The 130,141-nt window shown below is 34.9% G+C and overlaps 15 protein-coding genes, 1 non-coding gene and 2 pseudogenes across 32 annotated transcripts; 10 read left to right on the top strand and 8 right to left on the bottom strand.

Moving 5' to 3' along the window:
- The first annotated feature begins 15,581 nt into the window (after positions 1-15,581).
- On the top strand, positions 15,582-22,231 carry LOC140955448 (uncharacterized; annotated as a pseudogene).
- A 466-nt stretch (positions 22,232-22,697) lies between these two features.
- LOC140955447 (putative disease resistance RPP13-like protein 1) lies at positions 22,698-29,571 on the top strand (the record flags this gene model as incomplete). Its single annotated transcript, XM_073408377.1, has 3 exons — positions 22,698-23,251; positions 26,726-28,386; positions 29,393-29,571. Coding segments are annotated over 3 exons (2,394 nt in total), but the record flags the coding sequence as incomplete, so codon positions are not given.
- Positions 29,572-32,349: 2,778 nt separating this feature from the next.
- Positions 32,350-46,373, top strand: LOC118054259 (putative disease resistance RPP13-like protein 1). 10 transcript variants are annotated; one of them, XM_073408109.1, is made up of 6 exons: positions 32,350-32,458; positions 32,858-36,018; positions 36,388-36,934; positions 37,182-37,259; positions 37,430-37,875; positions 38,006-38,541. In XM_073408109.1, the coding sequence occupies exon 2, from the start codon at positions 32,875-32,877 to the stop codon at positions 35,524-35,526; it is 2,652 nt and encodes an 883-aa protein (XP_073264210.1). In that variant the 5' UTR covers positions 32,350-32,458; positions 32,858-32,874; the 3' UTR covers positions 35,527-36,018; positions 36,388-36,934; positions 37,182-37,259; positions 37,430-37,875; positions 38,006-38,541. The 10 variants fall into 10 exon arrangements, with proteins under 10 accessions (XP_073264210.1, XP_073264217.1, XP_073264218.1 ...); XM_073408116.1 differs by lacking the exon at positions 32,350-32,458 and having other exon boundaries at positions 32,465-34,328; positions 34,428-36,018; XM_073408117.1 differs by lacking the exon at positions 32,350-32,458 and having other exon boundaries at positions 32,465-34,596; positions 34,699-36,018.
- On the bottom strand, positions 40,603-41,165 carry LOC118054291 (dirigent protein 22-like; annotated as a pseudogene).
- Positions 42,539-46,299, bottom strand: LOC118054275 (protein trichome birefringence-like 38). Its single transcript, XM_035065791.2, has 5 exons — positions 45,768-46,299; positions 43,653-43,824; positions 43,384-43,559; positions 43,123-43,281; positions 42,539-43,002 (listed from the first exon to the last, which is right to left on the bottom strand). The coding sequence occupies exons 1-5, from the start codon at positions 46,079-46,081 to the stop codon at positions 42,711-42,713; spliced, it is 1,113 nt and encodes a 370-aa protein (XP_034921682.1). The 5' UTR covers positions 46,082-46,299; the 3' UTR covers positions 42,539-42,710.
- A 2,034-nt stretch (positions 46,374-48,407) lies between the features above and the next one.
- On the bottom strand, positions 48,408-51,038 carry LOC118054276 (protein trichome birefringence-like 38). The gene is made up of 5 exons (XM_035065792.2): positions 50,575-51,038; positions 49,886-50,057; positions 49,538-49,713; positions 49,075-49,233; positions 48,408-48,866 (listed from the first exon to the last, which is right to left on the bottom strand). The coding sequence occupies exons 1-5, from the start codon at positions 50,841-50,843 to the stop codon at positions 48,569-48,571; spliced, it is 1,074 nt and encodes a 357-aa protein (XP_034921683.1). The 5' UTR covers positions 50,844-51,038; the 3' UTR covers positions 48,408-48,568.
- A 1,480-nt stretch (positions 51,039-52,518) lies between these two features.
- On the top strand, positions 52,519-54,536 carry LOC118054286 (uncharacterized). 2 transcript variants are annotated; one of them, XM_035065806.2, is made up of 5 exons: positions 52,519-52,806; positions 52,926-53,010; positions 53,601-53,710; positions 53,816-53,937; positions 54,059-54,536. In XM_035065806.2, the coding sequence occupies exons 2-5, from the start codon at positions 52,926-52,928 to the stop codon at positions 54,384-54,386; spliced, it is 645 nt and encodes a 214-aa protein (XP_034921697.1). In that variant the 5' UTR covers positions 52,519-52,806; the 3' UTR covers positions 54,387-54,536. The 2 variants fall into 2 exon arrangements, with proteins under 2 accessions (XP_034921697.1, XP_034921696.1); XM_035065805.2 differs by having other exon boundaries at positions 52,520-52,726.
- A 743-nt stretch (positions 54,537-55,279) lies between these two features.
- Positions 55,280-59,060, bottom strand: LOC118054260 (uncharacterized). The gene is made up of 2 exons (XM_035065762.2): positions 55,782-59,060; positions 55,280-55,637 (listed from the first exon to the last, which is right to left on the bottom strand). The coding sequence occupies exon 1, from the start codon at positions 58,733-58,735 to the stop codon at positions 55,796-55,798; it is 2,940 nt and encodes a 979-aa protein (XP_034921653.1). The 5' UTR covers positions 58,736-59,060; the 3' UTR covers positions 55,280-55,637; positions 55,782-55,795.
- Positions 59,061-68,572: 9,512 nt separating this feature from the next.
- On the top strand, positions 68,573-79,241 carry LOC118054254 (uncharacterized). The gene is made up of 14 exons (XM_035065750.2): positions 68,573-69,162; positions 69,729-69,818; positions 70,069-70,131; positions 70,432-70,518; positions 70,617-70,769; positions 70,869-70,999; positions 71,251-71,485; positions 71,613-71,723; positions 72,525-73,583; positions 74,801-75,064; positions 75,461-75,646; positions 75,857-77,011; positions 77,377-77,727; positions 78,606-79,241. The coding sequence occupies exons 1-14, from the start codon at positions 68,704-68,706 to the stop codon at positions 78,924-78,926; spliced, it is 4,665 nt and encodes a 1,554-aa protein (XP_034921641.1). The 5' UTR covers positions 68,573-68,703; the 3' UTR covers positions 78,927-79,241.
- A 187-nt stretch (positions 79,242-79,428) lies between these two features.
- On the bottom strand, positions 79,429-82,698 carry LOC118054282 (uncharacterized). Its single transcript, XM_035065801.2, has 9 exons — positions 82,519-82,698; positions 82,356-82,439; positions 82,152-82,261; positions 82,001-82,051; positions 81,510-81,653; positions 81,326-81,415; positions 80,974-81,080; positions 79,998-80,082; positions 79,429-79,736 (listed from the first exon to the last, which is right to left on the bottom strand). The coding sequence occupies exons 1-9, from the start codon at positions 82,628-82,630 to the stop codon at positions 79,638-79,640; spliced, it is 882 nt and encodes a 293-aa protein (XP_034921692.1). The 5' UTR covers positions 82,631-82,698; the 3' UTR covers positions 79,429-79,637.
- Positions 82,699-83,189: 491 nt separating this feature from the next.
- Positions 83,190-87,239, bottom strand: LOC118054263 (U-box domain-containing protein 24). Its single transcript, XM_035065768.2, has 4 exons — positions 86,673-87,239; positions 85,600-86,450; positions 85,198-85,498; positions 83,190-84,954 (listed from the first exon to the last, which is right to left on the bottom strand). Exons 2-4 carry the CDS (start codon positions 86,368-86,370, stop codon positions 83,507-83,509), a joined length of 2,520 nt encoding a protein of 839 aa, XP_034921659.1. The 5' UTR covers positions 86,371-86,450; positions 86,673-87,239; the 3' UTR covers positions 83,190-83,506.
- Positions 87,240-89,130: 1,891 nt separating this feature from the next.
- On the top strand, positions 89,131-94,199 carry LOC118054265 (CSC1-like protein At3g54510). The gene is made up of 10 exons (XM_073407976.1): positions 89,131-89,414; positions 89,826-89,999; positions 90,365-90,428; positions 90,632-90,844; positions 91,485-91,679; positions 91,957-92,255; positions 92,430-92,709; positions 92,888-93,169; positions 93,251-93,484; positions 94,044-94,199. Exons 1-10 carry the CDS (start codon positions 89,131-89,133, stop codon positions 94,197-94,199), a joined length of 2,181 nt encoding a protein of 726 aa, XP_073264077.1.
- Positions 94,200-95,191: 992 nt separating this feature from the next.
- LOC118054257 (putative disease resistance RPP13-like protein 1) lies at positions 95,192-100,117 on the top strand. Of its 3 annotated transcripts, none has more exons than XM_035065756.2 (3): positions 95,192-99,316; positions 99,419-99,580; positions 99,691-100,117. In XM_035065756.2, exon 1 carries the CDS (start codon positions 95,357-95,359, stop codon positions 99,137-99,139), a length of 3,783 nt encoding a protein of 1,260 aa, XP_034921647.1. In that variant the 5' UTR covers positions 95,192-95,356; the 3' UTR covers positions 99,140-99,316; positions 99,419-99,580; positions 99,691-100,117. The 3 variants fall into 3 exon arrangements, with proteins under 3 accessions (XP_034921647.1, XP_034921646.1, XP_034921645.1); XM_035065755.2 differs by having other exon boundaries at positions 99,653-100,117; XM_035065754.2 differs by having other exon boundaries at positions 99,419-100,117.
- Positions 100,118-101,009: 892 nt separating this feature from the next.
- On the bottom strand, positions 101,010-109,546 carry LOC118054280 (annexin-like protein RJ4). 2 transcript variants are annotated; one of them, XM_035065796.2, is made up of 7 exons: positions 109,418-109,546; positions 107,939-108,084; positions 107,465-107,680; positions 107,176-107,388; positions 106,867-106,956; positions 106,535-106,788; positions 101,010-101,133 (listed from the first exon to the last, which is right to left on the bottom strand). In XM_035065796.2, exons 1-6 carry the CDS (start codon positions 109,488-109,490, stop codon positions 106,585-106,587), a joined length of 942 nt encoding a protein of 313 aa, XP_034921687.1. In that variant the 5' UTR covers positions 109,491-109,546; the 3' UTR covers positions 101,010-101,133; positions 106,535-106,584. The 2 variants fall into 2 exon arrangements, with proteins under 2 accessions (XP_034921687.1, XP_034921686.1); XM_035065795.2 differs by lacking the exon at positions 109,418-109,546 and adding an exon at positions 108,350-108,501.
- On the top strand, positions 103,620-106,396 carry LOC118054289 (uncharacterized). Its single transcript, XM_073408401.1, has 3 exons — positions 103,620-104,708; positions 105,445-105,515; positions 106,160-106,396. The coding sequence occupies exon 1, from the start codon at positions 103,840-103,842 to the stop codon at positions 104,449-104,451; it is 612 nt and encodes a 203-aa protein (XP_073264502.1). The 5' UTR covers positions 103,620-103,839; the 3' UTR covers positions 104,452-104,708; positions 105,445-105,515; positions 106,160-106,396.
- Positions 109,547-111,474: 1,928 nt separating the features above from the next.
- On the top strand, positions 111,475-111,547 carry TRNAR-ACG (transfer RNA arginine (anticodon ACG)). Its single transcript has one exon. It is a non-coding gene; the product is annotated as a tRNA-Arg (tRNA).
- Positions 111,548-113,209: 1,662 nt separating this feature from the next.
- On the top strand, positions 113,210-120,997 carry LOC118054266 (protein LNK2-like). Of its 4 annotated transcripts, none has more exons than XM_035065772.2 (10): positions 113,210-113,344; positions 113,470-113,583; positions 115,518-115,860; positions 115,987-116,107; positions 116,722-116,974; positions 117,083-117,172; positions 118,089-118,452; positions 118,545-118,885; positions 118,968-119,122; positions 120,332-120,997. In XM_035065772.2, exons 2-10 carry the CDS (start codon positions 113,560-113,562, stop codon positions 120,696-120,698), a joined length of 2,058 nt encoding a protein of 685 aa, XP_034921663.1. In that variant the 5' UTR covers positions 113,210-113,344; positions 113,470-113,559; the 3' UTR covers positions 120,699-120,997. The 4 variants fall into 4 exon arrangements, with proteins under 4 accessions (XP_034921663.1, XP_034921661.1, XP_034921665.1 ...); XM_035065770.2 differs by having other exon boundaries at positions 113,211-113,344; positions 118,539-118,885; XM_035065774.2 differs by having other exon boundaries at positions 113,212-113,344; positions 118,101-118,452; positions 118,539-118,885.
- Positions 120,998-121,403: 406 nt separating this feature from the next.
- On the bottom strand, positions 121,404-125,383 carry LOC118054258 (putative disease resistance RPP13-like protein 1). Its single transcript, XM_035065758.2, has one exon. It carries the CDS (start codon positions 125,227-125,229, stop codon positions 121,612-121,614), a length of 3,618 nt encoding a protein of 1,205 aa, XP_034921649.1. The 5' UTR covers positions 125,230-125,383; the 3' UTR covers positions 121,404-121,611.
- Between the last annotated feature and the right edge of the window lie 4,758 nt (positions 125,384-130,141).

Genomic DNA, 130,141 nt, shown 5'->3' with positions numbered 1-130,141 from the left:
GCTAAGTTCTTAAATTGGATGATCGGCTTAGCAATTAAAGGGTTACTGGCTACAAAAAAAAATGATATGAATTATTAACAACAAAAAATTAAATAAAAAAGAAGCTGATAACTAAAAAATCAGCAACGAAAATCCAATGTGAAGCTAAAACCTAAGCTATTAGAATAGTCAAGTTAACTGTTTAAATTTACAATTGTGCTAATGGAAGTTGGATAACTCATTAAAAAAATATTATATTAAAATAAAAAATTAAAAAAAATATTGATTAAAATATGAAGTGAAAAGAAAGATTGTCATATAATAAAAGTTATTCCAATCAAACCCAATTTTTCGACCATGGTCTCTCTTGGCAAATAAAGCAAGTAAAATTAATAAAATGTGGGACCTAACTCCAATTTCCTAGCACCTGCGATTATAGTTTTGAAACTCGATCCGGCTTAGCGATTTGACCCGGAACACAGCTAATTTAGGGTTAAAACCGGTCCGGGTTGAAGAAAAAATCCGGTATAACTCGACTGATCCAGCGAGTTTATCAATGAAGGAAAAGTTATAAAAGAAGAAGAAGAAGAGAGAAGAAATAAAGTGAAGTCTTCTTCTGCATTATTAGCACATCACGTGAAAAGAAAGATTATATAATAAAGTTATTCCAATCAAACCCGGTGAAGAAAGCAAGGACAAACAAAGTTACTCCATTTTCCTCTCACTTTTTCAACCGATGGGGCTTCTTGGCAAATAAAGCAAGGACACACCGAGTTGATGTGCTACCTAACTCCATTTTCCTGGCCCGCGCAATTCACGCATGCACAAACACATCCGGAATAATATTCATAAAATTAATTAACATCCCGTAAAAATATACTTTAATTTAGAAAAGATTTTAAAATGTTATTTTTTTAATTTAATAATAACAAAGTTTTATATTAAATTAGTTCAGCTAAGTTAAATTGTTAGATTTATAATTCAGGTTATGAAATTATAATACATGTTCCCAAATAACTAAATATGGTTAAGTTTTTCCAATCAAACCTTTTTTTTTTTTAAGATGTAATTTCTAGCAAAATAAATCAAAGACAAACAGAGTACAATTTCAAAAACAAAAAAAGATGGAATATCCCACCAATATTTAACCCACTTAAATTGAGTCCAAATCATAAGAGCATCTACAAACGGTGTGTTAAATAAAAAGTTAAAAATTAAAAAAATATTATTTTCACTTTTTCATGTTTATTTTATACATTTCAAAAAAATATTAAATAAAATGTCAAAATATCTTTTCTTTCTTACTAATACTATTTCTACATTGAACTATAACTAAAACGGCTCAGTGTTTTACTGTGCAAGTCCACATTGAAACGCTGAGCTGTTTTTTTTTTTTTTTCTTCTCTCTAGGTTCTTTATTTTTTTAGCTGTTTCAATTCTTTATTTTTTTTAATTTTTTTTGTTAATGTTAAATTTGTTTTCTATTTAGTTATCAAATTTTCAAGATACAGGTTTTGAGTTTGATAGATTAACCCGGATTTTTTTTTCTGATTTTTCTTTTTAATTAAATTTTTCGAGTGCAGTCCCTAGTGAAACACTTTAGCTATCTTTTTTTTTTTTTGCTTTGTTTTTTTAAGCTTTTTTTTCTTTATTTTTTTTTAAGCTGTTTTGTTTTCTTTGTTTTTTTAATGAATATTTTTTTTGTTTATTTTTTTTTGTTAAAGTTAAATTTTTTTTCTATTTAGTTATCAAACTTTCATTACATAGGTTTCGAGTTTGACACGTCAACCCGGATTTTTTTTCTGATTTTTCTTTTTAATTAATTTTTTCGAGTGCAATCACAGTGAAACGCTTAGCTGTCTTTTTTTTTTTCCTTTGTGTTTTTTAAGTTGTTTTTTTTTTCTTTTTTCTTTTTTTTTTTAAGCTGTTTTGTTTTCTTTGTTTTTTTTAATGAATATTTTTTTTGTTTAATTTTTTTTTTTTGTTAATATTAATTTTTTTTCTATTTAGTTATCAAACTTTCATTACATGGGTTCCGGGTTTGATGCGTTAACCCGGATTTTTTCTGGTTTTCTTTTTAATTATTTTTTCATTTAATTTAGTTTGTTAATGTTAAATTTTTTCTATTTAGTTATCAAACTTTCACGACATGGATTCCGGGTTAACCCAGCTATTTCTGGGTTAACCCGTAAATTATTTTTTTCTTATTCAGTTATCAAACTTTCATGACACGAATTCTAGATTTGACGGGTTAACCTGGTTTTAAAGGATTAACCTAGATAATTCAGATTTTTTTTCTTTTTCTTCATTAGTTTTTTTTCTTCATGTAGGATTTTTTAAAAAAAATTAATATTTTTTTTGTTTAGTATTTTTTTTGTTTTTGCTTTTTAATTATTTTTTTAAAATTAGTTTGTTAATATTAAGTTTTTTTCTATTTAGTTATCAAACTTTCATGATACGAATTCCAGGTTTGATGGATTAACCTTGTTTGACGGATTAACCCAGTTAATTCAGATTTTTTTTCTTTTTCTTCATTAGTTTTTTTCTTCCTGTAGGTTTTTTTTCCTTTGTTTTTGTTCTTTTTAATTAATCTTTTTTTTTGTTCATTTTAGTTTATTAATGTTACTTTTTTATATTTAGTTATCATACTCTCATGACACGAATCTTAGGTTTGACGGGTTAACCTGATTTGGTAGGCTAACCCAGTTAATTCATATTTTTTTTTTGTTTTTCTTTATTATTTTTTTCTTCCATTTTTTTTATTTAAATATTGTAATTAACAATAACTAAAAGACATCAATATTTTTTCTTCCAATTTTATAATACAAATCCCAGGTTTGATGGGTTAAACCAGTTAATTAATTTTTTTTCTTTTTCTCAAGTAGCTTTTTTCTTTCAATTTCATTTTTTAATATTGATTTGATTAAGAATTAAACTTTATGATTTGTTTTGTTTACTAGTCATTAAATTATTGTGATCTCATGAGGGGATTTTACTGTGCCCCTCCTTACAAAGCACTATTCATCAGAATAATACTTTATTTTATTGTTTATTTCTTTTCAATTAATATTTTTTTTAATTTCATTCTGTAATATTAATTTTTTTTTTCTTTTTAATTATCACACTTCTATAACAAAACCTTCCAACCAGACTCATATCAAAGGTTCTGAGTTTGATGTTGCAACCAAACTCACTTAAATTTGGGCTATGAAAGTTTAATATTATTATTAATATTATAAATATAACTTTTGAATCAAGAGTAACAGATAGACCCAATGCTCTTAAGTATAACTTTGTAGAAAAACCTAACACTCTTAAATTTTAACTTTTTTGAATATTTTTTATATAAAAAAATTGACCCGCAGCGTAGCGCGGGCCACGTTTCTAGTATCTATATAAAAAAAAAAACACTAAAAAAGTGGGGCCATAAAAAAATAAACCAATTAAATATAGTCATATGAAAAAAAAAATAACATCAAACTCATTAAAAAAATAAAACACTTATTTCTCTCACTCCAATACAATTAGATTTTCAACTAGTTTTTTCCATTAAAATATATATAATAAAAAAACTATATTTATATTATTTAAAATATTATTTTATCAATTTAGCTATTCAAAACATTGTTATTAAACTCGGACCGGCCCGGCCGTAATATGAAATTTACTATTTGAGATATAGAAGAAATTTAGTAAAAAGTTAAAAAGTTAGTGTGTGTGTGTGTGTGTGTTTGTGTAAGTGTGCATGTGTGTGCTTGGGTAAGAAGAAAAAGGAAGAAAAAAAAGAAAGAGGGGAAACTACCATTTACATGTGAGAGAGATAGAATTGTAACGGAAACATAAAATCTTAAGGGAAGATCTTGAGGGAACATTAACCAAGCTTAGTGAGCATTAATTGGAAGGAATAAAAATCAAGTGAAGGTAAGTAGAAAACGAAAGAGAAAGTTCAACCAAGATTAAAGAAGAGGAGGAGTTGAAAGCTTGATTTGGGAAGTTTTTAGAGTTTGATTACTTGCTTGACAATGCATTCTAAAGACTTTTGATCTGAATTTTAATAGCTTAAAGTTCTTAATTGATTGAATTTTTGAAATTAAAAATTTCGAGGGAAATAAAAATTTATTGTAATTTGTCACGGGGAATAATGTGAAAATTAGAGTAAAGTGATTAAATTATTGTAATTGAAGTAAAATTTTTGATAATTAAATAGAGCTAGTAGCCGGCCAAATGATGAGAGATTCTAGGGGATTTAATTTGTGAATAAATGTTGTGAATTGATGAATAATATAGTAAGTAGAACTGTTTTTTAAATACCTCTTTATAACTTTTTAAATTTCATGGAACACTTGTGTTGATTATCAAGATTGTGTGAAAAATATTACTACCATGAAAATCAAAAAAGCAATTGATGTCTAGATGAGGAATATCATTGAGTTGTTTGGTCCTTATTAGATTTTGGTATGTAATGGAGTCATGAGAAGTTAAAAATTCTTAAGATATGTTAAATTAGTGGCTAAAATCCATAGAATGGTTTATTTTTTATATTATAGTTTACTTATGAAATAAATAAATCAGATCAACCTTGTTTAATCTGTTAAGTATTATTTATAGGTAATGAGACCTAAATAATTTAATTAAATTAAATTAAAATAAAATACAAAGTTTAATTTTCAATGAAACATAATATTAAATAATAAAATTTTTAAAAAAATTAATTAAAAATAAATAAAAATTAAGTGGGTTAATCTGCTGCATAAATAAATATAATAGAATAAAAAATAAGTTTAATATTCAAAAAAAATTCGTGGGGAATGAAATATTGATGTCAGAGGGATGTACTTGAGAAAAGTAGGAACCAACTAAGAAATTTTTGTGCTGGTCCCAACTATGTTGTTGACACTTGACAGAAAGACTTCAACCACCAATCAAATTATTTTTTAATTACTTTTTGTGCAATTTGTCACTTTTTTTATATTATTTACAATTTTGCTCTTGTTTTCTTATGAAAAAGAAGATGGACCCTTGTTATATTATCGTGGGAAATGAAAAAGAAGATGGACCCTTGTTTTCTCTTTTTATGGCCGGCGACCGGAAATAAAAAGGGAGGAGATGAAGTGATTAGTACTTAAAAGTGCATGTTTATCAAGGTTTTATATCATCATTTTGCACTTGAAGTATCAATAACTCCTTAACTAAATCATGTTTTATAATAACAAGTTTGATATTATAAGATACCTTAATTTATGGTAAATGCTCATTTTAAATGCAGGACTATCACATAAATAAAAGGATTGATTGATGAGTTTAAGCATTGAAAGTTAAAGGACAAAGAGATGGCCAAACTTAGAAAAGAGATGTCGGTGCAGTCCAAACCGGAACATTGCTCGGTAATTGGATCATATCTGGAGCTCTAGATTTCGGATTTAGGTCCACTTTATATGGATGGAAAGGTAAGACAAAAGCCTACAACTTTCATGAGAAGCCCAAGATTTGAAAAGGTCGTTTTGAAGTCCAAATGGAAGGAACAACGAAGAAGTCCGAAGCTGTCCTGCAGCCCAAACACTATTTAGTGTTCAGCCCATATCTTGAGTTCTAGAGGTCCAAATGACCTCATCTTTTTTTTGTTGGAAAGCTGAGACAATTTCCTAGAACATTCTTGAGGATTCTGGGCAAATTATGATGTTAGCAATGACGTCTTGATCAGACAAGAAGATAAGGATTGTTATCTAGTCAAGATGTGGCCACCCACTCATCAATTAGTCAACAAATCAATAGTTCCAAATTTTGGCCTATAAAAGGAGGCACTTACCATGTATTGAGGCATCTTGGTGTTCAGATCAAGATCATGCTCTTGCTTTCTCTCTTTGTATTGCTTATGTCTTGCTTTCATTAATATCAAGTTTATGCACTTCATTTCCTTTCCTTTGTCTAGTTAACTTCTTTCTCATTTATGTTCTTGTCTTACTCATTTATGTTTCTTTCTTTTATTATGTCTAGCTAAGTTAATTATGTCAAGGTGAAAAGGGTACACTAATGGTGTAAGAACAAGTATAATATAAACTTAACATGGACCTTAACGTTGGATACTAACATGTTTTATATTTGTTATCTTGTTCACTTTAATACTTTGCTTGTTAAATGGTTAATCTAGATTTATGTTGTGTAACACTTGGTACAACAAATACTTGGCACTTTCATAGCCCATACTGTATGGTTTAACCGACACCTGAGCTATGAAAGGAACTTGATTTGTTGTTAACATAAGTTATAATCATGAATGCCTGCCAACATTTACAAGTATTAGCTTTATTCGAATAAGATAATTAATGTAATCATGTTAACAATTTATAATTTGATTGGAACCTCCTTTATGTGTGGTTTCCAATTGAGTAATAAGAGTTTATATTATACTTATTTGAAGTACCATTAGTGAATCCTCTAACCTTGACATTTGTTTTTATCATTGTTTAATCCTTACGTTAATCTTTTATCTCAAAGTTCTCATTAATTTCTTCATCTTCTGTTTATTATTATTATTATCATTGTTATTATTATTATTTACATTCTGTTTATATTATATAATATCTTTTCATAAAGTCAGTATATAGGCTGGAAACCTGTGACCCGATCTTTAGATCATTCTCAGGTATAACAACGCCACGTACTGAGTATTATTATTGTTGTTGTTGTTGTTGTTGTTGTCTTGTTATTTATAATTTATACAATTAACCTATCTGTGGTTCGACCCCGGTCTTGCCGGGTTATTTATTACTTCGACACTCCTGCACTTGGGAAGAGACATCAAGCTTTTGGTCGTGTCATGAAGCTTTCATATTATTTACAATTTTGCAGTCACTTTTTGTGTCCATGTCATTTTGTGTAATTGCCCAGCTACCGGTACTATTTAACACTGTTAAAAGTCTAAATAATCAATATTTCCTCAATTTATCTCTAAAAAAAATTCACTTCAATTAATAGCATTTTTTTTATTTCTTATGTCAATGTTTACCTCTTTTTGATAAACTCGTAGAGGTCCAAAATTATTCTGTCCAGTTATTACTTAGTTAAATTCATTAAAATGTTTTAAATAAATTTTTAAAATTTTAATCCCAGAGTTTACATGCATAATGCATGAGTTATATAAATTATGACTCAAAATATTTTTATAACTAAATTAAAAAAAAATACAAATGATCAAACCATTGATGCTGGTGATGCTCTCGTCTCCAGAATGGTCCGCTTGTACTTGTCTGATGGAGCTGAGGGAAAGCCATTGGCTGCAGAGTGCGCACTGTGATTTTCGCGAAATGAATTAGGGCAAGCAAATTTTGTTCTGCATCATTTTGTAAATTCTCGCAGCTGCTTGTTAGACGCCATAAATAGTCTCAGCTTGTTGTTGAGATTTTTTTATTTTAGAGTTAATTTCTTGAATATTAAGTTTTCTGATTTTTCTATATAATTAATTTTTTTTAAGTTGATTTGATTAGTATTATTGTACTTTTCTCATTCTCAAAAAAAAAATAAAATAAATAAAAGAGTATTTTCTTTCTGTTGAAAACATTTGTTGTTAGAACAAAGTAATTTTCACTGGAGTGTCGTTTTGGGATGCAACATGAACTTTACATGTCTAATTTGTACGGCATGAGAAGATGTTGCTTTCCATGGCTTCCCCTTAAAAAAATTCCATCACATTTGAGAATTTTGTTATAAAAAAGATATCTCTTTTAAAGAAGAGAAGTGATAACTAAAATTTATAAATGATCTAAACTCTTAATTTTTAATCGATGTAAAATGTTAGTATCATGTTGCTGAAAAAATCTTTTTAAGTGTATAATATGTTGCATTAATAGGTTTGAATGCTTTTATTACTGAAATGCTTTTGAGAAGCGGCGTGCGGCTCCTTTGCTGGCCAAAAACCGCGTTCTACCTTGTTGCTTGGAGGAGCATTAAGAGCCGGGGGTGGTGGTGGGGGCACAAGTTAATTTTTTTTGTTATTGTTGTATTTTTTAATTTATATTATTAAAATTACATAAATTTATTAAACTCATTCGAATAAATAAAAACACGTGTCTCAATTGTTTTTTTCTTTGAAAATGCTTATGGCTCCTTAACTTACTTTATTTTACAATAGAAAAATTTAGACCGGCTCGCGGACCTTATCTAGTAATACATAAGACCAATATTATTTTTAGGCTTGAATTTTGATTACAGAGAACAATAACAAATTTAGTAGTAGTGCATGGTTATTTATGTCCTATTTATTTTTTATGATTCAAAATTGTTTTTGAAAAAAATTAATTTTTTTATATATTTTTTTGTTTCAAATTAATATTTTTTTGGTGTTTTCAAATCATTTTGATGTGATAATGTCAAAAATAATTTTTTTAAAATAAAAAAAAAATATTATTTTGATACATTTTTCGGGTGAAAAAATACTTTGAAAAGTAACCACAACCACACTCAAAAACAAAAAAAAAAAACCAATAGCAGCGAATTGGAAGTGCTTATCTAGCTCCCAAAGCTTCTACATAACCTTTCAATATAATGATATTCCATCAAGGGAGTTTTTCAGAATCTCCAATTTTTTCAAGATAAAAATATTAATTGCATCTATACATTCATTTATGGGCATCTTCCCCGTCAGAGCTGGGAAAGTCACATATGGGTTGGTGCATCCTAAACTGAGAGTGCTCACCTTCACTAGGTATTAGCCTCCCCTGTGGAAAGTTGCAGTGTTTGAAGAAGGGATGTTTGTTGATAAGCTATTCCCCTAATGAGACCCTGAGTTCATTGAACTGTAATATGTTGCATTTAATAGTTTGGGGCAAAATTATACTAACTCTGATTATTTTGCATTTGGGGCAAAATTAATAGTTTTGAATGCGTTTATTACTAATGTTGTAAACCCATTTTTGGGTCCCTATATATAAAAAAAAAAAATTAAAAATTAAATAAATAAATAAATAAATGAAAGGCTAAACAGTGCCGTTGTGAAACGGCACTGTTCCCCTTTCTTCCCCACCGAACATACAGTAGGAAAGAAGGGAAAAGAATGCATATTTAATGATGCCGGTCCCTCAAGCCCACCGACCGCCGGTCCCTCTAGCCCACCGACCGAAGACATTGGCCGACCACCTACCGCACCGCCGAAACCGAGGGAGGCACGCCTGGACAGCCGCGCCCGACCAGCCGCCGCATGACCCGTTCCTTGGCTCCACAATGAAAAAAACATGCTCACGGGCTCTATAAATAGAGGAGGAAGAGAAGGGAGAAGGGGGAAGAAAGAAAGGAGAAGAGAAGGGAGAGGGAGCGAAGAAGAAGAAGAAGCAGAGAAGAGAGTAAAACAGAGGAGAGAGAGAGAGGAAAACAACACCGCCGGCCACCGCGAACAGCCAGTTCCGCCGCCGCCGCCACCCCTGCCCCATCAGTTGCTGCCAACATCACCACCGCTCCAGGTAGCCTTTCCCGTCGTTTTTTTTTTTTTGTTCAGCTTCATCTGCATGCAGAACGTTTACGTTCTGCAGCAGATGAAGATTAGAGGCCGTTTGGGATTGAGGTGTGACCTGCTTTTCGAAAAAATTTAAACTTTTTTTTTTTTTTTTTGCTAAAATTGAGTTCGGTTTGTACTTTCTGGATCGTTTTGATGTGCTGATATCAAAAATAATTTTTAAAAAATAAAAAAACATTATTGGCATGCTTTTCGGCACGAAAAGCTATTTGAAAAGCAACAGCTACCACACTCCCAAACACCCTCTAATTAGCGAGTTACTGTACCCGCAAATTAATTCTCTGGTTACTGTACACACAGTAACCCGGTTACTATGTGCACAGTAACCAGCCCATTCTTTGGGCCATGTTCGGCTCAGCCCAGATATTTGGGTCTGATCCGGCCCATTTCAAAGAAAAAAATCAAAAAAATTTGTTTCAGCATTTTATAATTTTTCCGCGTAATTTTTATGTCATTTTGATTAATATTTGGTTGTATTTTTTTTTATGTTGTTAAAAATACAAAAATCCGCCGGTCATTTTGATTTTTAAATACCCGGTTTTCGTCAAAAAAAAAACTTCCATAAAATACAAAAAAATTAAAAAAAGAGAAAAAAAATGTTTTTGTGCATACGGCCAAGTGTCTCAAAGCTAAAAATTCATATTGTATTTTTTTCATACACCAAAAAAAAAAATATTTTAGCATGCATTTTGGCTTTAATAACCAGTTTATTAAAGTCAAGAGAATATTGGCCAATATTTCAAAAACAACAAAAATTTTATTTTGTTTGTCTCTTAGTACCCGGGGTTTGACTTTACACGTAATGCATATTCCGGATATTTAATTCCTCTTTTTTTTTGGACAATAGAACCTGGGGTATGACATTACATGTAATGCGTATTCCGAACAATAAAAAACCACAACGCGACCTTGGATTTTATCAGACATTAAAACAATGCAGCTTACCTTAGGTAGGGCGTAGTTGGGGTGCTAATACATTCCCTTTACGCAACTAGTCTCCGTACCCGATTTCTAAAGACCAGTTAAGGTTCCTAGTAACCAGAATACTAGGTGGCGACTCCCTGTCCATTTTTAGCTTAGAGACAAAGAACTCCTTGTCTCACCATATTTTCCATGCCAAATAGACAACATACCACACCCTCATGAAGGGTTGGGGCTGGACGATCGCCGCACCGTCGTACACGTGCGACAACTAAAATGCTATTGGGAAGCACTTGCGGGGTCCTTTGCCGGCCAGAAACTGCCTTCCGTTGTGGTGTTCAGAGCAGAGCATCAAGGGTTGTCTGATGGTGGGGCACAAGTCCATTGATGATTTTCTTCTTCCCCTTCTTTTTTTTGTTTTTTTTTCTCCATCTTCTTTTCTTTTTCCTCTCCTCGAATACAACAGTTTCCTTTTATTTTTTTAAACAATTTTTTTTTATTATTGTTATTTTTTTTTTATCTTTTATAATTTTTTATCTTTAATCTTATCTTTCATTATTTAATTTTTACATCAAAATTTATCCTTATTCTTTTAATTACTATTTTTTTTCTAATTGATTTTTTTTAATTCCATCCATCAACACTTGATTTCCATTTATTTTAATGTCAAATTCAATTAATTTTTTTTATTACTATTTGTTTTATTTTATATCATTTTTTATTTGCCATTTTTTTTTTCAAATTTTATCCCTCATTATTTTGTGAAGAAGAATTTAACTTCATTATTTTTTAGGGTTTATCTTTTATAAAAATTAGTCTTGACTCTTGAGCTCGTGACTAAGGTCATGAGTTTCAAATATTAACACAGATTGACTTTGATTTTTTTTTTTAGGTTTAAATTTGATTCTTTTTCCCATCTTATCATTCAATGTTTGATTTATAGAAAATTGGTCTTTATGTTTTTTTTTCTTTTATGGGGTCAACGCGTTAACTCTTTTTGACTTATATCATTTTTTCCCATTGTTTTTTTTAGAAAAATTAATTTTATTCTTATTTTTTCCCTTTAACATTGAGTTATTTGATATTGAGGTTTATTAATTTTTTTAATTTCTTTCGAGAGGGTTGCTCCAATATCATGATCAAGTCTCAGATTTGACATGGTGATTTGGATGGACTTGAGTAGTGTGTTTTTACCTTTTTTTTCTTTGTCATTTTCTTTGTTAGTTTTTTTTTTGTCCTTGTATTTTTTAATTTATTTTATTAAAATTACATGAAATTTCTAAACTCATTCAAGTAAATCAACTGAGTCTCGGTTTTTTTTCTTCTTTGAAAATGCTTATCTAGCTATACATAAGACCACATGCTTACTAAAACATACTTTATTGTTGGTGTGGGACCCATATAAAATTGGTTTGAACCATAGGTTTGCGGAAAGCAACTAAGAGCTGCTTCCCCGCATCCTGCGAATAGTGGAGAGTGAATTACGTGAACAGTTGAGTCACTCTTCATTGTTCCGACTGGATCGGGTCCAGTCCAAAACTAAATACATTGAACCGGGTTCGATCCAATTAAAAAAATCAATTTTTATTTTTATTTTTAATTGTGTTTTATTCAAAAAAATTAGATGGAGATCGCTTGATGACGTAGCATTTGTAGAATTTGATCGCAATCTCAATTTTGTTCCTGATGTTGTTGCGCGCTTAAGAAATCAAGAAAACTGTAGTACTTGTCGGATGTATTTCGTACATGATAGAATTATAGATAATTTAAGAAAACAATAAAAAATATTTTATATAAGCATTATTTATTTCATGATGTAATAACAATAGTTAAATTTACAATATTTAAATTAAAATCATCAATTTATATATATATATATATATAATTATTTTATAACCTTAATTTAAAAAGCATTATTTTAACTAAATAAATTAAATTAATTTTTATTTAATAAAATAATTGTTTTTCGAATTACAACTATAAAAATTACCGTAATAACATTATCACTCTAAACTTTCACTTTCACTGCGTGTTGTGACAAGAATCACACTCCCTTGTGCTCCGTACTTCAGGGGGGTAAGCAACGTGTCCCAGTCAGAATATTTGTCATCTAAAACACTGAGCTGGAGCTATTGGAGGAAGGAGAGAAAAGAAATAAAGTCTCCAGCTGAACGTGAAAAGCTTGGCATTTTAAAAGATGGAATCTCGAGGTAAATAAATCAAAGACAAACCGAGTAAAATGGAGTCCAGAGCATAACATGTTACCAGTTACAGAGCCGAGAGAGAAAAACTTTTTGCGAGTTCTTTACACTAAACTTTTTTGCAATATTGTTTTAACGGGTTAGTATTAAAAATAATATTTTTTTAAATAAATATTATTTTAATATATTAAAAAAAAACATTTTAAAAATCAACAACTAATACAATATCAAACACCCCTAAATATTTTATAAATTCTTCATAGTATCTTTTACATTTCTTTAGATCTCATTTGATAGTGCTTTACACCACAATAAAAACAACCATGTTTTATGTTTTTTATTGGCAAAATGTAACTGCAACCGCATTAAAGTTTGCAGTTGCTGCATGATTAAAGGTAAATGTCTTGCATGGATTGACTAACAGTCATATTGTTTTTCCTTTTTTTTTTTTTTGTAAGTTACTAAATTTATAATGCTATCATTTTAAAAGATTTTTTTTAAATACAACTATGTTAAAAACAATTATAATAATTTTTTATATCAGCCTATCAAAATAATATAAAAAACAACCCAAAATATTAATTTAAAGCAAATAGAAAATAAAAAAAATTAAAAATTTTTCAAAAGAACTTTTGAAATGCAAAAATTTATGAAACTCAATTAAAAAAAGATAAAAACTACTACACAAAAACTGCGTTTCAAACTCAATTTTTTTATAGGCCCTGTATTATAAAACACATTTGGTTTGTTACCAAACATTCTGTTACGTTTGTTTCACCGTAAACGTAAAAGCTAGCAGAAAACAGACACAACTTTAAGCCCTGTTTGTTTGCTTGAAAATCGTTTTTTTTTTAAAAATAGTTTTCTTGGAAAGTGGATTTCTAGAAAGTGAATTATTTTTTGTTTGGTAGTATGATGGGAAATAAATTGAAAAACATCTAGTGTTTGATTATGTCATAGAAAATGAGGTAGAAATGATCTTATTAATATTTTTTTTTGAAGTTTATTAAAATAATAAAGAATAAATCTTACAAATTAAAAAGATGAATAAGAATGAAATTGAAAAAAAAATCTAATTTCATAAATTATCTCAAATAAAATAAATAACAATTAAAATAATGAAGATCAAATTTAAAAGATAAAAAAATTGAAAGATGATGAAATTAAAATACTAGTAATTACAATTTCATAAATTATTATAAATAAAATAAGTAACAACCAAAAGAATGAGGGCCAAATTTGATAGATAAAAAATTTCAATTAAAAAAATAATAAGAGAAAAACAAATAACAATCATAAAAATAAGCACCGCAGTTAATATAAAAATCAAATTTAATCAAATTCTAAGGAGTGAAATTGAAGAAAAAAAATTCAAAACAAAATATATTGCAATCAAAAGTTTAAGGACCAAATTTCTTATAAGTAGCAAATAATATGATGTTTTTTAAATTTTTCACAACTTTTGAAAAGTATTTTTTGCCTGAAAAAAAAAAAAAAAAACTTTTCTGGAAACCAAACCAAATTTTTCTTTGACCAGAAAATATTTTTTGTTAATTAATTTTTCTAATGACATATAAATACAAAAAAGTTTGAAAAATAATTTTAAAAAACCACTTTTCACCGAACAAACAAACAAAGCATTAATAATACTACTCTTGGTATCGTCTTAATAGTAGGAACCTTTTATTTGAACTCTAGGCATTTATTTCTTGGAAAGTGGTTTTCGGAAAATCTTTTTTTAAATTTTCTTGTGTTTGATTGCCATTAAAAAAAGTTGATCAACAGAAAATACTTTACAGTCAAATGAAAATTTGTCTTGATTTTTAGAAAAAAGTGTTTTCCTTTTATTTCGAGCAGAAAACACTTTCCGGAAGTTGTGAAAAATTTAGAAATATCATATTATTTGCTGATTATATCAAATTTGGTCCTCAAACTTGTGATTGCTATATATTTTTTATTTTAAATATTTATTTTTCAGTTTCATCCCTTACAATTTAATTTTTTTATTAATTTTGGTCCTTATTTTTATAATTGTTATTTGCTTTTGTCTTATCATTTTTTAATTGAAATTTTTTATCTATTAAATTTAATCTTCATTTTTTTTTATTGTTATTTATTTTATTTGAAATAATTTATGAAATGGTAATTATTATCATTTTAATTTCTTTATCTTTTTTTTTTATTTAGATTTGATCTCTATTATTTTGATTATTATTTATTTTATTTGAGATAATTTATAAAATTATATTTTTTTTCAATTTCATTCTCATTAAAATTTTTAACTTGTAAGATTTGTTTCTCATTATTTTAATAAACTTGAAAAAAATATAAAATTAATAAGTTATTTTTATAGCTTTTTTTATATGACATAACCAAATACTGGAATATGTTTTCCAACTTATTTTTTATTACACTATTAAATATAAAAAAATAATTCACTTTTTCATAATTTACTTTTTAAAAATTTAATTTTGAAAATAAATTACTTTTTAGCAAATGAACTTACCTAAATCGCCCACTTTTATGCATCACCTGCTCTCTGTTTTTTATTTTAAGTTTGAATGTAAAGTGTTTTTTAAACTTTATAAAAGAAGTTACTGTTTACATTGCTTTAGCCCTCGAGTATACAAAGTGGTATTCCTGGGAAGTCGCTTTATGCCACTTCCCTTGAATATCCAAGAAGTCCTCATAATCAATGCATAATTATTTTTTTTAACAAAACATTAAAAAAAAACATAATAATTTACGATGGAAGTCCTCATAATCAATGTATAAAATGTTTTTTTTTATTAAAAATTATTTTTAATATCATATATTAAAATAATTTTAAAATATAAAAAAAATTCATTTTAAAAAAAAATAACTAAATTCGAAACGCAATACTAAAAGTGCTTCATAAGAAAAAGCGAAGGTGACATTCATTATAACTTTACTGCCCCATCTCGCCTACGTGCAGCAACCACTACTAGATGTTCATGGCGTCTTCTTCTTCTTCGTCTAGACCTGGTTGGGATTACGATGTATTTCTAAGTTTTAGAGGTGAAGATACTCGCAAAAATTTTACGGATCATCTTTTCACTGCTTTACAGAAAGCAGGAATCCGTACATTTCGAGATGACGACGAACTTCGTATAGGTGAAGAAATCTCCTTACAACTCCTCAAAGCAATACAAGAATCCAAGATTTCTATAGTGGTTTTCTCAAAGGGCTATGCTTCCTCCACTTGGTGTCTTGATGAACTTGAAAAGATTCTTGATTGCAGACACACAACTGGTCAGATTGTTATACCTGTTTTCTATGATATTGATCCTTCTGATATTAGAAAACAGACGGGGAGTTTTGCTGAAGCCTTTGATAAGCATGAAGAACGTTTTAAGGAAGAAATGGAGAAGGTCCAAAAGTGGAGAAAAGCTCTCGTGGAGGCTGCAAATTTATATGGGCTGGATCCTCTCATCTACGCACATTCCGAACTTCTACACACAATCGGACGTGTCCTCCCGAATTTGATAAGATCTTTCAGTCAACACATTGTCGCCTACGAGTGCTATCATTGTCTGATTGTGCCGGTGCAGCTAAGATGCTTTGTTCAATTAGCAAGTTGAAGCATTTGCGGTATTTGGATCTTTCCTGGTCAGATTTAGTAACGTTGCCCGAAGAAGTGAGTGCTCTTCTCAATTTGCAAACGTTGATCTTGAAATATTGCCAACAACTTACTAGTCTACCTGATCTTGGAAATTTGAAGCCTTTTCGACATCTGAATCTTGAAAGAACAAGTATCGAAAGGTTGCCTGAATCTCTGGAAAGGTTAATCAACTTGCGGTATCTTAACATCTCAGACACGCCTTTGAAAGAGATGCCACAACATATAGGTCAACTGACAAAGCTCCAAACGTTGACTGCCTTTCTCGTGGGAAGACAGAGTGAGACTAGCATTAAAGAATTGGGAAAGCTACAACATCTACGGGGAGAACTTCATATTGGGAACCTTCAAAATGTGGTGGATGCACGGGATGCTGGTGAGGCAAATTTGAAATGTAAAAGGCACCTTGATAAGCTGAGGTTTACATGGGATGGTGACACTCATGACCCGCAACACGTAACAAGCACGCTCGAGAAATTAGAGCCACATAGAAATGTGAAGTATCTTCAGATTGATGGTTATGGAGGTGTAAGGTTTCCGAAGTGGGTAGGAGAGTCCTCTTTCTCAAATATAGTGTCCTTGAGGCTCAGTAGATGTAAAAACTGCACCTCCATACCACCGCTCGGGCAATTAGCTTCTTTAGAGGAACTCTCAATTGAAGCATTTTATAAAGTTGTGACTGTGGGCTCTGAGTTCTATGGGAATTGTACTGCTAAGGAGAAGCCATTTAAATCCCTCATAATATTACGGTTTGAATGGATGCCAGAGTGGCGGGAGTGAATTTCAGACGAAGGCAGCCGGGAAGCCTTCCCTCTTCTTGAGGTTCTTTCAATCAAAAAATGCCCGAACCTTACAAAGGCCCTGTTGAATTAAACTCAACATCTAGATGGTCAAGGAAGGCAACCACCAGCTGCCACCGACCAGCCACCAGCCGTAGCCGCCAGCCACCAGCTGCCACAGCCGCCAGCCGCCTTCACACTTGAAAAAAGTTTGAATTTTCGTATTCTGATTTTGTGTATAAATAGAGTGCCCAGCTTCTGTAATGTGTGTGGAGAGAATTGAGAGAAACACTTGAAAGAGAATAGAGAGAGAGAGGGCGTGTAATTGTTAAGCTTTTATTGTGTTATTGTAAGCTTCGGTTTTGTGTAATAAAATAGTGTGTTTTATCCCCTCTGAGTGTTTCAAAGCCACCACCAGTGGTTTCTCCCACCAACAATTGGTATCAGAGCCCCGTTCGTCGGAAAACAGAAGAGTTTTGGGGTATATCCGAATTTTCAAAGTTGTCCAAAACAAGTTTTGATCATTCCATAGTGTAGAGCTCATCAAGACGAACTCACTGCCGCAAAAATCAGCCTCATCGGAGTCAGGGGTAGCACACACGCGCCGCCTGAAGATACTGCACTGTTCACCCACGCCCATCCGACGCGCGCCAGAGGTTGAAGACGACTGACGTGCACGCGCGCCATATTCAAGCCGAGCCGAAGCCAAGTCCAGCCGAGCCACAAACCGAGTCGCACCTCGCGCCGAGCCGAGCCACGTTCCAGCCTTAGCCGAGCCGAAGGAATATTCCCCAGAATATTCCCGGTTCAACCCAGCGAACCGCCCGTCGTACAGAATTTGTTTTTGGACCGGTTCACCCATTTTCTGACCCGATTTCAACAAAGTCAGACCGGTTCCCGACTATTTGGACCATTCCGGATCGATCTACGGTGTCCGTTTGGTCAAATGCGGCTCTCAGAAAGGTGATATAGTCATTCAAAGAGGAAAATGACTACAGAAGGTACACATACACTCATCCCGAAGCTGACCAAAGACAACTATGATAGTTGGTGCATCAGATTGAAGGCATTCCTTGGGTCACAAGAGTGTTTGGATATTGTACAAACTGGTTATGATGAACCAGAGTCCAAAGAAAGAGAAGATGCTTTACAAGAGGCACAAAAGCAAGCCCTCAAAGTCAACAGAAAGAAGGACAACAAAGCAAAGACCATCATCTATCAAGGTCTTGATGAAGATACATTCGAGATCATAGCTTCCGCTGAAACATCACATGATATATGAGAGGCTCTCCAACAGAAATACAAAGGTGCTGACAGAATCAAGAAGATTCGTCTTCAATCTTTGAGAGGAGAATTCGAATTATTACGAATGAAGTCCTCAGAATCTATTTCTGATTATCATACAAGGATTATGGTGATAGTCAATCAGATGAGGAGAAATGGAGAAGCCATCATAGATACTCGAATTATTGAGAAAATTTTGAGATCCATAGATCCAAAATTTGATCATGTTGTTGTCGCAATTGAAGAGTCCAAAGAAGTGGACAAGTTGACAGTGGATGAGCTTATGAGTTCTTTGCAAGCTCATGAGCATAAGATTGTAATGCGAAATGAAGATAAGGCCATTGAGCATGCCTTACAAGCAAAGCTGTCTTTCAAGGACAGATATGAGCAAGGGGAGACTTCAACATGTGGCTACACCACTCAAGCAGGAAGTCAACAATCCAGAGGAGGATTTCATAGATTCCAAGGAAGAGGAAGAGGATCTTGGAATACAAGCTTCAGAGGAAGAGGTGGTAGAAACACCACCAGAGGAGGCCGAGGACAACAAGCATTCACTTCCAGAGGAAGAGGAGGCGGTTACAATAACCGTGACAAGAGAAATATCCAATGTTATAGTTGCAATGAATTTGGGCACTATAGCACTGAATGCCGATGGAAAGCTCCGTTGGAGATACGTGAGCAAGCCAACTATGTAGAGAAGCATGATGGAGAAGCATCTGCATTTCTTGTCCAACAAGAACTTGGCGAGAAACAGGAAAACATATGGTATCTAGATACTGGAGCCAGTAATCACATGTGCGGTTACCGAGAGTTATTTGGTGATCTAGATGAGACCAAGCAAGGTCTAGTTACTTTTGGAGATACCACAAAGGTTCCATTCAAAGGTAAAGGCAGCATCCCAGTCAAGTTGAAGAATGGCGATTCCAGCTACATCGCCAATGTCTATTATGTCCCAGCCATAAAGTAGAACCTAATCAGCTTAGGTCAACTTTTGGAGAGAGGATATAGTTTTTACTCGAAGAATTGTCATCTGGCAATTAGAGACAACAATGGGAGATTAATGGCCTACGTGAAAATGTCCAAGAATAGGATGTTTCCTTTGGACATCCAGTATGATGGAGCAAGGTGTTTTAGTGCCATCACCAACAGTGAAGACTGGCTTTGGCACCTGAGGCTTGGACATCTGAATTTCACGAGTATGAAGATGCTAGCAAGCAAGAAGATGGTCAAAGGTTTGCCTCACATTGATCATCCAAATGAAGTCTGTGAAAGTTGTGTCCTCAGCAAACATCACAGATCCAGTTTTGCCAAAGAAGTCAACTGGAGAGCAAAGAGGCCACTGGAGTTAGTACACACAGATGTGTGTGGCCCAATTACGCCTATGTCGACTGGACAAAATAGGTACTTCCTCACTTTTATTGATGATTTTAGTAGAAAGACGTGGATATACTTTCTGAAGAGGAAGTCAGAAGTATTCAATTGTTTTAAAGATTTTAAAGCAATTGTGGAGAAGCAAACTGGTTATACAATCAGAACAGTGAGATCTGATCAAGGAGGAGAATATACAGCAAATGACTTTGAAGCCTATTGTACACAACAAGGCATCAGACATCAGACAACGCCAGCCTATACACCACAGCTGAATGGTGTAGCAGAAAGGAAGAATCGCACGATTCTTGACATGGCGAGAAGTTTGCTCAAAGCAAAGAAGCTGCCCAAGCAATACTGGGCTGAAGCTGTATCATGTGCAGTGTATCTGTTGAATCGCTGCCCAACCAGAAGTTTGCAAGGAGTTACTCTAGAAGAAGCATGGAGTGGTCACAAACCAAGTGTTACTCATCTACGAGTTTTTGGTTGTGTGGCATATGTAAAGATCCCAGATGCAAGAAGGAGAAAGCTCGATGATAAGAGCGAGAAATGCATCTTTGTCGGATATGGTGAAAGAAGGATGAGATACAGGCTGTATAATCCTATCACGAAGAAGGTGATTACAAGTAGAGATGTTATCTTTGAAGAAGATAAATCTTGGGCATGGAATGGTGATCAAGAAGCAACCAAATGGATCAATCTTGATTTGATCCTTGAAGGTGAAGAAGTACCAACAGTACTTGTAGAAGAACCGATTGTGCCAGCAGCTGAACCACAAAGTCCAGTGTTTATACCAGCAGCTGAACCACAAAGTCCGGTACATAGATTCCCTGTATTCAACAGGAGGAACACACCAGGAGCATCATCATCAACACCACCATCAGCATCCTCATCAGAAGGACCAAGAAGGATGAGGAATCTTGAAGAGTTGTACGATACCACTCAGGTCATGGAAGATACAACTCTGTTTTGTTTCCATGCAGATAAGGACCCACCAGAAAAGAAGAAAGCAATAGGTGTCAAAAGGGTCTACAAGCAGAAAGAAGGCATTGAAAGGAGAAGTGTTCATGCTTGGCATGACATCCCTCGATTGAGTTTAAAGGGGAGATTTGTTGAATTAAACTCAACATCTAGATGGTCAAGGAAGGCAACCACCAGCTGCCACCGATCAGCCACCAACCGACCAGCCGCCAGCCACCAGCCGCAGCCGCCAGCCACCAGCTGCCACAGCCGCCAGCCGCCTTCACACTTGAAGAAAGTTTGAATTTTCGTATTCTGATTTTGTGTATAAATAGAGTGCCCAGCTTCTGTAATGTGTGTGGAGAGAATTGAGAGAAACACTTGAAAGAGAATAGAGAGAGAGAGGGCGTGTAATTGTTAAGCTTTTATTGTGTTATTGTAAGCTTCAGTTTTGTGTAATAAAACAGTGTGTTTTATCCCCTCTGAGTGTTTCAAAGCCACCACCAGTGGTTTCTCCCACCAACAGGCCCTACCTGGTCACAACCTTCCCCGTTTAACATCACTTATAATTGAAGGATGTGAGCAGCTCGCGAGTCCACTTCCTAGGTTTCCTAGGTTGCTCTCTCTCGATGTTTGTGGATGCCACTCCCTAGAGTCCCTACCCGAGGAAATTGATCAAATTGATTTAGAGGAAATTACAATCAAGGGCTGCACTTCTCTCAAATGCGTCGCACTGGACTTGCTCCCCAAGTTAAATTCTCTTTCTATCTCTGAGTGTCCAGATATGGAATCACTATGTGCACATGAAAGACCTCTAAATGATCTCAACTCTCTCCATTCCTTGTACATCTGGGGGTGCCCTAAATTAGTTTCATTTCCCAAAGGAGGGTTACCTGCTCTAGTCTTGACAGAACTTGAGTTAGAAGAATGCATCAACTTGAAGCAGTGGCCTGAGAGTATGCATTCCCTCCTCCCATCCCTTAACCATTTGGGAATAAGAGGTTGTTCAGAAGTTGAGTTGTGTCCAGAAGGGGGTTTTCCCTCCACATTACAATCACTTTGGATTTGGAATTGCAACAAACTCATTGCTGGCCGCATGCAATGGGGCTTGCAAACGCTCACTTCTCTTTCACGCTTTGAAATTAGTTGGGACGAAAATGTTGAATCCTTCCCTGAAGAGATGCTGCTGCCCTCAAGTCTTACATCTCTTCACATCTCACACCTACAGCACCTGAAATCTCTTGACTACAAGGGGCTTCAACACCTCACCTCCCTTACACATTTGAATATATATGACTGCCCTCTGATTGAGTCAATGCTAGAAGAAGGGTTGCCCTCCTCCCTTTCTACTCTTGTAATTGAAGATTGTTCCATGCTGAAATCTCTTCCAAGGCTTCAACACCTCACCTCCCTTACACAATTGACAATAAGTAACTGCCCTCTGATTGAGTCAATGCCAGAAGAAGGGTTGCCCTCCTCCCTTTCTGCTCTTGCAATTTACTTTTGTCCTATGCTGGGTGAAAGTTGTGAAAGGGAGAAAGGTAAAGATTGGCCCAAGATTTCTCACATTCCTTCCATATATATTAGCATTTAAAGGAGCTAATACATAGTTTATTTTCTTTTCAGCAATCTAAGACAATTTCAGTTAAAATTTGAATGAATGAAATACAGATATTTTCTTCCTATTGTCTCTCATTCATCTTCATATATAACATAAACTTCATTATCTTTTTTTGCTATAATTATTTTCTTAAGTTGATTTGATTAGTATTGTACTTTTCTCATTCTAACATTTGTGGTTAGAACAAAGTAATTTTCACAACTTCCGTTATATAAATTGCTTCTTAAAAAAAAAATAACAAGAAAAGGAGAATGATCAATGGGAGCGGTGAAACCTTTGGCTTCTTTCCTTTGAATCCAATTCAAATCCTACTATTGTTCCTCTATCTTGTTCTGCTGCCACCCCAGCTGGAGGATCGTCACATGCTTCAGATTTTGAATTTAGTTATTGCAAATCCATTGCTAGAAAGGATTAAAAAAACATTAAATTATTTAAGTAATCTGCAACGGATTTACCCAATGAAGATATCCTCCCAGCTTTGAGATTAAGTTATCTTTATCTCCCACCACATCTGAAGCAATGTTTTGCTTACTGTGCTATATTTCCAAAAGACTATGAATTTCAAAAGGATGATTTAGTGCTTCAGTGGATGGCAGAGGGCTTCTTAGTCCACTCCGTAGATGACGAGATGGAAAAAGCAGGTGCTGAGTGCTTTGATGATCTCTTGTCAAGGTCGTTTTTCCAGCAATCAAGCTCATCATTTGTGCAATCATTTGTGATGCACGATCTCATGCATGACTTGGCTACCCATGTGTCCGGTCAATTTTGCTTCAGCTCCAGGTTGGGGGTAAATAATTCTTCCAAGGCCACAAGAAGGGCTCGACATTTTTCACTCGTAGGTGTTTTTTCAAGCACAGGCACAAGCACAATATTAGAAAACATCCGTGAAGCCCAACTTCTACGCACATTCCAAATTTTTCCACGCTATTTTTGTTCGCCTCCGGCCGAAATTTATAAGGAGATCTTTCAGTCAACACTTGGGCGCCTACGAGTGCTATGTTGAATAAACTCAATCTAGAAGCACCTAGATGGTCAAGGAAGGCAACCACCCACCAGCCGCAGCCGCCAGTCGCCAACCGCCTTCACACCGCCGGTCAACAGTCGCCTTCACACCTGAAACAATAGATTTTCGTATTCTGAATTTATGTATAAATAGGGTGCTCAGTTATGTTATTTCGTGTGGAGAGAATAGAGAGAAACACTTGAAAGAGAAAGAGAGAGAGAGACGGCGTGTATTAAGTTTTTATTTTGTGTTATTTGTAAGCTTCGGATTTTGTAATAAAACCAGTGTGTTTTATCCCCTCTGAGTGTTTCAAAGCCACCACCAGTGGTTTCTCCCACCAACAATTGGTATCAGAGCCCCGTTCGTCGGAAAACAGAAGAGTTTTGGGGTATATCCGAATTTTCAAAGTTGTCCAAAACAAGTTTTGATCATTCCACAGTGTATAGCTCATCAAGACGAACTCACTGCCGCAAAAATCAGCCTCATCGGAGTCAGGGGTAGCACACACGCGCCGCCTGAAGATACTGCACTGTTCACCCACGCCCATCCGACGCGCGCCAGAGGTTGAAGACGACTGACGTGCACGCGCGTCATATTCAAGCCGAGCCGAGCCGTTCACGCCGAGTCAAAGCCGCGCCGCAAGCCGAGTCCAAGCCGCGCCACCAGTCGCGCCGTACTCCGCGCCGAGCCGAGCCGCGTTTCCAGCCGCGCCGAATGAGAGAATATTCCCCGAATATTCCACAGAATATTCCCGGTTCAACCCAGCGAACCGCCCGCCGTACAGAATTGATTTTTTGACCGGTTCACCCATTTTCTGACCCGATTTCAACAAAGTCAGACCGGTTCCTGACTATTTGGACCATTCCGGATCGATCTACAGTGTTCGTTTGGTCAAATTCAGCTCCCAGAAGGCGATATAGTCATTAAAAGAGCAAAATGACTACAGAAGGTACACATACACTCATCCCGAAGCTGACCAAAGACAACTATGATAGTTGGTGCATCAGATTGAAGGCATTTCTTGGGTCACAAGAGTGTTTTGATATTGTACAAACTGGTTATGATGAACCAGAGTCCAAAGAAAGAGAAGATGCTTTACAAGAGGCGCAGAAGCAAGCCTTGAAAGTCAACAGAAAGAAGGACAACAAAGCAAAGACCATCATCTACCAAGGTCTTGATGAAGATACATTCGAGATAATAGCTTCCGCTGAAATGTCACATGATATATGGGAGGCTCTCCAACAGAAATACAAAGGTGCTGACAGAATCAAGAAGATTCGTCTTCAATCTTTGAGAGGAGAATTCGAATTATTACGAATGAAGTCCTCAGAATCTATTTCTGATTATCATACAAGGATTATGGTGATAGTCAATCAGATGAGGAGAAATGGAGAAGCCATCATAGATACTCGAATTATTGAGAAAATTTTGAGATCCATTGATCCAAAATTTGATCATGTTGTTGTCGCAATTGAAGAGTCCAAGGAAGTGGACAAGTTGACAGTGGATGAGCTTATGAGTTCTTTGCAAGCTCATGAGCAGAAGATTGTAATGCGAAATGAAGATAAGGCCATTGAGCATGCCTTACAAGCAAAGCTGTCTTTCAAGGACAGATATGAGCAAGGGGAGACTTCAACATGTGGCTACACCACTCAAGCAGGAAGTCAACAATCCAGAGGAGGATTTCATAAATTCCAAGGAAGAGGAAGAGGATCTTGGAATACAAGCTTCAGAGGAAGAGGTGGCAGAAACACCACCAGAGGAGGCCGAGGCCAACAAGCATTCACTCCTAGAGGAAGAGGAGGCGGTTACAATAACCGTGACAAGAGAAATATCAAATGTTATAGCTGCAATCAATTTGGGCACTATAGCACTGAATGCAGATGGAAAGCTCCGTTGGAGACACGTGAGCAAGCCAACTATGTAGAGAAGCATGATGGAGAAGCATCTGCATTTCTTGTCCAACAAGAACTTGGCGAGAAACAAGAAAATATATGGTATCTAGATACTGGAGCCAGCAATCACATGTGCGGCTACCGAGAGTTATTTGGTGATCTAGATGAGACCAAGCAAGGTCTAGTTACTTTTGGAGATACCACAAAGGTTCCATTCAAAGGTAAAGGCAACATCCCAGTCAAGTTGAAGAATGGCGATTCCAGCTACATCGCCGATGTATATTATGTCCCAGCCATAAAGCAGAACCTGATCGGCTTAGGCCAACTTTTGGAGAGAGGATATAGTTTTTACTCGAAGAATTGTCATATGACAATTAGAGACAATAATGGGAGATTAATGGCCTACGTGAAAATGTCCAAGAATAGGATGTTTCCTTTGAACATCCAGTATGATGCAACAAGGTGTTTGAGTGCCATCACCAACAGTGAAGAATGGCTTTGGCACCTAAGGCTTGGACATCTGAATTTCACGAGTATGAAGATGCTAGCAAGCAAGAAGATGGTCAAAGGTTTGCCTCACATTGATCATCCAGAAGAAGTCTGTGAGAGTTGTGTCCTCAGCAAACAACACAGATCCAGTTTTGCCAAAGAAGTCAACTGGAGAGCAAAGAGGCCACTGGAGTTAGTACACATAGATGTGTGTGGCCCAATTACGCCTATGTCGACTGGACAAAATAGGTACTTCCTCACTTTTACTGATGATTTTAGTAGAAAGACGTGGATATACTTTCTGAAGAGGAAGTCAAAAGTATTCAATTGTTTTAAAGATTTTAAAGCAATTGTGGAGAAGCAAACTGGTTATACGATCAGAACAGTGAGATCTGATCAAGGAGGAGAATATACAGCCAACAACTTTGAAGCCTATTGTACACAACAAGGCATCAGACATCAGACGACGCCAGCTTATACACCACAGCTGAACGGTGTAGCAGAAAGGAAGAATCGCACGATTCTTGACATGGCTAGAAGTTTGCTCAAAGCAAAGAAGCTGCCCAAGCAATACTGGGCTGAAGCTGTATCATGTGCAGTGTATCTGTTGAATCGCTGCCCGACCAGAAGTTTGCAAGGTGTTACTCCAGAAGAAGCATGGAGTGGTCACAAACCAAGTGTTACTCATCTACGAGTCTTTGGTTGTGTGGCATATGCAAAGATCCCAGATGCAAGAAGGAGAAAGCTCGATAATAAGAGCGAGAAATGCATCTTTGTCGGATATGGTGAAAGAAGGATGGGATACAGGTTGTATAATCCCATCACAAAGAAGGTGATTACGAGTAGAGATGTTCTGATGGTTTATGGTGAAAGAAGGATGGGAACTTGTTTGTGGAGAGAATAGAGAGAAACACTTGAAAGAGAAAGAGAGAGAGAGAGGGCGTGTATTAAGTTTTTATTTTGTGTTATTTGTAAGCTTCGGATTTTGTAATAAAACCAGTGTGTTTTATCCCCTCTGAGTGTTTCAAAGCCACCACCAGTGGTTTCTCCCACCAACATGCTAATCATGTCTGAATGTAGATATGCAGCTAAGATGAAGCATTTGCGGTATTTGGATATCTCTCACTCAGAGTTTGTAACGTTGCCTGAAGTGAGTGCTCTTCTCAATTTGCAAACGTTGATCTTGAAAGGTTGCCAACAACTTGCTAGTCTACCTGATCTTGGAAATTTGAAGTATTTACGACATCTGAATCTTGAAGGAACAAGAATCAAAAGGTTGCCTGAATCTCTGGAAAGGTTAATCAACTTGCGGTATCTTAACATCTCAGACACGCCTTTGAAAGAGATGCTACAACATATAGGTCGACTGACAAAGCTCCAAACGTTGACTGACTTTCTCGTGGGAAGACAGAGTGAGACTAGCTTCAGAGAATTGGGAAAGCTACAACATCTACGGGGAGAACTTCATATTAGGAACCTTCAAAATGTGGTGGATGCTCGGGATGCTGATGAGGCAAATTTGGAAGGTAAAATGCACCTTGATAAGCTGAGGTTTACATGGGATGGCGATACTCATGACCCGCAACACGTAAGAAGCACACTTGAGAAATTAGAGCCAAATAGAAAGGTGAAGGATCTTGAGATTGATGGTTATGGAGGTAGAAGGTTTCCGGACTGGGTAGGAAAGTCCTCTTTCTCAAAAATAGTGTCCTTGAAGCTCAGTAGATGTAAAAACTGCACCTTCATACCACCGCTCGGGCAATTAGCTTCTTTAGAGGAACTCTCAATTAAAGCATTTTATAAAGTTGTGACTGTGGGCTCTGAGTTCTATGGGAATTGTACTGCTAAGGAGAAGCCATTTAAATCCCTCAAAACATTACGGTTTGAATGGATGCCAGAGTGGCGGGAGTGGATTTCAGACGAAGGCAGCCGGGAAGCCTTCCCTCTTCTTGAGGTTCTTTCAATCAAAAAATGCCCGAACCTTACAAAGGCCCTACCTGGTCACAACCTTCCCCGTTTAACATCACTTATAATTGAAGGATGTGAGCAGCTCGCGACTGCACTTCCTAGGTTTCCTAGGTTGCTCTCTCTCGATGTTTGTGGATGCCACTCCCTAGAGTCCCTACCCGAGGAAATTGATCAAATGGGTTGTTCACCCTCTGATTTAGGGGAAATTACAATCAATGACTGTGCTTCTCTCAAATGTGTCACACTGGACTTGCTCCCCAAGTTAAATGATCTTTGTATATCTGACTGTCCAGATCTGGAATCACTATGTGCACATGAAAGACCTCTCAATGATCTCAACTCTCTCGATTATTTGGAAATCCGGGACTGCCCTAAATTAGTTTCATTTCCCAAAGGAGGGTTACCTGCTCCAGTCTTGAGAGTACTTCGTTTAGAAGGTTGCAGCAACCTGAAGCAGTTGCCTGAGAGTATGCATTCCCTCCTCCCATCCCTTAACCATTTGTATATAAGTGACTGCCCTCTGATTGAGTCAATGTCAGAAGAAGGGTTGCCCTCCTCCCTTTCTTCTCTTCAAATTTACAGTTGTCCTATGCTGAAATCTCTTCCAAGGCTTCAACACCTCACCTCTCTTGAAGAATTGGCTATATGGGGCTGCCCTCTGATTGAGTCAATTCCAGAAGAAGGGTTGCCCTCCTCCCTTTCTTCTCTTGAAATTCACAGTTGTTCCATGCTGAAATCTCTTCCAAGGCTGCAACACCTCACCCAAGGACGGAGCCAAGAATTTTTTCTACTCTGGGCTATTTATATATATATATATATAAGATTAATTATTAACTCATAAATATGAATTTTTAAAGTTAACATTAAAATTTTAATTCAAATATATTATTTAAAATATTAAAAAACAAATTTAAAAATACATAAAATTGAAGTAAAAAGTAAAAAGAAACTTACTATTGAAATTACATCCTTTGATGTTTTATGAAATATAATTTATCTACAATCGAATCTGAATTGTTATTATAACAACCCCTTAACTGGGATAAAATAACAATCTCATGTCAACTGGAAACAAAGTAATTTAAAATTTTTCAATCTCTCAATTCCTCCTTCCTTCACTTTATTCTTCTTTAGATTAGTGTTTTATAAGTTAGACTTTGTAAGTTTACAAGGTTATTCTTCTCTTTTTTTTTTTCTTTTTTTCTTGGGATTGTTTTTATGTTTTTTTTCCTTACTTTTCTCTCTTTTTCTCTTGCCTTTTCTTTTCTTTTCTTTTCTATTCTGCTTCTGCCCAGTCAGCAACATATAAAAGGAAGGAAGAATTGATTTGTTTTATTTTTTAATGATAAATAATCATTTTACCCTTAATGAGTTGTTTTGCTTTTATTTGACTTTTTTTTTGTTAGCACTACCAAGCTCCGTTCATCCTAAAATTTTAACCAGATTTTATTTCGATATATTTTAAGATTTCTTGTAAAATTTCAGCTCAATCTGATAGTCATATTGAAAATTACGTCCAATAACATAAAAATCAGTCAAATTTGTGATTTTTCATCAAATTTCTGAATTTCTCCAAAAAATTCTGAAATTCTAACCCCAAGTTAAAGTATTATATTACAAGGCTTCTACGCAAATTTTTAGAATTTTTGATAATTCAATTAAAAATTATGAATTGTTTTTATATAAAACAGTTAAAATATATTAATAAAATCTTTACCTAGGCTAGAGCCCACCCTAGCCCTCAGCATGCGTCCGCCCTTGACCTTACCTCTCTTAGAGAATTGGAAATATGGGACTGCCCTCTGATTGAGTCAATGCCAGAAGAAGGGTTGCCCTCCTCCCTTTCTTCTCTTGTAATTAACAGTTGTCCTATGCTGGGTGAAAGTTGTGAAAGGGAGAAAGGTAAAGATTGGCCCAAGATTTCTCACATTCCTGACATAGACATCAGCACAGCAAAGAATATATTAGCAGTTAAAGGAGCTAATACATAAATCACATTCTTTCAATCGTCCAACATATTGAGGTATTGCTACTAAATAGTTTATTTTCTTTTCAGTAATCAAAGGCATTTTCAGTTACAATTTGTCAAGTTCCACTATTAATTCTATGCTTATTTTTGGCAGGATCCAAATCCATCTTTCTACTTACAGTTCATGAAGGCTCTGCCACCCTTCCTTCTTTCCAGAACGATATGCACAGGATAAAATTGATCTGCTTGCTCCCTCAGCTATGACTCACTGTGAACTTTCCACTTACATATGTTCTTTGTCATCATTCTATTTCAATATATTTTTTTGCTATAATTATTTTTTTAAGTTGATTTGATTAGTATTGTACTTTTCTCATTTTAACATTTGTGGTTAGAACAAAGTAATTTTCACTGGATTTTGGTTCAAATTCGTTACATAACTTGCTTCTTAAAAAAAAAAAAAACAATTTAAACAAGACAAGGAGTAACTAGTAATATACCTTATTAGTTATTCTTGAAATTTACTTTCATAAAAGAAATAGATACAAAAAAAAAGATAATATAAAATTGGAATCACAATTCAAAGTGAAAGTGGCCAATGTCACTCAAGAGAGCAGGCACTTGCAAATCTACTAATAATTATTGGAGCATCATCCTTCGCACAATCAACAGAAAGGATTAAGGTTGGTTTATTTGTTGAAAAGTATTTTTTTTTAGAAAATAAATTTCAAGAAAGTGGATTTCAAGAAAATAAATTATTTTTTGATATTTGATAGTATAATAGAAAATAAATTGAAAAATATTTTTGTAATCTGAAACCCACCCATAAATATATATGTATAATATTTAGATTTTTTTTAATACAATATGATATATACATATCCTAATATTAACATAAAACATTCATATATGTATAATATTTATAATTTTATCATATACTTCAATATATATATATATATATATATATATATATATATCAACTATTTTATATTTTAGTGAATACTATATATAATAATGAAGTAATAGATACTCATGTGAATACAAAATTTTATAAATAGTTTATAGATATTTAATATTTTATCCAATAAATAATGAATATGTAAAAAATTCTATATTTGATCTCTAATTCTAATATTTAAGAATTACGAGGAATATGTTGTGGTGATTGGTTTCTCTAGATGAAGGGAGCGAAGACATTGCTGCGTGTATAAATAAAAAGTGATTAGAAATATATTTTTACCCTTATTTGTATGACTATGCTTATTCACAACAAAATCATATTTTTCACTCCAAATATATATATATATATATATATATATTAGGAAATTAAAGATATTTGAAAGAGTTAGAAAATAAATACAATTACGATTGTTGTTTCCTTTTTAATATTTAAATTAACAGCCAAAATCAATAATGAAAATAAAAACTAAAAGTAAATATGAAAAGAATAAAGGTTTACAAGAAGTGTTATCTTTTAAATAGAAAACAACCCCTTTATATTAATTATATATATAATATGCTTATTTCTCAAGATACAGAATTTTTTAATGTAGAAAAAAAATCTCCAAAACCATTAAATCACCATTTTCTAACTAAATTAATAAAGTATGAAAAAGGAAATGCAATAAAATATGAGAGGAATATATATAAAAAAAAGATGTTAAATTATGTGTTGAGATTTATAATTGACAAAAATACAAAAGTATTTTTAAAAGTTTTGATGATGAAAAAGATTATATATTATTATCCTAAAAACATGTCATCCACACACACACACACTCAATAAATAAATCAATTACTAAATATATTTAAAATAACTAAATATAATAAATTAATTTAATCATAAACGTTAGCTCATCAATTATATTAATGTTAACCTTTTAAATTTTATTGTACCATTAAAATAGATAAGTCAATAAAATTTTAATAATTAAAAAAATTTATATTATTAGTTATTATTTTTAAATAAATATTCTAACAATATATATATATATATATATTAATTATCAAGGAAAAAAAAAGCTTATTATATGAAACGACTCTTTTCTTCTCTCTCTTCTTTTATCATAAAGTTACTCCCATTCAAATCACAATTTTCTTATTTAAAGAATTTCGCAAAACTTTCTAGACCAAAAGAAAAAAAGTGAAAGGATAAAATTGTAATTTTACAAAACCCCTCCATTTTCCTTCCTTCCAAATTTACCCCTTCCAAACTCAGTGAGGAAAATCATTTTCTTTTCTAATATTTTCCTTCCTCGCACTTTTATTCTTCTCATTTTCATTCCTCCCTGTTTTTTTTCCCAAATACAATACAAAGGTAAACTTTTACAGAAGGACCAAATCACAGATATTACATAATATACAAGGACTAAATTAAACCACAGAACAGTAGAGGGACCCAACCAAAACATTTCAAAAAAGTACAGGGATGATTGACCTTTTCTTCTCTACATCTTTTGGCTGGCGTATATACAGCTTCAGAAACTGACATCGACCGTTGTTGTCAACTTTTTCTGCTCTCATGTCTGAAAATGTATAATCTCTGCGTCACACAACTGACTTTACTTTATTAAGAGGATGATTGAGAGTGTGGTAGCTGTTGCTTTTTAAATAGCTTTTCGTGTCAAAAAGCATGCCAATAATGTTTTTTCATTTTTTAAAAATCATTTTTGATATCAGTACATCAAAACGATCCAAAAAGTACAAACCATACTTAATTTTAACAAAAAAAAAAAACAAATTCAAAATTTCTCCAAAAGCAGGTTGGACCTCAGCCCCAAACGGGCACTAAATCAGAATTCCGTTCATCACTCATCCTTGGAATTTTCCTTCATTTTCACCTAAATAGTAAATACTGCTGCATGCTGTCGGCTCAAGTAAGCTCTGTGTCCTTGACTTCCTTTGTTGGCTCAATCTTTTCTCCTTGTTCTTGAATTTTTTTCATCCCAATTTTGCTTTCTTTTCTGCAGCTATGTATATATTAAAGAACCCATAATAAGGATTTTCGTGTTCTGGGTTTGGGGTATTTCAATTTATTTTTTTGGTTCTTTAGGATATTTGATTTTTTGGAAGTATGAATTATGTGAATTGATGTTACATAGCCTTAATCTTTTTATTTTGATGAGTTATTTAACGAAATATCATGAAGTTGAATAATTTTAATGAAAAAAAAGATTGAGTTGATTGATGTCTTGATTCGAATGCCTGCTGCATAATCTTGTGTACTTGTTCTTTCTGGTTCTTTTGGCTTCGCTGAATATTTATTATTTGTAAAGATTTGTAAACAGGGGAAATGGCTCTCGCAGTGATTGGAGAATCAATTCTTGCTGCAGTCCTTGAAGTTTTGATGGAGAGGATAGTTTCTCCTGCGGTTAGGGACTTCTTCAAGAGCCAAAAAATCGACGATGAAGAATTGAAGAAGTTGAAGGCAAGGATGAGGTCTGTTAGTAAACTGCTCAATGACGCAGAGGAGAAGCAGATCACTGATGCAGCTGTGAAAGAGTGGCTTGATGAGCTTAAGGATGCTGTCTATCAAGCTGATGACTTCTTGGATGAGATTGCTTATAAAGCTTTGCGGTTGAAGTTGGAAGGTGAATCTCGAAGTCAGACCTGCACGGATCAGCTTCGAAGCTTTCTCGCTTCTCTTAATCCATGTAGAAAGGGGGTGAGAGAGGTGCAAATAGACTTGGAAAAGATCCTTCGAAGTTTAGAAGAGTTGGTGGGACAAAAGGATGTTCTTGGTCTGATAGAGCGCATTGGGGAGAAACCATCGTCGCAGATAACACCGACTTCTTCTCTGGTAGATGAATCTGGAGTTTATGGAAGGGACGCTGAAAAAGAAGCCATAATGAAGTTGCTGCTATCAGATGATACAAAAGGCAGGCACCTAGATGTGATTTCGATAGTGGGTATGGGAGGGGTTGGTAAAACCACCCTTGCTCAGCTTCTCTATAAAGAAATTGTTGTTTCCAACGACAGAAGCCAGAAGAGCTCGTTTGATCTCAAAGCCTGGGTTTATGTTTCGGAAGAATTCGATGTTCTCAAAGTAACAAAAGATATTCTGAAGGGGGTTGGTTCGATGAACTGTGACAACATGACTGAAGATCAACTCCATTGCGAGCTAGAGAAGAAATTGTCAGGGAACAAACTATCGCTTGTTCTAGACGATGTTTGGAGCGATAACCAATCTCAGTGGGAATTTTTACTGAAACCTTTCATGTCCGTGAGACAGGGAAGTAAAATTATCGTGACAACGCGCAATGAAAACGTAGCATCGATCATTTCTTCTGTTTCAACTCATCATATAAAGAAGTTATCTGACGATGATTGTTGGTTGGTGTTGTCAAAACATGCATTTGATGGTGGAAATTTCACTGCCCATCCAGAGCTGGAATTAATTGGCAGACAGATAGCGAGGAAGTGCAACGGCCTGCCTTTGGCTGCAAAAACACTTGGGAGTCTCCTGTGCTCCAAAAGAGCTATGAATGAGTGGATGAAGATATTAAAGAGCAATTTTTGGGAATTGCCAAATGACAACATTCTGTCACCTCTGCGGCTGAGTTATCATTATCTCCCATCTCATTTAAAACGATGCTTTTCTTACTGCGCGATAATTCCGAAGGGTTATAAATTCACAAGGGAGGAGATAGTCCTTTTATGGATGGCAGAAGGCTTTTTGGTGGAACCCAGAAGAAATAATGAGATGGAAGAAATAGGCTATGAGTACTTCAATGAGCTTGTGGCAAGGTCATTTTTTCAGCAATCAAGTCTCAGTTCATCATTATTCGTAATGCATGACCTCATTAACGATTTAGCTAGATTTGCATCCGGAGATTTTTGCTTCAGGCTAGAAGGTGATGATTCAAGCAAGACTACTGAAAGGACTCGCCATTTATCATACAGAGCAACAAAAGATGACTCTTATCAGACATTCAAGGCGATCAAGAACCCCCAATTGCTGCGCACCTTGCTATGTCCCAGTGGTTGGCCTAAACACATGATACAACAAGTTGAGGTAATAAGTAATTTATTGCCTGCACTCAAGTGCCTCAGAGTGCTATCTTTGCACCCCTTTCATGATATATCTGTGTTGCCTAATTCAATTTGCAACTTGAAGCATCTACGGTATCTTGATCTCTCTCGTACAAAGATTATAAGGCTCCCTGAATCAATGTGCAGTCTGTATAATTTGGAAATTTTGAACTTGCACTTTTGTGTTAAGCTTGTTGAGTTGCCAGTTAACATGAGAAGCTTGATCAACTTGCGTCATCTTGATCTTCAACACACAAAATTGCCAGAGATGCCACTGCAAATGGGTAAACTAACAAAGCTTCGAAAATTAACTGATTTCTTTATCGGAAAACAAAGTGGCTCTAACATTAAAGAGTTGGGAAAGCTTCAGCATCTATCGGGTGATCTTTCTATTTGGAATCTTCAAAATGTCACAGATGCTCGAGATTCTTTTGAAGCGAATTTGAAGGGTAAAGAGCATCTTGAGAAGTTGGAGTTAGTATGGGATTGTGATATGGATAATCCACTCGTCCATGAAAGGGTACTTGAGCAGCTACAACCTCCTGTGAATGTCAAAATTCTCACCATTAATGGGTATGGAGGTACAAGATTTCCAGATTGGGTTGGGAACTCCTCTCTTCCTCTCCTCCAAGAGCTTTACATCAGAAGCTGCCCCAACCTGAAGAAGGCCCTCTTTACTCACTTTCCATCTTTAACCAAACTTGATATCAGGGCATGTGAGCAGTTTGAGATCGAGTTTTTCCCATTAGAGTTGTTCCCTAAATTAGAATCTCTTACTATTGGTAGTTGTCCTAATTTAGTATCTTTCAGCAAACGAATACCCCTTGCCCCAAATTTGAAAGAGTTTCAGTTATGGAGTTGTTCAAATTTGAAGTCATTGCCTGAATATGCATTCACTTCTACCTTCCCTTGAGAAATTGTCCATATTTCATTGTCCGAAACTCGAGTCATTTCCAGTAGGGGGTTTGCCCTCCAAACTTAAAGGACTTGCTATTTGGGGTTGCGACAAACTCATTGCAGGCCGCGCACAATGGGATTTGCAATCACTCCATGTTCTTTCAAGATTTTCAATTGCAGAAAATGATGTTTTGGAGTGCTTCCCTGAGGAGACGCTACTGCCCTCAAGCCTTACCCGTCTTGAAATCAGGACACATAAAAATCTCAAATCTCTTGACTACAAGGGACTTCAACACCTCACCTCTCTTAGAGAGTTGATAATTATGAACTGCATGGAGGTTTCCATGCCAGAAGAGGGGCTGCCCCCCTCCATTTCTTCTCTAACTATCTGGCAATGTCCTTTGCTGGAAAAGGAGTGTGAAAGGGAGCTGAGGAAGGTCCCAAAATACATCAGATATCCAGAATATATGACATCAGGAAGAAAATCAATTTAATCCAACTTGATGAGGTATTGCTATTTTTAAGTTATTTTCCTTTTAGCAAGTGATTAATCACTATTTCAGAGTACATTTTGTTATTAATTTACAAGCAGGATTTTGATCCTTTTGTTCTGCAATCCAAATTACAAGTGTCAATATCGGCTATGAATCTAGGATAACTAAAATGTTGGCCCCAAGAAAATTCAACTGATTGTTATTGCTTGTACTAAATGCATGAAAAGAACATATTATTCACGTAACATCCTGTATTATCATGTTTGCATTTAATTTTCTTAAGATCAATCCTTAATTGTTTTTGTTGTCATTGAGAGAATCAATTTACTTTTACCACAAATGATTTTATCACGTTGTTCATTGCCTATCTGTTGGGTTTCTAGGCGGTCTGAGGAACTACTTCACAACTATAAATGGGAAATAAAACAACTTATCAGCACACAAAAGGTTCAAGTGGTCCATGTACTCTGCTTTGCATAGCCATCCATTTTTCTTGATGTTGATATCATCATCCGTTGTTCTGTATCCTTGCATTAATTTAAGCATCAAACGTTGAAACTCAAAAGTATTTGCAGAACTCTCTGATTTGGTTCAAGAGTTTCTCTGATCTCTACTTGGTTTATTCTGATAAATTGCATCTACAGATGACTAGGGTTATTTTCTATTCTGTTGGGTACTATCTTCCCAAGTGCCTTCCAGAAGGACTTGCATATATACTTTTAATTTTGCAATGCTTGGCATGTCTCGGAAGGGGTTCTGGTCCAAAAGAGCAACGAGGAGAAGGAAGCTTGCGTATGCTTTCATACTTTCAAATGTGAAACTATATTCCTTTTGAACTTCAGATCGAGTTTATTTGAGGAAAGTAGGGGCCCTCGTGCGCATCGTTGGAATTTTCCTAATTGTCTATTAGTGCAAACTGTCTCTGCTCAAGTAAGCTTCGATTGCCTTGATCTAAATTGCTGGGTCATTATTTTGTACTTGTTCTTGACTTTGTATTTCGATCTTGTATTCCTATATGCAGCTATATATATATATATATATATATATAAAAATTGAATGTGCTGCTCAAAGAACATTTTATATGGTGAACTGTGACATTTCGTTGTTTACCAGACTTGATTGCTGGATTATTGTGTTTCAGGCAAATTTTTTTATTGTGTTTCATTTACCTTCTTAGGTGGGCTGCCAGGATTTTCTGTGGTGATCCTTCAGCATGGCTTGCTATTATCCTAAATAGTCCTTTTCTGCCATAAAGGTAACAGTGCATCATAGCCATTTGCTTTCTTCAGAGATGCTAAAACTCTCTATGATCATCTTATCTGCTTATATAACGTAGTGCTGTGTTTATTTTGTTCATTGAGGAATCGCTTTGCTATTTGATTAAGATTAGTGTTCATATAACTGAATTTTGAACTCTTTCCCCAGATGATGCTATGAATGTTGTTTTTGCGTTATGACCTGGATGCTGATATGACTGGATTTTCCGGCAAGGGGCTATGAAGATTCTCTTATGTTGATTCTTATTGAAATAAATACTAGCCAGTATTTTCCAGGGTGAGCCTTCGTGAGCTGCCTCCTGCCTTCACTTTCTAAGAATGCCTCTAATCCCTCCACCCTGTCTTTGAGAGTTCCAACATTTCCATAGAACTTAGTATGACAAAAAAAATAACCCTTTATAAGCAAATTTGGTCAATATTCCTCAGCAGAGTTCTTACAACTACATTGTTGGACTGATAATGTAACAGCGTTCTGCCTGTTTCACCTTTCATGAACTACCTCTTAAGGATAGGAACTTCCAAGGCTCGATTTAATAACACATATCAGTCTCATTTCTTTGTCTTGTTGCAAAAAGATTTCAAAGTCCATTGAAGGTATAGGGGCCAAAACTTGTTTTCCATTTTATAGTCTGCTCATGACAACTTCCATCCATCCATAGTTCCACTTTACATCATATTCTTTTACCTTATGAGCTCACTTTTTTGTATTTTCTCCTCTATGTAGTTTCCTGAGGAGAAGAGGAACAATCAATTTTGCAAATGCACATTCATTTCGAGTCTCACCGTGTCAAAATGAAAGCATTGCACAAGCCAAGCTTGGAAGACTGCTTAAGATTACTGATTACAACAAACTTCTGTTTCTTGCCGGAAATTTGTAAAAAGAAATCTCAACACTTGGAGGAGAGATATTCCTTGGTCACAGCAAACATCAGCTACTGTCCAGAAGAGGAGATGCCAAGCCCTCAAGGGATGGCCAAGCAGATGCGGCAACAAGAATCAATGATCTATCCAAGTTAGATCAGGGCTTTAGTTACTTATTGGAATTTTGTATCTTAACTCGGATTGGAATCCATGAACACATAGAAATACTCTTCCCATTCACATTTGATTTGCAAACACGAAAAATGTCGTGGATTACAACTCTTCTGTATCTGCTCTCATACGTTGGATTATCATCTTTTGAATTCCTTTGATCAGTAATCTACCATTATAGCTTGTACAGATATTGATGCTATCATAAAATTAAATTCTCTTTTTCAAGTGCCAATCGACGCTGATCAGCTTGTGGTGAAGTGGCACAACTTCATGGTTTTGAAACTATTCTCAAGAGTAATAAGCTGTTAATGAACTTGACTGTAATCCAAGGCCATATCCTCTTCCCAAGTACCTCTTCCCACGACTTGGCTTCTCAATCAGGCCATCCTTCATTTTTTTTAAGGAAGAAATATTATGCATGTAAGGATCCATACAAATTATTTTCCTAGACAAATCAAGAAAGCTTCGAAAACTAACTGATTTTTTTTGTGGGAAAGCAGAATGGGTGTGGTATTGAAGAGTTAGGGGAGCTTCAGCATCTGCGTGGAAAACTGTGTAAGGAATCTTCAAAATGTCACTTATGCTTCAGATGCTTTGGAAGTCGTTTTGAAGGGTAATGAGCATCTCAAGAAGTTGGAATTAAGCTGGAATGATTCTTTGCAAGAACAAGTACTTGAAAAACTACAGCCACGTGTAAATTTAAAAAGTCTCTCCGTTTATGGCTATCGGGAAATGAGATTTCCAAATTGGATAGGAGACTCTTCTTTCCTGCAAGAGCTCTGCATACGTAGATGCCCCAGCCTAACGAAGGCCCTGTCCACTCACCATCCTTCTTTAACAAAACTTGAGATTTGGGAATGTCAGCGGCTTGAGATTGAGTGCTTCCCATTAGAGTTGTTCCCAAAGTTGGGATTTCTTAGTATCAGTAAGTTCCCTAGTTTAGTATCTTTTAACAAAGAAGGATCACCAAAATTGACAGAGCTTCATTTTAGTTTCTGCTTGAATTTGAAGTCATTGCCTGAGAGGATGCATTCCCTTGTAAATTTCAAATTATTAGGGAGTTGTCCAGAAGTTGAGTCATTTCCAATTGAGGTTTTTTCCTCTAAATTACAAACACTTTATGTTATAGGTTGCAAGAAACTCATTGCTGGTCGCATGCAATGGGATTTGCAAAATCTCCATTCTGTTTCATACTTCACTTTTGGTAGGTACAATGATTTGGAATCCTTCCCTGAGGAGACGCTGCTGCCCTCTACTCTGAAATCTCTTACAATACGCAGTCTTCCTAAACTAAAATATCTGGACTTCAAGGTGCTTCGACTCCCCAACTCTCTTAGAGAATTGACAATCTATGGATGCCCTCAGCTCCAGTCCATGCCTGAAGAGGGGCTCCCATCCTCGCTTTCTTCTCTTGTGATCCGGAGATGTCCTTTACTGGAAAAAAAGGTGTACAAGGGATACAGGGGAGCGAAGATTGGCACAAGATTTCTCACTTTCCGGAAATGAAGATCAACTGAACCAAACACTGGACAAGTGTCCATTCTCTTCTTTCGCTGAAGGTACTACAAATAGTTTTTGCTTTCATTTTGTGTTATAAATAGTAATTACAGAGTTTGATTTTTCATATTTTCTTTTAGATTGATTTCTTTTTGACATGCATCTTAACAAATGGCCTGTCAGGATTTTCTGGGACTTCTATGGAGATCCTTCAGCCTGGCTTGCTCTTATCATCAATTGTCAGAAAAATTGGCCCAAGATTATGGTCTATTATGCAATTGGATATTTGCTGTACGGTGAAGCGAAGGTTGGGAATTTTTGCTATAAGAATTTGTTAAATATGTGCTTGTGTTATAAACTTGTATTCAATTTGTTTTGAAGTGTGATACAATTTGTACTCGTGCAGTTTGAGATATCCTTTCAGATTCTAGTGGGGAAAAAATTCTAAGATCTTGCTAGTCTGGTCTGGATTAAACAAAGTGATGAAATAAACTCTCTATTTTTATTTTTTTTTGAGAAGTACATGCTCTTTGCTGCTTTTTGTATGCATGGAGGAAATCTTGACCTTTCTTTTTGATTGGTCTGCAAGAACTTTTGTCCCCTTCCAAATTACTTTGAACAGGGAGCAGAAAGAAAGAAAAATATCATTAAATTTCAGCAACAACAGTGCAAATCTTGCAAAGTCATAACAATTAAGAAAACACCAAAGCATAAAAACTGCAGATTCCTGATAAGTTGACAGCAACGACTCTTGCTAATCAAATAAGCTATCCAGCGTGCATGACAGTTTCAGTAGTGTGAAACATACACATTATATTCAATAATAGCATCACCTTGCTTGTTAAACCAAACTGTGTGTAGCAATGCATGACCACGAGCAAGCCTAAATAGCCCACTACTTCCAACAACTGGCATTTCCCTCACATCATCAAAGATTGGGTTCCTTCCAAGAATGCTGATACTACTTCCATTGTATTTACCTTCTGTAAATGCAAAATTCAGAACGATTAGCAAAGAAAAATCATTTTGCGAGGAGGCGGTGGCATAAATTCCTTGAGCTTTTACAACAAGATTTGAAGAAGGCTCAGGCCCTTCTGTCAATGGATCATCCGCCATCATTGTGTGACCAAAGGCAAATTCATCGGGGCCAGCAATTCTCTCAGCCGTTATATTTTGCCACTAACAATGTCATGAAAGAAGAAATGTAGGTGTGTGGTCTTCTCTGTACGCTTAATAGCCATGTCTTCAGTTACTGATTCCTCGTAGAAAACCCCACAGGTGATTGTGCAAGAATTTGAGAATAAGATGAAACACAGTGTGAAGAGAGTGGAAGAAGTCACCAGAGAAGCCATTTTTGTGATTGTGCGATCAATTGTGTTCGTTATGTGGCTAGACTACACTAGACTTTGAACTTGTGAGGGTTCATACTTGTAGATTTATAGTACGTAGATGATGACTAGATGTTATACAGAATACAAAAGAGGCAAGATTCCCAATACTATGGGAGGAATCTTACTCCTTTTTTTTTATATATATAAAAAAAAATAGGGGGTTGGCCTGTATAGCTGTGCTTCCAAGTAAAAATTTCTCCTATTTTGCCAGCTTCTCTCTTTTTTCACCCCTATTTTCTCATAGTTTTTTCTTTTCAAGTGTTCAATTTAAAAAAAAAAGAAATAGCAGTAAGAAAAAATCCTGCTATACATTACTAATTACACATTGAGTGGCTGTTGGTTTTCACAGTTAAAACTGTGTTTTTTGATTTTTTGAAATTAATTTTTTATATATATTTTTTATTGTTTTGGTATGCTAATGTAAAAATTAAGTAATTTTTAAAAAAATAAATAAAATATTATTTTTAAATAAAAAACACTTTAAAAAATAATTATTACTACATTTACAAATATCAATTAAAAATTTAAATGGTTTTTTTTTTTTTAATTTAACTGTCTTGACATTTCTACAAATGTTTTTATTGATAACAGTTGGGTTGAACCTGTCTCTTTGTATAATGTTCTTTTTGGAATAAAACATGCATAAATGTATTTGAAGGAAAAGACAATTGAAATTGAGAGACGTGAAATCAAACGAATTGGTCATTTTAAAATAAAAATTAGGTAAAAATTTGAAGGCCGCCATCGTGACATTGCCGGCCTGTAAAATTTAATTTTGTCGAGTTAATGATGTTGATGCAACTTAATGAATTATACTATTTTTTAAAATAATTTTTTTTAGTAAGCTATTTTCTTTATAAAAAAAAAAACAATTGAGCTTTGTGCTAGGTTTTTTTTTTTTTTTTTTTTATAAAAAAAACTCTATTTTCCCACTTGCAAGAATGATTATCTTTCCACCACACTTCATGGAAAGTTTTCATTTCTTCGGAGGATGAAATTAGGGGTTGTTTGGTTGTTATACTATTTCACCAAATTTTGAAAAAAAAAATTGTTTAAAATTAATTTTTTTTAATGATTTTGAATCATTTGGATATGTTAATATCGAAAATAATTTTTTAAAAATAAAAAAAATATTATTTTGATGTATTTTTAAACAAAAAATACTTTTAAAAAAACAACCGTTATCATTCTTTAAAATATTTTGTAAAACTATAATATTTGTGTCCTATTATATAAAGAAACATGTTTTTTTTATTTTTATTTTTTATCTCGAAATAATAACCAAATACTACTAGGGCAAATTAAATAATCGTTTCATCATGGACAAAGGAATAAACAATCAAATGTGAAACTTTCTTCTATTCAGGAAACAATTACAGAAAAGACAGGTTATATCAAGAAATTTGCTTCCATACTGTGTGCATTATTTCAGGAGACTGATGACATCTAGCAGGCTAGTTTCAATGGCTGTGCTACAGAATGTGTAACTAAAATGTGTATTTTCTTCTAACTGATAATAGCTGTGTAGAGAAGTTCATTCCAAGTATCTGGAACTCCTGCAACACACCAATGAGTACAATCCATGCCCTTAAAGCCATTGTAAGAGCTCGGATGTCCATCTTTTCTCAGCTGTGAAAGAGTTGTTATATTAAGTAAATGAACAGGTTTCTTTATAGTACTTAACACGTCTTCTACTACTTGCAATGCCAATGGTGAACCACCAGGGTAACTTGATCCGCTAACTGGCTCTGTCTCCTTTCCACAATTTGTCGCGCCTGGTTCGTCCCATTCCTCTCCACTGGTTCAGGGACAAAAACGTTCAAATCGTGAGAAAATAGCATTAATCTATTGATTTCAAATGAAAAGAAAAAATGAATCAATTCTTAAAACGTTGATCAGAAAATGGAGAGAGCCTTACTGGTAATGAAATGGAGAAATTCCCTGAAAAATAACTGTGGTTTTACTCGTATCGACATCCGAATCGACCCATTTTGCCCAAGTTGTTAAACCTTTCTGAAAAGCTACCATACGGTCCATGTCCTTGAGTATACTCTGCCCTTCTTGAACATAATCCCATCTGAAATTTGAAGCAGAAAAATCAAACACACTACATCAGCTTGATTCCTTTTCAATTGAATTCACAAATCTTCCACATTTGCCAAGTTTTTCGAGCTCATACGGTTGCTTCGGTCCTCTCCGGTACCACCAAAGCCAAGTATTGAACACTAAAACATCCATATCCTTCCATGTGTTTCCATCCTTGATCGATTCAAGTTTCAATACTCGGCCGATTTGTTCTTGTTCAATGTCTACTAAGTAGTGCGTTTGAAACACCGATATTGATACACCATGATCCTGAGAAGTTCTAGACCATCAATTACATAAAAGCAGACTCAATTTTGCTTGGAATAACAAGGGCTGTAACCTTTCCAGGACCAGTTCACTCACCTCGAATGTCACTGTGTTAGTCGAGTTACTCGTCTGCGTTGTGATCCTGGCATCAGGAACGGCTGCATGAAGCAAGCACAACAGTGACTCGTAATGGTTGAGACTAACAGAGTCCCCTATAAACATTATCTTCTTGCCCTCCAACTTCTCCAAGAAATCTTTACCATCGAACCTGACGGGATTACACATTCCAAAATAGCAACAGTATCAGGAACAGAGTAACTAGGCATGGAACTCATCAGAATATCTGATATTTAATGCAGGTCAGATTGTATCCGATCTTAATGACAGATCACCTTCTAACACTTTGCAAAATCTACTTACATGGCTTTACAATCGAGTGGTGTCCTGAATAAAGACAAATCTTCTGTCCGATTAAAGAAAGATCGTGTTCTTGTCTGAGCTACAAGATCTAAAAATATTTTAACAGAATTGGCATCATATGTCCTTGTATAATGACTTAAATATATATTAAGTTTTTAATAATATATCGTTTGGATGAGATTTTTAAATTAACTCACCACAATCAGTACTTATGTGATGTGCACATGATATATTATTAGAAGGTTTACACTTAATTAAGTTTCCAAGTGATGTATTTAAGTGCAAATCACGTAACCAATTCCAATGGGTTAGCCTAAAAATCTTACAGGTGAAATATATTAGAAACTTAAAGCATATTAGAGGATGATATTAGCTCCATTAGGGATATAAAAACAAATTAAAGATATATATTATTATATAATGACATGTTAAATATATGTTTGGTAATGTAAAGCAAAGTGTTTTTTTAAAATATTTTTAATAAAAAAATATATAAAAATAATGTTTTGTACTTTTAATATAAGCACATATCAAAGCTACTTAAAAACATCTAAAAATATTAATTTAATATTTTTCAAATAAAAAATAATTTTAAAAACAGTTACATCATCAAATAACTATATAAGGGTATTTTTAGAAAAATAATAATAATAATCATGTACATATCATGCCGCTAGTTCAAATCAATTTTTTTTATGAAGTATACTTTAGCTAGATGTTCAAGAAAATATGCAACTAAGACACTTGTTTCTTCATCAAATTGATTGTGCATAGTGTACAGACTCCCTTTTGCCTACAAGCAATGCTACGAAAAATTGGTCACACAAACTGATTGAATGCATTTTTAGCAGATCTACATGCAGGGGAAACGTTAGCAGAAGAACTTTATCACTGCCAGCAGATTTATATATGATGTGACCTAGAAGAAGGAGAGGGAGGTGGAGGAGGAGGAGGAGGGACCAATACAATATGCATTTTTAGCATTGCTGCTTGAATTGTTCCAAATTTATTATTTATTTTTTTATTTTCTAGTTTGTTGATGAGATGCGTCAAATGTCAACATCATTTTCTTAGCTTTTCTTGAGGTACACCACCACCACTAAATAATTTAGTTATGGGAAAATTGACCCGTGGCAATAACCTATCACCGTCGCAATAAAATAATTAAATGTTGATCTTTGGTTTTTAATTTTAAAGAAACATCATATATACCCCCCCCCCCAAACCATTAGAAACTATTAGGATAGTCTCAATTTTGTATATAAACTTTTTTTTTTTATCAATTTTACATTTAAATTATTTTGATTTTTCAGTTAGACCTTTTTTTTTAGAATAACCTAACAAAAACCATTGAATTCTTTTATAAAATAATGTTTTTAATTAATTGATAGTTTCTAAGATCTAAAAGTAAAATTGATAAAAAAAAAAATTGTTTAGTGACAAAATTGAGACTAACTATGGATTACTTTTTATGTTTGCCCTTAATTTTTAATATTTTATGGTCTTGAGGCAAAACCATGCTAATTTCAAGTAATTTAATAGTGGGTCTAAGACTTGCTAGCCTAATCAAACCACATGGAGACCCATATTTTTCCATTTGTATGTAAATAAACTACAGCTCAAAAGAAGGCAGAAAAAGCCTTAAAACATCATTGCATGGAGAAACTAGAAGCTCTTTTTTTTGAAATTCTATGAGGATTCATTACAAAAATGAAAATATAAAAGCTCTTCTTGTTAATTAACACTTGGTCTAAGATCAGAAAAGAGAGATGGGCAGATGAATGCATGTACCTGGGCAAGTCACAGGCACTAGGCTGCCATCTATATTGAAGGTATAGGTGATCAGGGCGTCCATATTTTTGACAGTCAAATTCCTTGCGGATAAAAGGACAGGCTGATGAATTGTAGAGAGGATACGAAGTGTCTTGAACCCAACTTCCTTCATACCTGTTGCAATCACTCTTTTGCCATTTTGTCCACTCCCAGACGTTCTTCTTCGTTGTAGAGGTTTGCAGAGTCTTTGATGAGGACGAGAAACAAAGACAAGAAAATGTGATAAAGATGGCAAAAAGGACACAAGAGGATCTTCTAGTCCCAGAATCCATCACTGTGGAGAGTCAGAGGAGAAGGGGGGAGAGAGGGAGAGAGAGAGGTTGCTGGCGATATTGTCCTGTCTGTGTTCTTTATAAATATGGCCGGTTACTGAAGTGTGTGCTATATCTTTAATCAATTTAGTTTCCTTCTATATGTATATTAGAGGGTTTAGATTATGAAATTAATCAATTAGATTCCTTTTCTATGGTCAATTGTATATGATTTTGACATTAATGGAATTGCTTACGTTTTTGCAGCTTTTATGTTGCTGGATTTTTGTTGCCATAAGAGTTAGATTAGATTCGATTATTAATATTAAATTTTTGTTGGGCCATCAAAATTTACTGAGTTAATTTATTAAGTATTTGATTAAAGAAAATTGGTAATTTATTTTGATTCAAATGGTACTTAATATCATGTTTTTTTTTTTTTTTTTTTTTTTTGGAGATTAGATATATTTTTTGGAGTTTGTTTATATATCAAGTAAAATGATTTTAAAAACACAATCCTGAGAAATTAAAATTCTTAATCACGGGAGCAATCTCTTAAAATTATACTAAAGTTGTCTTTCATGCATGAACCACCCAATTCAAGATCCTCTCGATTGGATTATACTTGGGAAATATGACATGGGAGTTTCCTCTCTTGTCAATATCGAAAATTAGACTCGTGATCTCGGGCTATAAGAGGTAGCAGATGAAAGCAGCCACTCTCTTTGACATTTTTGCATGAAATAGTTGTGCTTGCCGAAAGACATTTGGCCTGGTCTCCTGAAAAAGATAAGAAGAAAACGTGAGTGATTAATTAGAGTGCCCAATGCAGCAAGGATCAATTTAAAATTATTTTAGATTAAAAAAAAAACATTTCAAAAACATTTTCCAAGCTCCTTAAATAAAAGTATTAAACCCGGTTTGTCACAGCTAGTAGACCCAAGATTGGACTGAACCGTTTCTTGATATAGATCAAGTTTAAAGAAAGTCAATTCTGATAAGAAGAAAACGTGAGTGATTAATTAGAGTGCCCAATGCAGCAAGGATCTCTCCAAGACCAGGGTTTCCGTCAAAGAAAAAAACAGAGGGGTTAATTTTTAGTTGCTTAATTAAAATCTCATCACCCCTTTTGTTCTTGCAAGAACACATCGAGTTTAAAGTTCAATATTGGTTGATGGATGCTAATTTTCAGTTCCCGTGATGGGTTAATCATTTTGGGAAGAAAAAAACTATAATTAAAAACGTGTTTGATAATCTAATTGAAATCGTTTTTCACGGTATTCTTAGTTTATAAATTTATTAAACTGATTATTTTTTTTTAGATTTTTTTAATATTCATTTATCAAAAAATTTCTAGAATATTTTTTTAAAAAATTAATCAATTAAAAAATTAAAAAGAACATTTCAAAAACATTTCTAAACTTCTTTAACCATAGTATTAAACTTGTTTTGTCATGATGGGTAGACTCATGATTCGACTGACCCGTTCTCTTGACACGGATCAAATTTAAAAAAAGTCAATTTAAACAAAGTATGTTAACTTATGATCCAGTTAAAACTCAGTTTAATTTTTAAATAAATTTTTTAAAATAAAATATATATATAAAATATATATGTTAAAATCCGTTAAATTTATGATTCATATCTTGAAATATACAATGGATCATGTAATGTAGTGGTCAAAGTTTACTAACTTTATCTCAATCTATGTCTAAAACAAATTATGATGTTAAGTTTGCTTTTTAGAACTTGCGGCCTTTAAAATCTTGTAGCCGGTTGACGGGAAATGGCTAGATTGGCCGAACAGCGTGCACGAGCCATGATCAGATATATGCCTGGCTTTCACATGCAACACATGGAAAACAACTCACTTGAAGGACCATTCTTATATTTCTTAATTAATTTCTGTTTGCATATAAATTTCAAAAATTATAAATTATGGGTTTTTGGAGGGCAGGCATGGAAATTGCAAGTCGCATCCCCCGGTGGAGGCAACAGCACGTGAGAGCATATCTTGGTCTCTCGAGGAATAATTTGAGGGGTGGTTTCAACATTGCTTTTATTGCATTAATTTTAACTTCAATTTGCTCATGATGATGGTAACACCAAAATTTGTTGTGGTTATGGTTCTTTGTTATGGTTCTCCCTTATGAAGTGGAAAATATAGTCCTAAATTAAAAAATAAATGCTTACATGTAGTAAAATATATTATATAAAAATTATATGTGTTAATAAAATAAAAAAATAAAATAAAATTATAATTGCTATAATGAAACATTATAATTGGCCGAGAAGAATCTAGCCTTTCCTCTTGTTTCCATTAGACTTGATTAGCCCTTTAATTCTCTTGAAGAAATCATTGTGCTTCAGAATCTAGCTTTTCCTCTTGTTTCCATTAGATTTAATTATCACTTGCATGAAAATCTAAATTATGCACACAGACTATGCTATATATATATATATATATATATATATATATATAAATGCAATTAATTTCATGTAATTTCCTCATTTCTGATTGATAAGAGTTGCATAGAGAAGTGCATTCCAGGTATCTGGGAGGCCAGCAACACACCAATGAGTACAGTCCATTGGCCTAACGCCATTATAAGAGCCAGGATGTGCGTCTTTCCTTAGCTGTGAGAGAGCTGTTATATTGAGAAAATGAACTGGTTTCTTGATAGCACTTAGTACATCTTCCACTATTTGCAACTCTAATGGTGAACCACCAGGGTTAGTTGATCCACTCATTGGTTCTGTCTGGTTTGCACAATTTGTCACTCCCGGCTCGTTCCATTCCCTGCCACTATTTCAAGTCATACCAAGATGATCGGCTCGAAGTCAGACTTTGTAAAAGTTTCGTTAACCGAGTCAATAATTTTTTATCAAAACTATGATAATGTTGATATGATCGAGTTTGGTTAGATCAACTGAGTCATGGTTTATTGAATCAATTAAATTTTATTAAATCATTATTTTTTTTTATCAAATTAAAACTTGGTTTGGTAACTTACTTGTAATGAGATGGAGAAATGCTTTGAAAAAAAACAGTAGTTTTTTTTGGATCAACATCCGAATCGACCCATTTTGCCCATGTTGTTAAGCCTTTGTGAAAAGCAACCTTACGATTCATGTCCTTAACTATGGTTTCGCCTTCTTGAATATAATCCCATCTGAAATTCACAAAAACAAAAAAAAACAAAAAAAATTGTTAGAATCAAATCATTTTTAGCAATATCACAGAAGAATTATTTCTGTATTATTTCAATTTTGTGTGTTTTTTTTTTAATATTTGTTTCCAAAACCTGAAAAAGACAACAATAAATTGTCAAAAATATTCAAAGCTGAATAAAATAATCTTAAAAAATTGTGATAATAGTTATTATCTTTGCTTTTTTCTAATAGAAAGTCCAGAACAAATTGGTTATCTATTTTTATTTTAAAAAATTTAAAGTTGATAAATTTGGGAGCTCATACGGCTGCCGAGGTCCTTCCCGGTACCACCACCCCCAAGAGTAGAAAACAAGAACATCAATATCCTTCCATGTTTTGCCATCCTTGATGGAGTCAAGTTTCAAGATCCTGCCAATTTCTTCTTTTTCAATGTCTACTAAGTATGGAGACTGGAAGTGACTCACTGACACTCCATAATCCTGTAAAATTATGAGAGTTAATTAACACAAGTTTTAAGTCAAATTAATTGCTAATTAAACATCAAGTAATTAAGAATGTATACTAGCTAGCTAGTTCTAGATTAGCAAGGAAAACTATTTCTAATTCACCAGGTGGAGCAAATTTATAAGATTAATTGCTATATATACTCACCTGGAATATCACTGTGGTAACAGAGTTTTTTGAATTTCTTGTGATATTGGAATCAGGCACAGCTGCATGGAGCAAGCATACCATCGATTGAAAATTGTTTAGACTCAGAGAGTCCCCTACATACATAACCTTCTTCCCCTTTAACTTCTTCAAGAAATATTGACCATCAAACCTGGAATAAGGTCACACACATGTGTACATTCCGATTAAAATAAAAACAATTAATCATAATTATTAAACTTGATGCATAGATCGATTAATATGAAAAACTGTTACCTAAAACCTTCTTGGGGCTAGGTTTTAATTTGAACTAGAAAGATATTAACTCAACCAGTATTTTAATGGCTTAATTAACTTGGTTAAAATCTGATTTGATTAACACCAATAATTTTTCATTAAAAAAAAAACAAACCGATATTATTTTGATAAAAATAATTGATTAGGTTGACATAATAACCTGAGTTATTTTTTAAATTAATTTGTATAACAATTACGCAATTAGTACACTCTAGCACAAAAATCACAATGCTAACCATTCGAGAGAAATGAATACATTACTTTACTTGAAAACAATCAAATTACTCTTAGCATGCATAAAATAAACTCATCGTTCGAAGACTAATTAAGAAGCAAGTTCTTCAGGTGAGCACGAGCAATAATTTGATATTGTTGCGCGTATAATATTGTACCTTGGCAAGTTGCAGTCACTGGGCTGCCATCTATATTGAAGATAGAGGTGATCAGGGCGACCATACATTAAACAATCAAATTCTTTTCGAATAAAATGGCAGGCAGATGAATCGTAGAGAGGATAGGACATGTCATGAACCCAGCTCCCTCGGTACATGTTGCAGCTATTCTCTCGCCACAGCTTTCTTGATGAGTTCGCCAAACAAAGAAGTGAAAGTATCGTCAACATGTGAAAAAGGAAACAAGATGCTGTAGTCCTAGAAATCATCCTGGTATAGACAGAAATGGTTAAGGTTGCAGGTGAGGGAGATATGTTCCGACCTTACACATGTATATATATGTACACATGCAACTATAGGGTTTCTCAGCACAACATTTTCTTGATCCCTTTCTTTTTTGTTAAGCTATGATCAGAGATACTCCAGTTGCTTTACAACCTGAAAAATGATTTTAAGATTTCTTCATAGTTAGAAAGTATACATCAGCCTTGTTGGATGGCTAGATTGCTGGTTAAAAAACGTGGGGGGAAGCCGAGATTCAGATCAGATTCAACATACAGATGTGTATATTTGTATATTTTGATGGCTACTTCAGCCGGAACACATGGCAGATTTTTAAATCTGTTGAGGATTTCATCTTAATTTCCAAGTGATATCTCTATGTTTATTATAAAGCATATCCTAAAACTAACTTAAGTTTTATATAAAACTCGATTTGGATCAAAATTTTAGTTAAACTATATAAGATATTAATAATTCAGTTAAACTATTTAGACTCGACCAATATTTAAATGACTCAATTATTTTTATCAAACCCAATCTAATCTTAATCGAGTTAATATATTATAAAAAATAAGAAAATAAAATAGTGTCGTTTCATTAAAAATATAGTTGATAAAGGATGAAAAAGCAATTAAGTCGTTTTCTAAATCAATCTGGAAATCAAATCCCACAACTACACTATTAAAATAAAGTGAAAGATTAAGATATAAAATGAAATGTTTAAAATAATGTTGAAGTTTCGTTGGCGTGCAAGTCTCTATCTCTTCATACAGTACTGTTTGTTTGGATAAAAAGGAAAGAACAATGGATGAATATATTAGAAAAATAGAAGATGCATGGATGGAAAAAAAAGCAATCATTGTTTGATAATTGGATGCACGTAAAGTACTCCTTGAAAAGAAGGCTGGACGTTAATTGTCATTTGTTCATTGATCTTGTATTATTTTACACTTCTCAAATTATTAATCTATTTTAAAAAATAGATTAATAAAATAAATAGAACATCAAACGAAAGCTAGTCAGAAACAATGATTTATTTTTTTTATATAAAAACAATTAAATCAAATTATGATTGATTGACTAAATTTACAGCTGAATATATCAATTAAATTATGATAAGTGAAACTATTTTTTTTTATATAATTATTAAACTTAACATGATTTAAAGGTTTGGCTTAGAGTCTAACTTAAATAAATTATATAAGATATTAAAACAAATTTAATTTGAGTAACTTAATGAGTTGATATATGATTTGGTTGACTCGATTAAATTTGAATAAGATTTAATCGAGTCAATTTAAAAAAATAATTTTTTAAATATTTATATAGAGTATCATAATTTTCAATTTATTTTAAATTTGTATTGATTTATCATCATTTTAAGATAAATTTAATAACCCAGAAGTTAATTCAAAGACTCAACAACCCATAACCTTAAGCAGATATGACAATTATGGTTTCTCTCGGAAGGAAAATATAAAATATTATTTCGTAGTTGCTAAAATTAGAGAAAATAGTGCCTTAGTAATTTTTGTGGCACAAGATAAGCAATAAATAAATAAATAAATAAAACTTTTTATCTAAAAAAACCGCGCCGACCAGTTGCCCATCCTTCTAACCCAGAACATACCCATTTACATTAACAGAGGATAGAAAAGCCGAACTTTAGCCTACCCAACTGTTCTCATTTCATATATCTGCAGGCCCAGGGTCCAGGGTCTAGATTCCAGAATCCATGACCCATCTATCACCGTAGTTCTTCTCTTCCCATGTAGCAACAACCTCTTGTTGGATCGCCGACCCGATTGAATCAACCGGTTACTCAACAAACAAAGTCGGATTCTCTTTTTAATTCAACCACTAATCAAAGGTAAAGGCCAAATCTTTTCTTAAATTTGAACAAAATCAATCAAAACTTAATAAAGTCTTTACCTTTTTTTAGTGAACAGGGTAAAGTTTCAATCTTTTCTTATCATTTGTTGTTTTCGTTGTGGCTGAATTTTGCTTTTGTAGATAGATATTTATTGTTGTTTGATGTTTTCTGAAATGGGTTTTTTGTGTTGTAATAGATGGAAGGCAGTTTTGCTAAGGACCTTTATTCAGAAAGTTTGCAACTTTCAAATGCTGAATTGGGTTCTAAGCCCATTGCTAATGGTAAGTAGAATCATTGTTATGGGTTTTGATCTACTTATTTATTATTGATTTTGGTTAATTTATTTTGCTTTGTGTTGGCTTTATATGCTCTTCTGTTTAGCTGACTCAATAAGTTCGTGCTTGCTTGATATAAATATATAGCCTTATTGTTATCTTCTGCTTGGAAAATGGTGATCTTGGTTGAATTTACTAAGTTTTGGCACTAGCTGGGAATGAGTAATGAAAGAAAAGGCTGCGTATTAATACTCTTTTTTGCCTGTATTTGTGTGTATATGTGTACAATTTGTGCATGTGATGAAAGAAGAACAAATGTAGATGACTTTCAATTGCATCCTGTTCTGTAACTGCTCCAACTTTTGGTTCATTTCCCAATGTTTTCGTAATTGCTCCAGTTTTTGGTTCATTTTCTCGCATGTCTGAAACTTCTAATTTTTGCAAATGTACAATGGCATTTTTATTTGGTGGTACTTAAATGCAGTCAGTTTCTTGTGTGAGCACTGCTTAACTTTTTGAGGCTGGTGGGTTGAATTTAGTTATGCTTCGAGTCTTTTAGAGCAACATGCGTTACTTTGTTTTGGATTGCTGTGAAGGTGACTTGCAGGATGATGGTGGGTCATTGTGGGATGATTCTGTTGAGGAGTTGGATAGAGAATCTGATTTAGACCGGGAGTGGCAGAGGAGACATGATCAATTTCACACGGTAATTTGATGATTCTGTTTGTTTCTCATGATTCTGTTTTCCCTGCTTATATACTGATTTCCAAACCTTTAATGGTCTCATTCGTCTCATTCTTGATGACTTCAGATTGGCTATCGTGATGGTCTCATAGCAGGAAAAGAAGATTCTGCACAAGAGGGATTTAATGTTGGTTTTAAGCAATCAGTGCTTGTAGGATACAACTGGGGTGTTGTTAGAGGTGTTACCAGGTAAACAATAAGAAAATGGAAGGAGAATTATAGTATAGTGATGACCAGCTTTCAAGAGATCTCGAATGCTTTAACATTTTTTTTTTGTTTAATTCTTTTCCTTTTTCTTATTTGTGCGAAGTGTGGTTGCCTGCCTGCCAGATGACTTGAAGGAGAAGCTGATTGAAACGCAGGAAAAAAGAAACAAATTTCAGGGTTTGTATGAATCAGTGCACTCTATTTCTACAGTGGATGCTCTTAAGTTCTTTCATGATGACATATTGAGAAAGAAAGCAATGGAGCAAAGGGAGCTTGAGAAGGCAAGTTCTGATGTAGCCAGAATGAACAAGGATGATAGCTCATGCTGCAGTAATCTCGAAAATTATGTTGGAGAGCTTCAATCACTTCTTCTTGACTCGCCTACAATCAAGTCACATTTATCAGTAAAAGCAACTCCTGTACAGAACTGAATAATGTATTGGACGTATTGTCTTTTGATTGAAGGATAACATTATTAATGTTGTTTTCTCACAACTGTATCACCAATTTTGATTAGATCCATATATATCACAATTATGTTTACCGTTAGTAATTCAATGCATATGAATTATCTGCTTGTATTTTTTTTTCAGAATTTTACCACATATTCTCTTTTAAATTTACGTTTATATATGGTGGTGCAGAAATAAAAGTAACTACAACATGTCCATCACATGGTTACAAAGACATTTGCATCAATTTCCTGAAACTTTTAAGGAAATTTACAAAAGCGAAAGAAAATATAAGCAAAGTATCTTATCTTTCAAGATAAATATTTCTCCTGAGAGCCCAAAAAAAAGAAGCAGAGCAACTATTTCTTCAAGATGTAATCCGTCTGATATTGACAGGAATCTCCAAGTAAATTGGTCTGTCTTTGGAAGTCTATGAAACATGGACATTGGATGTCTGTTGACTTGAATTGTGTAGTTGCAATATCATGAGGCGTGCTGGAGTGAAGCTTCCGGTTGTGGTTATAATCTCTTCTTGCATGCATATCTTACAGGGCCTGTGAAAATCAAAGTAGTTGATGATGATGATTGGAATAATTGTCTCTATTGCTTTTTAATAATTTGGCCGTGACAAAATATTCATGTTATTATTTTTTCTTGAAATTGGTTTAGTTTCTTCATAATCTTGGCCTGACATCATCACATGTTCTGGTTAGAAAATGCATGAAGTTTTCCATGTGATGAATCCCTAACCTCTTAAGGATTGCATAGTAGCCAAGTTCTTTTCTTTGCAGGGAAATGTGACTGGAGATGAAAATCATCAGACGAACATGAGCATAATTACAATAGTAGTTACTGCACAATAGTAGACAGAGTAACCACAAATAATTAACAACATTTAGAGATAAAATAGTGTCTCTTACAATAACATAGGATATATAGTAATCATCTGGTAGTCAGAACTCAGAGTCAGATTTTACACTGTTATTATATTTATATTATTGAGCTAGCCACTCTTCACTTGCACTGCGCCCGCTGAGGTTAGGAGAAACTACCAAATGCAGCATCTGCTCTTCAATCTGAACACTGAAATTCTTTACATCAACAGACCAAGATGTTTCTCTACTGAGCTCGTTGTTTACTCCTAAAGCTTGAGCCATGGTTAGCAATAACAGTACTTCTAATTCACCAACTTATTATAGGTAACCAATGCAGCTCCCACTTCTGCATGACCTGCACAACGAAATACGAAGGACTACATGACCTGGTCACATTTCAACTGATTATTTCCCCTCTTTGATCTACAATGGCATTTCAATTTTCACTACTGCAGCTAAATAGAAAGAAGTAACATCTAGAAAGTAATGTCTTGTTTACCTTGGTGACTACCATCATCTACAAGCTTGAATAGGTCTTGTGTGAGAAAATGTTGCTGATGTATGCTTGATATGAGTTTCATATTTCGGTGTTGGCAAGACTTTTTCAAAAGCTTCAACAAGTAGTGCCACCTTCCTCTTCCTAGCTGGAGCGAGTTTGGTGACAGCCTGTCGTAGTGCATAATCAAGCATCCATTCCTCAGAATTTTTCCTGTCATCCATCATTTGATGCTTGAGATCGACCTTTTCTGCCTCTGGATCAGAAACAACGGGAAGGAAATTTGGTTCTCTTGGGTTGAATTCTCTCTCTTCCTCCAAGTCCTTGATGGGTTTCTTTTCTCCGATTGTCCACTTCCTGTTGTTGCAGGTATATTGAAGTTCTTGATTGGGATTTCCTCTTGTGTATACGAATGGGCGCTTTGATCCTGTGCTCGTTGCTCCATTATTGGCAGAGAGGAAGGTTTCTGCTGTATCTGACTCGTTACAAACTTCCACTTCCATCTTCTCAGCTTCTCCTGTATCATCTCCAGTGGAGTTGATTTCATGCGTTCTTGAATTACTCGGAGCCTCAAAAACCATGGCAGTTAGGATTTCGATCTTTTTAGCTTCATCTTTATCTTCCTCAAATAAGTTCTCGTTCTCAAGAACATTGTTTGTCTCATCCTGCTCATCCAATTGGTGGTTAAGAGGCTCAGTTGGAGTGGTGGCATCAACAAGATCTTGACTTGAACCATCCTCTTCACTAGTTGTCATGTGGTTTCCATTGGCATGTAGTTCAGCATCATCTTGATCAGCTTCAGAAAAATCCTGTGGTGAATCAGAAACATGGATTTCAAATTGCAATTCAGCTTTGGCAACTTGCTCTCGATCTTCTGTTGCTTCTCCAGCTTCACCATCAGGGAATTCAGCAATGGCAAATTCTTGATTATTTTCTGCAACTTCGATGAGCTGATCGATTTCTTCCTCTTTGTTTGTTCCAATCATATCTCTCTTTTCAGAAATATGAGGTCTTATAGCTGCATTTTCAGCTTGAAGAGATTTATCCTCCTGGTGACCATTTAAAGCTTCAGCTGAAATGTCTGCCGTGCAACCATTTTCACCATCTCCAAGAGATTTATCTGTTTCATTATTCTCCTGAATGTTCTCTCTGGCTCTTATTGGTTCCACAATTGATTCCCTTATTGAAGCTGAAGTGGTCACAGCATCTCTCAGATCTCTCCCAGCTTCTTCATCTTTCTCCTCTGTTTTTGGTGCCTCAAATGCATCTTCAGCTGCAGAAGGTTTATCATAAGCCAAGTTCCCTGCCACTTGGATAGATTGGAGAATCTGCCAATAGTGGGGTATAATATCTGATTCAGAATCGCTATCGCTGCATTGCATATCAATAGAGGCAGTTTCCTCTGAAAAAAATTCTCGCAGTACCTCATCAGCTAGAATTTCCTCTGTACAGTTGCTGACTACATCATCAGACGTTATGATCTCAGAATCCTCACTCCAATCAAGTTTCTCGATTTCTGGTGTGAACCCGACTTTGGTCCAAAATTTATCATGTTTGTTCAAATCATCATCTTCTGCACCAATCTCTGAAGTCGAAGGTTGGTCCTCCTCCCACTCCATGCCAGTTGCTTCAGAGATGTTATCATCTTCCTCCATACTCGCTTGGCATTCCCCTTCAATGTCACTCCTGTTGTCACAGCTTCCCATGATTGCTTCTCCTTCAGAGAAGGTCAGTAAGCAGTCTGTATCCCCATGCTTTTCATCTTCTCTGACGAAACCCACTGCAACATTGATCTCTGCTGCATTTGTATCACTAAAGTTTTCCTCAAAATCAATCTCTGATTCCTGTGATTCATCTGACGAGCTCTCAGAAACGTGATTGCTGTTGTCTTCTTCAGCCGCGGCTTCATGGCCAGCGTAAAAGCAGGACTCATTAATCTGTCCTTCAGGTTCTCTCAAAAAAGCATTTGCTGTCTTGCCTTCATTCTCTGTCCTCTTTTCGGTTTCATAGGCCCAATCTTCTGTATTGTTAGCGTAGATTTCAATAAAGAAATCCTTTCCAACTTCTTGTATCACAGGTTTGTCATCAGAAAAATCCAACAGTCCGCCATGAATTTCTTCTGTTCCATCGCCAGATGACCTGGCTCTGCGTGGGGATAAATCCTCCAATTTCATACTATTCTGGACCTTCAACGAACGCCTCCTTGCCTTCAAGAAGCACCTCAGCGGAGTTACAGGTTTGTGATGATGACCGTTAAGAGAGCAGTGGGTGTATGGGCAGACCTTCATGACTGAAGTTCCCTCTGCTTCAGTACCCCCAGGATTAAGCATGAGGTACGCAGGAAACTTCGAATCCTTCAGGGTTGAAGAACAGGTAGCTTTTTGTGTACTCACATCAGCACAAAGAGCTACTCTAGAACATTTCTTCGCAGTACCTCTCGTTGGCTTAAAACTAGGAGTCCTCACCAGCTTCAAACTAGATGTCTTTGATAAAGTTCTTGCTGGTTTGCTACCAGAAGCAGGGCTAAATCTCGAATTCCCAGAGTTTCTGTAATGCAGGCTCTTACCATTTGAACCAGTTTGAGTATTCAAGGGACTCACCTGGGAACGCTCCTTTCTTGCCTCTGAACTACTGGTTGACTTCATATAATTCGGTGAACCATCAGTTATTTTGATCATAAACTGCTTCTGTGGTGCTGCTGCAGTTGTCGTACCATTGAGAGGAGGCAGCTTCCCAGGCTGTGATATGGCTTTCCTCAAAGGTGATGATGATTTCAAGCTCTCAATATCTGAAATCTTGATTGATCTTGACCTTTTCATTTTCTTCTTCATATCAGGTCCTCTATTCTTGCCATCCTGATGCTGACAAGAACTTGGTTTCAGGTTCCCCAACCGCTTCTCGGATTTAACATGATCAGCTTGAATACCAAGCTTTTTGGGCACCTTTCTTTGCACCATCTTCAAAGAAAAGCCAGCACCATGAATTCTAGATGGGAATTCAATGTTACTTTTCTTAGAGATGGGGAGATCTAGTCTAGGAAGGAAACTAGCTTTCTTGTGGATTTTTTTTGGAGATTGTACTACAACAGGAAGAAGTGAGCCTTCTTGACAACCAAACAACTAAAGATTCTTCCTGTTAAGTTTCGTTTGGTTTTCAGGGGGCTGGCCTTTTGTTTTACCTCAATGGTCATTTGGCAGAACAAATTTGAACAAGGCTGAGATGAGAGTCTGATGCTGACCTTCACTCAGAGGTATTTTCTATTGCCATGTGTCATGGAAATACTGCATATGGCACTGACTTGTTTATTAGGATTGGTGATTAGATGCCCTAACCCACTATCTTTTCTCTCATGACATAACTACCCCCTTCATTATCTTCAAAATACACGAATGCCATGAACATTTACCAGTGCATGCCCTTGTCCCCTGCTGCCTAGCTACAACACTCATCAATGGCCCTCAACGGAGTCTTCTCCACAAGTTTTTCTCTGAATTCTCCTCAGATGGTATTTGAAGAAAATCCATGAGACCCCGTTTCTTGGGACAAGGAGAGAGGTTTGAGGGGGTAGCATTGGGATTCTATGTACAGAGATACTGTAGAGATTTTTTCCTGTTTTATATCAGTCACCTGTTGACTGGGAAGCCATCAATATCAGGATTGGGCGGTAGAACTTTACAAAAGACAAGCAATGGTCGGCAAAATGGGGATGCTTGGTGGGGTCTGCTCTTGCCCTAAACGTCCATTTACAAACGCTCCTTTCCTCTATCTCCATTGAAAAAAGCATGGTGCCATTAAGGAAAATAAAAAAATGAGACCCTGAAGCAATTGTAATCTTTGCTTGTAAGGCACCGGCCCGTGCCTATTTTAGTTGAAAGTTGTTCAGAAAAAAGAGATCAAATTGAACATGTTTCTCTTTATTTTTGTTAACAATTGTTCGGAAAAATGAGATCAAATTGAATATGTTTCTCTTCATTTTGGTTTTAAAAAGATATAAATCACTCTAAAATTATTTTTTTAAAAATTATTTTTGCTTTCGTCTCCCCCGTCAAATATATTTATATCCCTTTTATATACATGTCCTTTCTATCATGAAATACTGATCAAAGAAGACTGGTATTTTTATAATGGTTAAATGTGATTAAAACATTGTAACAAATATCTTGAATTTGTGTCCCACTGGGAAATTCAAATTTCAATATGTCTGCTTCGTAGGGTGAATTTCATACAAAAATTAATATATAAGGCTTCATGTCTTTCAAGATGTGCCTTTATATGGACAAGTTCAACTGACCCTTTGGAAAAAAATGGCCAAGTTTGAAAATTTGCAGGTGAGTTTAAAAATGAGTTGGACTTCAGCTTAGGATTTAGATCAGATCAAATCAAGAAGACAATTTTGTATGGGGCATATCTGTGTGCTTGACGTAAGTTCGATGGTTATCCAAATCCCCCTATTTATGAGACGAAGCGAAGCTTGACAATCATAAAGTGGTCATGACATTGTATCTTTTAGCTTGACTAGTAGCTAGGTGCTAACTAACTTTTAGTAAGAGTAATTTGTCATTCCAAATTCCCTGCAAATTATGATCAAAATGATAAAATATTTAAAATTAAAGGGATCAGATTACTTTTGATGTGTAATAAACGGCCCAAAATACTTTTTGAGGTTTAACTTGGTAGGTAAGCGGACTTGTTTCTCATATTATTGTTATTATTATATAGATTTTTAAATAAATTATAAAAAAAATTAATTTATTTGATTAGACTTGAATGATGTATTCAAGTTTTGTTTGATAACGCAAATACAGTTATTAATCTCAGTACATGAAAACTATATCACAGTAACTTCCATGGAAGAAATTTGTCCCTCCCTGCTCTCTATCATTGAACCAAATTGCATCATTTTCCAGTAAAACTAGATTAGGAAAATCTCAGGAACCCTAAATTGCTATGTCAAATTACATTTGATTAGCCAAGGTAAAGTTGCACCATTTGTCCTTGAAACCCAAGTTACTTTTCCTAAATGTGAACCACCTTACAAGTTAGTGCCTTCACTTTTGCACGTTTTGTAGACTCCCACCGACACTGATTACCCTTTTTGCCTCTCTTTTTGGTATAGCTAGGTCACAGCTCGTTTCAGACATTGTTAGCCAAAAATCTCTTACCAATGTTCATATAATTTATGTATTAATGGGCTCATGAATCCATAATTCCATTGTAACTTTATAAAATGGTATGCTGTGGACTTGTCAACATTGATAATTTGATGGTTATGATTCACTTATCAAGCTCTGGATTAAGGCTAGAGGTCTTCTGGGGTACGTAGGCCTTAAGTGACTTGAAAAATAAGTGTCCGCCATCTTAAAAAGAAATTAAGATACTCTATAATAAACTTGCTTGGAAAGAAAGAAAAATACAATCAAGGTATTATATATATAGATCTGAGTTTTGACTCAAAAAAGTGCTTTAATTATTGTGTCAATTGGACTTCTTATTTTATTTTTAAAATAAACAACTAAGTTTTAGTTTTTTCTTTTATCAATTTATTAGTTTTGACTAATTTGAGTCAACTAAATCATGAATTAATTCTCTTGTATCAGACTAGTTTTATAACTAAGATTATATATACATACATACATATATACATATATATATGGAGTAAAATGATAAATTTTAAAAGCTTCAACCGTCCAACAATTTACTACCTCGAAGCAGTCTTTAATTTCACAAATCATTGAACTTGTAAGCTTGACGAGGATAGCACCATGGTTAATGGCACATATGATCTTTTATCTGTTAAAAGATTCAAACTTCAAGCTAATCCATAAAAATAAAAATTTTAATGGCTGTTCATCTGTCTAGAAATCTGTTTTCGGCTTATTTTTTATATCAATAATTTATTATTATCAAATTAAAAATATAAATTTAGTACTTTCGATACATGAAAACTAGTAGAAAATAAGACATCAACCATTAAAATTCAATTGAACTTTATTTCTTGAAGCTCCATGAAAAAGATTAGATGCAAGACAAGATCAGTCAGGAAGTGATCGTGGCAAATTTGCAAAATACAATATTAGTTTTTTGTCTGCCAAATTAAAATTAGACAAATAAATCGATAATAATTAAAGAAAGAAAGAAAAAAAAAAAACTTGATCAACATGGGTCCTCAAGACTCCCCCCGACAATTGGCAATCCTTGTCGCTGGTTCGCACTAGTCTGGACAAATTTCAATCCTGGATTCTCTGATGATGGAGCGTGGTCTAGACACCAGTGGACCTCTATACAGAGAGCTGTTCCATGCCTTGTTTCCAGTCACAAAGAACCTTTTCAAGGCTAAAGAGAGTAAGCAGTCCAAAAATACTCAACGCCGCCATGGCAAGGTTTGCAAGCTTTCTATGCCGGAAAAGATAAAAGGATACAGGTGATGTACATGGGCTTGGTGCTTGCTTTTGCAGGTCTAGTTAGGGCAAGCAAGTTATCCTGGCATGCACCATGTGAGCTTGCAAAAAACTAGAAGACAGACCTTAGTTGTATGCATGTCACATTCTGTACTTAGCCTGATTCTGCTACACATCCTTGTATAAGTGCCAAAATTCCCCGTGAAATATCCCATGTTATCTTGTTCCCCATATTCATTCAATTAATTTCTTCTTTTTTCTGTCTTTTCAAATAATGTTTGTTTTATTATTATCCTCTCATCTCGATCGATGGTTCTCTTTAATGCATGCCAACTGTGTAAAATTTGGCTTATAGCCAATCTTTGGCTCTACACGAAGAAAAATCAGAAAATGAAATCAAATTGGATGTTACTGAAATCCCATTTAAAGGATTGTACTCCTAGAAATAGCTTAACCCTTTAAAATATATATATATATATATATATATATATATATATATATATATATTATTTATTTTTTCCAGAATTAGGCAGTAGTTCCAATAGCGCAACCCAATTTAATGTTTTTTTGTATTTGCAAGGGCTGCATTATTTCTAATAGATCACCACTTTAATTATTATAATTTTTTTGTATTGTTAAAGTGTTGCGCTATTAAATAAGGCAACCTTTTAAATTTAATACAGGTTGTGCTATAAAAGAAATCCATTCATAAGATATTGTTACTCTTTCTTGGTTCTTTCAAAAAAGGAGCAACTTTCAAGCTCATGTTACTGTTGTTTAATTACTTGCAGAGCATAAAAACCAAAGAAAAAAAGACGTCCATTTCATTATGAAGCTTTTTTTTTTTGAGAGGATGGGTGGGTGAGTTTTAAAGTATGGTAGTTATTGTTTTTTAAAATATAAATATATGTTTTTGTAGCTAAAGTATTTACTGGTTTCTAAATATATTGGTCTGGTAAAAAAATTTTTTTAAATTGATCATTTTTGGAGAATTAAATATCTGAGCAAGCAAGTCCAAAAATATTAAAATAGTATTTATTTTTAACATTAATAAAAAAAATTAAATTTTAATTTCTTTTTAAAATACATAATACATTAGATTTAAGCAAAAGAACGCTTTTTTCCTTAGTTTGGATTGAAAGTTGATTTCCTAATCAACTGGATTAATTATATAATCCTGGTTTCTAAAGCTTTATTGCTTCCTCTTTTTTCTTTCCTTTTCAGCTTTAACTTCTGCTTGCTAGGCTATTCTCTTTTTAGCCATTTTCTTAATAATATTCTCAACTGTTATCTTCTTCTTTTTTATAATCCTGCTTTGGCAACGAGGGAAACTAATCAATGATTAGTGAGGTACATAGCTTAGCTGATAGCAACTTTAAGAAAACAAAGAAAAAGGAAAAAGAAGAGTGAGATTACCTTTAAAAGATACAGTAACATCTTCAGGTTAGAGTCTACTTTTTGTTTGATGCATAAGCATGTGGTTGCTTTATCCCTGAAAAGAGAGGTCGCAGGTAGCTTCCTAAATGCAAATAAAGCCAAAAAAGTAATAGAAATATGGCTGAGAAGTTGGCGAGGGCCGAATTTGGTGATGTTTATTACAAGGCTATATATGCTGTGGAAACCTGACGGCTACATTACTAGCAATAATTTACCATGAGAAACTTTTACTTTAAGGAGATGTCACAGGGCCAAGCAACCATTGCTTAATAAGTCGAGGGATTAGAAGATCAGTTGAGACCCTGCAGATTTAAGTTTTGATTTAAAAGAATTATAAACTGTTTAGTTAGTGTAAAATATAAGATAATGGCCTGTAGCTGCTCCGGTGACTGCAGAAATGAACATATTTTAAGGCTGCGAATCAGAACAACAAAAAGAGATAATGTCCGAGATAATATAGAGAGTAAAATGGACACACCCATATCAGGTGAGCAATCACAAGTGATTGAAGGTATTGCTCAAAGGCCCAAAATAGAACATTATTAAGGAAAGTAATGATTCATGTAGCAAAACTCTACTAGTTAGCAGCTGAAACTTTGAAGAGTCACAAGCAAGGACTACTTGTATGATCAATCACACAAGCTCTCAGAAAATGTCAGGCAAACTGGTTCCGGCACTGGACGGGATGAACTAGCTAGCAGCGCTAGCTCGGCCCTGTGATATCAAGGACTTGCAAGCCCAGCATGTTATGTTACTCGTAGGAAGAGAGCAGAAGGTTAAAGTCCTCCATAATCAAGGAGAATTAAAGAGGAGTGACTGATGGGGAAATTAGTTAGGATTCTATGGACAGTGGTATTGTGATTTTCCTCTTTTAATCTTGTGATTGATTATGTTAATCACTCATTATTCTCTCATCTACCATGCCTAAATCATGCTTTCTCTCTGGAATTTTATGGTGCTAAACTTGGCTTTTCTCTCTTCTCTTTTCTCAACTAATTTTCCAGCAGCTTTCACTATAGATATAGCTAGGAAGGAGTAGAGTTTTTAAACCCTGTGTATTGGTAAACCCAACCCAATATCCAAATTCAAATTTCTTGCTTCATATCGTATTAATTTTTTTATTAAATTTCTAGGATTATTTTTTTATTTTAAAATATATTTATTTTATTTTTTTATCATTTATTTTATTTACGAACTTATTTTGGTTTCATGATAACGTTATTAATTTTTATTGGGTTTACACTAAACACCCTTTTCATGCATTTATTTCTTATAATTTTTAAAATTATTTTCTCATTCTAAAAAATTTCATTATTTTAAAATTCTTTAAATTCTTATATCCATCAAAACTCAAACTGTTAATTCAATTGATTATAAATTTTAAACAAAAATTTATAATTTCGCTTTAACTTTAATAACACCTTTAAATTTATTTATAGAAAGGTTATTTCCTTCCACTATATATCACATTTATTTATTCTATTTTCTTGTTATGAGTTTTCATTACTTGTTGACATCTTATTATTTTTTATCCTATATTTACGTGGGAGGTTTACAACTCATTTCATCATCGAGTAAATTCTTCATTATTTAACCAACATCAAAAAATTTTTAAGTGGATCCTTCACGACATGAAAGTTGTATCTCATTTTTATTTTTAATTTCAAAAGTCAATATTTAATAATTAAAAATCTCATCCAACTATGTACTTACTTCTATTTTTATTTTATTTCTTATTATTCAATTAATGTGATAAGTTTTTCCATTGAATTTTACGAGCACTATGAAATTTTTCAATTGGGAGTTTACATTCATTAGTTGAATTGAATCAAGTTTTGAGTTGAATTGGAAAACAATTAACTTGGTGAATTCTTAATTGACCTTGATTATGTTTTATGTGACATGTCGTCAATAAATTTTATTTAAAATATGATTGAGTCAACATCAATGATTTTTAATAATTTGAAAAAAAAAGTTTCTTTTTTTCTTTTTTTTATTTGATTTGTGTTTATCTTAATTTTTGTTTTCCTCTTCTAGATTTTATGATGCAAATGAAAAGGCGTCCATGTATAAGTTGTTGATTTGTTCAAGTTGAATTCCCAAACAATTGATTTTTTAAATTGAATCAAGTTTCAAGTTAAATTCAAAAACAATTGATTTTGTGAATACTAGTTAACTTGACTATGTTTTTTATAATACGATTGACCTGGTTAAATTCTATTTAAACTTGGTTGGTGAACATCAATAATTTTTAATAATTTGAAAAAAAAAGTTTGGCGTTAAGATTTCTAACTATATATGTTAATTATACATTTCATTGTTCTTCTTTTTTGTTTTTTTGATTGGTGTTTATCTTAATTTATGTTTTCCTCATCTAGATTACAAATGAAAAGGCGTCCATGAAAGGTAAGTGTAAAATTAAAAGAAATGATGGATTTTGCGGATAAACGTGTCTTATCCTCACCACCATTACTTTTCTATATAAACTTCAGCACCGTGAAGTGGCTCATACACAAAATACCTGCAAGCATGGCATCTTCCAGCCTGAGCGCTTCCTTCCCTCTCCTTTTCATTCTAGCAATATCTTGCCCTGTTCTTGCATGGGGGTCCAAGCCAGTACCCTTCAATGATAATAAATTAGTTTTTTGCTTCAAGTTTAGGGTTCATATAATCAATGGCTTTAGCAGCAATAAGAACCCACTGAGCCTTCATTGCTGGTCTCAGGACAATGACCTTGGAAACCATACTCTCTATATCGGAGGAGACTTCAACTTCAAGTTCGGTCTCGCAACCTTTGGCAAAACTATCTTTCATTGTGATTTCAAATGGGCCGAAAAGCATCGATTTGCGAATGTTTTCACTGATAGCATGGAATCAAGCACATGTTGTCATACTAAATCCTGCTACTGGAAGACAGAAGACGATGGGATCTATTTCTGCAATGATAACAAGAATTATATAAAGAGACTCGACTGGTTGACATAAGATAATAATGTTGCTGTGAGTCCAAATAAATTGCTTGCTAGAAACACAACTTTTTGTAGTTTTCTTTAAATAAATGAATAATTCTTTGTTAATCTTGCTATATATATTTTCGTGTTTTGTTAATATTGATGCCATATATAATCTGCTGTCTTTTTTTCCCCCCCCCTTTTGTTACATAATTTTGTGTTGCTTCATGTGTGCTTTATTTTTATTTTTATTATTATTAACGTAGGTGTCCGACCAGTTTGTGCATTTACCTCGATAAATTTCACGGAGCCTTGAAATTAAGTGATTATGTAAGTCATCTAGTGACCATCACATTAGAAATCAGATAGCTCGAACCTGAAACTAGAGAGGGAACAAATATTTTGATCCCAAACTTTTATAGACCAACTACTAGATGGTTGTATGTTACGTGGGTGTTTTTACGTGAATAACCAACGGGGATGACAGAGCATAGTGATTGTGTGCTTTTATTACTAGCAGTGCGTGCATGTGTGTAAAATTGCTCTCGTTTCTACGGATTTTCAGAAAATTGTTCAATTATATACTCTTAGTAGAAAATTAGGGTGATTTGGTTAGAACTTGAGAGTAATGTATAGCGAACCTCCGATAACAAGACACATTCATGCATGGTGCAAGAAAATTATTCAGGAATTTTGTTTTTGTTTTTGTTTTTGTTTTTGTTTTTATCATGATGATTGGCGATTTTTATATTTTATCTCTTGTATTCCTTATATTTTCTTACGGCTGTCTCTATTAAGTAGCTTAAAGTCACTACAAACAATCCTGTATGAGACAAGCGACTTTTCTCTTCGCAGAGTCAAAATCATTCTCTTATATAAATTAATAAAAGTAGTAGCCATATATTGAAATAATATTTAAAGTAAATCACTTATTTGTTTTACTTCTTGAAACTTGATCCTACTGTTGTTATCAAATATCAATTCTTCATAAAATTTTATTGCTTCTTAAAAAAATTTCTTTAATAAACCTCCAAGATTCCAATAATTTTTTATTTAAATGCACTACAAAAAAGTTTAATAATTCAAAATAATAATACTTAATACCACTCTACAAAAATTAAATCTAAATTTATTTTAAGGTCTGGTTTTTTGAATTTCCGTTAGATAAAGGTAGTTATTTTTGGAAATTGAGTTTTCAAGCTCATCTCACTAACAATTTCCATTTTTATATATAAAAAACATTTCTTTTTCTTTTTATACTTTTTTTTTCAGTTTTTATTGACTCCAGAAAAGGGAAAGTTTTCCTAAGATTTTTTTTTTGTCTCCTTTGCACTATTTTTATTGGTGAATTGTTATTGTAATAAAATTGATTGTCGTAGACGTCGCGACGATTATTTATTTTTAGGTATGTGTATTTATCTGTCAAATATAAACAAACAAGGAATCCTTGTCTTTTTCAATGAAAAAAAAAAAGAAATTATAATTGTCACCTAATATTTTAGTCACTAGAAATCCTAAATGATATTAGAGATCAAATACGGGGATTAGTTATATAAAGAAAAGATATTGGCACCCTAAATATATCTTACTTAAGGTAAGCTGCATTGTTTAATTGTCTGATAAAAATCTAAGATTTTATTTATATTTTTAATTACTAATTTGTCTATGATTTAAAAAAGTTTTTTTTAGTAAAAAGGTTTTTACAAGATCTGAGTGTACAAGCAGTCGAATAAATCAGTAATTTAACCCAAGGTTTTTTTTTTATGAGATCAGCTAATTTTTTTATTTTTCAATTTTTGCTTTAATCCAAATAATCAAGCCTCCGGTTGTTCTACGGCGGTATGAATTTTACAGCTATAAAACAAACAAATCTTATAAACAAAAAAGAAAGCATGCACAAGCCAGCCCAAGTATTATATTCGAACCCTAGACCCCAAAATGGCCCATAATAAGAACTACCCAATAGTAAAACCCGATTACCCATCTCTCCCTTTATGAAATCTCACCGCCACTAATCCACCAGGGTTTATCTCTCTCTCTCTCTCTCTCTCTCTCTCTATGCTCTCAAAATCCCTAATGTCACCTTTGAATTGAAAACAAAAAAACCTTAATTTCGCGCCCGTCTCAGTAACTTAAGAAATGACGAAAGTATACGGCACCGGCGCTTACGATTTCAAGCGCCACCACGTGGCCGAGTACCCACTCGACCTCTCTGCAACCCGAACCGAGACCAAATCAGCCGATTCCAAACCCGGTTCAACAACTCTCCCCAGCTCAATCACTCTCTCCGAGATCCAACGCGACAGATTGACCAAGATTGCCTCCGCAAACTGGCTCAAAACGACCACTTTTGCTGTCGCGGATGGCGGAGACATGGTGGCGGAAGAGGAGGAGAGGAGGGGGTTTGATGCGGAACTGGTGAAGAAGATATATGAGACGGAGTTGAAGGTGAAAGAAGGGAGAAAGACTGTGCCTTTGCAGAGAGTGATGATTTTGGAAGTTAGTCAGTATTTGGAGAATTATTTATGGCCCAATTTTGATCCTGAAACGGCAACGTTTGAGCATGTTATGTCTATGATTCTTATGATTAATGAGAAGGTTAGTGATTTATTTAAGGTTTTTTGCTTGTGTGTGTTGCGCTGCATGTGAATTAGTAATGAAGTTTAGGGTTTTTTTGGGGGCTAGCTGTGGAAACTGAAAATGAGAAAGGAATAATGGGTTTTTTGTATTTTTTTTCCGTTTGTTTAAATATATGAGAAATTGGAAACGGGGAGGTAATTCTTAAGTTGATTTGAAGTGTTATATTTGGATAATTTAACTTGATCTCGAGATGGAAGTTTTTAGAGTGGAAGCTTGATGAATTGAAAATTTGAGTCAGCTGAAGTCAAGAAGATGTACTAGGTTTTGTCAAGTGAGGACTTGGGTTCATAGTGAAACCCTGCATTTTATTTATTTATTTTTTTATCTTTCATTTGCTACTGTTGTGCTTGATGGTTGAAGAACGAAAGTTGGGGAAGATGTGATTAGAGGAAATTTTGGTTTTGGTGTATTCTTTTGTTATAGCAATCATGCCGTATTTTTTTTTCTATTTTTTATTATCAAGTATGAATTTAATTGGATGAAAGAATTAATGTTTTCATTAATATTATCTTTGTAAATTGCAGTTTCGAGAAAATGTGGCAGCTTGGTCATGCTTTTATGATCGGAAGGATGTCTTCAAAAGATTTCTTGATAGAGTTCTTCACCTGAAGGAGGTTCGTGACCTTTTCTTTAAGTATTTGACCATATAATTTGCCAGTGTTAAAACTTTGCTAGGAGGGACACAATAAAAATTAAATTCTAATAAACAGGTCTACTGTGTTACAATTTTTATTTCAAATTCTGCTGGTAATTATATTTGGTTTTTGTTCTTCCTTAATTTCCTATGAGATGTTTTGTAAAAGCAGGTGATGCTTCAGAACTACCATGTTAAATTGATTGATGATGTTTTAAATGCTGTTTCAGGGGAGAGAGTTGAGTACAGCAGAGAAGACAAATTACCTAGTTTTCATGATTAATGCCTTTCAGGTGTGCTGCTTTCCTACACGTTCTTTTTTTCCCCTTTCCTTTTATTTTGATAATTCCTCTGGTAGGTTTTTTTGTTTTGATGGAATTTGGCATACCATGCATCCCCATGTAGCATCATGTAATGGCTCATCTGCGTCGCAGTTGAGTACCAAAGTGCACTAGAAATCATGTAGATCTTTTCTATTGAATGCCATTTTTCCTTTTGTTTTTGGAATGGCTCATTTGTTCTGTTGAGGAATAGTGGATCATGCTCTAATTTTAATTTTTCTTCTTGTGTCATTTAACAACTTCGCCTCATAGAGTTTGGAAGATGAAATGGTGAGTCAGACGGTCCTCAGATTAGCAAGTTTTGAGTCATGGCACAGTTTGTCATATGGCCGCTTTCAGGTGAGATTTTTATGCTCTGTGTAATCCTATTTTGCTAACAGTCTTGCTTGTATGCCGTGTAGCCTACTAAGCCTATAATTTGTTTCTTTTGGTTGCAGATGGAGCTTTGTCGTAATAATAAATTGATTAAGAAATGGAGAAAGACCATAAGAAAAGAGGCTGAAGAGGCAACTAAACGAGGAGAAGTTTTCAACCCGTCAACCTCGCTTGAAGTGAGGTTTTTGAGGAATTTCACTGAAGAGTTTCTTGATGTAAAGTCTTACCTTAAAACACAATGCAGTCAGTATCTGTTTTTTTCCCCTTAAAACATGTTTCAAAGCTAACCTATTATTTTTTTATCCCTCTCTTAGGTGCTTGATTTCAAAGTTTTTCCCCAGAAAAGCTCTGCTAATGAATATGAAATTGATGATGCTGCAGTCTTGTATTGTGAGAGGTTTATGGAGTTTCTAATTGATCTGTTAAGTCAACTGCCAACAAGGAGGTATATTCATCTCTCTCTTCCTCTTTCTCTCTCTCTGTTTCATTTTCACTTAGCTTTGTTTTCTTCTTCAAGTTTTTTAATTATTACAGGCTGGTTCTTATATAGTTCATGTCTTGAATGTTTCTAATTCAAAACCAATCTTGCTTTACAAGTGCATCTAATGCTTTCAAGATGTTGATATTCTCCATACACCAGTTCATTTCATTCTATGTTTTTTATTTTCCCTTTTCTTTGTTTTCTACCATGTATAGGTATCTGAGGCCTCTTGTAGCTGATGTTGCTGTTGTTGCGAAATGTCATTTAAGTGCTCTCTACAGACATGAAAAAGGGAAACTCTTTGCTCAACTGGTTGACTTGCTGCAGTTCTATGAGCGGTTTGAGATTAATGATTATTATGGCACACAATTAACAGATGATGAAGTGGTTCGATCTCATTATGAGCGTTTCCAAGCCTTCCAGCTCCTTGCCTTTAAGAAAATTCCCAAGGTATTTCATATGTAACTGCTGAAATTCTAACTACTGTCTGTTGCAAAAGGATGCAGCTTTTTATAGTTGATCTTTCTTGTGACATTAATTATCTTTTGATTTTATAAACAACCCACTTTGGTTGTAGCTGCGAGAACTTGCATTGTCTAACGTTGGTGCAATCCACAAGCGAGCTGATCTCTCCAAGAAATTGTCTGTGCTCTCTCCCGAAGAGTTGAAGGACTTGGTTTGCTGTAAGGTATGTGAAGGATGATATGTACTCCAACTAGGTTAATGTTCTCCATTTTATCTCAGCTGATTTTTCTACTCCATGCTAGTGTTATTTCATAATTGGTTATTGTCATCATGTTATGCTTCCATGTATGCTCATTTGTTATTACTTTGATTGGTCTTTACTTTGGTATAGAGTTGTTTGCAACTTATAGTGCAATGCGCCTATTAATGTTCAATCAAACTTATTTGTAACTGCCTAAAGTAAATTGCTGCTTGTTTAATTGGTAATTGGAACTCAAGTAGAACTTCATAGCTTCATTGTTTTCATGAAATCAAAGTCCTCAACTTTTGATAGCTAATATACTAAGAATATCATTGAGTGGAGTATATATGCAAGGAAAATGCTAAAAGTTCGATACATATACAGTTCTAACGCCAAATCAGATAGAAAAAAGGGGGTGCCACTGAGTTCTTAGATAATCACAATACTTTTTTTTTCTTCTATAAATTGAATGTAAAAGCTGCAGAGGTAGACAATCAATCACAGGGAGAAGAACTCTTTGTCTATGTTATGTCTAACGAGAATGTTTTAACTCCTTCAACCCACCATGCCTTTTTGTATATAAAAGACAGCCTGTCAAAAATCAGCTGTCAGTTTGCTGGCTTTTTTGTTGCTACATGTCTGTTCAAGTCTGAAGTGTAGATGTTGTAGTGTGAAAACTTCAGATCTTTTTGAATTTTAGTTTTTACATTGATCAATGTGCAAGTGTGCTGATACTGGAACAAGTAGACATCTACTCACTGACATTTTAACTTCTTTTATAAGCTCAAACTGGTCTCCGCGGAAGATCCCTGGTCTGAAAGAGTTGATTTTCTTATTGAAGTCATGGTCTCCTTCTTTGAGAGACAGCAGTCTCAAAAAGAAGCAATAAATGCTCTTCCACTTTATCCAAATGAACAGATTATGTGGGATGAGAGTGTTGTGCCTAGCATTAACTATTCTGGAGAAGGTTGTCTGGCACTTCCTAAACTTAATCTGCAGTTTTTAACACTTCATGATTACCTTTTAAGGAATTTTAATCTCTTCCGGCTTGAATCAACATATGAGATTCGTGAAGATATTCAGGAAGCCACACCACATCTCCTTCCATACATTAATAATGAGGGAGAAACTGCTTTTCGTGGTTGGTCAAGAATGGCTGTGCCAATAAAAGAATTTAGGATCACCGAGGTCAAACAGCCAAATATCGGTGAAGTCAAGCCATCATCTGTGACAGCAAAAATTACTTTTAGCATTTCGAGTTATAAAGCACGAATAAGATCTGAATGGAATGCTCTGAAGGAGCATGATGTTTTATTCTTACTTTCAGTTCGCCCGTCATTTGAGCCTCTAAGTGCCGAGGAAGCTGAGAAGGCCAGTGTTCCAGAGAGGCTTGGCCTCCAATATGTGCGGGGATGTGAAATTATTGATATCCGTGATGAGGAGGGAACACTCATGAATGATTTCACAGGAAGAATTAAACGGGAGGAGTGGAAACCACCAAAAGGTGAACTTAGAACTGTAACCGTTGCTTTAGATACAGCCCAGTACCACATGGATGTCACTGATATTGCAGAAAGAGGTGCTGAAGACATTTATGGGACATTTAATGTGCTGATGAGGAGGAAACCTAAGGAAAATAACTTCAAAGCAATCTTAGAATCTATAAGAGATCTTATGAATGAATATTGTATTGTTCCTGACTGGTTGCACAACATTTTTCTGGGCTATGGGGATCCTTCTGCAGCACAATGGACCAAAATGCCTGATCATCTTCAGAAAGTAGATTTCAAAGATACTTTCTTGGATGCAGACCATTTAAAGGAGAGTTTTCCAGATCACCAGGTTCGTATTGCTTATTCTTTGCTTCTATGATTGGACATTGGTTTTTGTTTCCCCTTTTATTTGCATATATAGGCTTTTGCTAAAATACTGAGATAGGGGAAGTGATGCAGGATAGCTTAGGGGCTGTTCTGAATCTTGACTTTTAGCAGTTGTTTAGGGCTGTATTGTTGTGAATTTATGAAGGAATACAAGGAAGGATGTAGATAGGTTGTAGGAGTCACACATATGGTTCTTAAGAGTCGCTCCTAAGAAGAGATTGAGTCATGCAATCAAAGCTTTGATGGAAATTATTTGATATCATTGCATTCTAAAATATTGATAGACTGCATGCTTATTTATAGAGTTTTAGTTGTCCAAATCCAACAAGGACATGGATTCCTGAACCTCCAACATAACTATTCCTGTTTGGAATAGGAAAACCTGATGAAGCTAATTACTTTAGATCCGATAGAATACTAAATAGAAAATAACCTAGACTTGGACAATTTTTCAGATTTCCCATATAAAATGAAAATTACAGAAATACCCTTGCCTATAAAAAGTCATCATTCTTGCTTCTCTTGCCGTCCGCATCAGGGAGTCATCTCCCTCCCTTCCAAACACTTTATTTAAGTTGTTTATCATCATAAGGTGCAAATGAGGTTTTGTAGCTTTCTTCCTGTTCTGTTCCCTTTATTTTGTTTTATTTGATCAGTCAGTATTCAGACAATTGTTTTTAAATGTGTAAATATGATGCTCTATATAGGTACCAAACCTATAAGAAAATTGAAAAATCTATACCCAATAATGACAGGAAAAGTAGACTACATGAAACCCTATGGAATATAAATGTAATTAGATTCCTAATAAAAGCTACTTTTGGCTACTCTTTAGCAAATATAGTACTGCAAAAAAATATTGAATATAATTTAAGACTATAATCAGACATTAATTCTTGTAGTCCTTCATTATCCATGAGTTTTAAGCATTTCTGGAGTCTACAGCGAAATATTTGATTGTGGGATCATTCATGAGCTATATGGTTGCAATGGCAATGCCTTTTACAGGTGGAAATTTTGTAAGTCACATAAATTTCTGTTGTTTAGAGACAATACAAACACATTTTAAGGAGGTTAATGCCTTAAAAAGATGGTGTGTGGTGAATGCTGATTTTCCCTAGTATGTTCATTCTAAAGAGAAACATAAATTTACAACGCACTCATCTTTCTTTTCTGCAGGTTTGTTTTGTAAATCCAGATGGTTCGGCTAACTTGAATCCAAGACCTCCTTTTCGAATTAGGCTTCCAGAAAAATTGAAGGGCTACACTCATGCAATTCCAGGGAATGAGAAATCTACTATTGATTCCAAAAATGGTGTCAATATGGTGGATTCTGGTAGGGAAAAAGAAGAACTTATTGTTGAGGCGTACATTCCTCCTGATCCAGGACCTTATCCTCAAGATCAGCCAAACCAGAATTCAGTCAGATTTACATCGACACAGGTGAATGGCAACTCATTTACCTAGTCTGTGGGATCTTTTGGTATTTATTTAATGGGTGGAATCCTTTGTTAGTTTCTCTTCTCTCTTTGCTTTTTATTGTTTGTAAAAATGGGTGCAAATCCAAGTTTCAAACACATTACTTCTGCAATGAGAAACAGTTCAACTATTTGTGATTTACTGGATAATTGAACTTTTTGTTGCTTTTGACGTCCATCATTTTCTTAAGCTTTTATGTGTCTACATTGGGGGTTTATAATCTAACAGATTCTTCTAAATGTTGGCACCATGGTCTCTTTTTTCACTTACAAGGTTGACAAGCATTGAAGTGGATAATGATGGATAAGAAACATGCTTTTACTTTCTATTTGAATGATTGCATTTGTTTTTCTTATGCAGATTGGAGCGATCATGTCTGGTATCCAGCCAGGACTAACCATGGTTGTGGGGCCTCCTGGTACTGGAAAGACTGATACAGCCGTGCAAATCATGAATGTTCTATATCATAATTGTCCATCCCAGAGAACATTAATAATCACCCATTCCAACCAGGCCTTGAATGACCTGTTTGAGAAGATAATGCAGGTATTAGGTTTGAAATATATTCATGTGGATATTGACATAAAGACTAGTAATTTAGATAGTTGCTATTTGTGAATATGATCCCTTGAGTTTTGCACTCTTGATATGGAGCATTCACTGGTGTTCTTGATATTAAAGCCTGTTCTGTATCTAGAAAAGCTTATTTCGTGTATATGTTGCCTTAATGCCTGGAACTTTTTCATCGTTTCTTAGAGAGATGTGCCAGCACGGTATCTTCTTCGACTTGGTCAAGGTGAACAAGAACTAGCAACTGATCTTGACTTCAGTAGGCAAGGGCGTGTCAATGCAATGCTTGTTCGACGGTTGGAATTGCTTAGTGAAGTGGAGAGGCTTGCAAGATCTCTCCAACTTCCTGAGGATGTAGCTTATACTTGTGAAACTGCTGGATACTTTTGGTTACTGCATGTATATTCACGCTGGGAGCAATTCCTTGCTACTTGTGCGGATAACGAAGATAAACCAACACTTGTCCAGGACCGTTTTCCTTTTAAGGAGTTCTTCTCCAACACCCCTCAGCCAGTTTTTACTGGTCAATCATTTGAGAAAGACATGCGGGCAGCAAAAGGGTGCTTTCGTCATCTTAAGACTATGTTCCAAGAACTAGAAGAGTGTAGGGCTTTTGAATTGCTCAAATCAACAGCTGATAGAGCAAATTACCTAATGACAAAACAGGCAAAGATAGTGGCAATGACCTGTACACATGCAGCTCTGAAGAGAAAGGACTTCCTCCAGTTGGGTTTTAAGTATGACAACTTGCTGATGGAAGAAAGTGCCCAAATATTGGAGATTGAAACTTTCATACCAATGTTACTTCAGAGGCAGGAGGATGGTCATGCACGTCTTAAACGCTGCATACTGATTGGTGATCATCACCAGTTGCCTCCTGTTGTGAAAAACATGGCTTTTCAGAAGTATAGCCACATGGATCAGAGCTTATTCACTAGGTTTGTTCGGCTGGGTATTCCTTATATTGAGCTCAATGCCCAGGGTAGAGCCAGGCCAAGCATAGCTAAGCTTTACAATTGGAGATACAGAGATTTGGGAGACCTTCCTTATGTAAAGGAGGGGGCTATCTTTAAGAATGCAAATGCTGGGTTCTCCTATGATTACCAGTTAGTGGACGTGCCTGATTATCATGGGAGAGGCGAGACTGCTCCTTCTCCCTGGTTCTATCAAAATGAGGGAGAGGCTGAATACATTGTTAGTGTTTATATATACATGCGTTTGCTTGGATATCCTGCAAACAAGATCTCCATATTGACCACTTACAATGGGCAAAAACTTCTTATTCGTGATGTTATCAACAGAAGATGCATCCCTTATGACTTTATAGGCCCACCCTGCAAGGTAAGATGCTTGATTGCTTCTCTTACATTAACTAGGCATAATGACTATGAAAAATGAGTAATTTTTCTAAAGGTTGATTTTCACATATTTATATACTTTTGCTTAGAATGAGGTTCATCTAGTTGCTTGATGACCAAATAAAAGTTATACATGTGAGTTGGTGCACATGGAATGACCAATTCCATCCATGGGGCATCTTTTGTTGCACCAATGCCATCTTGTTACTCTTAACACCATTGTTGCAATTCAGGCAGCAGGCAGCAGGCTTTCACACACACACACACACACACACACACACGTATGTACCATACGTGCGTATGTATTTATTCAATATCATTATAATCATCATCAATGCTCATGTACAGGTCGCCACTGTTGATAAGTTTCAAGGACAGCAAAATGATTTTATTTTGCTCTCTCTAGTGCGTTCTCGCTTTGTGGGTCACCTTCGTGATGTTAGAAGATTAGTTGTTGCCATGTCCCGTGCCCGACTTGGACTATATGTATTTTGCCGCCGATCTCTGTTTGAACAATGTTATGAACTGCAGCCTACATTTCAACATTTGCTTCAGAGACCTGATCGCCTTGCGCTGAATTTTGGTGAAGTTTCGACATATACAGAGCGGCAAGTTGAAGACATTGGACAACCTTATTTTGTTAGCAACGTTGAGGAGATGGGCCACATTGTAATGGATAAAATGAATCAATTGCATCAGGTATATAGCTCTTTGCTTCATATGCCTTTCACGTCTTGTTTTATGGTTGATTCTTCAATTCATTAAGTTGAGGAACAGTCTTGAGAAGTAGGCTGTCTTAAAACCTCTTCAATTCATTAAGTTGAGGAACAGTCTTGAGAAGTAGGCTGTCTTAAAACCTAAAACTTGTACGCACACCCAAAACTAGCACAGCCCAGTAAGTAAATGGGAGAATGCCTTGCTTAGTTCCTTTATGAAAATGATTTGTTAAAGATACCTTAATAAAATATGAAGGGCAACCTGCCCCATGTTAGGTGAAAGTTGTGCATATTGCAGAGTAAAGAATAAAGCATTTTAGGCTGATGAAGCTTATACACACCTGCAAACACACCAGTGCACACACACAAACACATGCGGTGTGAATCAAAGCTTGCCTAACAAGTTGTAGTTTGTGATGGATCAACTTGACAAGACCTTTGGCTTTGTCTTGTTCAGATATTTTAAAGTTATCAGATTCTCACCTGGTCTGAACTTTAGTAGTTTATTGTCAGAGGTATCAATCTGGCTTTTGGTTTTGAGGCTTTGGTTTGTACTTTTCATATTCATTCATTTTCTTCTCCTAAGAAAATCTTCTGCATTATTCTTAAAAGGGTGTGCTTGTTCTTGTTAATACCTCCCAAGACATTGACACTGTCACTCCCCATCTGTTGGGTGATATGCTAAGTCACGTGCATAAAGTAGCTTGATCTTTATTTTGCAAGATGAAGAAACCTTTTCCAGCCTGTGATGCGGTGCATCCGCTTTGTTGTTGGCTGCCAATTAAAATCCACTTACAAATTTTATCTTAGTCTGCTGTATAAAGTTCCAGTGATTGAAGTCATGGTTAATCTTGATTCCAGGCACGTATGATGGGCTATCAGCATGAGCACTACATTGCGTATCCATCTGATGGACCTGCTCCTGCAAAGGGCGCAATTATCAATGATACACCAGATGAAAACGAGGCAGAGGAATCGAAAGAGATTGTTGATATTCCAAGTGGTGAAGACAACCAGGCAAAGGAATCAAAAGAGATTGATGATATTCCAAGTGGTGAAGACGGGGATTTGCAACCTGATAACCAATTGAATGGGGGAAAGGTGAGCGAAGCTTGCCCAAATGATGAAGATGGCATGCCACCAAAAAGTGGTGCAAACGGGGAAACAACCATGGAGGAGTAGCCTTTACTTTCCCCACTTAATCGCCCAAGTTGTAAGCAATAACTTGCAGATAGAGACGAGAAGTAACGCCAACTGGCAAGTAACTGTTTAGCTTTTCTGGCAGTATCTGTATCTGATAGGAAGAAGATGAAGGGCACTCTTGTGTGGAGTCGTTTATCTGTACTGTACAGTGCAAAAAAGAGAAATCTTGCTTGCAAAGGGATTTTGTTGTAATATTCATATCAACTAGCTAACCTAGTCACGGGAAACTCTTCCAAGAATTGAAATCACTGCCATTCATTTGAAGTCGTTTTGTGGAACATCGTTGATTTTTTCCCCGCTCTTTCATTATTTTTCTTGTGCCCTGGAATTCAGGAATATCATCACATCATACCCGGTGCTGGAAATTGACCATCCCGGTCTCCTTTTCAGATCAATACTGTCAAGGGCATTTATTTTCTATTTTTCATGCCATACGATCATCATTTGTTGCTGAAATACGAAAATCTCCATGAATTCAGAAGAAAAAAAAAATTGACAAGGGCGTGTAAATGTCTTGGTTAATGGCTTGAAGTGTTCGAGAGAGAGCACAGATACATATCTACTCATTCGATGGGAAAATAACTTCAACAGGAGCAAATATAATTGGGCTCGTGCATATATTTGATACCAAAATTGCCAAGACAGAAGAAATGAAGGTACAAAGTTCGATATTAGTTCCTGAGGCTTATGTCAATCTCCAATAAACTTCCGTTTCTTTGTTGTGTTCATGTATGGTCTGAGCACCCATTCATTTTGTGCTTCGGTCTGATCCACTGTCCCTAACTTTATCTGCAGAGCCAATGTAGAAACAGAAACATCAATAATCCAAAAATTACACTGACGATTAGTAATAATATCAGAAGGCATTGCAGAGGCTATATAAGTGATGTAATAATGTTTTGCCAATAACTGATATCAATCAGATTCTAGATGTCTACAATTTCTCTATCACGGAAAAATAAAATTAGAATATCACGGAAGCCATTTCTAACTTCGAGGCAAGAAATCTTACGCACGGTAAAAAATTGAACTAATTGATATTAGAGATACCTGATAAAGCCGCATTTCGAAACGTGGACCAATTTCTTTGAGCTCAACAGACTTGGGGCCTCCATGCTTTTCGTAAATATGATGCCTAAACAATACCAAATAAAAAAAAAATCAGCCATAGCATATTGCATATGAAGAAAAAAAGAAAAGGTGATCAGTTCAGTACAAAAAAGATGATGAATTTCACTAATTAACAGCTTGCAAACAGAAAACACAATAGCCAACTATTGTTCAGACTTGAGATAACCAAACACATGACAGGAAAATAATATTCCAGGTAATGGTTTGTGCATATATACATTCTTCCTATTCAGCAACCAGGTTGACCATGTTTGGTAACAATACAATTTTTTTTTTCTACTTTTTTTTATCATGATACATGTTATGTTGCTGGCCAAGTAATTCAAGAATATTTTTCAAAGTTTCAATCTTTAAATATACACTCTGTTAGTAAACTCAGGATATTTTCTGATAAATTTGAATACTTTCCCAACATCAAACATCATTGCTATTACCAACAACACAAAGTGATGTAAGAGCTAGTAGAGCAGAAGGCAAATTGCTTATGACTGCTGCCTCCTGTCATTTGCTAAGCTAAGACTAAAGCATCATCACAGAATTATTTAAAAATAAAAATAAAAACATTGTTTTCCACAACAACACTTAAATTCCTTTTCTTTGAGATGTTTCAGCTTCATAAGATTGTCTATGAATTTTCTCATAGCAAACCTCTACACTAACAGGGCTAGAAAATGAACAATGTAGATAAGCTATTTGATGAGGTCTACTTGGAGCTCTTTCACGAACATAAACAAGCTGAACTTAAGACAGGTATCCCAAGCAACTCCAAGCAAAGGTGGATATCCCATGCAATTACAATATAATGGCATAAAATAAGACATCATGGAAGTTGTTTCAAATGGTCCTCATTTGGCTTGAAACAAGAATCTTTTATGGACTTGAACAGGGAACCAACCTGAAGGAGATATAGTCAGATTGATTTGCAAAAGTAATGATGCGTTTTGTATCTGGCTTCAGCACAGGGAAAAGATGTTTTAGAATATTTCCTGTTCTTTCTCCCAGCTGTCAATCAACAAAAGAAATTCCACAATGGAACCATCCACAGGTTAAAACGTTTAAGTAATAAAGCAATTGTTTGAATTGGTTATGTACTGGTTAAATAGCACAATTTCCGTTTCTTTCAAAAGCAACAAGCTAACTCAAGGCTGCTAATTGTCTATCAAATCTTCAAATGACCACAAGTTGCACATGAAGAAGTCAAACTCCAATACTGAAGAATAGACATTCAGGGAATGAGAAATTAATACCTTGGATTTAAAATTGTTAAGAATCAAATGAGGGTGGGCCTCAGGCATAGTTCCGATGGCTTTCTTGTCCTTAATGTCATGTCTAGTAACCTACAATAAGGACACTTAATCAGCATACAGAATTCCCCAAAACATTAGCCCAATGAATACTCCCAAAAAATGTTAGAATAACCAAACTACTTACCACATTGAGCAATTCAAAGTAAGCAGTTGGACCAAATGGTAGATGGCATATAACCAAACCATCTGGCACACCACGATGCTCATGCACCAAAATCACATCAGTATAATCATGTGCCCGACAACTTTCAATAATCTCAGATATAACCTGCAAATGAGCATTTTTTCAAAAAAGTCACTAACATATCAAACAGAATCAATCTCCTACACAGCCAAGAAAATCTAGACTCGCAGGCTTTATCAAAACTCAACTTCCTCTATACACTCACACAACAAAATTCTATTAACCACACATTTCTTCACCACCTCTACGTAAATCATTAAATGCGAAAACACAAATGCCAAATCATCTTCTTAACCCTAAGTCAGTCTCTTGAAAGAGAAATTATTAGTTATACCAGCAGCTGCCCTGCTCCATCCCACAAAAACATCAGACTCACCATGAAAGGGAGGAGCACAGCTCCGAGCATAAACTTAACAGATTAATTCACTAACCTGACCACCACGATTGATTCGTTCCGCATTTGGAAACACAAACTTCAATTCCTGAGCAAGGTTCCGCCAACCATTCGAATCAAATCAAACAGCATAATATTTCATAGTTAATTTTTTCAACACAATTCAACGCGTAAACCTAACAAATTACCTTAACAAACTGAGTAAGAGGAGCGCTCGGATCCCTCGACGTAGTCAATAAAATTTTCGGGTCTCGTTCGGTCGCTTTCGCATACTCGTCATCAATATGACTCCTCGGTACTAAAATAATGCAAACAATAAAAAAATTAACTAAAAAATAAATAAGAAATTATATATATATATATATATATATATATATATAAAGGAAGCTTACTTGCGGTGTTTTCATCTTCAAGATCAATTTCTTGACGAAGAGCGGCTTCTTCGTTTCGAAGCTCAGTAGGAATCGGTTTTCCCTCTGTAAAAATTATTAAATTAATTTAAAAAATCTGTTTTTTTATTAAATTAATTAATAAAAAAGGGAAGAGGATTGGTACCAGCTAGGGCTTCTTTGATTTTGCGTTTCTTCTCGTAAAGTAAACGTTCTTTGCCTTCTAAGCTTTTTCGGTACAAATACTCTCTTCTTAATCGGATGTTTCGACGGAGCATTTTTAGATAGAGAGAGAAAGTTAGGGTTTTTGTTAGGGTTTTTGCTTAGTGAAATAGAGGAGGAAGATGGCGCGGGTCTAAACGACACTGTTTCTATTTTACTAATGTCTTATGCAAACGACATGTCGTATTGAAGATTAGAGATGGGTTTACACTTTACAGGATTCGAACTCGAGTGTGTGATTATTGAATATTTATAAATTAAACTATAAGTAGATTCGTTGGGTTAACTCTGAATCCACAAATTAACACATTGTTTTGAATTTGATATATGAAATAAAATCATTTTAATTTTTTAAAAAATATCTTAATTCAAAATAAAACCTAAATTAAATTAAATATCAAGTTTATCTGTTAGATCAGGATTTATAACTATAAATTTATTTCTTAAGATTTTTTTTTTTAATTTTGACCATAAGACATGGACATAGCATTTTGAAAGTACTTTCATGAATGGCAGCCATGCAAATACAGAAATCAGAAACACAATTTTTATAGTATCAAAAACATAATTGCTTCATTCATACAAAAAAAAAATTATCTAAATACATCAAGGGAATACAAGTGAATAAAATAATGTGTATAAAATCATTAAAAAAAATTGACAACATAATACTCACACCATGTAAATTCTCTCTTTAATACAGAGGTATTAAACCTTGATTTATTATTTAAATCGGGTTCGATGAGTTAAACCGAATTAAATAAACAATGTTATTTTAATTTAAAAAAAAAACAATTTCAAAAAATATAATTTTGATTTTTTTTTTTTATAACAGAGTTGTGAGTTGATCTACCCGGTAATCTATGTTTGATTGGATCAACTGTTGCTTGGTTTTTTTTGAAACCCAACTCGGACCGATTTAATAACACTGCTTAAAAGTAACTAGATTGTTCTTGCAATAGCTGAAGCCGTGCCAATACTTTTGCAACTGTGGATTTCAATCTTGGATGGCCATTTTGTGCAAGATCGATGAGGACCGCCTGAGCAGATTCTCCATGTTGTGATCTGTGTTCTTCAATGCTAAAAATTCTCTCTAATATCCATAGTGCTTTTTCTTGAGCCTTTACAGTTCCTGATTCCAACACTCTTATTATGGCTTGGACAGCAGACGTTTTGGCCATGTAGAGGCTTCCACTCTCCCAGATTTCATCTTGCAAGAGAGTTGCGAGGGCGTTGAGGACAGCTTCATCAGCTTCTCTCTCTTCACCTTCCAATATTTGGATCAGTGGAGGGACAGCACCGGCCTTGACCAAACAAAATGTGCTTTTAACGACACAATAGCCATCATGGACTTGGCAGAAAGTGTCTGAGGAAGGAGGCATACATGTCCACCGCGATTTTCTGGACTTTCGAAGAGCTACTGAGTTCTGCGATAGTTGTGTGAGTGAGATTGCTGCTCTACACTTGGCTACTGATGATTCGCTTGCTAGCAACTTCAAAAGGATAGGAATCACCCCTAGTTCTGCTGAAAGAAGCTGCAATTTCTTATCAGAAGGAATGGTAAAGCGAATAAGGACGCCTGCAATGCTCTCTTCTAACCATGTTTTTGTTGATGTTGATGCACCTGAACTCATTAGTGAGATCAGAATGGGCAGAAAATGTAACTTTTTCAGTACTTCTGTTGATTTCTTATTGCTAACAGGAAGATTGCTTACGATTCCGATTGCGGCTGCTTTTTCACCCTCAGATGCTGATGATGAGATGATATTGACTATGTTGATAAGATAGGATTCTCCAAGCTGTTCCATGAACTCTTCTGGTGAATCTTTAGAAAGGGTGTAAAGCAAATTTAATGCAGCACTTCTGATTTTGATGTTGCTTTCTGTCAGAAAGGGTAAAAGAAGCTGGACTGCACAATTTTCCTTCATTTTTCTTCTGACTTTGGATGCACTAGAGTGGGATGCGATACTGTTTAGAGCTTGCAAAAGATTAAACTGAATCGCTGGACTGGAAAGATTCAAAAGCGAGAGCATCTGCTGGGCCACGTCTTGTTTAACCAGAATATTTTCTGATTGAGCAATCCTTGCAAGTATTGCAGAAGCTGGCTCCCTGAGTGTCATAAGGACAGACGTCACGGAGAACAGTAGCTGGAGCAGGGGTGATACAATACCTGAACTGATCAAACGTTTTATATTTTCTGTCAAGTATGACAAATTTTGTAATGCATTTAAAGCAGATAGCTTGGCTTCAAGTTTTCCAGATTTAAACATCTTGACAAGGGGTTCAACTGCCCCATCTTCACCAAGGGAGGCTCTGCACTGATCTGTGAGCTCCATCCTTGAAACTGCTGTTGCCATGAGGATCTTGCTCATATCAGAGCCTATATAAAAAAAAAAGGATGATTATATTTAGACAACAAGGGACTTGAAAGGTATAAAAAATTGGTAGAAATCAAGTTCAGACTTGATATCGATTTTCAATAGAGAATTCACACAACTCGCAAAAATCCCAAATGCCTTTTCACTCAAAAGGCACATCAAACAACATCAAATACATCCACAGTCCTGAACACGAAAACTATGCTACAGAACATGCATTAACCGAAAGGAAGCTTTAATAGTACCTTCCTTCAGGCAACGAACTAGAGGTTTGACGTAACCAGCCTCAGCCATATGAAGCACATTTTGAGTATTGCTTGACAGTGCAATCAACAACTTTGCTGCATCATGAGAAGCAGTTGGATCATCCCCATTAAGCATGGTGACTAGCATAACAATACATCCTTGAATTCTTCCAATTCGTCGCCTAACTGCAGAAATATCTGAGAGTTCTGACAACAGACCTATAGCTTCCCTCCCTTCATCGGCATCACGTGCCAAAGATTTCACCAACCCTGACAAGCAGACTCCATCTGTCATTTTCTCCTGCAGATTACCAGACAATGTGAGATGGCTACAAAGTAGAAATTCTTAAACTTGCAACCAAAATTATGTAGAAAACTTAAGACATTTCTCATATGATTCACCTTGTTTTCATCATTGTCCAAGGCGAGAATTCTCAGTATCTGGATGATAGTTAACCTGTTGTGAGGCTTGCTCGAGCCTAGCCGATTAAACAGAATTGGAATAATATCTTCTTCATGGATCCACTCTTTATCAATTACCTGATCCCTAATAAAATCACTTAAGACCAAAAGTGCAAGCCTGAATTCTTCATCATTACCATACTTGAGTTGTAACACTACATCATCAATGCTAAGACTAATCTTTTCCTCCTCAATTTCATTAATAAAAGAGCCCTGCTCACTTACGAACCCGGATTGACCATGAATTACACAAGGGCTAGAGCCGAGACTTGGACTTGGACTTGGTGTAAAACTGATATCAAACTTCACATTCATCAATTCTCTGTGCAATGCTGCAATATCTTGTTTAACTTCTGTGGATGCATCAATGCTTGCAAAAAGCACAAGGCCTAATGATCTCCCAAGTTCTTGAGTAACAACCTCAATTTGCTTAATGGGTGATCTTGAACAAGCTCCTTCAATTAATTTATTAGCTCGAGTAAGCTCTTTCTCTATGGATTCAACTCCCTTTTTGACTGGCGGTCTGTCCATGAGTTTCTCATTATCCTTTATTGCTACAAGAACCGGTGTGAACTTGTCTAGTAGAACTGCAAATTCAGTAAATATTTCTCTATCGAATTCTGAGTTCTTAGCAAGTGATACCACCTCTTCTGTTGAGGCTTGTTGCTCTGATTCAATCTCAGAAATGCTTCTGCTATCAGGATTTTCCATTTCTTTCTCGTATGAAGTATGTGGAGAAAGAGTATTTAAGGGCTGTAATTATAGAAGTGACCAACCAAAACTCAAGAAATCTACAGAAGTTGACAGAGGAAGTGTGTAGGTATTAAGAAATCAAAAGAACTGAACAGAAACTGAGCCTGAAAACAACAAGATACACACACACACACACACGTGGTTGTCTATATATTTACACACACAAACGTGTACACAGGAAGTCTTATGTACTAGAACAAGAATTCAAAAGCAAGAAAATTCATAATCCAGAGGTAAAAGAAACGAATAAGACTATGAACCTGAAGAAGAGAATCAAGAACTGCGAAGACTGACTGAAAATTCCACAAAAGAAGTTTCCTCCTCCATGGTTAAATTCTTCTTGGACGGGATCTACAAGTAATATACGTTAACAAAGACCGAGGACCTGGAACACTAGTGTTTCTTGGTTTCATCTACTTGTCGTGTTCCTTTACATTTTGGACAACCGTCGAAATATAGGCGAAAATATCTAGTTGGTGAGTGTGAAGGGATTGGAGATTAATTTCTTGTTTGGAGTGTTGTGGAGAAGGGTATCTAAAGGGTCGGTGTCAAGGGTTCTGACTTCTTCCCTGATGCGTTAAAGGCCGCTGCTGTTTCCGGTAAGTTTCTTATTTCTTTTTTCTTTTTTTCCTGGTAAAATTTAATGAGGTTAGAGGAGACCAAGTCAACTGAGAAAACAACAACACAGTTTCCGGTCTGTTTTACATTGCTTGTCTCGAAATTGCATTTAAAAGCTCCAAAGATTTCCTTCATGGCTGCCCTGCCATCCCTTTGTTCTTCTCCTTATCCACTTTTGCCTCTGTGGGATCCAGGTCAAGCCACTCCCTTGCAGTTGTGGTTGCCTATGGAGAGCATCGTCGTCAGAACTGACCCAGGCTGAGGCTCGGTGATGGACTGGTCAACGTTAACCCGTGTGTCACAAGATCAAGCAAAGTCTACCCTAAAACGAGTTATTTTTATTTTTAATTTGTTAGAATACTAATCAAAATTTTGGGTTAACTAAGAAATAAGTTTTTCATTTTCTTTAATCCATTACATCATGCTATGATGACAATTTAATTTTATATAGCTTTCGACCAAGTCAAATACCTTTGAAGGCATGGTGGAAAGTAAATATACTCCTTAAATATTATCAAATATTCAATTTCACATAAAAAAAGGTAATTTTTTTATAAATATATATTTTTAATGTGAGTGATAAGTTTCAACGTTAAAATAAATAAAAATAAAATTTATATTTATTTTAACGTTTATATACTTGTATTTTATGATGAAAAAAGAAGAAGAAGAACTTGCTAGCTAGTAATTTATTTGAATATTTTAAATTATTTTTAATAAAAGATATTTTATTAAATTTTATTATTGTAGATGATAGTTTAGAAACATGACATGTATTATAAAAACATGCAATTTAAAATTAAAAAAAAAAAATGAGGGACGAAAACTTAGACAGAGAAGCCTGAGTTTTATTTAAAAAATAGTTTAAGATATTAAAAAATCCAAAGGTTAAGTTTAATATAACCCAAAACTCAGAAAAGTTCTGATTCATTTAACTATAATAAAAAAAATTAAAAAAGTAGGAAAAATATGTAGCATTTGATAATGGATTATTTTAATATAAACAGATGAGCATCACAGCAGCAGCACGCGTGATCTCTCGTCCACCAATTTTAACTTCTTAAGCCACCTCAATTTCTTGGGTCATTACAGCCCATCTAGAAATTATTCTGGGCCCCATCGTCCACTTTGTAGAGTTTATGTGGGTTATCTTGCCAGATCAATTGAGCCCAAACATGTGTTTTTAGACCATCAGCATTAAATGGCATCGAATAAAAAAAAAGTAAAGAAAATAAATAAAATTTATTTTTTATAATATAATAAAATATAAAAAATATTTTTTTAATTTATTTTTCATTAAACTTATCAAATATTAAAAAATAATTTACTTTCCTAAATTCTTAAAAAAAAAAATTACTTTTTAGCAAACAAATGGAGTCTTAGAGTTAATTATAATTTAGTCCCTAAATTTACCCAAGATAAGATAATTTATTGGTGTTTATAGTTTTTTTAAATTATTATTTAAACATTATTTCTCTATTCATTTATAACTTCATTTTTTTCACCCATTTTATATTCTTTTTCATTTCATTTTGATTTTTTTTTATTTTAAGAAATAAAAAAACAATAGAATGAAAATTTTGACTAGAAGAAAAGACAATTTTTTTTATTTAAAATAATATTAAATTAAACACAGTCAGTCAACTTGAATTAATAATTTAGCCAAAAAATATTATTTTAGTTTTTTAAAAAAATTATTAAAGTTGATTTTAACCAATTTAATTAGTTAACTAAGTCAATAAAAATATAAAACCTGACAAATTAATTTTTTTTGTTCAATTTAAAACTCAGAATCAGGTTCCTAAATATAAGTAAGCTAAACTAAATTTAATACAAATGGTTTCTTCTCATAATATTTTCTTTTAGGTTTTTTCTCATAATAATTCCAAACTTAACACAAAATCTCAAAACTAATAAAATTCATGCAAGCTAAAGCAGTTACGCACGCTCATCCCCATCCAATTTGCTTCCCTTGCATGCATGATGCATCAATGCCACGTACAACCCAAACCTGGCACTCTTTCCTCTCTCCCCATCCCTTCCTTAAGAACCACTCTGACCAATGGTAGTGATTAGTGAGTCTGAATCTGAGTGATCAAAATGAATCCAGAAAGTCTTACTGCATCGGCAGCCATTAACTTTGGCTTGGCATTCATAGTTCTCTCCCTCTTCTCCATTTTCAAGAAACAACCTTCCAATGCCTCCATTTACTACGCTCGTCGCCTCTCCAAACGACACCATGTTCACTTTGAGCAGTCTTTCACTCTTTCCCGCTTTCTCCCTTCAGTTGCTTGGATTCCTCGTGCTTTTCGAGTCACTGAAGATGAAGTTCTTGATATTGGTGGCCTTGATGCTCTCATCATTATCAGACTCTTCAAATTTGGGTTAGTTTGCTTCTTTTGTGTTCTTGTGTTTTTAACTTTGCCCATGAATTCCAGTCTGTAATGTTTCTTGGACCCGATTATGTTCTTGACAAATTTGAAAATTTTTGTTCTTGAATTGGCATGAGAAGTAAGAAAGTGATGGGAAAAAAATTTCAGTACTTTCTTGACAGATTCAAGATAAGAAAACTTGGAAAAATTCTGATTTATACTAAATAAACTAAACAGGAATGATTTTAGAGCAATCTTTCGATCTCATGGAGCACCCTTTTGCTTTTATTTATTTTGATTTTTATGCATATTATCATAATGGAATGAATTCTGAAGATTTTGTTTTCCAAGAATTAGGATCTATTTCTTGAATATGCTCTTGAAAGTTACTCATGCATTTTCTAGTTATGGTTTGCTTTGCAGGATATGTTTCTTTGGAATTTGTTCTCTTATTGGATTAGTGGTACTTCTGCCAATCAATTTCGGTGACCAAGATGAAAAATCTAGCATCTACCATTCCATGGATCCTTTCACAATATCAAATATTAGTGCAGGTTCGAACAGGTTGGGTTTCCCATCTTGCTTATGGTTGTTCAGGTTTGAGAAGGTAGAATATTTTCCTACTTTGCATATTGTTTGTCTAAAACTCGAAGTCTGTCTAAGCAACTATTAGTTTGTATACAAACTGCTGTTTAGCAGGGGAAAAAAGAAAGAAAGAAACCTGTCATCGAGCAAATTCAATGAAACCCTGAATTTCTAAGAATTGTTACGTTTTTTACGACTTAGATATGAAGCATTCAAGTATGCATACAAGATACTTGATGTTCATGTCTACATTTTTACTGGTTACATGTGTTTGAATATGATAGCAGTACTGGCATTTTGTGTTAAGCTTATCTTCCAATTGACTGCTTTATAACTCAAATACTCAATTGATTTACTAAGTTTTCTTCATTCCACAGGCTTTGGGTGCATTTTACGTGCTTGTGGTTGATATCATTTTATGGATTATATCTGTTGTACAAGGTTAGTTTTTCGGTTTATGTATTCACAAATGTAGAATACTACTTTTTTTAAATCCACTTATTGCATGTTATTGTTTATTATCGACAGAACTATCCAGGTTGTAATGGTGGATCGATCATTGCGATAATAACGTTGCTTCTTGGTCTTTTACATTCAAGATAAGTTGAAATTTGAGGTGTTTTCCTGCATCATTTCATCTTCAGGAATATGAAGGAATTTCGGTTAAACGGATCCAACTACTTCGGAACCCAAGGCATCAACCTGATCGGTTTAATGTTCTTGTTCGGCAAGTTCCCTTCTGCAATGAACACAACGCTTATGGGTGCTCTGTTGATCACTTCTTCTCTAAACATCATCCTAACAGTTACTGTTCTTATCAGATGATATATGATGGAAAAGATATCGAAGATCTGTTGGTAAGGTTTGAACAACTTGGAATTTCGTACACTATAATGCGTTGGCTCTATTTCATTCTCAATCTCGGCAGATTAGCTGCTCTATGTTATTATATATGCTTTGTATGATAATCAAAGATATTATATGCCTTAGAATGTCACGATATAGTTCTTGTAAAAAATACAGTACTATGGAAACATGATATCCTTTGAGGTTTACTTGACAATTGATATTAGATGTCAAGCTCTGGTAGCTCAGGGGAGTTTCTATTTTTTCTGCCTCCTATGGCATTTATGCAACTGAAACTATGAATTTAGGCTGAGGTATGCAATGCGCAAAAAAAATTTCAGAATGGGATTCGTAGATAACTACATTTTCGTAGATTTGTGGAACTACAATGGAATGTAAAGCATGAAAGTTTTTCCTACGTGGTAGAATGTTTCTAAATTTCTCTCAAAGTTTGCCATAGAAGGTATTGAACAGTGACCAATGTTATGCACTATCAATAACATTTTCATCAACCCATGCTTTTAATGATTTAAGTTCTTTCAAGTGAGCATGCTCGTTATTGCACGCTGAAAGATTTTTAGTTGTCTTTGCTTATTGTAAGACATTCTTCATCTCAATTCTGCTTGGTTCCTCTGATATTGTTGTATGCAGCACCAAGCAAAATATGTTGCGAGAAAGATAAAGGACCTGAGAGGAAGGCTCACAGTTAAGAAACGCGACAAGGAAAGCTTACTCTTAGATGTATCTCAAGAAGATGATGTGAAAATAGCTTTGTTTGAGGAAAAGCAGCAAGAAATTGTTCGTAAGATTCGTCAATTACAGAACGAAAGTATGCTGAAAGGAAAGGTAACTTCAGAGAAATTTACATGGATGTTTGTATCAAGTTTGAAGTTGGAATATGTTTCATCTGTCAAGTATTAACTGTGGGGACTTCTAGAAGCTCAATTTATAATGGTATTCGGAACAGCCATGCAGATACATGCCTTGTTTTTGCCTTGCGTTATACTTTGCATCTTTAACTGCGATATATCATAAATGCGATTCATGAAAAGTTTACATGCTTCATGTCTCACATTTGGTTATAAGTTAAACATTAAAACTTGAGTTGTTTTCATTTTTCTAGGAGTTGCCTGTTGCCTTTGTTACATTCAAGTCCCGACGTGGTGCAGCATTAGTTTCCCAAACTCAACAGCACTCACATCCACTCATATGGATCACGGAAATGGCTCCAGAACCAAGGGATGTATCTTGGAGGAGTCTGGAAATTCCCTTTAAGATTTTGCCACTTTGCAAAATCGGGGTCGTTGTTGCAGCATCTCTCCTCACAATTTTCTTTGCAGTCCCAGTTACAGCTGTTCAAGGAATAGCTAAACTTGAGAAACTTAAGAAATGGTTTCCCCCAGCCATGGCTATGGAGCTAATGTGAGGATTCCAATTCCAATTTTGTTTTTTTTGCATTTATTCTATAAGAAATATGTAGTTTTAGCATCTGCTATAAACTTTAAGCAATCACTTAACAGAATACTAATCGAATGTTTGAACTCTTTCTCAGAGTTCTGTATAGCTCCCTGACATGTTGTTCTTGTTCTGCAATAGACCAGGATTAAGCTCCATTATTACAGGGTATCTTCCAAGTGCCATTCTCAAAGGCTTTATATATGTTGTTCCATTTGCAATGCTTGGCATGGCTAAATTAGGCGGTTCGATTTCGAAGAGCAAGGAGGAGATTAAAGCTTGCAATATGGTTTTCTACTTTCTCGTGGGAAATGTATTCTTTTTGAGCTTGATATCAGGATCCCTACTTGATGAACTTGGAGAATATTTTACCCACCCTAGGAGTATTCCTAGTCATCTTGCCAGTGCTGTCTCTTCTCAAGTAAGCTAGGTTGCCTTAATCTAATTAGGTGGTGTATTATTTGATGCTTTTTCTTGAGTTCATATGCTATCTACCACAATTCTCTTTTTCCCTGGCATATGATGCAAACAATTCTTAGCTAATATGAATTTATGAACTTGCAGGCTCCGCTTGACTGCTAATTTGTTCTTTTTTCCAGGCTGATTTTTTCGTGACATACATCTTAACAGATGGGTTGTCAGGATTTTCTTTGGAAATCCTTCAGCCGGGCTTGCTTGTTTGGGATTCCGTGAAATCACACACAGTTGGCGGATCAGGAGACGAGGAAAATCCTTACCTTTATTCATTGCCCTATTTTAGAATCATCCCTTCAGTCTCCCTATCAATAATCATTGGTATGGTATATGCAGTTGTCGCTCCTTTGCTGCTTCCATTTCTTGTTGGCTACTTCTATCTAGGCTACGTTGTATATGTCAACCAGGTTAAGTTTCTGATTTCTTTCCTTGCCTTTGTATGGTCGTTTCGCTTGCTTATCAAGGATTTTTTCCAACATGGTTAGCAGATTGAAGATGTTTACGAAACTGGTTATGATACATGCGGACAGTATTGGCCATACGTTCATCATTATATATTCGTCGGAATCATTCTTATGCAAATCACCATGATTGGTCTTTTTGGGCTGAAGTCAAAACCTTCTGCTTCCATAGCCACAATTCCACTCTTACTGCTTACTATAATGTTCAATGAGTACTGCAAGATACGTTTTCTTCCTACATTTCGCCACTATTCTGTTAAGGTATGTATTTGTTCTCTTAATGTTTCCCACATCATTATACTGCAGTTGTTTAAAATCCGTTGTCTCGTTTCTCTGCTTCAGTTAAAGAAATAGTTTGCGAGCGGTGAATTTCAAGAATAATTTTATATTAATTTTTAAACTTGTATAACCACTATTTTATATTTAATTTTATTAGATAGAATAGAAATACTGAGATATAAATTCCTGATCATTTGAACTTGATATCAAATTAAAAAATTAATTCAGTAAAAAAAACTTAAATTATTCCGTGAAGTTTCAAAAAATAATTTTATATTGCTTTCTAGCACTTCTAAGCATCTTGGATTATATGGTTTTCGATGTCAAGTTACATTTTTCCTCAATGGCCTTTGTCCAATCGGTTGGCAAACATGTCTGGCTGAAGAAGTGGTGTTCGGAGCCAAATAAAATTGAAATGATACGGATTCAAATTGTCTAGGCATAATTTGATTTTGTTATTACATAATGGAGTAGCTTTCCAACTAAGCTATATATGCTGAATCTTATTGACAACGTAAATGCTTTGTCTTTTTATGTTCAGGATGCGGTTGAACATGATGAACTAGATAGGAAGTTCGGTAAGATGGAAATAAATTGTGAGAATGCCAGAAGTGCCTATTGTCAGCCCACTTTACAATCAGCAAACTTCATGGCATCAAAGTCTACTTCCTCGCAGCCATTGGTTTCTTCATTGTGATATCTTAACATTGCAATTCATTTTCTTGCTCTCTCTTGTACTTTCGAGTACATTCACCTGAGTTTTCGGAAAAATTATTACGCTCATTTACACTTTGGCTCACATTTTTGTAGTGAGATTCAAATTTCTCCTCTCTTCTTGGTCAGCAAGTCAACCTAAATAAATTTTTAAAAAAAAAAAAATCGAAACAGCATTGTTTTGAATAAAAACAAATTCTTCAAATTGATTGTTCGAGTCTCAGTTGGGTTGTTTGGCTCATTATAAGAAACTCTTTTGTTTAGTGCTATTGATTCGTTCTAACTCATGTTCTTTATGAGGTTATCTGAGTTTAGTGTAGAGGTGGGGTGTGAGTGTTAATGAAAGAGTTCTTGAGGTACTCACCAAGTGTTTGCGTTTAACGAAGAACATGAACCGAGTGATAGCAAGATGGAGTCTTTTCCTTAAAAGAGCTGACCAGGTGTTCAGACGTTCAGTCAATAGTCTAGGGTTGGACCATGGACCTGTTGATCCAGCTCCTAAACCGAGTCAAGGGCCACCCCATTCTGGTTATTCCTGTAAGATACGCATTAGCCGTGGCGTTGAAGCTTAAAACATGGCTGGGTTGAATCCAAACCCAATGCCTTTTGAAATATGGAAAACGCGGCTTGATCATAAAATGATAAGCTCCTTGCAAACGAAATCTCTTAAATTATTATTCAATGTATTTGGTTTTGAACTGACATATTGACTTTGCAAGGAGTATTTTCTAATCAAGTTTATGCATCAATCGAAACTAAATACTCTTTTTAAATGATCTTACAATATTATACTTTTACATTGGTCCAGTGTATTTAAGAGAATAAACTATTTAGATATTCACCCCGAAGTTCCAGCTCATAAATCCAAGCAAGAAACCAACACAAAGTCAAAACCTTTTTAACCAAATCAACTGCATGGATAATATTTAACGTCCATAGGGATCCGACATGGAAATTAGCAGAAGAAAACACGCTTTCTGGTTTAATAATAGTAAATAAAAAGAAACGAGAAGGCAGTTTCTTGGTTTGTCAAGCAAAGTTAATCCTAATCTCTCTTCTTGTTCATTTTCTCTATCACCATTTCTTGCTTTGATTCTTACTGCACCCGTTTTGCAAACAGTACTACGTGACGATCAAACCATGGCTGCTGCTTTGGTAGGTGGAGCTTTTCTTTCGGCTTCCCTCCAGGTTTTGTTTGATAGAATGGCTTCTCGCCAGGTTGTTGACTTCTTTAAAAGCCAAAAACTAAATGATAGGCTGCTGAAGAAGTTGAAGATACTGATGATTACTGTTAATAAGGTGCTCAATGATGCTGAAAAGAAGCAGATCAGTGACTCGTTTGTAAAAGAGTGGCTTGTCGAGCTCAAAGATGCTGTTTATGAAGCAGAGGACTTCTTGGATGGGGTTGCTTATGAAGGCTTGAGACTGGAGGTTGAAGCTGGCTCTCAAACCAGCACTGATCAGGTTAGAGGCTTTTTATCTTCTCGCAATACAGTCCAGGAAGAGAAGGAAGAGATGGGAGCTAAGTTAGAGGAGATTCTTGAGCTACTTGAATATTTAGTACAGCAAAAGGATGCTCTTGGACTGAAAGAGGGTTTTGGAGAACAACCCTTGTCCTACAAAATACCAACAACTTCTCTGGTGGATGGATCTGGGGTTTTTGGTAGGCATGACGATAAGGAAGCCATAATGAAGTTGATGTTATCTGAAGATGCAAAGCTAGATGTGATTCCTATAGTGGGTATGGGTGGGGTTGGTAAAACCACTCTTGCTCAGCTTATCTACAATGATAGCAGAGTTCAAGAGCGGTTTGATCTGAAGGTATGGGTCTCTGTTTCAGAGGAATCTGATGTTTTCAAGTTAATCAAAGATATGCTTCTAGAGATCGGCTCGCTGAATTGTGATACCATGACTGCAGATCAGCTTCACAAAGAGGTAGAGAAGAGAACAGCAGGGAAAACAGTGCTGATTGTTTTAGATGATGTTTGGAGTGAGAATCAAGATCAGTGGGATTCTTTATTGACACCTTTAAAGTCTGTGAGACAAGGGAGTAAGATCATCGTTACAACACGCAATGATAGCGTAGCATCAGTCAAGTCAACTGTTCCAACACATCATCTGCAGAAATTAACTGAAGACGACTGCTGGTTGGTTTTTGCAAAACAGGCATTTGATGATGGAAGTTCTGGTGCATGTCCGGACTTGGAACAAATTGGCAGAGGAATTGTAAGAAAGTGCAATGGCCTACCTTTAGCTGCAAAAGCTCTGGGGGGTCTCCTACGCTCCAAAAGAGACGCAAAAGATTGGGAGAAAGTGTTGAAGAGTGACATGTGGACTTTGCCGAAAGATCCGATTCTTCCAGCTTTAAGACTGAGCTACTATTACCTTCCTGCCCCACTGAAGCAGTGCTTTGCGTATTGTGCACTATTTCCCAAAGATTATAGATTCAACAAGGATGATTTAGTACGTTTGTGGATGGCAGAGGGTTTTCTTGTCCCACTCAAAGGAGATGAGGAGTTTGAAGATGTAGGTGGCGAGTTCTTTGATGATCTTGTTTCCAGGTCATTTTTTCAACGATATTCTAGTGACAATCTATCATTGTTTATTATGCACGACCTCATTAATGATTTGGCCAAATCTGTGACGGGGGAGTTTTGCTTCCTGTTGGAGGATGATGATTCAAACAAGATTGCAGCGAAGGCTCGTCATTTCTCATATGTACCAAAGTCATTTGATTCCCTTAAAAAATTCGTAGGAATCTATGGAGCTGAACATTTGCGCACTTTTCTACCGTTGGCAAAGCAGTGGGAAGACTACCGGTCTGAAGATGGCCTAACACGTGATTTATTACCAAGCCTTAGACGATTACGAGTGCTATCCTTGTCTCGCTATTCTAGTGTAGCTGAGTTGTCTAATTCAATGGGAAAGTTAAAGCATTTGCGATATCTGAACCTTTGGGGAACATCAATAGAAGAGTTCCCTGAAGTTGTGAGTACTGCATACAATTTGCAAACGCTAATCTTGGAAGATTGCAAACGGGTTGCTGAATTGCCTAATTCAATTGGCAATCTGAAGCAATTACGACATGTGAATCTTACGAAAACAGCAATTGAAAGGTTACCTGCATCCATGAGTGGATTGTATAACTTGCGAACTTTAATCTTGAAGCAATGCAAGAAACTTACGGAGTTGCCAGCTGATATGGCAAGGTTAATCAACTTGCAAAATCTTGATATTTTAGGAACAAAGCTGTCGAAGATGCCTTCACAGATGGATAGATTGACAAAGCTCCAAACACTGAGTGATTTTTTTCTGGGAAGACAGGGTGGTTCTAGCATTATAGAGTTGGGCAAGCTTCAACATCTACAAGGGGGAGTAACGATTTGGGGTCTTCAAAATGTTGTGAACGCTCAAGATGCTTTGGAAGCCAATTTGAAGGGTATGAAACAGGTTAAAGCGTTGGAGTTGAGATGGGATGGCGATGCTGATGACTCACAGCACCAAAGAGACGTTCTTGATAAATTACAGCCCCATACAGGTGTGACTAGTCTTTATGTTGGTGGTTATGGGGGTACAAGGTTTCCAGATTGGATAGCAGACATTTCTTTCTCAAATATAGTAGTGTTGGATCTCTTCAAATGTGCATATTGCACCTCTTTACCTCCACTTGGACAGCTAGGGTCTTTAAAGGAACTATGCATCCAGGAATTTGAAGGAGTTGTGGTGGTGGGTCACGAGTTCTATGGAAGCTGCACATCCTTGAAGGAGCCATTTGGATCCCTCGAGATTTTAACTTTTGCTAGCATGCCACAATGGAATGAATGGATTTCTGATGAGGACATGGAAGCTTTCCCTCTTCTTCGAGAGCTTCACATATCAGGCTGCCCCAGCCTAACGAAGGCATTGCCGAATCATCACCTTCCTTCTTTAACAGAACTTAACATCCTTGATTGTCAGCAGCTTGGAGGCCCATTTCCTTGGTATCCAATCATTAACAGATTTTGGTTAAATGATGCTTCTCGGGATCTGCGTTTAGAGAAATTGCCTTCTGAGTTGTATGAACTCGAGATTCGCAGATTGGACTCCATAGATTCGTTGGTCAAGGAATTGGAGCTGATGGGTTGCTTATCCTCTATGTTTGAAAATATTGAAATAGATCATTTTGATCTACTCAAGTGTTTCCCGCTAGAGTTGTTCTCCAACTTACAGACTCTAAAAATCAAGAATTGTCCGAATCTGAATTCTCTTTCAGCATATGAAAAGCCTTATAACAGGTCTCTCCGTTTCTTGGAAATCCAGGGGTGTCCTAACTTGGTTTGTTTTCCCAAAGGAGGGTTATCTGCTCCGAATTTGACAAAGATTAGGTTACTTGATTGCATAAATTTAAAGGCGTTGCCTGAGCAAATGTCTTTCCTTTTTTCCCTTGTGGATTTGAAACTGAAAGGACTTCCTGAACTTGAGTCATTTCCAGAAGGGGGTTTGCCACTTGATCTAGAAACACTCTGCATCCAAAGTTGCAATAAACTTATTGCAAGCCGTGCACAATGGGATTTGCTTCTTCAATGTTCTCTTTCAAAATTAATAATTGCTTACAATGAAGATGTGGAATCTTTCCCTGACGGGCTGCTGCTGCCTTCAGAACTTCGGTCCCTTGAAATCCGGTCCCTTGAAAATTTGAAATCTCTGGACTACAACGGGCTTCTACACCTCACCTGTCTTAGAGAATTGAAGATTGACACATGCCCTAATCTCCAATCCATACCTGAAAGGGGGCTTCCATCCTCCCTTTATTCTTTTGAAATCAGTGGATGCCCTCAGCTAGAAAAAAGGTGTGAAAAGGAGAAAGGGGAAGATTGGCCCAAGATTTCTCATTTACTCTACATCAAGATTGATGGCCGCTGGATTGAACCAGAAGACTGGTAGAGTCTCTCTTCTTTCATCCATTCAACACATTGAGGAATCGCTGATCTTAATTTTCGTTTTCTCCCTTCGGTTTATGTTTCTTACTCGAGTGGATTAATTACTGTATGTCTAAGTTAAGATTTACTATTGGCCAGCTGTGGAGGCGGACGTAGAAATGGAGTTGCTTTATGTCTACAGGTTTGTCAGACATATTTTGCTGCTTGTTACTTTTAATGTCCATATCATATATATCCCTGTGAATTCCTTGATTCTTATTCAAGTTTTCTCTTATTGCATCAGAGACTCATAAGTCGAGCTCACTCTAAATCCAAGTCCATGCTGCCTGGCTTCAACAGTCAGAGCAGGAAACGGGAATCTTAAGGTAGCATAGAGCATCAAAGACCGAGGCATGGTTCATATGCTTCAAGACTCGATGTCTTTTGTCAGAAGATCAATTTCCAGGTTATTGTTCATTTCTTCATATGATGCTAGTAGTTAACCCGATTTCTTTCTGACCCTTCCCTTCGAAAACAGACTCATCTATTTTTCATATTTGTTGAGGCGGCTTCCAGGCTCTAGGGAGAGTCAGAGAGCCAAGATCTGTGCTTAGTATAAAATTCTATGGGAGTCTTCTGGTGCATATGATACAAAGTTTGGAGATGATATCAAATCTAGTTGAGCATCGAGTCTGGAAACGAAGCTTGCATGTTGTACTTGGCCTTATCAACATTCCTGGTCAGCATATCTGCTAGCATTTGCTTACTCATCCAGTTTAGTCTCACGGTTATTACAGGATATGGTTTGCCAGACAGCAGTGGCAATAACATGCGACAATTTTTCAGTTTCCGAATTAGCTCAGCACTTTTGTTGTAGTTGGTGGAATGTTATGCTTGTACATAGGTTTAAAATCCATCAACTTATTCAGCTGCTCTTATTTCTCATGCTTCAATATATTGAATTATTATCTTTCAATTCCAAATTTTGTCTACAAATGTTGCTCTTAGCCCCGTTGCTTGTCTTGCTATTGAAGAAAGAATATTGTTGAATTGTCTGAACCAAAAACATGTTGAAATCTACAAGCAGTTTAATTACCTTTTGTTGTTTAGAAAATAAAAAAAAGAAGTTTATCAACTTTCAAGTGCCATGTAAAAGGCAAACCAAGTTTGGTTAGTATTATAAGATCGGGAAAAAACAGAAATGTGTTTAGTTAAAAAGATAGAAACTTCTATAAAAATAAATGTTTTTGAAATAATTTTTAAAGTTATTTTTTGTCCTTTCAGCATCATTTAGAATTCACCAAAAACTGCGAACCCTTTAAAAGAATTGCATTACAATATCAAAAAAGCATTCGGGGATTTACTGGTAGATGGAGCTGAACAAGGGAAACAATACATGTACCGCTACATCATATTTATTTGATCTAGATGGGTATTGGATTTTATAGCTGGAAATGTTTTGCTTGCTTCTGCAATCCCTGCAGTGGCCATGAGTTAAATTGATGCTTGACATAAAGGCTAATCGGTTAAGAACTACCCTGAACTTTCTGTCAACAGGAGATTAGTCCCTAACCTAGTTTTTATCCATCAATGTAGTCCTTCCATCAAATTTGACCACACGTGTCATCCTTCTACACAGTCACGTGACCACACATGCTGATAGATAGATGGAAAATTGAATGGAAGGACTGCATTGTTGAAAAAAAAATAGATTTAGGATCAAGATCATGGTAAAAGAAAAAAATCAGGGACTAATCTTCTGTTACTTGAAGGTCAGGGTATTTTGTAACCAACTAGCCCCTGACTTAAATTTTTAGGGAAAGATGATTCAAATGGAAGCTTAGAGTTATAGTGCATCAATGAAACTTGGTCTGAATATGCCAACAGGCAGCCACTTAGAGAAACACTCAACTGCAGATAACATAGCATTGGATTACATAATGTCACACCAGGTAGGAACTCAAGAACATGACCACATAAAACAAAAGACTCACAGCAAGAAAGTTCTACATAAGAAACCTGTAATGTTTTGAAAATTGAAAAGATTGGAAAATACAATAAAGCCCTTGGAGGCTTAAAGAGAGGGTATAAATGATTGAGGGGTAGTGTGGTAATTGACCAATGGTTGATAAATATAAATAAGAAAAAAAAAAGAAAAAAGAGGGATCTGAATATTGGAAGAACAAACCGTAAGAGAGAAGGGAGGAAGAAGAAGAAGAAGAGAAAATAAGGGAAAATAAGAGGAAAAGGAGAAGAGAAGTAGAGGAAATAATATGTTAAATTTCGGTTTTGATTAATTGTAGAGTTTTGAAGTTTGTATGTTGAGTTAATTGATGAATTAATTTGAAGGTTAGGAGTTGATTATTATGGGTATTTGATTAATTAGTTGATTTTGAGAGATTGAATTGAAGGATAATGATTTTGAGTTATGATTTTGTTTAAATGGTGAAATTGTGTTAGAAATCAGGGGATAACAGTAGGTGATCTGTTGAAATTCTGGGTTTGAGGTTGAAGATGACGAAAATTCAGTTTGGTCCCTCAATTTATGGAAATTGCAGTTTAGTCCCCGAAATTTGGAAATTTTACAAATTGGTCCCTGTGGCATAAATTGAGGTTCTGAACAGAACTGAGGATGATTTAAGGACAAAATTTCAGTATAATTAGGATTATATGATATTTTCAGTTTGGTCCTCCAAGTTGACAAATTACGATTTGACCCCTAATATTTTGATAAAATCACATTTTGGACCTTGGGGCATAATTCAAGATTCTGGACAAAGATAAGGACGAATTATGGATAAATTTCAGTATGGTCATGTATTTACAATTCGGTCCTCAAATTTTGGTAAAATTACGTTTTGGTCCCTGTTTTGGAAAATTATCGTTTTAGTCCCTAAACTTGGGAGATTAAGCCCGGTTTATTTTATGCTTTGGGATCTTTTGTTTGATCTGTTTTTGAGTATATTTCATATATTTATTGTAGGTTCTGCTAACGATCCTTAATCGGATTTTCGGGTCTTTTGTCTGACATTCCTTTAGTTCAGCATTTTCCGGGTGAGTGGAATAATCTTTAATATGCATATAATATAAATAAATATGTATGTTGATTATACAATGAGTACAACTAGTAAATTTCTTGAATATTTATATATGTTGCTTTATTTTCCGAGTACTAATTTATTATTGAATTTTCACTCGCAATCTGTTAAAGTAAATTCTATTTGATATGATATACGTTTCTTTGATGATTATGTGAATATTTGTTATGCCTTGATATGGGACTTGTCAGTACTCCATGCTAACGGAGAATAGTTAGCCTGTGTGCACATAGTATTCTGTTACCTAGCTGGTGAGAGAGGCATCAGCCTGTGGCGATTGATCATCCCACAGTGGTCACCGACGGGTGTCATCTGGTCACCGACGGGTGTCATCTGGTCACCGACGGGTGTCATCTGGTCACCTTCGGGTGTCATCTGATCTCTGACATGTAATCCACTACGTTATAATAATATGTTACGTTATGATAACTATATGTTACGTTATGATAATATGTTTAGTAAGTATATGTATATGTATATGTATATGTATATGTATATTAAGATAAATCATCTTACAACTTATTAATATCTGAAATATCTAAAATGTATATTAAATGTTATTCCCTCACTGAGTTGGTTGAACTCACCTCTCATTTTTAATATTATTTCAGGTTCTTAGTTTCTGGGACTTTGTTGAGTGTTTCCGCTTCTTCAGTTCTGGTCGGTATGCCTTGCTTGTTCGCGAGGCTTTCCTTTCAGTTTTGTTTTGGTGTCTTAGACGCTCCACTGTTACCTTGGTTTAATTAAATTTGGATTTTGACAATGTAATGAGTATTATGAATTATTATTTTTGTTTTAATAACTATCTTTTGGTTTCATCAGTATTTGAATAATATAATATTTCTGAATATTATGAGCCGCTGCGTATTTTTGAATAAATTGTTCTTTTGATATGTCCGTTTTGAGGCTTAGCGTAGGTGAGGTGTCCTTTCGACACCGCTCCTACGTTGCCGGTCACGGATCCAGGATTCGGGTCGTGACAAAGGTGGTATCAGAGCATGGTTTTATTAAAATCTCGTAATCTATTTTATTTATTTATTATTATTCAAAATTTCGTAATAAGTGGAGCATTAGGATCCATATCGTTTTGTTTGTTGTTTTTTTGAAATTTTGAATTCTCATCAAGCATGTCTTCTTCCTTGTGATAAATATGCATTTTGCTTTTAGAAATATGCCGAGGGCTAAACATGTAATTAATACCGATGATCAAGAGGACATTCCTATCGCTCAGCTTAGGAAGGAGAGGCGCAAAAAGAGAGTTAGAAACCCTTCACCTCAACCAATTGAAGCAGAAGTTCAAGATGAGGTTGAATTTGAGGGGGACTATGGTCTGGATATTGGTGGTCTGGATGTTGGTAAGAACCAGGAGCAGGAATCCCATGATAGGGTATCTTATACTGATAGTGCTTTGGATAAAATTGGGCAGGCCATGTAGACCCTGGCTAACCTTTTAACTGAGAAAGAAAAGGAGAAGGATAAGAGTGCATCTTCGACTTCCCATACTGTGCATGGGGTGAAAGTGCCATTGGCAGAGTTTCTTAAGTTGGCACCTCCTACCTTTAAGGGTGTAGATAACTCTGAGGACCCACAACAGTTTTTAGATGCAGTGTGGCGTAGGTGTGAGGCCATGGGGTGCACAGATCATCGTGCAGTGACTTTAGCATCTTTTAGGCTAGAAGGCGAGGTGGCTGTGAACTGGTATGAGTCCAAAAGAGGTGAAAGGGCAGCTAGTTCTCCACCGATGGTGTGGAAGGAATTTTCTGAGATATTTTTGGAGCGTTTTCTACCTGAAAGTGTGAGGGAAGCTAGATCATACGAGTTTGAGAAATTGGTTCAGGGTGACTTGACTGTGACAGAGTATGAAGTTGAATTCACGCGGTTGTCCAGGTTTGCTGGGTATTTGGTACCAACTCAGGAGAGGAAGATCAAGAGATTTGTTCGGGGTCTTAATAGCTACCTATTCAAAGCTATTGGGGCTCATGAGTTTAAGACGTTCTCGGCCGTAGTGGATCGTGCTCGTGCTATTGAGGCACGAGAGTTAGAGGATGAATTATCAATGGGTTCGGTCAAGAGGCCCAAGGTGGAAAATCAGTTCTCTTTTCATCAGCGGTCTGATACAGGTCCTAACAGGGGACAAGGAGGTCGGCAGTATCCTCATCGTTTCAATAATCTCGGTAAGTATTCAATCTTTTCTATTAAGTTTCGAGGACGAAACTTTTATAAGGTGGGGAGATTGTAATGTTTTGAAAATTGAAAAGATTGGAAAATACAATAAAGCCCTTGGAGGCTTAAAGAGAGGGTATAAATGATTGAGGGGTAGTGTGGTAATTGACCAATGGTTGATAAATATAAATAAGAAAAAAAAAAAAAAAAAAAGAGGGATCTGAATATTGGAAGAACAAACCGTAAGAGAGAAGGGAGGAAGAAGAAGAAGAAGAGAAAATAAGGGAAAATAAGAGGAAAAGGAGAAGAGAAGTAGAGGAAATAAGTAAAAAGGTAAGATTTATGGTTTTAAGTGTATAATATGTTAAATTTCGGTTTTGATTAATTGTAGAGTTTTGAAGTTTGTATGTTGAGTTAATTGATGAATTAATTTGAAGGTTAGGAGTTGATTATTATGGGTATTTGATTAATTAGTTGATTTTGAGAGATTGAATTGAAGGATAATGATTTTGAGTTATGATTTTGTTTAAATGGTGAAATTGTGTTAGAAATCAGGGGATAACAGTAGGTGATCTGTTGAAATTCTGGGTTTGAGGTTGAAGATGACGAAAATTCAGTTTGGTCCCTCAATTTATGGAAATTGCAGTTTAGTCCCCGAAATTTGGAAATTTTACAGATTGGTCCCTGTGGCATAAATTGAGGTTCTGAACAGAACTGAGGATGATTTAAGGACAAAATTTCAGTATAATTAGGATTATATGATATTTTCAGTTTGGTCCTCCAAGTTGACAAATTACGATTTGACCCCTAATATTTTGATAAAATCACATTTTGGACCTTGGGGCATAATTCAAGATTCTGGACAAAGATAAGGACGAATTATGGATAAATTTCAGTATGGTCATGTATTTACAATTCGGTCCTCAAATTTTGGTAAAATTACGTTTTGGTCCCTGTTTTGGAAAATTATCGTTTTAGTCCCTAAACTTGGGAGATTAAGCCCGGTTTATTTTATGCTTTGGGATCTTTTGTTTGATCTTTTTGAGTATATTTCATATATTTATTGTAGGTTCTGCTAACGATCCTTAATCGGATTTTCGGGTCTTTTGTCTGACATTCCTTTAGTTCAGTATTTTCCGGGTGAGTGGAATAATCTTTAATATGCATATAATATAAATAAATATGTATGTTGATTATACAATGAGTACAACTAGTAAATTTCTTGAATATTTATATATGTTGCTTTATTTTCCGAGTACTAATTTATTATTGAATTTTCACTCGCAATCTGTTAAAGTAAATTCTATTTGATATGATATACGTTTCTTTGATGATTATGTGAATATTTGTTATGCCTTGATATGGGACTTGTCAGTACTCCATGCTAACGGAGAATAGTTAGCCTGTGTGCACATAGTATTCTGTTACCTAGCTTGGTGAGAGAGGCATCAGCCTGTGGCGATTGATCATCCCACAGTGGTCACCGACGGGTGTCATCTGGTCACCGACGGGTGTCATCTGGTCACCGACGGGTGTCATCTGGTCACCTTCGGGTGTCATCTGATCTCTGACATGTAATCCACTACGTTATAATAATATGTTACGTTATGATAACTATATGTTACGTTATGATAATATGTTTAGTAAGTATATGTATATGTATATGTATATTAAGATAAATCATCTTACAACTTATTAATATCTGAAATATCTAAAATGTATATTAAATGTTATTCCCTCACTGAGTTGGTTGAACTCACCTCTCATTTTTAATATTATTTCAGGTTCTTAGTTTCTGGGACTTTGTTGAGTGTTTCCGCTTCTTCAGTTCTGGTCGGTATGCCTTGCTTGTTCGCGAGGCTTTCCTTTCAGTTTTGTTTTGGTGTCTTAGACGCTCCACTGTTACCTTGGTTTAATTAAATTTGGATTTTGACAATGTAATGAGTATTATGAATTATTATTTTTGTTTTAATAACTATCTTTTGGTTTCATCAGTATTTGAATAATATAATATTTCTGAATATTATGAGCCGCTGCGTATTTTTGAATAAATTGTTCTTTTGATATGTCCGTTTTGAGGCTTAGCGTAGGTGAGGTGTCCTTTCGACACCGCTCCTACGTTGCCGGTCACGGATCCAGGATTCGGGTCGTGACAAAACCATTATTGAATTGTGACTGAAAACTCTGAAATGCTGAAAGAAGAACAAAACTATTCCTCCTTTCCAAGCAGAGCAAGGAGGAAAGCCTTGTAATCCCCAGAAGTGTCCTTGGCAACTGCCTGATCAAGGGGCACACTGTTTCTCTTGTAGTAGATCTCCTTGATATCATTCAAGTCCTTCTCTGCCCTTGTGACAATCACACGAGTGAGTGCATCCTCATCTGTCCCAACCTTTTTGATGGCATTGCGCAAAATCTAAGCAGAAGGCAACGATGTTTTAGGCCATTGAACTTTCATTTATGAAATTTAAGGCAACAGTGTAAAAAATTTCACCTTTTCGTAGTACTTTTTGTGGTCGTTGAGGCATCGAATGGCTGTACGGAGCACTGTTTTGAACTCATCAGCAGGCTCATCTAGTAAGTCCTATTAAACAAAAATGACCATTAATGCTCCATTTTTATAATCAGACTCAACCTTGTAGATGGAAGTTCTGTTTTCAGAGAGTTAAAGCTTCTGTTACAGGCCTCAGAAGCGGGAAGAAACTTGGAGGCCTTCACAGTGCTCCTCACGACAACTTGCAACTATAAACATTTGACTTGGTAACTAGAAGCAAGCTATTGAACTTCTTCTTTTTTTCTGTACCTTAGTGATGGAAGAGCCATGATCATCTCTGTAGCGGTTGAAAGTTGCCATGAGCTGTGCTTTGCTCCTGGTAGTCAGGATCCTAATGACATCTTCATGATTAAAAGCCTTGTCTTTGATTGCATCATGAAGAATATCAGCTTCTGAATTGGTCAATCTTGTATTAATCTCATCTCCTTCATACCTAAAAGCTGTCACTAATCCAACCAAGAGCTGCAAAATGATCATAAAAAAACCATCAGGCAATTGTGAATGGCCTAATCACAATATATCAATGATTGTAACATGCCTTCCTGATATCACCGGTGGTATGGGCCGCAAGATCTTCTTCCAAGGAATGCTTGTACCGAGCATGGTAAGCCCTCCTCACAGCCAAGAGCTCCTCTGAAGATAGGACGCAGGCAATCTCTACAATCACATGGTAATCGCCAGATTTCCTGATAGCCACATTTGCTAACACTGCATCTCTGTCTTCTGGATCCAATACCCATCGATACACAGCTTTCTATGTTCACAAATTTATGAAACTTAATTAGCATCACAGGCATATATATTAACCGGCAATCACACTCCATCCCATTCTGCAACAATCCTTGGGTTGGAAAGAACATAATGACTATGATTAAACGTTAATATGCATCAAATCTCTTGCAAAACACAACTGGTTGAACAAGACCCTTTAACAAATGTGCCCTGCCTCTGACAGATAAGACTGGTATAAACATAAAGTTTGTGTTATCATAACCATGATACTGACAATTACCTCAAAGTCTCCATTGAGCTCAGACTCGAGACGCTTGACAAGATCTTCTTGAAACAATTCTGAATAAGCTAGCCTGATTTGCTTCCTTTGAGCAGCATTTCTATGCCCCAGTATTGAAATTATAGCCTTCTCATTAGTCCCCCAGCCTAGCAAAAACAAACAGCAGAGACAAATTCCGTTGTCAGTTTTGATATTTCCTTTTGCATAAAATCACTTGATGATCACAACTTCAATTTGGATAAGATTTTTCACAAAAGAAGCGAGCAAGATCCTGATGAAAGTCAAGAATCAAAACAAGAAAACTTGAACTCAGAAGCCGATTTCTTTTGACAAAAAAGGGTACAAATTATCTCAGTGAAAAACACAAAGGAAAGTACATATATAAGACATAGAACGATGTGTAAACTTAACCATGGCAAGCCTTTTGGAGAGCTTGTGCATCATCAACACAAGAAACATTTTCAGGAACAACAAGGGAAGCCATTGCAGTTAACTCTCTTTTGTCTCTTTAGCTAGAAAACTCAATGTGAAGGAGACTTGTTCATGCTCTCATATTTATAGTACCACTTTCTGACACTCTTACGTTGAAAACAATGTGGTAATGAAATGATTTCTTGGACTATTTAAATTTTATGAATACATTAATCAACATGACCACCTGCTTTCCACCATTAGATTCTTACTTATCTCTCATGGTTGGCTTGAGTAAATGAATATTTTCTTTCATACCATTTTTGAAGGCAAAATGGGTGAATGAGAGAAAAAATTTTGGTGCAGGCGCACAAGAGTTTTATGCATAGTTGCCGTACGAGAAATTTAGGTCAAGTCAATCAATACTTTTATTCTTTCTTTTTCATTTTGGAGAGAAACTTTTATTTTTCTTTCCTGGTTTTATGCATCAAGTTTGTGTCGTAACAAGGCATAACTTAGTCGTCCAGTGTATCTTCCCATCACAAAAATTATAAATATTTTGCCGGAAAATAAAGCAGAAAGAACAACTCATGCTGACAAATCATTCACGCCAACCTCTTCACTTTCAAATAAAAAATTGACGACAAAGAAAATCAGACTGTCATTAATACTTTCCCTTTTTTTTTTCCTTTTCCCTTTCCCTGCCTTTTGTTTCTCTAAAAGTAAAATATTTACTCCTCTTTTTCATAGAATATTTTCTCATGATTGTTACAGCACAACCACTTTTTACCATTTCTTACAGAAATTTGATATCTTATTCAGGCATGTTAACATTTAAGTTGTCTGTTAGGCAGCTGTATGTTCTTAAGGTTGGACTATAGACACAGGAAATCCTCCTCCTAATTAATCCTCTCTTAATTTAAATATTGCTGGTGATTGCAAACAGCTATATGATTATTTCATACTTGTTGGCATGTAGAGTATATAATATAAGATTATTTCTTAATTGTTGGCATGTCGAGTATATAATATATGATTATAGTATGAAAGAAAAGGAGAGAGAAGTACCATTACAGGCCTTGTAGAGGGCTTCAGCATCTTCACTAGGAACATGGTTGTCAGGAGCAATGAGGCTAGCCATTGTTGAATTTTTTTTTTCGAGTACTTTCTCTTAAGAAACGTGAGTGAATAGTGTAAGATTATACCACCATTAGCTTCCTATTTATACATGCAAACAGGTACAAGAGAACTTATGATACTGTGTTGAAAGTATCGCCTAGCCTAGAGGGTCACACGTATCATGTTTAGCCGTTAATTACTTTGTTTCTTTTATGCTACTTTAATTATTTTGTTAAAAATATAATAGTATACTACTCAGACCTGGCCTGGAGATCCACTCAGAAATAAATATGAATTATTGAATTATCGAGTAAATTTAAGTTAATATTTTTAATAAAATAGTATTATTTTATTTTAAAAAAAAATAATTCATTGAAATTGTTAAAAAAAAAATCATCCCAACTCAATTACTTAAGCTATAAGGTCAGGTTACAAGATATGATTTATATTATTCTCTAACATATCTCTTTAAGTAAAAGCTTTTGAGCTTGAAACTTATATAGGTGTTTTACACTATCTTGTACTTAATTTTTATCAAATAAATAGAGATGATGAGATTCAAATCGTAATCACTTGATTATCAAAACTCTAATATTATATCAAAAAATCATCTCAATATATCCAATAGCTTAAACTATTAGGTAAGATCTTAATTAAATATGATTTATATTATTTTCTAACAGAAATTAAATCAATTATGTTTCAATCGAGTCGGGCCGATCAACTCAACCAAATTATTAAAAACTTAGATAAATTAATTAAATTTCATAGATATAATTTAAAACTCTAAATAAGGTTTTGGGACGTAAATTTCTCGTACCAAATAATTAAATTAATATTTAATAACTAGAATAAAAAAAATATAATTATCAACATCTTTAACCCTTCAACGATTAAAAAAATAGTGTCAAGAGAGAGAGAAGAAACGGTGATTACGTGTCCAGGAGTCATTTTCAGGTGGATAATTAACGTGTGAATTCTGGTGTTTTTTTCTAGTAGAAGGTTGCAACGTGTGAAGATCTGGTGGGAAAGCTAGTTTGAATTTACAAGTAGTGCTGGATTGCAGATCTCAGCAGTTGTCGTCCATGGAAACATGCATGAACATGTGAATGCCACAGCAAAAATATTTTTGTCTTTTCTTCTCTTCTGATGCTAGCTTTTGCATGCAGTTTTACTTTGGTAATAAACCCGAAATGATCGATGAAACTATATGTATGTTTTGTTTTTTTTTCGAATCCCAAGACCATCGATCCAAGTGATTCATGCATGGATCTCATTAGTTAGTTGTGAATCTACGCGCTTGTACAAGTAGTGTGTGATCATGTAAGGATATTTATGGATTGATGATAAATAATTAAGTTCAAGAAAAGATAAAAATTGCACAGTGATCCTATTAGTAGAAAAAATTATAATTTTTTATCATCTAATTAATGAAAGACACGAATATAAACCTATGCAAAGAAACACATCGATCCCATTAAGAAAGCTAATTAAATTTGTAGCCCTCGACCGAGTACATAATAAAAAACGTGTTTTTTTTTAACAAACCTGTGAAAAAAAAAAAAGTACAAGCAATGGTTATGGGAGGTTTGTTTTTGTTATTGAATTTTTTTAAAAAAATATTTTTCAACTAAAACTTTATTGAATTGATATTTTTATATATAAAAAAAAATTGTTGTAATGTGTTATTATCAAAAATAAAATAAAATATATAGAAAAAAAATACTATTTTAATATATTTTCAATTAAAAAATATTTTTTCAAAAATATACACATAATTACCCGATTAACCTAACTCTTGTAAATGCATCGTGTAGATGGAAAAAAGATATTGGAAATATTGATGAGCAGTAAGGACCTACCCGTGAAGCAACATCCAGAATACCATTTTCAAATTGTAAGCAGTTTAAGTTGTTGGCCACCCTCGCTGTCTCTAGAAGAGGCTCGGAAGGTAGAGTTTTTTCATTTTATTAATATATTAAATATATCGAAACGCTGGCAAGAAAGACTCCATGGCCCAATGGATAAGGCGCTGGTCTACGGAACCAGAGATTCTGGGTTCGATCCCCAGTGGAGTCGTGGTTGATTTTTTCTCCTCTTTTTTTTTTTTTTTTTTTTTTACTGTTTTGCCAGTTTTCATGCTGAGGCCACAAGCCCATTAATAAAGACTAGAATCAATTTAATGTCCATAGGCCTCTCAGCCCAGTTTTGTTCTACTTCCCTTCTTCGTTTTTCTACATTCAAGGCTAATTATTGGAGTCAATGTAATTAAACTTGTTCTAGAACCGGATTAGGTCAGGTGGATTAACCTTTTCTTAGAATAAAGACAAAATGATATCGTTTTCCATAACTTTTTTTAAAAATCAACTCCATCAAAATCAGGCCAACTATTTACATGTTAACCTGCTAAGTTAACCAAACTTAAATTGGATTTTTTTTATTGACTGATTTTTAAATTAAATTGTATGATATATAATAGTCTAAATTATTCTTTGAGGAATAATTGAAAGTTCCCTTTTCTTTTCAAAATTATATATTTTTTTTATTTTAAAGTATTTTTTATTGGATTTTAAGTGATTGACACGTAAATTATTGAATTTTGTATAAATCAGAAATATAATTTTTTTTTTTAAAAAAAAAAAGAGTTAATTTGGATGTTAGAATATAGCTTAATTCTTCACACCCGTCTACACAAGTTAGGAAATATTTGATATGAAGATAAACGAGGTGATATATATTAATCATGATTTTGAGTTATATTTCTATATTCTTAACAATCCTCATGAGGGTCTTTTTAGTCTTTTTCTTTCTTTCTTGCTTACATAAGCAGGGCTGTTTAAACTCTCATTTTTTTTGGTACATGTGAAAGTTTTGTTTATTTGTTTTTAAATTTATGAGATATATTCAAATACTTTATGTGTTACTTAAAATTAAATCTTATTTTTTTAATTTTTAGGAAGTGTTACTATATTGATTTTTAAAATACTTTGATCAGTAGTTATAAAATCTAACATGGGGTAAATGGGGTAAAGTTGAAATACATATCAAAATTGTTAATTTTAAATATATTTTTTATAAAAAAAAATATATTAAAAAATTATTAATATATAAAAAAATAAAATTTAATTTAAATCAAGTTAATAGATCAAATCAGGTTTTTAGCTCAATCAATTAATTTTTTTATTTTTTAAAATTTAAACTAGTGCAGACTTTCAAAATTGACCCATTGAGCAACCTAGATTTTTATAACAATGTTTCTATTGTGAGATTTTAATTTTATTTAAAAAAAAAAAAAAGAGCTACCGTTTTTAAATTGTATACGTATCTTTTGTCTGTAAACATTTTGAACGAATTTAATGAAATGGCACAATAACAACAAATCACATGCATAGGGCCTACGTCAAGAGTCAAACGGCCTAATCGCCTACTTTAAACCCTAATCCTCAATCATTACCTAATTAATAATTAATCCACTCTCATAATCCTTCTCCTGTTTTTTTTTTTAATCCAAAAACGTGGCTACCCCAAAAAACACCACTTGGTCAACATGGGCCCCAGAAACCGACCCGCGAAACCAACCCTCGAAGCAACCACAGCCACAACTTAGATCCGCCCGCCAAATTTCTCTAAATTCACATGAAATTCAACCCAAATCAAACTCCTAACGTATTAACCAATCACGTTCAAGTATTAGATCTATCCTTAAATTCTAACCACACACTAAGATACTGTCGAAAACACACGTGTCAGTCAAATAGCCAATCAAACTCACGTGATTCTCACGTGCTCTACAACCCTTTGGCTTTTCCCTTTCTTTTAAGCTCTTGTTTCAGTCTCTGGAAAACTCTTTTGGTTGCTTCTTTAACAACTGTTAAGGTTCTTGTTTTCTTGTTTTGCATGTAAATTTTTTTGTCTTGGTTTGGTTTTTAGGGTTAAGGGGTTTTGATGTTTTTGTCTTGACGTAAGTTAATGTTTTTTCTTTTTTTCTTTTTTTGGTGAAGGTTTTGAAGGATTGGCGATGTGTGAAATAATTCAAGATATAATATGTGAATTGGGTTTTCGTTTTGTCACCTGTTCTGGTTTCTTTAGCTATGTTTGATTGGAACGACGAAGAGGTAACTAAATCATTTTTTTTTTCCTTTATCTATATTGGAATATGCAGTTGATTTGTGAATTGGATTTGTGGGTTGATTTTAGATTTCACTGATCTTGTTTAAAATGGATAGTTACTTGTATTTTGAAGTTTTTTAGGACTAATTTGAAGAAGATATGGGTTTTTTTTATAGGATTATGGGTTAGTTTTAGAGTATGGTTATATTGGAAGATTGGTTACAAGGAGAACTGTGTTGAGGTGAAAAGGTATGACTTGCATTTTTTTTTTTTTTTGATGGATTAAAATTTTGAAGGAATTAGGAATTGGCAAAGTGTTCAAATGGTGTGATTCATTTGGAAATTATATGGAGTTTTCATAAGTGATGAGAGATATTGATTTAGTTGAAGATCAAGGAGTGGTTGTGGTATAGGATTTAGGGGAAAGTGAGTGGTTGTGACGAGGAAGAATCGATCAGTAGTATTTGAATGTGGCACACTGACATAGAGTGAAGAAATAATAAGAAAAGTAGTTCTTTGTGGAAAACTATTAGAGCTTCTCAAGTGTTTTAATTTGGGAGTCGTTTTCACGGGCTGCATTGCTATGAAGCTGGTGGAAATATGTAGGGAAAGGGCTGGAGGAGGGAAGAATATATTTTTTTCTTGGGAACTGAGGGAAGAGTTCAGCGAATGAAGTTAGGATGTGGAAAGAGATGGAGCTTGTGATGATAAGAGAAGCTGCGCATAATGATTGGTGATTACGAAAGTCGTGTGGATTCATATCTAAAGAAGGTATGAAGAAGGTATCTTTGAAGGCACTTCCCTCCCTTTTGCTTACAAAGTAGCTTGGAACTGATGGAAAGATGCAAATTTATTTGTGGATCAGTTGATGGGGTGCAGTGTGATATCCTCCTTCTTAAAGATGTTCACACTATGAGGTATTTTTTATTGGATATCCAGCAGAAAAAAACTTGATATTGCTGTTTGTCTTCCATGGATATTGATAAAAAGGTGATATGCATGCCTACTGGAAAATGTACTTCTTCTTGCTGGGTCTGAAATTCAAACTTATGTTCACTAGGGACCTTTCAATAATGTTGTTGAAGTGAACTGCTAGGTCATTAATCACAAGTCAAAATAGGAGACTGCTGATGGTGCATCAGTTAGAGATACCTTTGATTCACATATTCAGGATTCAGAGTTTTGGGCTTTTTACTTTGATTATAGATGTACAGCTATAAAATATTGTCTAATTTTTATTGAATAGGTTTTATTTATGGTATTAGGGCACCTAAGTTTCTTTCTCCGGTGACACACTTATTGGTAATGTTTGGTTGTGATCTTGGTGTCAAATAATACCAACGAAAAGTGAGAAAGGGAATCTTCTTTAAATGGGATTTGAGAAGGTTTATGATCACTCGAGTCAGAGAGGACCATGAGAAAGTGATGAAGGTAGCGTTAGATGTTATATCTTACTGTGAAGAAATTAGTTCCAAAAAGAAGATACTTTGCCTTGGTTTTATTTGTCTAGACTGAAGTTTCCAAAGTGCTCTGTACATGCAATGAAGCTTTAGGTCTTACTTCATCTTATTGAGAGCATGCTTTGGGCCTTTTCTTTTCTTTTTTTAATTTTGTTGAAATTTTTAAATGAATCATGCCAATGGCTTCTACTTTCTATTTTATTTTTAACACAATTTAGAACATTTTAGTATTTTCTGCATGACTCAATTAAATATTTTGTTCCCAACTCATTGACACTAGCAACTCTCGTACACACATGTGTGCTCATATGTGCCCACGCACACCTTACAAGGAACTGAACTGATTAATTAGTGTATTATTCAGAATATTATGTTGGGGAAAATAGTCTTGCTAAGTTACCCAGAGATTAACTTGTGATTGTTTCATTCTTCTCATGTATCCCACATTTAGTGATGATGCTTACTCACTATCTTTTCAGCTTACGAACATAATATGGGGTGAGGCTGAAGATAGTGATGACCATATCGTGCCATATCCAGAGGCAAGTGAAGATTATTGCAAGAAAAAGGAATCGAGTGAAGAAGCTAGCACCATTAAATCTAGTGAGCAGAAGGCACCTGGGGCTAAAGTTGATACTGATGGCAGAAAGCTGGAGAGCATTTCGAATGTTGACACAAGTGAAGGAACTTCTTCCTTAGGACTTGACATGGACCGATGGCCTAACTTGTCCTCACGTAATGCTGCCAAAACTGAGCAGGATTCCTTGGAAACTTCAATCTCTAACAATCTAACTGAGATTACCAAACTTGATTCATCAGCAGGTGATGAGATTTCAATTACAAGGAAAAAATGTAGATAGGGTGATGAGTTGCATGATGTTTTCATAGCATAGTATCTTACATGCTACTGTCATTCTAATTCTTTCTTTTTTTAAAACGCGGAGACAGATCATCTTGATAAGGACACTGAGATTTTTCAAAATCCTCATGAAGGTGAAGAGCAAGGTGATTTTGTTGATTATGGCTGGGCTAGCATTGGAAGCTTTGATGATCTTGATCGAATTTTTAGGTAAAGCACAGTTACCATTTCTTACTTTCTGCACCTAAATGAAAGATGGTCAGCAGCACCTGATTTGGAAGCTTGTATATCTCATTATTCTGATAATTTGAACAAATTCTTATTACTGACTGTGAAGTGAAAGTTTCGCGAACAAATAATTATGCTCACTGTCTATTTTCATTTCAGAAGAAAAAAATCATGTAGTACAAGAGTGTTGTTGTGAAGGAAAAACAACCAGACTCTTTTAATAATTGTAGTTTCTTCTGTTTTGGATCTATATCCTTTTCCAAATAAGTGCTGTCTGCTGAAAGCAACACTAACAAAAAATGACTAGTTGTTTGAAAATTTATGGTTTTTGATCCTTGGCTTAATTTTGTTAATTGGGAAAAGAACCTGAAGGATGCCAGTTTTTAGCAGCACAATATCCTCAATTACAAGTATAAATGGCAGAAAGAATGTAACATAGCAGCACTGGATTTGTAAGGAATTGGTGAGCTTGTTCAATTGTGGAAGGGCTTTCCTGCATTTCTGTTCTTCACTAATGTTCTTATCTTTATCTTGATTCTGTTGGAGAACAGTAATAACCATCTGACTCAATATCCTCACAAGTGGTGATTTTGCAGCAATGATGACCCAATATTTGGCAATGTAAATCTTGGTAATGCTGATGAGCTATGGTCTTCTTCAAAATGTACAACTAACAGCCCGGTAAAGCCCTTTCCAATATCTGTGGGTTCGAGAGAAGAGGACCAGCTGTTTGCCCCTGGCTATGGAAAAATGAACGACCCTGCATCTCATGGTCTGCAGAATACTCAGGCAAGCCTTGATCATGTAGAATATGATGAAGGTAAAAACAAGACTATACTGAAGGAGCAGGTATAGCGACTCAATTTTCAGTAATGAGTTCACTTATTAATGCCCCATGCTCAAGTGCAGGAGCTGAGAGAAGCTTAGCATTTTTATTTTATTTTTGTGCTTTTGCAGACAGATTTGGCTGTTGTGGGAAAGAACACGGCGGCTAACTCTCAACTGACAGAGGAAAATGGTGCTTTTCCAAATGAATTAGCAAACACGGTACCTTTTTTTTCTCTTCCTTTTGATATTTTCAAAATCTTGATACTGAACCAGACATATTACTGATTTTTACCCTTTTCATCCAGGATAACTTTTAGACTCAATAGGCACCAAATACAATCTTTGTTTTTTAGAATCCTGCTATGATCTTTTGATGTTCTAAGTTCTTTTGTCCAGGATTCAAGAAAAGTTATATCAGTGAATTGAAGTTGGAAAATCTTGATATTGTGATCCTTTCACTAATACAGTGTGGTTTCCTCATATTAAATCTTAAATTAGATTGGAGGGACAGCGAAACCTAATTAGAGCTGGGAAGGGTAAAAGTTACCTTACACTTGAACTTATTAAGACTTCCTGAGTACTTCTCTGGAATGGAAAATGGCGACAGAAAAGAGAAATTATATTATTTAAATTCCTCTTCGTCTCTTCATATTTTATGCTATTATTTTTAGTTTTATTTTTTGGAATGAGAATAAACTTGGATGTTGGGTGAATATGGATTTACATGATTTAGTCATCACTTCAATAATGCATCAATTAAGTTACCCTTGATGTCAAATCCATGACTTCAGTAAAGCCATTGTGTGGTTTTCTGCTAGTAGGAAGGAGAAAGGAACAACATGTGAAAATTCAGGAGGCATCAGTAATTTATATTTCTAGTATGACACCCACTCTTCCCAGGGACATGCAAATTCTGTTTGCTTGGCATAGTTTAGCTAATACCTCAATATATTCTGAACAATAGAAGCCCTTTGGATCGTAAGTTACAGTTAAAAAAAAAATAACATTGAATTTATCCTTACAAACCATGTACTGAGTTAAAATACTAACTGTGCCTTAGTCACTCTCCCCTGCAGGTCTAGATGGTTAAAACGTTGATCTATTCTAAGTAATTTGTCTATTTATATGTTTATAGTTCTGTGATCAGACTTACAGGCAAAAGAAGATCTTGAAAGGTCGGGAAAAACTGGAAGAAAAAGGTGAACTGAAATCATACCAAGATTTTTATGGAAACTGGACTTCATCTGGAATCCCAGCCTGTCAACTTAAGGATCATTTAGAACCCCAAATTATGCAATCTTCTCCCCCTTCAATTCTCAGCCAACAGAAGCAGCTACAGGGTTCCGAGCAGTTGCAGTACCAGCAGATATCCAATCCATTTGTGGCCCCTTCTGCCAACAGGAGTATTACAAATCCATATTCTATGCCTGGGTTGTCCCACATTCAGTCTGGGGATTTTAAGCATCAACCTTTAGCTTCTGGTTATGAAGTTTCTTCAGGTAATGCGAATCCTGTTAAAGTTTTCTGACTTTCCAACAAAATTTCTAGTCATTTAATCATCGACCTAAAATTTCTGGTTATGAAGTTTCAGGCAATGCAAATCCTATAAACAAGTTAGCTGACTGTCCAGTGAAACCCCAGAGAATGACACCTCAGGAAAAGATTGAAAAATTAAGGAGGCGGCAACAAATTCAGGCGATGCTTGCCATTCAGAAACAGCAGCAGCAGCTTGTTCATCAAAAGTGTTCCCAAGAAAATCAAATTCAGCATGTTGAAGGAGCTGACCTTGAAGTAGAGGATCTAAGTACACTTGCTTCATTTGACCCAAACTCACCTATTGAGCAAGACGATTCCAATACAGTCTCTCTGGCGGTTAATGATTATTCAATGGAGGACACAGTACTCTACAGGCTTCAAGATATTATTTCAAAGGTATGCTTCACGTACTATTGCATTCTTTCCCTGCTAAATAATTTGTGCTTGGTTACGATTCCAAACCAATGTTTTACAACAGCTGGATGTCAGAATTAGACTTTGTATTCGGGATAGCTTGTTCCGGCTGGCTCAAAGTGCAATGCAAAGGCATTATGCTAGTGATACTGGCAGTACAAACAATAGTAGCAGGGACGAACAAGTTGCTGCAAAAGAGGAAACCAGCAGTCAAAGAAGGTTGGTTAAGGCAATGCATTTCTCATGCTTCTGTTTTCAAATTTAATCTATCCTCTCTCTTTTTTTAACATTTTTGCTCTATGGAAATGTTAAATTAGGATCTTTTAATGCCATCACCATTTTCTGTTTTCCATTCTCATTCTAGAAATAAATATTGAAAGCGGTATCCTCTATTTACAATGGAGGAATAGTGACTGTCAAGTAAGGCCGCGCTTGTTCTTAGAAGTAGAAGAAAATCTAAACAGAAAATTTTAGGTTCCTCTTTCACTGGATTTCCTTAAAAACTTGACTGAATTTGACCTTGTTGATCAAATATGTAGTAGTTCGCTTCCACTGGTTCTGTTATGATTGTGAGTGCTGGTCAACATGTCTTGATTTAGTTGAGAGAAGCTTTGGTACTGTATATAGGCCAACTTAGGTAGAGGCAGATATTAAACTGACATTTGTAGCTTTACCCTGGTGCAGCATTCATGAGTGCAGTGCAGCAAGTAGTCATGAGGTGACAATTCAAATAGCATAATATTTAGTAGAGATTTTCATTTAATTAGAAAAGGAAATTTAATTTTTCCAATATTAACAAAATCTATGCAAGTTTTCTGCAATGTTGATTCCAGTGAATTTGTGCATAATCACCTTAATCTGAAAAGGAGAGCTAAACACGCACATCCAAGTCTAAATGAGTGGCACAACATACCTGATAAATTTTGCTAGATTTAACTAAGAGAGAGAGACAAAGAATGTTAAACAAGTGCAATAAGTTTATTCAAGGACAAATAGAAGGAAAACAAGATCTGTACAGATTCACTGAAATCATCAATGCAGAGAACTTGCACAACTTTAGATAAACAGGACAACATTAAATTTCCCTTCTAATTTAATGATCATCTGTCGATTCATGTTACATTACATTTTAAGCAAGAAAATTTAAGAACTCAAACATCTTCTAATCGGCTCATCTATGTCTAAATGGGATACTTCCAGCCAAAACCATAAGCTCTTTTGATCTTAAACTCGATTTTTTGTTGTAAGCGACAATGTGATTGTTTCTTGTTCCAATGGGTTTGTTCCTTTACATCTCGTCCTTCCCATTTCAAATTATTCAATTTGTTTGCACAAAATTATTAATCAAGTCTTTATCAATTTGTTTAGCGTATGGCAATCTCAAACTTGCCTGTCATTTTGCTCATGGATTTTATGAGTATACTGCAGGGTGGTTAAGATGCCTGAGGTGGAAACAGAGACCAATCCTGTAGACCGGACTGTGGCTCATTTGCTGTTTCATAGACCGATGGATATTCCTGGGAAGCATCCTGATACACCTGAATCACCTTTTTCAACGAAGCTCCCGTGTGAGCACAAGACAATGGGCCTAGCAAAGCTGTCAACGGGAAGCCTGTCTGAGACTCCGAAAGGTAAACCAAACTTTTCGCAAAGGGGGTCTCAACTTTCTAGTCTCTTGACCAGTGCTCAGCCTATAAGTCAGTGTAAAAGCAATCCTTGCTTAGACGCTTCAGAGGATGCATCAAACAATGGGCCTGCTGATGAAGGAGCTAGGGAGGTTAAAGCCTCTCGATGATGACAAGGGAAATTCCTAACTGAATCTCTTCCATGCTTGCAGTGACGATTTACTAGTAATGCCGAGGTTTTCTTTTATTGTGAGCTCACTGGATCATCATGAGGAATAAACACCAGTATTGATGGGGATTTGTAAATGTCTTTAGCAGCGTAACCATCAAGAAGTCGCATTTGTGCATGCTGGAAGTATTGTTGTTAATATAGCTACGTATCTACTGCAAAACAATGAACTCTTTGCTGTGAGTTCTCAAGATGATGACTTTCTGTGCTTTAATCCTTTGTCTTCAGTGACATTGGCTATTCTGACTCTTCTTTTTATATCTATAAAAGATCTTTTATGAAAGTAAACTTCAAGAAAAGTTTTTTAATCAAAGTTAAGTAATAATAAAATAGATAAATCAAAAGTTTTTGGATTTTGAATTTTTGAAGATGAGGAAAAGGAGAAAAGGAGAGAATGGAGATTTTATGTAATTAATGGTTTAATTTATTTTTGGAGATTTGATTTTGCCGCGTCAACAATAAAAAATCTGTTGTAGATTACTTGAATATTTTTTAATCCTTTTCAGCTCAGCTAGGCCCGTTGTCTTTTAAGATGGACACTTGTTTTTTAAGGTGGCGCTGGCAGTTCAAAATCCGAAGCATGTGATGTTTATTTGCCGCATTTGATAGAGGAACAATAGTAGCATTAGTTATAGCAAAACAGATATTGAAATAGAATGAGACAATAGGAAGAAATTATCTGTTTTCAACATACAACAAATAAAAACAATACAAAATGGACAACATCTGTATTTCATTCATCCAAATTGTAACTGAAATTGCCTTTGATTACTGAAAAGAAAATAAACTATTTAGTAGCAATACCTCAATATGTTGGACGATTGAAAGAAAACCTCCTTTTTTTGCTCCGCTGATTATGGGTAAATATATAAGCGAGGAATGTGAGAAATCTTAGGCCAATCTTTACCCAGCATAGGACAAAAGTAAATTGCAAGAGTAGAAAGGGAGGAGGGCAACCCTTCTTCTGGTATTGACTCAATCAGAGGGCAGTTACTTATAGTCAATTCTCTAAGAGAGGAGAGGTGCTGAAGCCCCTTGTAGTCAAGAGATTTCAGGTGTTGTAAGGAATAGATTTTAAGAGAAGTAAGACTTGAGGGCAGAAGCATCTCTTCAGGGAAGGATTCAACATTTTCGTCCAAACCAATTGCAAAGCGTGAAAGAGAAGGGAACGTTTGCAAGCCCCATTGCATGCGGCCTGCAATGAGTTTGCTGCATCTACAAATCTCAAGTGATTGTAATGTGGAGGGAAAACCCCCTTCTGGACACAACTCAACTTCTAAACAACCTCTTATTTCCAAATGGTTAAGGGATGGGAGGAGGGAATGCATACTCTCAGGCAACTGCTTCAAATTTCTGCAATCTGCTAAGTCAAATCGTGTCAAGACTGGAGCAGGTAACCCTCCTTTGGGAAATGAAACTAATTTAGGGCACCCCCGGATAGACAAAGAATGGAGAGAGTTGAGATCAATGAGAGGTCTTTCATGTGCACATAGTGATTCGAGATCAGGACAGTTAGAGATAGAAAGAGCATTTAAGTTGGGGAACAAGTCCAGTGGGATACATTTGAGAGAAGCCCAGCCGTTGATTTCAATTTGCCCTATATCTGAGGGTGAAAAACCCATTTGCTCGGGTAGGGACTCTAGGGAGTGGAATCCAGAAACAGATAGAGAGTGCAACCTAGGAAACCTAGGAAGTGAAGTCGCGAGCTCACATCCACTAATTGTAAGTCTTGTTACATGTGGAAGGTGGTGACTAGGTAGGGCCTTTGCAAGGTTGGGGGCCTTTGGGCATTCTTTGATTGAAAGCACCTCTAGAAGAGGGAAGGCTTCCCGGCTGTCTTCGTCTGAAATCCACTCGCGCCACTCTGGCATCCTTCTAAAAGATAATGTTTTGAGGGATTCAAATGGCTTCTTCATAGCAGTACAATTCCCATAGAACTCCGACCCCACAGTCTCAACTTTATCGAATGCTTCGATTGAGAGACGCTCTAAAGAAGCTAATTGCCCGAGCGGTGGTAAGGAGGTGCAGTTTGTACATCTACTAAGCTTCAAGGACACTATATTTGAGAAAGAGAACTCTCCTACCCAGTCAGGAAACCTTACACCTCCATAACCATCAATCTGAAGATCCTTCACGTTTCTATTTGGCTCTAATTTCTCAAGTATGCTTGTTACGTGTTGCGGGTCATGAGTGTCACCATCCCATGTAAACCTCAGCTCATCAAGGTGCCTTTTACCTTTTAAATTTGCTTTGACAGCATCCCGAGCATCCACCACATTTTGAAGGTTCCCAATATGAAGTTCTCCCCGCAGATGTCGTAGCTTTCCCAATTCTTTAATGCCAGGCTCCTGTCTTCCCACGAGAAAGGCAGTCAATGTTTGGAGCTTTGTCAATTGACCTATACGTGGTGGCATCTCTTTCAAAAGCGTGTATTTGATGTTAAGATACCGCAAGTTGATAAAACTTTCCAGAGAATCAGGCAACCTTTTGATTCTTGTTCCTTCAAGATTCAGATGTCGTAAGTGCTTCAAATTTTCAAGATCAGGTAGACTAGAAAGTTCGTGGCAATTTACCAAGATCAGCGTTTGCAAATTGAGAAGAGAACTCACTTCTTCAGGCAACGTTACTAAATCTGACCGAGAGAGATCCAAATACCGCAAATGCTTCAACTTGCTAGTTGAAAGCATCTTAGCTGCACCGGCACAGCGAGACAAGGATAGCACTCGTAGGCGCCCAAGTGTTGACAACATATGAAAGATCTCAGTATAAAATTCGGGAACAGACGTCAAATAGCGTGGAAAAGTTTGGAATGTGCGTAGAAGTTGGGCTTCACGGATGTTTTCTAATTCTGGGCTGAAAAAACCACCGTCCGTAACTTGCGTCTTTACTACGAGCGACAGATGTCGAGTCCTTCTAGTGGCCATGGAAGAATTATTTCCCCCCAACCTGAAGCTGAATTGACCGGACACATGGGTAGCCAAGTCATGCATGAGATCGTGCATCACAAATGATGAGGGAGAGGCACTTGATTGCTGGAAAAAAGACCTTGCCAAGAGATCATCAAAGCACTCAGCACCTACTCTTTCCATCTCACCATCTAAGGGGCGGACTAAGAAGCCCTCTGCCATCCACAGGAGCACTAATTCATTCTTTTGAAATGAATAGTCTTTTGGAAATATGGCACAATAAGCAAAACACTGCTTCAGATGTGGCGGGAGATAAAGATAACTTAATATCAAAGCTGGGAGGATATTGTCTTTGGGTAAATCCCATAGATTGCTTTCCAAAATCTTCTCCCACTCCTCGACATCTCTTTTGGTGCGTAGCAGACCTCCAAGTGTTTTTACAGCTAGAGGAAGGCCTTTACACTTTCTCGCTATTGCTCTACCAATTTCTAGTAACTCTTCATGAGCAGTGGGATTTTCACCACGAAATGCATGTTTGGCAAACAACGACCAGCAGCTGTCTTCCGTCAATTCTTTTAGATGATGAGTTGGAACGGTTCTCATGACTGATGCTACACTTTCATTGCGTGTTGTGACAAGAATCTTACTCCCTTGTGCTCCGAACTTCAGGGGGGTAAGCAACTTGTCCCACTCAAAATAATCTTCATTCCAAACGTCATCTAAAACAAGCAAGAATCTCTTTCCCTGCAATCTCTCCTTCAACTTAGTCTGGAGAATATTCAGACTCCCAGAACCAGACTCTGGATCGACCTCCTCGAGGATAGCCTTGGTTAACTTCGAAACACTGAAATCTTCTGAAACACAAACCCAGGCTTTGAGACCGAACCGCTCTTGTACTCTGCTGTGATTGCATACAAGCTGAGCAAGCGTGGTTTTACCAACCCCGCCCATTCCCCTTATGGGGACGACACCAGGGTTTTCTCCATTTGCATCCTCTGATAGAAGCAACTTCAGTATTGCTTCCCTGTCATCATCTCTACCATAAACACCAGATTCATCCACGAGAGAAGTTGTTGGTGTTCTATGCGATGATGGATTTTCTACATTGCGGTTGTTCAAACCAAGGGCTGCCATTAGTTCAACTAAGGGATCTAGATCCTGCAAGAGGACTTTTAATTTTTCTTCGATCTCTCTCGACCCCAATATTTCAAGTGGGTTAATGAAAGAAAGAAGCTTCTGCGTCTGACCTGTGAAGGTTTGATCTTCACCTTCCAACTCCTGCCGTAGAGCTTCATAAGCAATCTCATCCAAGAAGTCGTCGGCTTTATAGACAGCGTCTTTAAGCAGGTCCAGCCAATCCCGCACAGCTCTGTTTGTTATCTGCTTCTCCTCGGCATCGTCAAGCACCACCCTGAGAGATGTCATTGCTGTCTCCAACCTCGTTAGCAGCCTATCGTTGACTTTTTGGCCTCTGAAGAAGGCAACCACCTGGGGAGAGGCCATCCTGTCGAACAAAACATTAAGGAAAGAAGAAAGAAAAGCTCCTCCTACTAAAGCCCCGGCCATGGTTTCTCCTCTTTGCAAAGTAACGAAGGAAGAGTAGACAAACAAGAAGAAGAAGAGGAGGGGATTTTGTTCAGGTGACAGAAGGGGAAAGAATTTACGTAAAGAACTGGCAAAAGCTTTTTCTCTCTCGGCTCTTTAACTCTTAACTTGTAATGCTTAGGAGTCCATTTAAGTGGTAACGGTTGTCTCTTATTATTTTTTATTTAAAAATATATTAAAATAAAATATTTTATTTTTATAAATTATTTTTAATATTAACACATTAAAATATCTAAAAAAAAATAAAAATTTATTAATTTAAAATAAAAAATAAAAAAAATTTACAAAATATTTTTGACACATGTATCCAAACCGCAACTTAAATGATATTTCATCTTTCTCTTCTTTGAAATTTTACTCGATTTGTCTTTGATTTATTTTTCTAGAAATTACATCTTTTTAACAAAGGAGTTTGATTGGAAAGACTTCACTAATGCTAAATTAAATAAATAAATCATAAATTATACTTTATATTATTATGTTCTATACAATTATTTGAATGAGTGTTTTTTTTAATGAATTTTTTTATTTTAATATTTTTTTTTTCATTAAGTTGTCTCACTTTTATAATAAAAATTGTGGGTTTAATTGATTAATTCAGTTAACATGATTTTTTTAATTAAATTTTTTTTATAATTAATTTTATCTTTTAATATTTGATTAATTAAAAATTAAATTTCATGTTTTGTTTTGTTTGTTCTGTATTAGATTATTTTAACCTCATAACCCAGAAATAATACTTAACATGTTAACCTGAGATGACTTAGGTTGTATTTTATGTTTTTTTAATTGAATTTTTTTTAACTTTATCATTCGATATCAGGTCAGTTGGTAATGGAACTTCATAATCTATTTTTAAATTATTTTTTATAGGGTTATTCCAGTCTCATGATTAGAGGTGGAGATTTTAACATTTTAATCCAAATTAAATTGAGTTGTTTTTTTTTTGTAAGAGGTTATCTTGGTTTTATAACCTAGGTCACGAGTCCTTCAATTGTGAATTTGCTTTTTTATTAGGTTATTTTTGTTTCATAACCTAACTCGCAAGCTTAGCAAGTTAATCTAAGTGACTCAAATTTTTTTTAATTAACCTTTTTATTCAATTTTATTATTTAATAATATGTTTTATTATATGAATTAGGCTTCATGGTTTGTTTTGATTTTATTTTTATTAGGTTATCCTGGCTTCGTAGTCTAATAATGATGCTTAACGAGTTGGCCTAAATTATTTTTTATGTTATTTTTTAATTCAATTTTTTAGAAATTGCATTGTTAACATCAGGTTAATTTGACATGGTCAATTAGGGATTGCACTTTTTAATTTATTTTTATTTTTATTTTTTTTAATTTAGTTATAAACAATATTTTGAATCATAATGTATATAACTCATGTATTATGCATGTAAACTCTGGGATTAAAATTTTTAAAAAGTTATTTAAAACATTTTAATGAATTTAAATAAGCAATAAGTGGACAGAACAATTTTAGACCTCTGGTACAAAAAATATACGAGTTTATCAAAAAGAGGTAAACATGGACATAAGAAATAAAATAAAAAACAATGCTATTAATTGAAGCGAATTTTTTTTAGAGATAGATTGGGGAAATGTTGATTATTTAGATTTTTAACAGTGTTAAAATAGTACCGGTAGCTGGGCAATTACACAAAATGACATGGACACAATAAGTGACTGCAAAATTGTAAATAATATGAAAGCTTCATCTCCTCCCTTTTTATATCCGGTCGCCGGCCATAAAAAGAGAAAACAAGGGTCCATCTTCTTTTTCATTTCCCACGATAATATAACAAGGGTCCATCTTCTTTTCATAAGAAAACAAGAGCAAAATTGTAAATAATATAAAAAAAAGTGACAAATTGCACAAAAAAATAATTAAAAATAATTTGATTGGTGGTTCAAGTCTTTCTGTCAAGTGTCAACAACATAGTTGGGACCAGCACAAAATTTCTTAGTTGGTTCCTACTTTTCTCAAGTACATCACTCTGACATCAAATATTCCATTTTCCCATGAAATTTTTTTAGATAAATGGATGTGATTTTTCAAAAAAATATAAAAACAATCAATATAGTAACTCCTCGTAATAAATGAAATTATTATGAGAAATAATTGGTTTTTATCTTTCACCGTTTGACCCTTTACCTTGTTTTATATATATATATATATATATATATATATATATATATATATATATATAGTATAGTTTTTTTAACCGTGTCCGTGATTTGATTTGCTACGGGAAGTTATTAAATTCAAATCCTGACATGAACAAATTTAAAATTAAACTAGAAAAATTTTAATACGGTGAAATTATGTTGATCTCTATTAGATTTTTAATGAATTATTATTAGACAAAACCTGATCTAAACCTAGTTAAATCAACATAAAAAGAATTTATTTTATTTTTAAAAATAAAAAAATATTTATTTTAAAAAAATATTGGTAAAACACCCTTAATTTAATTCAATGACCTTGTCTATTCGATGGCATTATACCTCCAAGACATATTCCAAGTAATCATAATTATACGAGAAGCATGTGCTTTGGCTTATGGTAATTTTTTTTCCGGTGCAAGATATGGGTTATAATTAATAAATAGTGACACGATTGTTGAGATTAAGTTAAAATAGGTTTGATGATAATTGGATCCTTGTTTTACACTAATGTGTTTGGGTTTGATCCTTTTATTTAACTTTGTCGGTGCTTATACTGGTTACCAAACATAACATAGTGTTTAATTGTAAGTCTTAACATATAAACTTGAAAGAATTGGCCCAGTACTTGATTACGAAATGGATGTTTCATGCATAAATCTTTAAGGTTGCCTTTGGTTAAAACAGGTTTGATGATAAATGGATTCTTGTATTTTCAAGATATATAGTACATAAAAAATATGTCTGTTTCAATTTTTTCTGTGTTGAGATTAAAATAAATAAATTTAGCTTTAATTAATATACCCAAATTCTTTTATGCTGAATCATCGAACCGTGCCTGATTTCAAAGAATAATAACAGTTCTGCACAAAATTACCGATACTAATAAAGCAAATTAACAAGTCACTTGCACCTACTCAAAGATGTCAAGGAACCAGCGAGGAAAAGGGTAGGAAAAGAGCCTGAAGAGTTTACCATGCATGGAGTGCTAAACAGCTAATGTCCATTAATCAATCAAGTGGATGACTTTTAGCCTACCAGAATTGACTACAACAGTTGGTTGTTAATGCAGCGTGACAATCTCAGCTCTTTGATAAACATCCTCATATTTTCGAGACTGATTATCCTTAAGTTAAATAAACATAAAAAGAGAGAATAATTATCCTATATTAAAAAAAAAAAAAAAACGTTACAGGTAAAGATAATGCTACACTATCTAAAATACCCATATCATTCCACAGAAAGTTGGTGGCAATTACGCTCAAACTGATGAAAAGGTACCAATTCAAGGCCTATATAAATTAATATTTGAAATGCAATTACAAACAAAGTTAAATGTAAAAAAAATATAAATTATTTGACAAAATAAATAATTTTTTCCTTATCACCTAGAAAGTACAATAGCACGCATCAACAACACGAACCCATGAAACACAAACATCAAATTACATTCTGGTTATTACATTTTAGGATGGTGCGGCAGGACAAATAACCAACCTTTCTCATTGATTTGTTTGAACTCAAAGAAAAGCTTAATTTAATTTAAAAAAAAATTCTGAATTGTTTTTTTTTTAAATATTAAAATAATATTGTTATTATAATCTAAAAAAAAAATAAGAGACGTCTAGGAATTGTTAAAAAATATGATCGTTATTGTTTTTTAAAGTATTTTTTATTCAGAAAAATATTAAATAATATTTTTTATTTTTAAAAAATTATTTTTTGATATTTTTATATCAAAATATAAAAAAAAATTAATTTAAAGTAAAAAAAAAATTATTAAAAAAAACTTTTAAAAATATAAAAATAAAAAATGATTAACAGCTATACTCTTCTCTGAGGCACTGGAACAGAAATATCAAATTTATTTGAGTGTGATAGACAGACACTTGTTGGGAGTTGTGCTGGTGGACGGGTTCACGTGCAGCCATTGTAGTAAATCAACACCGGGCAAGATATCAATCCCGTAAGATCCGTTATGGCATGATCTTCTAGAAGCATGAAACAACCACGAAATGGATCATGTGGGCTCCCTTTACCCCTACCCACATCCATCGATTATCATGCCATGCCGCAGTCTTTAGCTATGATTGAAAGAGAAAACACAAAAACAGCTGATGTCACAACTGGGTCCCATACAAAATCATTCTAATCAGCTACTCACATGGCTTGTGATATCGATAAAACAGCACAACCACCGGTGGTGGCACGATCATTGTTTTTTTTAGAGTTTTGTATTGTAGGGATGGTATCTTTCTATTATGGAGTCAATTAAAAAATTGATTTAAAATGAAAAAATATAAAATTCTTAAAAACTCTTTTAAAATACAAAATCAAACACTCAACTATTCTAATAGCTAAGGTTTTTGGAATTTGACAGCAAAACCGTGTAAGAGAGAATTTGGTTATATGTAAATTTGACAGCAAAACCGCATAAGATATTTGGACCACCACAGAAAAATATACAGAACTCTCAAAAGCCTTTTCTCTGGATCACACATTTTCCGAGAAATTCCATCTTTGAAAAAAGTTGGTTTGATCCGAAAAACATCACTAAATGCCAAGCTCTTCACGTGATGTGATCAGGCAGCAGACGACTTCACTTTATTTCTTTTCTCTCCCTCCTTCCATCACTTTTCATTGATAAAGCAAATAAATAAATTATAAATTATATTATTATATTTTAATATTTTATACATTA

The sequence above is a fragment of the Populus alba genome, chromosome 3 (assembly GCF_005239225.2).
Source record: "Populus alba chromosome 3, ASM523922v2, whole genome shotgun sequence".
Classification (NCBI taxonomy): domain Eukaryota; kingdom Viridiplantae; phylum Streptophyta; class Magnoliopsida; order Malpighiales; family Salicaceae; genus Populus; species Populus alba.
The sequence above is the reverse complement of the archived record's forward strand: the minus strand, read 5'-3'. Positions and strand labels throughout refer to the sequence as shown.

Coding starts and splice junctions, on each gene's coding strand:
- LOC118054275 (XM_035065791.2), bottom strand. CDS start 46,081: ATGGATTCTGGGACTAGAAGATCCTCTTGTGTCCTTTTTGCCATCTTT. Junction 43,560..43,652: donor CTAACACAGTGACATTCGAG/GTGAGTGAACTG, acceptor AGAACTTCTCAG/GATCATGGTGTATCAATATC. Junction 43,003..43,122: donor ATTTCTCCATTTCATTACCA/GTAAGGCTCTCT, acceptor TCCCTGAACCAG/TGGAGAGGAATGGGACGAAC.
- LOC118054259 (XM_073408115.1), top strand. CDS start 32,875: ATGGCTCTCGCAGTGATTGGAGAATCAATTCTTGCTGCAGTCCTTGAA.
- LOC118054266 (XM_035065770.2), top strand. CDS start 113,560: ATGTTTGATTGGAACGACGAAGAG. Junction 113,584..115,517: donor TTGATTGGAACGACGAAGAG/GTAACTAAATCA, acceptor CTATCTTTTCAG/CTTACGAACATAATATGGGG. Junction 116,108..116,721: donor GATCTTGATCGAATTTTTAG/GTAAAGCACAGT, acceptor GTGATTTTGCAG/CAATGATGACCCAATATTTG.
- LOC118054280 (XM_035065796.2), bottom strand. CDS start 109,490: ATGGCTAGCCTCATTGCTCCTGACAACCATGTTCCTAGTGAAGATGCT. Junction 108,085..109,417: donor CCTCTACAAGGCCTGTAATG/GTACTTCTCTCT, acceptor TGTTTTTGCTAG/GCTGGGGGACTAATGAGAAG. Junction 107,389..107,464: donor CCACCGGTGATATCAGGAAG/GCATGTTACAAT, acceptor ATCATTTTGCAG/CTCTTGGTTGGATTAGTGAC.
- LOC118054265 (XM_073407976.1), top strand. CDS start 89,131: ATGAATCCAGAAAGTCTTACTGCATCGGCAGCCATTAACTTTGGCTTG. Junction 91,680..91,956: donor AAAGTATGCTGAAAGGAAAG/GTAACTTCAGAG, acceptor TCATTTTTCTAG/GAGTTGCCTGTTGCCTTTGT. Junction 93,485..94,043: donor TTCGCCACTATTCTGTTAAG/GTATGTATTTGT, acceptor TTTTATGTTCAG/GATGCGGTTGAACATGATGA.
- LOC118054276 (XM_035065792.2), bottom strand. CDS start 50,843: ATGATTTCTAGGACTACAGCATCTTGTTTCCTTTTTCACATGTTGACG. Junction 49,234..49,537: donor CGGGAAGGACCTCGGCAGCC/GTATGAGCTCCC, acceptor TGTGAATTTCAG/ATGGGATTATATTCAAGAAG. Junction 48,867..49,074: donor ATTTCTCCATCTCATTACAA/GTAAGTTACCAA, acceptor GACTTGAAATAG/TGGCAGGGAATGGAACGAGC.
- LOC118054282 (XM_035065801.2), bottom strand. CDS start 82,630: ATGCTCCGTCGAAACATCCGATTAAGAAGAGAGTATTTGTACCGAAAA. Junction 82,440..82,518: donor AATCAAAGAAGCCCTAGCTG/GTACCAATCCTC, acceptor TAATTTTTACAG/AGGGAAAACCGATTCCTACT. Junction 79,737..79,997: donor TCGAAATGCGGCTTTATCAG/GTATCTCTAATA, acceptor TTGGCTCTGCAG/ATAAAGTTAGGGACAGTGGA.
- LOC118054257 (XM_035065756.2), top strand. CDS start 95,357: ATGGCTGCTGCTTTGGTAGGTGGAGCTTTTCTTTCGGCTTCCCTCCAG.
- LOC118054260 (XM_035065762.2), bottom strand. CDS start 58,735: ATGGTGCAAAGAAAGGTGCCCAAAAAGCTTGGTATTCAAGCTGATCAT.
- LOC118054289 (XM_073408401.1), top strand. CDS start 103,840: ATGGGGTGCACAGATCATCGTGCAGTGACTTTAGCATCTTTTAGGCTA.
- LOC118054263 (XM_035065768.2), bottom strand. CDS start 86,370: ATGGAAAATCCTGATAGCAGAAGCATTTCTGAGATTGAATCAGAGCAA. Junction 85,499..85,599: donor TGGACAATGATGAAAACAAG/GTGAATCATATG, acceptor GGTAATCTGCAG/GAGAAAATGACAGATGGAGT. Junction 84,955..85,197: donor AGTTCGTTGCCTGAAGGAAG/GTACTATTAAAG, acceptor TTTTTTATATAG/GCTCTGATATGAGCAAGATC.
- LOC118054286 (XM_035065806.2), top strand. CDS start 52,926: ATGGAAGGCAGTTTTGCTAAGGACCTTTATTCAGAAAGTTTGCAACTT. Junction 53,711..53,815: donor GACATGATCAATTTCACACG/GTAATTTGATGA, acceptor TGATGACTTCAG/ATTGGCTATCGTGATGGTCT. Junction 53,938..54,058: donor GTTGTTAGAGGTGTTACCAG/GTAAACAATAAG, acceptor ATTTGTGCGAAG/TGTGGTTGCCTGCCTGCCAG.
- LOC118054258 (XM_035065758.2), bottom strand. CDS start 125,229: ATGGCCGGGGCTTTAGTAGGAGGAGCTTTTCTTTCTTCTTTCCTTAAT.
- LOC118054254 (XM_035065750.2), top strand. CDS start 68,704: ATGACGAAAGTATACGGCACCGGCGCTTACGATTTCAAGCGCCACCAC. Junction 71,724..72,524: donor AGGACTTGGTTTGCTGTAAG/GTATGTGAAGGA, acceptor TTCTTTTATAAG/CTCAAACTGGTCTCCGCGGA. Junction 75,647..75,856: donor TGTTTGAGAAGATAATGCAG/GTATTAGGTTTG, acceptor ATCGTTTCTTAG/AGAGATGTGCCAGCACGGTA.